This window comes from Amblyomma mixtum, chromosome 3 (genome assembly GCF_055824585.1).
Source record: "Amblyomma mixtum isolate Tamu chromosome 3, ASM5582458v1, whole genome shotgun sequence".
NCBI lineage: Eukaryota > Metazoa > Arthropoda > Arachnida > Ixodida > Ixodidae > Amblyomma > Amblyomma mixtum.
This window is the reverse complement of record NC_143014.1, coordinates 233,263,017-233,407,195: the sequence shown is the minus strand read 5'-3', so window position 1 is coordinate 233,407,195 and position 144,179 is coordinate 233,263,017. Positions and strand designations below refer to the sequence as shown.

The 144,179-nt window shown below is 48.4% G+C and overlaps 1 protein-coding gene, 1 long non-coding RNA gene and 1 pseudogene across 2 annotated transcripts; 1 reads left to right on the top strand and 2 right to left on the bottom strand.

Moving 5' to 3' along the window:
* The first annotated feature begins 30,552 nt into the window (after positions 1 to 30,552).
* Positions 30,553 to 42,317, top strand: LOC149354031 (uncharacterized). Its single transcript, XR_016289625.1, has 2 exons — positions 30,553 to 30,701; positions 41,472 to 42,317. It is a non-coding gene; the product is annotated as an uncharacterized LOC149354031 (long non-coding RNA).
* A 41,882-nt stretch (positions 42,318 to 84,199) lies between these two features.
* Positions 84,200 to 85,193, bottom strand: LOC149354030 (uncharacterized; annotated as a pseudogene).
* Positions 85,194 to 92,774: 7,581 nt separating this feature from the next.
* Positions 92,775 to 133,655, bottom strand: LOC149354029 (uncharacterized). The gene is made up of 4 exons (XM_089575908.1): positions 133,397 to 133,655; positions 97,464 to 99,215; positions 97,143 to 97,271; positions 92,775 to 92,872 (listed from the first exon to the last, which is right to left on the bottom strand). Exons 1-4 carry the CDS (start codon positions 133,653 to 133,655, stop codon positions 92,775 to 92,777), a joined length of 2,238 nt encoding a protein of 745 aa, XP_089432034.1.
* Between the last annotated feature and the right edge of the window lie 10,524 nt (positions 133,656 to 144,179).

The following is a 144,179-nucleotide window of genomic DNA, read 5'->3' as shown; positions in this document are numbered from 1 at the left end:
ACGGTCTGAACGGGCTTGCGCATGTCCGCTACATATGGGAAGTGTCTTGAAGAGCTTGAAGCACTTCATTAAGGGCAAGGAATAGATCCACGATGCTCGTAAAGATGCAGGTGTGCAGTGTGAGCGCGGGGAGGATGTTAAGGTGTAATTCCTTTCATTTATTGCGAAAATTTCAATATAGAAATGAGGTACAAAGTAGGTGTTGCAGCAAGAGGTCCCGCACTACACGACTGAAATATACAGGACCACAAGAATGGCCTATTGCTTGGCGAGTGCGTGATGTACTTGGGGGAAAAGACTTAATGTTCCCGTAAGAAATCGCACATCTACCGGCGCCCCTTCCTATGCTTCTTCCTCGCGACCGAAGGTGCGCATGGTACAGGCTACGCCACTGACAGACCCGGAAAAGCAAGATCTTGGTTGATCGCACACGTTCGTGCGTTGCTGTCACCTGCAGAGTGCGCAGGTACCGTATTCAAGGAGACCAAGGGAGCGGAACAAGGGGCTGCCGCAAGAAATTTGGTGCAAATAGGAAGACTCCTTGAGAGCCCGAAATTATATGCATCGGGCCAGCGGGATTCTATTCCATGTTTCCATGAAAAAAGTGAGATCGCCTGAACGAGTTACAAGTTGAAGTTGTATTTCATACCAAAGGACAAAACCTCAAAGTAAATTACAAACACTCGCAGCATCGGAAATCGTTTTATCTCAAGCCTCTTCCCTCATCAAACGACGTTTTGTACGCCGCTTTATTAGGACTCAACAACTGGGCGATGGCATAATTTATCAAAATAACATGATCCAAATAATGATACCCTCAATTTGCCTTTCGGTAAATGGTAAACTTTGTACCCAAGCCTCCCCAGTTAGAGCACACAAGTAATATTTGCAATCACTACGCTAGAAGCCACTATAGATAAAATCAAATTCACTACAGTTTTTCGGAGCCCCATCACACAGCCTTGAAGTCAGTTCAATCCCAACTTTGATGACCGAGCAGTACGACTAGCAGAGCGAGCAAAGGTCCTCGTCTCCTAGACAAAGAACAGACAAGGAGCACGGTATAGTCCGTGTTGGGTCCCAGTGCAAATGCAGCCAGCCCCGGTGGTCGCCCCTAAGAAAGTCTGGTAGTTTCTGCAGTAAAATGACCGGCCTGTAGTAGTGCCAGCAGACACTCTTCTGGCAGCAGGGTTCTGGTGAACACGGGGCCTGTAAAGCCACTAGCTGGTGGGACCTCGGTGCCATGAACCACGAGCAGGGAGACATAGAATATCGAATACGAATAGCGGTGCCTTTGGTCCGAAACAACCGTCTTTCCTTTACGTGCAGCCCATTCCCTCTAAAACATCTGGAGGCTTCTCCCTCTCAGTGGACGCCCAAGTGCAGTGCCAGCAGATACTCTTTCTACAGGCAGGAGGAGTTTGACAAACACGGAGACCGTAGAGCTGTCAGCTGGTCAAACCGCAGGGCGAAGAAGCGCCAGCAGGGTGACATCTAATTTTGCCCTTGCATGGTAGTGTCTTGGCTACGGCCTGACCGCATTCCAGCCACGATAACAAGGCTTCGGTCAAAAAATCGGTGCGCTTGTCCCCCTGTATGGCCACCCCGAAGCAGTGCCAGCAGATACTCTTTCTTCAGGTAGAAGGGACTTGGCGAAGACGGACCCCGTGTAGCTGCCAGCTGGTCAAACCGCAGTGCCGTCAAACCGGAGCACTGTCTCATCTGGTAAGGCTCTTGCATAATAGTGTCCTTGCTCTCACGGAGCCGCACTGCCACCACGACTAGCTCACGTCGCTGAGAGTGTGTGAAGGCTCCTCCCACTCGATGGCTAACCTGGAGCAGTGCCAGCACAAAGCCCTTTTTGGGGGAGAAACTCTTTCGCGAAGACTGCAACCGTGGAGACGGGAGCTGGTCGGACCGCCGTGATACCGAATTTCGGCCACAGATGGTGTAGTTGTTGTTCAGTCCCACGTGACCACCATCACAGCCAGCAAGTATAGCTGAAGAACTCACGGAGGTGATGTGCGGCAAGTACAAAGATGAGGAATATGGCATCATGAGCCTGCAGTGAAGCGGCCCCTTGAGCGTAGACACGGACGGAGGACGACAGCGAGGTGGCATGCCGGTGTTCTCGCTCAGCCTTAGCCGGAGGTCGCCAAGGCCGGCGGACGTTGCTGAGAGACCCAGGAACAGGAACGATAACCGGGCCGTCTTACTCGTGAACAGGAGTGGCCACGTAGGCGAGGACCAGAACGGCGTCCGGCCCTGAGGTCGCATGGTGGAGACTTTGCTCAGCCGTGACCGCAGGCCACCACGGCTAGCGAACGCTGCTGAAAGAGCCAGAGCCATGGTCCAGGGTCGGGCTGCGGTGAGCCTGAACGTGTCCGGCTGCTTGGTCAAGGACCCGGACGGAGTCCGACCTCGAGGCTGGAATGCGGTGTTCTTTCCCAGCCTTGAGTGGAAGTAGCCACGGCCACCGGACATCGATGAAGGAACCGCTGATAAGGACGGGGTCCAAGCCGTCGTCAGCCTGAACGAGAGTGGCCGCGTGGTCGAGGACCCGGACGGCGCCGGGCTCCGAGAACGCATGGCGTTGTTCTTGCTCAGCCTTAGTCGGAGGCCACCAAGGCCGGTGGACGTCGCTGAAGGACCCGCGGACAAGAATGAGGACCGGGCCGCCCTGAAATTGCAGAGAAGAGGCCGTGAGGCCAAGTACAAAGTTGATAGCTGTCCCCGATATCGCCTGTTGGTGCCCTTGCTCAGCGTTAACCGTAGGAGACTACGGGCCGCTCCTGAATAAGTCGGGGGCAATGGCGGAGACCGGGCAGTCCCGCGCCTGAACGGGAGCGGCCGCATGGTCCAGGACAAGTAAGGCGTCCGGCCCCGAGGCTGCAACGTGGTGCTCTTGCTCAGCATTAAGTGGTGGCGGCCACGACCAGCGGACGCCTTTGAAGGAGCGGACGCCTTTGAAGGAGCCGAGGACAAGGACGGGGTCGAAGCCGTCGCCAGCATGAATGGGAGAGAACGCGTGGTCGTGTACCCGGACGGTGTCATATCCATAGGTCGCATTGCGATGTTCTTGCTCAGCATCAACCGGAGGCAACCACGGGTAGCGGACGCCACTAAGGACGCCGGTGAGCTGGTCAGGGGCTAGGACACCGACGTAGCAGGAGCGTCGGGAGCCTGGTGGGCGTCGGCAGCCTCGATGTTGAGTGGACGATCGTGGCGCTACTCCTGTGGTTGCGTGGTAGTCCAAGGCAGCACTTGAGGCCTCTGCGGCGGGTTCACCAGGGGTGCGTCGGACTGCACCATACAGCCTTGCCGAAAATACAGTGGCGAGAATTCGAAGCAAGCGTTCTTTTTTTTCTGCTAATGGCACGTGCGCGCGCTATGGAGCTGGCGAACACGAATTTGCTGTCTTTCTTCTCTTCGCATCATCGCTCGCCAAAAGAAAATGCCGGTTGTGTAGGATTTTCCGCTCGCATCCCTGGAGCTAGACTTACTTTTCAGCCGGTTTAAGTGCAAAAAAAGCATTCTATGCCTGGCATGCTAAATTTTCACTTTTGCATCCGCACTGCTGAGCACACCTAGATGGCAATCAAGGCCCTGCCTCGCCTAGATAACAATTAAGACCACCGATGTCTTTACGAGAGCGACTACATGGCCAAGTACAGCATTGACTGCGTGCAGGGTAGTGTAAGAATGCGCGGCAAGTTTTCCACATTATCATCGTGAACTTGGACAATTAGGAACATCGAGCAGTAGTAGGAAAGGAAGAAAGTCGTTTAGAATACAAGTGATTATGAAAAAATATATGAAGCTTCAGAATATCCAACTTCTTTTCCGCAAAAAAAATTCAGGGAGAACTTTGATTATCTAAAGTACGTAGAGGCGAAAGCGTGTTCCGCACCACATTGACTGCCCATGTGGCACTGGTGACGTCACCACTGGACGACGCCACACATAATTAATGACTAACTACTCATTAAATACAAATTACTAATCAATTGCTAATTGATCATTAACGACTAAATGCTAATTTACCGCTAATTAATGACCGTTAAACTTCGCCTTTAGGAGTGGAACGCGACAGCATGTTGTAGCGCTGCCAGGACAGGGAGTCCACGGAACGCCACCACCCTTTCGGCGCGATCCCTTGCCCTTTGAACGCAACGCTTTTTGAGGAAAAGAAATGGCGCAGTAATACTCTGCCATCTCGGTGGACACCTGAACCGCACCGTACAGGAACGGAGGAAGTGGGAGTGAAAGAAGAAAGTTGGGCCGTAATGAAGAAAATGAAAATTGTATTTGAGGAAAGGAAATTACGCAGTAACTGTCTCACATATCTCGGTGGACACCCGTGAAAAGCGTGAGAGCTCTGCTGACAAGCTTCTACTGACAACCTTCTGTCGACAACGATGAGACATTAAAGGTTTTCGCTCAAAAGACAGGCCGGGCGACTGAACACTGCACCAAGCACAATACCATTGTCGCCAGCGAAACAACAACCACAAACTCCAACTTGCTCAAGAAGCCAAGAATGCTACTGCAGTTTGTCCAAGACAACGAAGTTCGCTTTCAGCGTGATTACTATTACTGCAACGAATAAACATTTTTGCTATCCTTTAAACTTGTAGGCTGATTGCTTGCAAGCATGTGCGCCACAACACAGTGGCACCACGACACCTTGCTCTGAGGCGATGGAATCTCTCGGCGGCAACCAAGTTTGCCATGCAGCAGCCGCACGAACTCTTTCGAGCTGACACCCGTACAAAAAAGAAAGGGGTGGGGGGACATAATAAAATAAATAAGAAATAAATAACAATTGCAAAGGGCATGCACCGCTTAAGAGCAGATTTTCTAGTGCAAACAGGAGTTCGGAGGGAGGTATAAAGTAAGGGAGGAAGGGAGAACAAGAGGAAAGGCAGGGGGAATAAAGGTTATGATCTTAAAAAGAAGGTTAGGGTAAGGTTTATCGCACCTCCAAGGGAAAGCTGTGGTGTCAAGATTACGAGTGAATGAAGCACAATCAGCTCCCCAGGACTAGAAAGAATCTGCAGGAGAACGGTCTTCGACCCCCTCGGTCGTTACCGCATTTCATTAACAAGCGTGAAGCGCCCGGCCCATAAAAGGGTTGAGGAATGTGCAAGAATGTGCATACAGAGCTCTACGAGAAGGTGCCGTCGGAGTGAAAATAGCGGGAAAGAAAGCCGAATATTACACACGCACAGGGTGTTTCAGCAGATCAGTCAGACTGCAATGACAGAATCACGAGATACGCCCCGGAATATCCGACTCAATTTTTCTTCTGAAACACGCTGCAGGCTTGCATGTGTCTTGAACTTATCATTTTATATTGTTATCTGTTCGCACTTCCTAAATGAGTAAGCCCATTGTTACTCGTTTGCACACAAAAAACGAATCGCAGTATACGGCAAGAACATCTAGAATACAAGTGAGCAGCATTTACTGCGACAAAAACGATAAATACTGAGCACAGAATAGACTCAGAATAAGGAGAAGATCAATTAAGCATATTAATCCGGCCACTTGAATAGCAACGGGGTCCTTTTAGTAGCAGTATATGTCTGCTGAATAATGGTACTCACTAACCCTCCGTTCCTCGAGCCAACAAATCCTGCCTTTGTTATTAAACGCTTTTAGCATACCGGAGACTTATTAGGGTAGACGTATACCGGTTTCCCGGATGCCGATAGCTCACGCGCAGTGTCCCCGCTTGACCCCACCCAGGCCACTGCGCGTGCGCAGGAGAGGCCCGGTGAAGTTGTATACGTCTCCCCACACGCTGAGCCCGAGTTTCAGTCAATGCGTCTGTGTGAAAAGTATGCGCGCACAAACGCAAATGTACGGAAGCTGGGCCACGGATAACGCATTGTCGCAACGCGTGGTACAGAGCACGACGTCTATACCGCTGATCAAGAAAGCCAACAGGAACTTGGACAGGTCAAGGCGTTCCGCGGTTGTGCTCATACTATCACACAACGCACCACAAGTCGCGTAAACCTCAGCCACAATCCTCTTATTAGTGGGAAAATATATGGACTCCCGCGAAGACAACGATAGAATACATAGAAGAAAAAAGCTCGCCAAATGAACAAATAGCTTTAAAAAGAAAACACGAAGGTCTTCTTGTTCTGGACGCAGCGTACTGTGCAAGAGTGCGGCAGAGAGGAGAAAATTAACAGGGCGCAAGCCAGGAAAGCGCACTGGTGATATATCGTTATCAACTTGACTATCTTCAGAAAGTTATAGCAGTATCTGCTGCGCACGCTGCTCCCATCTTCGAATAAGTCATTCGCAGGTCTGGATCGCTAGCATACTCTCTGTGTTTGCTGACATGTGGGTTTCTTTTGGTCTCCTAACTTTTGGTTCGGCTTTGCTGTAGGTTTGATGACGCTTTAGACTCCAGGAATGTCCATGCTCGCAAGCAATTTTATCAGTGAAATCAGGCACGCGATCACGTGCAAACACCCCTCGCCAAGAACACAAAAAAAAACAAGAGATGTTCCCGTTATCTACAGTGCTGAACAGGGTTTCGTTCTTTAGCGCTTCGTAAAACGGCGTGAGAGATGGTTCAGCCCAACGTGGCTCAGCTCCTGCTATACATGATTTTAGTTTCGATACCTGGGCGCCGCCATGTTTGTTTTACTCGAGCGCCGCCTACCGCCGACGCCATCTTGGGCTGATAATTTGCAGTCGGTGGGCTGCAGACAAAGCAGCGTGCGATCTCTGAGAGTGTCATTCGCACGTTTTATTCCTGCCAAGCCTCGAAATTTTGGGTGGGCGTTCGCGTCGTGTGCATCCCCGTGTGTGCTATGCCATTAGCTCCTGCGATAACCAACTGGGAGCAAGCGACCATTCCTCGACGCAGCGAACGATCAGCATCGGTGAGTACCATGCTCGCAGTTCACGCGTGCTTTTTTGTCGCCGGTTGCCTGCAGGGCGAATGCGGCACGGTGTTGCATGTTAGAAAAACGAAAGCAAAATGTGTTGAAACACAAGATCGCGGAGAGCAATGAATATCTAGTTTTTCGTGGAGCGCAGTTTTTCATGAACGCTTTCGGTTCCTGCTTTGACACGGCGAGTGTTACAGTTTAGATGCTGATCTTGCGACAGAGTACCCCGTTTACAAACTGAACATTTTGGAAACAGCGAGTACATGACCGAAACGAATCCGGTTCTGATGATTAGAATGTTTGTTTGCGGAGATACGCGCGATGAAATTGATATTCAGCCCCTCCTGCCGCTTGCTGTTCGTACTACGAGCGATACAAGCCAGTTGACTGAAAGCAATTCGCATTCTCGCCTTCTCCGCTCCCGCCAGTACTCACTGGTGCACAAATACCAGAAAATGTGCAATTACACGATCTAATAGGTTGGTACGCTAATGGAACGCTATTACCACTTACTGACAGGCAGCATCGCCGCACCTGTGTTGAGAATTCCAATCTCAATCGGGTCGGGGCACTGCTCAAGTCTCGCTGCGTTTGTTGTATCTCTGGCACGGTTATGCATAGTGTGGATTTTTTTTTACAGTGCATTCTATGCGATTTCAATCGAATAATTTATTACAATGCGTGGCAGAGTTTACCGTCCTGTGCATGCCGTGTATTTTTTCATCTTACGTTGCCATGGCTGTATTTTTCCTCACTTTGCAGTTGGGTAAAAGTTCATGTCGCCGCTTCTATTCATGTCATGCTGTGCAAATTAAATTAGTATTTTTGCACTAACGACATGTTTATTTTTTTCAAGTGGCGATCCCCACACCCTCCCGATATTTACGATCATGTGGGGCGGCGAAAGGAAGTTGTGGCCAAATTTGTGAAGTCCTCACATAGTGTACTGCTGAATTAAAAGCGTTCTGCCAAGGCCGTCCAAATACTTGATCTCTTAAAATTATGCACAGATTATAGTTTGGTAACCCAGGCGCTGCGCTTCGTTCCGCGCCCGATATTAGGCACAGGCAGTGGGTTTGTTTCTGTCTGCATTTCGTTCACGAAGTGCGCTAACGTTTAAGCTTTTTGTTGGCGCAAGTATATTTTTGTTGCACAACTACGCCCACTGCCAATACAACTCGGGACCGGCGGAAAAGCGGTGAAGAAATGGGCACCGCAGACGTGCTGAGATCTTCACATAACATGGTGCGCGTACATACTGGCGGCGTTTGTTCTTTTCTACTTTCGTCGACTGTTTCCGCAACCGACAATAAAACAATGTCTAGAAGACGTTGGTGCTCCGTACAACATCGCTGCTTTTGTTGTACAGACGCAAACACGCGCTTGACAGGTAGCTAAGCAGCCGCGGACGTTGCTCCGCGCGCCGGATTATCAGCCCAGGGGAGGAAGGCAACAGTGGGGTGTCGCGCAGCGCACGTGTTTGAGAGTATTTCTCTCTCTCCTGCCCGCTCCTCGTAGATAGTAAATCTACACTGTCTGTCCTTGCCCGCCTAGCTTGCAGCACGTTGCGACACGGTACGATAGCGGTGTGGTATACGCAACGCTATAGCGCACTTCCACTGAAAATAGAGTTTTAGCAGAGCGTAAACGTACCGGTTAACAGGAGGCTAACTGGTCTGCCGCAGTAGGAGGCGCCCCACCCAGCCACGCACCTGCTACAACGTGTGCGCAGCCGGCCTCCGGTAATCCACTACACGTATGCGCTACTACCTTTCCGCTACAGCAAACCTATGCTTTCCGAGCATACATGGTCTGTTCTGAAAGTAGTAGGACTCATTTTTTAAAACAAAATTTATTCAAGCGAATGGTACAAACGATTACAATTTTTCAAGGTAGCACCCTTCCGCACCTACACGCTGCTGCCAATTAGTTTTACAGTTTTTCGTACGCCTCCAGGAACGCCTGGACCGGAATGCTGTGTAGCTCCCTCGTCACGGCCTGTTGCGCCACCTCTACCGATCCGTGATGTTTCCCCTCGAGCGTCGATTTTATTGTCGGGAATAGAAAAAAGTCCGGCGGGGCCAAGTCGAGGCTGTAGGGGGGCTGAGGCAGCGTTGCCGCCTTGTGCTGGGCAAAAAAATCGGGGTCCTCATTCACATGATGAAGAAGATCCTACCGGTTGACCTTTTCCTCCTCTGACAACACTCCCGGCACCAACTTCGCGCACGCTTTCCACATGGATAAGTTTTCTGTCACGATCTCAAAAACTTGGGTTTGAGGAATGCTCAAGTCATCAGCAATCATTCTGACACTCATTCTACGATCACTGTTAAGTAAATCTTTCCCTCGCTACACATTTTTGTTGGTCTTGCTGGTCGAAGGGCGTCTGAAGCGGTCGTCTTCCTCCACTCTTTCCTTACCTTCTCGGAAAAGCTTGTGCCACTCAAAAAACACCTGATCTACCCATGGAAGCGTCACCGTAGGCCTCCTTAATCATGTTGTGAGTCTCTTTGCCCGTTTTACCAAGAGTTACTCAAAATTTGAACGCGTATCGCTGATCCAGAAAACGCTCGACGATTCTGCATGACGAGACGTTTCGACAGGGGTTCACAGTACAAGCGACCTCCTCTCTTCAACGGCCGAGAGCCGACTGCCGATTTTCCCCAGCATTCCCAATATCCCCCTTCAACGATCCAGCACGCGCAGGCCACCTCTCGTCCGCCCGTTCGCCCAGGAAAAATCCAGTCCTACTACTTTCAGAACACACAATGTAGTTTTGGAGCTACAGTAGGTGCTTGCATGAATCTATGCTGCTTTCTCTTCGCACTCGAGGTAGTACACTTCATCAGAACGCTCTGAAAAGATCTCAGCTTTTTCTGAAGAGCCAATTTCTTCGAACAAGACCCGTAAATAATAACGCTGATAAAGACCTTGTATCCGGAAGTGCGCCGCCTATTCAGGGGACCTAATGCGCCGCTGTGGAGCCAATATTATCGCAACACGCGGCGCTCCATCCGTGACGCAGTCGGTTAGAACTCGAGGCACCGATCTAATCTTCCAGTTTCACCTGTTAACGCTACGGGTCGTGGATGACACAGCCAAAGTAACTATCACGACGTTGCAACGGCTGTCGCATGCCCGCACAGACTTGTTCTCCAAGGCACACTTCTCGTTCACTCATTGTCTCCCAGTCTGCCAGCTGGGTTTCCTCCTCAGTCTTTTCATTCCATTCGCACACACGCGTACGCAGGAAAAAAACATTCGGCAGTGTAGGAATGCGAAAGCATTACTGTCCCTGGGCGCATTGTTTACGCGAAATATTTGTGCATGCATTAAAGTTCCTTTCTACGGGTTTATGTGTATGTCTTCCCCGAACGGTTGCATCACAATCTTGATACGAAAGTCTGGGATGGCATACAACTGAAGGGGCATATGTCGTCGGTTGCAATCCCTGTCGCAAGCTAGCCTTACGGCGCAACTTATGGCGCAAGAGCTCCACTTCTAAATTTTTTTCTGGCTTTAAAATAAAAAAAATCATCTCGATTAAAAGTTCACAAATCAAAGGCAATAAACTGTTCTACTAAACGCGCGGCCATTTGTATTTTTACTTGGACCACCTCAAGGTGAAATAACCGGGTGTTTATTGTTCAAAACGAACTTTTCTGCAACTCCAGTATTTACTTCCCTTCGACGTATTCAGTTATCAGTTTTAACAATTTTTTAAAGGTAATAGACATGTAGGGAAACAAGATGGTCTTTTCTTTATTTCTGAGAGAAAGATGTTCTTTTTTTAAATGTCAAAAAAGTATAATTTTTGCATTTTATTTAAACAGTAAAGAAATAGTTATAGCGACCAAAAATACATGATCTGAATCATATTAAAAGCCAGAAGTTGTGCAAATGTCATTAAAATTTGTAAAGTGTTTTCTAAAATTTGCACTTTTTATGTTATTGAGCAGCGCCTGGCCTCACGCCTTTTCGAAACGTTCGAACTGAACTCACCTCATGAATTAATTTTATTTTGGTCAGAAATATTTTAGGCTTAGATTATTGACGCTGCGATAAGTTTCCATCAATCTGTCGAAAAATCGGAGACGGTCGAGCGCAACGTCTGGAACACTTGGAATGAACCATCATTGTTCTACGCATGACGTCGTGCGGCTCACCAGAAGCCGTTCTACGCAAGGTTTATTGGTTTATTTTGTTTTAGCGTCCCAAAGCTACTCAGGCTATGAGGGACGCCGTAGTGAACAGCTCCGGAAATTTAAACCACCTGGGGCCCATTAACGTGCACTGCCATCACACAGTACATGGGCCTCTAGAATCTCGCTTCCATCGAAATTCGGCGGCCGTGGCCGGGATCGAACACGCGTCTTTCGGGTCAGCAGCCTAGCGTCGTAACCACTGAGCCACCGCGGCGGGTCTCCTACGCAAGGTGTGGAAGTACAAAATATATTACGCGTCACGGCTAGGTGGCATGAGTTCAGCTTTAGGCCTCAGGATAAGGACAGCCTTATCCGTCCGTCCGTCCGTCCGTCCGTCCGTCCGTCCGTCCGTCCGTCCGTCCGTCCGTCCGTCCATCCATCCCACTCACCCGCCCATCTGCTCCTACACCTGTTCGTCAATCCATCTGTCCATCTACGCATAGGAGATTTGAGTGCAGTACACCTGAGTTGGTCTAAGATTCGTCCTATCACTGTGCGTCACGTCCGCGTCTTCCAAACAGCTAGTAATCATGAATTTAGAAGCATACGGAGCATGTATCGAAGTCCACACGCTCGGTCGTTCTTAACTCAATGGGACATTTTAGCACATGGGAATTCCACTACAACAAACGCTACCGCCGGGGCGAGTGCACCCCTAATAGAGCGGCTCAGGTCTAACCCAGCTCACCGGGCGCTGTGCTCAGGTATCCGGGACCCACTCACTGAATCGGAAGTCGAAGCAGCGGCGAACAATCGAAGCAATTATTAAACCTGGCAGAAGTGAAACGATGCGGCTCTGCGCCAACACCTTTGCCAGTTTCATTCGCCTTGGACCACCCTCGCTGCGCTACGCCCTAGTGTTCATGGTGGCGCCAAATAAATGTGCTTGAAGCCAAGCGAGACCACGTGAAATGTTTTGAAATCGAAATTGAACTTTATTCCGTCGAGGCGGAAAGGGACTCGAACCAACAAAAGTGAATACATATCACTTGACGTGGTTCGAGCCCCCAATTACAAGGCACACAGCACTTTCACCTTGACATATATAGCAGCATAATTAAGACAACGTACACACATAGCAAGTTAATAAAGATTTTCCTGCCTGTAAAGAAAAATTAGTTGGTCGCATTCTACGTCAAAGTCTTATTTTGCACAACAATAAGATATCTTCATCATATCAAGATTAGCATAATACACTTGAAAGAAAAAAGCATCATTATACAATTCATAGCGAGCATACCATCACTCTTGTTGTGTAAAAAACTTCTTCAGAGTTTGGGTGCTAACACTTTCGATATTTATATCGTGTTTATGGAGATAATTTACCGAGGTTGGAGGTGAATATTCGAGCATTTGACGGCTGATGGTTGTGCGCACGAATGGAATTTTCCAAATTTCAGGTGACCGCGATGTAGATCTACCTTCTCTTAAACTTAGATTTGATAAGGTTTTAAAGAGGACGTCATTGTTTTTGACATCCTGTTTATATCTTTTGGCTAAGATATAAGAGTAGAGCCTATGCACTTCCAGAAACATGGAAATGGGCATCTGGGATTGCTGCAGTACAGAGGTGTGGGGTAAATGCCTATACATTAGCGGTCTTCCGCCGGATGAGGCTCACAGCGTGCAGTCGTGGACGGCTCCACATCTCGCCCACGGAACGCGCCCCCACAACTACACATCGACCAAGCCATTAAGCCACCAGGGACTAATCACGGGGACCAGAGTTGAAGGACAGCTAATGCGCAACACAAGTTCAGTGACTCTGTAAAAAAGAAAAGCACGTCAGTAAAACCATTGCGAATTGTGGGGATTGACGTCCCAAACAGATACATTGGCAGAGGGACGCCATGGTGGAGGGCCGCAGATTAATTTATGCCACCTGGGGTTCACCGCACAAGGGAGTTCCTTTATTTTTCCTCGGTCGAAATGCGGGCATCGCGGCTGGTATCGAACCCGCGACACTGGGATCAGCAGCCACACGATAAAGCCACTGAACCCCAGTGGCTGGTCGCGGTAAAAGAACTGTAAACATTAACCGCAACGCCGCTGCTTCAACATTTCGCAGGGGCAGGACGCAATGACAGAAGGTGGGACCAACAACGCCAATATGTCACCGAACTGGAGGCCTACTACATTTCCGTCCCTTCGGCCGTTGAGAGGCGGTTGATGAGGTTTAGAGATATTGATGCCGTACTTGAAGCAGATAGGTGCGCTCACCGAATGTTCGATTACGCTTCCACATCGACGCTTGTCGCCATCCAGGTATGTGTCGCAATGCCGCACAGGTATAGAGCTTTTATTTTAATGAGCCAAATAAAGCTAACTTTAATCAACAAAAACGCTAAAGTTTCTCATGCGCACTAACAGTAGCGCGAACCAGTCATTTAAATTATATTCTTTACATGTTAGTTCGAGCAACTCGAGACCAGAGGGTAATGAAAAATCATGCAAATAATTTAGTCAATATCAGCATGCAAGCTTTGGACGTCAAGCCGTATTTGGCTCAGTTTTGTTCAGAAAACCCTTTTTCTTGTACAGATGGCAAAACACATGCCTAGAACAACCAAACTGTGTGTTCCGTAGCTCCCAAAGTCGCTGCGACCAAGAAGGCAAAAAATGACGATGAAATTCTATGAGGTTAACTGCACATGTTTACATCCAGATCATTTTTAACCAAATCTTATCGCTAGTTATCGCGCGTTCAGCCCGAAACACGCTCAGAACGTGTTCTAGACGTGCATTCCGCCCTCTGTACAGTTGTTTTCAAATGCTGGGGCGCCATGCCGGAAGGCCCGAGTTTGGCGCTCGCCCGAGTTTCATCCGAGTTTGCGATGACGGGAGTCAGTGAACGAAGATAGCGCGGAACGTGCGCAGGCAGCGGACAATAAAATGTAGAGATAAAGCCACGTAAAGGCGATACAAGCGCACCCTGCGCGCCTGTTTCACACTTCAAACACAATATACTGCGCAATACCAGGCCGCAGCGCTACCTGAAGTTATCAGCGCAGCGCCATATCAGCAATCACGAAATCGTGACTTCTCTGCTATCTATCTGCACACTCGCCGCTAGCTGTTTGACACGCCTTTTCGGGCGCGTCAAAAGCGTGTCTTCTCTTTGAGGCTCTATCTATCTCTCCATTTCCGAAGACGAACAGTGCGCACTAGGTGCACTCTTGTATCAACCCTTTCTCTTCTCTCGAATACGTTAAAAGGCAACAGATAATATTATGAACATTTTGTTCATTTCCAAATGTATTTTAAAATCTGAATCCAATGAAGCGTTGTTGAAAAGCATAGCTTTAGGAAATTAACAAAGATTTGACACTTTCTGCCGCTAGTGTCGATATTGGTGTGACGCGCCGTCAGCGTTGTGCTGTGTCTTACGTGGTTGCAACAGGCTATAGTGTTGTGCAATCTTGGTATGCGAGCGAAGAAATCGGCGGCTGTCGCCACGTGTCCTTCGCAGAGGTGCTTAGATTAATCAGCGATGACGTCCGTTTTGCCTGTTATATTTCGATGGTCGACATCATCGATGTCTGTCAGCAATCAGCACAGCCGCGCAGCATACCTGCAGCCGGCAGGGATGTTGGGAGTGGCCCACCCATAGCGCGTACGCCTATAATTTATGTATGGCACGCCGGGGGCGTGACCAATGATTTTGATTGACAGGTGAACTCGAAGCTAAACTCGTGAACGGTGAAGTGCCCCGAAGTTCATCTCGGGACTGTCATGGCAGCAGCAGCAGCAGCCTGGGTCATCGATCGCTTCCTCTGACGGCAAATGTCAGTACGGCCGGCTGGGCCCGTTTACTGCCATGGCCGACGACGAATTCCAGCGACATTTTCGCCTCTCCAAAACATCGGTAGCCCCACCTCGACGGACACTTCCGAGGCGTACACGCGAAGCGCCTACGCGCACGGGCGTACGCTGGAGCCTGTCTGCGCATGCGCAAGGCACGACGCGCGAGCAGGCGCGAGCGGGGCGCAGATATCTGCATGTCAGATGTAGGCGCCTGCGCACGGGCGCTCGCGCGCGCGTCCGAAGGGCGGTCCGGTTTACAACAATGAGAGGACCGCGGGGCTCTCGGGGACTCACGCCTTTTCACGGCCTGAAGCTCTTTCAGCCTCCCCTAAATTTTCTTGGAATCCTTGCAGCTCCCCAACCATCTTTTGTTCACGGCTTGACATTTTTTTCAGTCGGCTCGCGAGGGGGAGCGAGCCAGCACCAGGAGCATGGAGGGTACATGCCACTTTTCGACGCCCGTCGCGGCGCGTGCTGGGCGCGCAGGCGCTTCGCGTGCACGCCTCCGAAGTGCCCATCGAGGTGGGGCTTCCGAGGCGTACACGCGAAGCGCCTACGCCCACGGGCGTACCCTGGAGCCTGTCTGCGCATGTGCAAGGCGCGACGCGCGAGCAGGCGCCAGCGGGGCGCAGATATCTGTGCATGTCAGATATCGGCGCCTGCGCACGGGCGCTCGCGCGCGCGTCGGAAGCAGGGTCCAGTTTACAACAATGGGAGGACCGCGGGGCTCTCGGGGACTCTTTTATTCATGGCTTGAGCCTCTTTCGGGTTCCCAGAACTTTTCTTCGCGGTTTAATTGGTCCTTTCAGCTCCCCCCAACCCTTTGTCTTCACGGTTTGACATTTTTTCAGTCGGCTCGCGAAGGGGAGCGAGCCAGCACCAGGGACATGGAGGGACATGCCACTTTCCGACGTCCGTCGCGGCGCGTGCTGGGCGCGCAGGCGCTCCGCCCGTACACCTCGGAAGTGTCCATCGAGGTGGGGCTTTAGGCGACGACCCACGCCTGCGGAGAGTGCGTACCGGGCCTCATTCGCTTTCGGTCGACGAGAAGCCCTCTGCGCCCTCCGGTTTTTCGCGACCGGGAGCTTCCAGGGGAGCGTCGGCGCAGACCGCTTCATTGGACGCCACCAAAGCACTGTGAGCCGCTGTGTGAGGGACGTCTCCGACGCGCTTATCGACGCGGCTGTACAGAAGCGGTGGCTCGCTTTCCCCAGTACTGCGGCTGAGCGTGCGTATGTTAAGGAGCGTTTCCTTCTGCGCGGCGGCATCACAGACGTCGTGGGATGCGTCGACGGGACCTACATTGGCGTAAAGGCCCCTTCGAAGTACAGCCCTCACATGGTGAAGGCCAACTACTTCACGAGGAAGGCACATGGTTGTAAGAATTCTTACAACACAGTGGTTGTAAGAATGCTCTGTTTTTGCTTTTATGCATGTCATGGTTAATGGAATGTTCTCCCATTTATTAGTGATAGTGATCCGTGTACTGTGCAGTGTCAGTGGGTGTTAAGGAACATCCACTGGTCGTATGTCGAAGTTATTGGCAGCCCTTCACCATGGCATGCCTCATCGCTTGAGTTACTTTGGGGCATTAAACCTCAAAAACCGCTTCCGTTTATCAGTAACTGAGCAGTTTTACACGGAGTGTAGATAATTTTTTTTTACCTTACGTTTGCGCATGTAATATGTGCATGGATCTTTCCAGCTATTTCATGCATGCATTTTAATGGGTTTTTAATTAAACGATAGCATTTGTGTCACTTGGCAGATTGCATTCTTATGCAATATTCATAGTCGCAATAAATGTTTCACTTTGGCTGAAGTGGAAAAGCTCCTGCCAGAAGCACTGGCGTCTGTAAGCCAGGAAAACTGGCAAAACTGTTGTGTTCATGTGGAGCAAGTTGAGGCTGAAGCATGGCAACGCGATATGATTGTTGACGCTGAAATTGAACTGGTTGTCTTCAGCATTTCTGACTCGTGCAACTCCTCCTCTGATGAGTCGAGCACTGATTCCAGTGATGAAGATTTGAGTGGCATCGAGGAACTTGTCTGACTTCGAATTGATGTGTAATACACATGCTACCGAGGACAGAGAGAGGACTCATCGGCTTGCTGTGATCACCTTTGTGCGTGTGTGGGTGGAAATGTGAAATATGCGTGCATGTGGGTGTGTGTGTTGATCAGTTTACCGAGGAAATTGTAACATTTCCATCAAATCATTGCATCATTGCAATTCATTGCATCAAATTGTATCGGGCAGTAACTTGTAGTGTAGGTGGTGAGGTGGTCATGTTAATAGTGTCTGTATAGAAGTACAATTTGTAAGGGAGTGCAAATAGTACTTTTTCCAATTAGAATACGTATACTGGTACACGTCGTCAATGTGTGCAGTTTTTGCAAGATTAATTGCAGAAAAATACAGTGGAGCTTAATCAAGCGTTGTGTCAATTATTCGAAAAGTATCTGAAAAATTGAGAGCAAATTGGATTCATTTAAAATAATTTTGAACATATACTGTTTGATTCATTCGACTAACTGAACAGAAATTTATTCAATTATGCTGTCCAAAAAGTTGGAACATTCACAAACCCCTAGGCATTGTCCTCATTTTGTGTGTGAGGGTTGGGAATGGTATGTATGGGTGTCTGATCTTCATGTCCTGAAAAGGTATTTCTGGTTTGGCGTTGTCTTGCATTACTGTCAATCTCTGGTCGTTTTGACATGTTATGCAGTGCCAGTGTTGAGGTAGCCAGTACTGTATGCTTTGTCCTTAATTTTTCGGAGGTGTGAATGATTTCAAGCTGGCTATTGTTCAGTTGAGTGTGAATTTGTTTCAAGTCATGTCTTTGTTAGTACATTGGTCATGTTTTCGTTTTATCAAATAGTGTTGTTCGATGGCTCCACATTTTTTTTTTCAATTTTGAAGCAGTTGACTGATTGTGTGTTGGTGTACATCCATTGCACGTGTCCTTTAATTTGTATGCACTGTGATCCATGCCACTGGCTGTTTCCAGAATAAACCATTTCTCGCAAACACTGTGGGGTCAGCATTCTTTATTGTCCTGTCTCATTTATTGTTTGCTCTTTCGAAATATTTTTTCCTAGCGTTGCACAACTTTATCTGCATTCTTCCGCGGCCGGCGATCCGCCGGCCGCACCGGCTGAGGCCAAAGTCACTTTGGCCGGCGAATCGCCGGCCGCTCAGAGTATGGTTTGTTTTGGGTTTATTCAATAGATGGCAGCACAGCACAACTTGTGTAGTGATTGGTTCATGTGTTTTCCACTAGACGGACATAGTTGTCCACTGTCTGAGGTCAGTTTTATTGTTTTTATCGACAAAAAGTTCGCGATCCCATCTCTTTCCAAACATGGCGTCGCAGAGAACGCGTGCTTTGACGGCGGAAGAAATTCTCAATTTGTGTTCGAGAGTGATGACGAGAGTGACAACTGCGATGAAGAGGATGTTGTGTCAGATGACGCAAGTGACCGGATTACGGACAGTGACAGCGACAATGAAGACAACTTGTGTTTAGCGCAAGATCCGTGCGACTCTCGGCCGCGATCTCCGAAGGCGCGAAAACTAGAAGACTGGCAATGGGAAGCGGATGACACAGTGGAAAAGGTTGTGAAGAACACCTTTTGTGGACAACCAGGCATCAAACGAGCCATCCAGCTACAAGTAGGTGCAAATCCCAGTGCTCTGGCAATGTTCAACGCTCTCCTCGGAGACCAGATTTGGAGCACCATCGAATTACCCACAAATGCCTTTGCATGCGAGAAATAGCGTTTGCATCCCGATCCCAGTTGGCATGAAACAACACCGGATGAAATTAAAGCTTACTTCGCTTTGTGTGTGCTGATGAGCCAAGTAAAAAAGAGCAGCATTCAGTCTTACTGGTCAACAAGAGCTGTTATAAGCACACCATTTTTTGCTTCTGTGATGTCGAGGCAGCGTTTTTGGGCACTCTCAAAATATCTGCATTTCCGCGACAACTCTCTCCCTCAGAGTGGACATAAGCTGTGGAAGTTGCGCCCTGTGCTCGACCACGTACTGAAATGCATTGATACAGCATATGATCCCGAAGAGTGTCTTGCAGTTGATGAAAGCCTTATGAAGTTCCGTGGTCGGCTGTCCTACGTCCAGTTTAACCCCTCGAAACGGGCAAGATTTGGACTTAAGTTCTACAAACTGTGCGAATCTTCAAGCGGCTACTGCCTCAAATTCTCGATTTACACAGGAAAAAGTTAGAAGACTCCAGTTACCACTGGATTGTTGTGCAGTGAGGCGGTTGTAATCGACCTTCTAGAAAAACGTCTGCCCGATGGCCACTCAGTGTCTATGGACAACTGGTATTCTTCGCCATTGCTATTTCGCCACCTAAAGGAAGCTGGTTCGAATGCGGTCGGCACAGTCCGCCTTCACCGAAAGAACATGCCGAAGGATTTCAAGGCGAAGCTGCAAAAAGGCGAATACAAGTCCCTCTTTGCGCGAGGCCCTCACAATTGGCAGGACAAAAAGCAGGTCACAATGCTGTCAACCTGCCACAGTTCAACTGGTCTCACTGATACCGGAAAAAAGGGTCGCAAGAATGGCTTGCTAGTTCTGAAGCCGCAAGTTGTAATCGATTACAACCGAGGCATGGGCGGAGTGGATCGCGAGGACCAACAACTGGCTTCCTTTCCAATTATGCGAAGATACGACAAAGGCTACAAGAAAATCTTCTTTTATATTATGGACATCGCAGTTTATAACAGCTACGTCTTATATGCCAAAACATCAGGCAAGCGGCTCCACTACACAGACTGGAAAGTGAACCTCGCAGAGGAGATTCTCGAAGCGGCTGTTTTGCCCCAGTACCATGGTCGACGTAAACCGCCAGTCGCGGCTACACCAATGCGGCTGCAGGCTTCCGAGTGGGCTCATTTTCCTCGCCAAATCTCACCAAACAAAATAAAGCAGAATCCATCAAGGCTATGCATAGTCTGCAAGACACACGGGAAAAAGTTGGAGAGCCGGTGGGAATATGAAAAATGTGAAGTTGCACTTCACATGCCTGTGTGTTTCAAAGCTTTCCATACACGCAAGTTATATTAGACAGGATGATGCAGCGAGCCCTTCCGAACAGAATAAAGTAAATTTTGTCTTTCTACGAGGTGTGCAGCGGAATTTATCGCTTTTTTTAAAGAGCGGCTCGCGCGCCCAACGCGCGTCGCTATTGCCGCGCGGAATACCAAGCAGGAAACGCCGCGGAGGGCGCGGAAGCCAATGGGTTAACGCTCCCACAGCTTGGAACTCTTTTTACCTGGCTGCATAAAATCCTGCCTGAGCAGCTTCTGCTCTTCTAGGAGAGCAGGGAAATCGAGACAAGCTGACTCTTGAAGCAGTACTATTTTCTGTCACTGTGTGAATCAACACTATGTTCAAAATTTAACACTTAACGCGGGAAAACAGGCCATATCGAGGTGGTGCCCATTTGACCAATCAGTTTAAATATACTGCTCTTTTGCCGCATATAATAGCCAAGTTATAGAGCTCTCTTCAATGACTAAGGAAAACGCGCTTTGCTTAAGAACGAAAGATACCTTAAGAAAAACAAAAGAATTGCTGATATGCAGAAGAATGTGACACATATACAGTGAGAAAATAGGCGATTAAGAAGTATAGAACATGTTTTCTGCGCTCCTGCATGATAAACCAGCATTCTAAATTAACAGTCATCTTGCTTCTGAACTTTGCGATGAGTAAAATATAATTGTTCTGGCCAAGTCCTTTGGGCTACTCTACAGCACAGTGCCAAGTCGGTCCCAGACTCTTTTGGCAAAGACTGGATTAGCCGCTAGCCGGTTGCACAGAACAATTCATAACATGCCAGGTACCTTAAGAGAGGCCCACAAAAAAGTGGGCTCCTCGGCAACGGCGAAATCGAAAGTTGCAGACGGCCAATTCTTAATCGGGCGACTGCAGAGCACTCACCACTGTGCTAATTTAATTAATTAAACCCGATGAATGAATGTCATCTTTCGCACAAACCTCTCGCTTGCATCTAAAAAGTATAGTCACAATGCTGCAGAATCGGGAAGAAAACCGCCACTGCTGACCAAAAGCCGGTGCGAGCTCACTGACAACGAATTTCGGACAGCTCACATTAACGCGGTATGCATCAAATGAACAGATGCATGCAGTTCATTTCAGAACATGGCATAATGTTCAAGCGATTCTGAGCAAAACGAGTTTTCTCATTCAAGTCACGCAAAATTCAACTTGCGATGAAAAAAAAAATGTGCGAAAAAAAAAGTTTCCGGAGCGACGCGTTAGACCACATGGCCACAGAACAGCGCGGAATGCTACACCTCTCTGTTTGTTTTTTTTTTGCGGACACCTTTCCAAAAAGGGCTCCCTGGGCGCTGCCATGTTGTTCCCTGGACTGCAGTGGGCGCTGAGCTAGCACGGTGGAAGCGGCGAAACGCCTCCTCTCTGGACTGCTGGAAACCGCTTCCGCCGCCCCTTCCACCGTGCTAGCTCAGCGCCCACTGCAGTCCAGGGCAGCGCCCAGGTTGGAAAGGTGTTGCACATGTACCTTGTCGCCATTGGCAGTCAGCTGATGACGGGACCGTAGCGCTGGTGGCGTTCCCTCGCGGTACAAAGCAAAATTTAATAATACATGAATCACTCTAAAGCGCTTTAAATCCAAATCTTGCACACTATAAAATGCTTATAAAGGTGTACTAAGTTCATTATAAAATTCAACAAACCTCGTTTGTCTAATTGCACACGCATTGCACTTGGTGGAGCGACACACAAATGAAAAGTGCACTGGCGGTTGGCTCACGTGACCCGTTCTTTGTAGACCACCCAAGAAGCCCATGAGGTGGCGCCGATGTGATGATAAAGCACGGAATATATCCAATAACCCAATGAAGCTGGAGGCGTGACGAGGGTGGTATTTTGTCTTGCTACCATTAGTTCACTCATCTGAGGGCGTCGCCAGCGCCCGGGAAGATTCCGAGTTTCAGCAAACTGGCCTTCCAGCATAGCGCCCCGTGTATGAAAATAATTCTTAGAAATGATTATGTATAAACACAGCAGAAAAACAATTGTGTGATCAAGGGCACTATTGTACTTCAACGCAAGTAAATGAAAACATCAGGCTGCTGTAGCAATCACTGAAGTGACAACCTTCTTTCCTAGTGTTCACACTTCGGCAGCGGAAAAGTAATCTAACAAGAATGTGTGGGATCTAAAATATATTTTAATTCACTGCAGCATTCCAAATTCGTGAGCAGTACCGATAATGGTAGACGCGTACAGGACGCAAAATGACAGGACAATGGCTATATTAGTCTCCTGTCTTCCTCTGCTGTTTCGCTTGTAATTATGAATCGAGAAAGCCACTGCCAACTAACCCAACTAAACGCTTCAACGTTCACTGTAGCAGAGGCGTATCCTTGATTCATAGGCGACAGGGCCTAAGATTTTGTCGTCGTTGATGAGAAAGCAGCGCTGGGGGAGGAATAAATGTAACCGCGCTCGAAAGATTCCAATCTATGAGGCGCAAGCTGATAGAGGTGGCTCCCGCGAGTAGATTTGGCTCATTTTGATTTGAACAACAGCTGGGTCTGGCTCATTTTTATCTCTTATAGGATTTGAGCTCGGGTCTTCTAAGCGTTAATGGGCGCCCTTCGTTATCAGAGCTTTTGCAAAAATGGTCTGTGGAGGAATTTTCCATTACAGCAAAAGCTCATCTAGTTTTAATTTCTGGATTTGGGTCTTTTCGATAAAAACTCCTGAATTGTTCGAAAACATGGGAGGAGTATGTCTGAGGAAAAGGAAACCGAAATAAAACTGAACCGACACTTTATTCAGAAATGAAGTCAGTATCCTTTAAAGAACTGCTGGAAGGCACAAGCCGGACGAAGTGAACCCGATAAGCAACATATCGCATGCAGATGGAAAACGCATGTCTCGTCTTGACAGCGCTTCGTGCTCGCCTCATTGCAGATGCTGTGTAGTACCTCGGGGCGACGATTTTCCTGGAGAGCGGTCTTCATGGTCAGCATCGTTGTCGTTCGCATAACGCATGATGGGCTCGAAAGATGGAGATGTGGGTCTCTGTTCCGCAAAAAGAAGGCTCGGAAATATCACTGTTGTCAACAGAAGTAAGAATAGAAATATCGAGTTAACATAAACCGCATATACTAGAGGAACAAAGCGCAAAAAAGCCGGATCCGTGAACCTGTTGCAAGCATCGACTAGAAGCCTTCCAAACCGTCTGCAGCCCGACATTAGCCATCCACTATCTTCGGCACTGCCCCCGTCGTAGAACATGAAATCGTCCCGAGCTGGGCTTTCATCACTGCCCGAAGAGCTGCAGGCGCTGTCTGCAAAGGGCACAGATGCGATGACTCTCGCACTCAACTTCTTTCGTTGTCTAAGGAAGGGCGTTGCAGAGCTCTCCCTGCCACCACCTTCGTTTCCAAGTGGATTCATAGGTTCTGCGGCTGCTGCTTGTGCCATAGCTGCAAGCCTACGTGCGGTAATAAAGTGCCGTTTCACACGGAAGCTCATCGGGTTTGTCGGGAACGTGCTAGAACATGGCTCTGCCGGGACGTCCGTTTGAAACGACGGCGTAGTTTGAACGCCCTCGAGCGGAGAGGTGATAATTTCAGCGTCGGCCGTTGCCTGCAGCTGGTCAGTCGGGCTAGTGCGATGGTTCGGAGCTTGCGAATTGTCAGCAACCATCCTGGAGACCCACCCTAGCATTCTACTAAGTACGGCACCACCCTCGTCGCGGAACGACATGCCGTCCCTCTGATCTGCGCTTTCGCCGTGGTCCGAAGAGCCGCGTGTGCTCCGGTGTTCCGCGGGCACAGATGCGGTGCCTATCGCACTCAACTTCCCTGGCTGCCTAAGCAAGGGGGTCGCAGAGTTCTTCCTGCCACTGCCTTCGTTTCCTAGTGGATTCATAGGTTCTGCGGCTGCTGATTGTGCCATAGCTGCAAGCCTACGTGCGGTAATAAAGTGCCGTTTCACACGGAAGCTCATCTGGTTTCTCGGGAACGTGCTAGAAAATGGCTCCGCCGGGACGTCCATTCCAAAAGGCTTCGGGGAGCTGATAATTTCAGCGTTGGCCATGGCCTGCGGCTGGTTGGGCGGGCTAGTGCGATGGTGTGTCGGGTTCGGAGCTTGCGAAATGTCCAGACTGTGGCATATTGGCGAGGACGCCGATTCGGGCTCGTTCCCGTGAGCAGGCTCTGGATCGATTGAAGGAGCCGTCGCTGACCTTGACGTGGTCTCTGGCGCGTCCTCACCTGGCGATGACGATTCTCCTGGGCGTCGACGACGCACGTCTCGGCGCTCATCACCGTGCCGTGACGCCGATACAGGCTCGTTCGTGGCAGCAGGCTCCTGTCTGCTGGAAGGGGCCGGCGCTGTACTCGATGCAATCTCAAGCGTGTCTAGCGCTGGCGGCGGCGATTCTCCGAAGCGTTTTGCGGGCGGCAGCGAAGAGGTTAGGCATCGACGGCGACGCAGGTATCGGCACTCATCGCTGGTCGCCTCCCGCTTCTGGCCAGCGCTGCCGCCGTCTGAGTCGTTCCCTTCTTCGCTTGTGTTGCGCATGTGGCTCCCGGAAACCGCCTTCGCTGTGCGGAGGAACGGCCTGCGGGAGAACAGTGATTAATGAGACATGCACATCCTGGCAGTAGCAGGCGCTTCTGCTCGATTCTAAAATCAGAGCACTGGCCACAAGTGCCTTCACGAGAAAAAGAGGAGCTCCCGCAACCTGGCTAATGATTGCATAGGTGAACAAGTAGCATCAATAACATATCTTTCAAATGCTGTTCGAGTAGAGGGCTAGCACTACTGTGTCAGTGTCTGCCGAAACGATGCAAGAGCACGATGGAAGAATGATGATGATGATGATACAGCAGCCAGCCAGCGCGAGACACTTCAACGTCTTCCTTTTCAAGCGCCACCTGAGAACACCAGGTGGCATTACTCCCCCTGCCAAAAAAATATAAAACCGGGGCTGGAGCATGAGCAATGGAAGGGGAAAAAACAATAGCACAAGCTCAGAAAAATGTAGAAGGGAGGTGGGCGAAGGTGTCCCACGCGACAACTAGCGGAACACTGAGCGTACTGCCCATCACCGCGTGAAGTACGGTTTCATGCGTACTACGTGTACAGCCGCCCTGATTTTTTAATAATATAGCGCGAGCGTCGACCGAACTGCTGGTCAGCGCCTTATAACGGCGATAAGCGTGCAACAAGGCGAGAGTTCGCGCACGCGCACGAAGGCAGAGCGTCGTCTGCTACGCTGTTCCGAGCACGAGGACACACGACCTGCCACAATATCAGTTCGCAAGATCCCGCCAAGCCGTAGAGCGCATGCGTATGATTAATATGTGAGACTGCATGAGGCTTGACTTCTTTCTCTCTCTTTTAGAGCGCAGCTCTTTGGCGTCCGTTCCTGGGTTTCGCGTCGTCGTCGGCGTTGTCGTCGGCCTCGTAACCAGCTCCGCCCCCCTTTTATCCCCCCAGCGCTAGCAGCGACCGACTGATAACGACCGACTGATACCGCTGGATGCCGCTGACGCCGCTAGAGAGTCAAGATAACGTGACTGCATAGAACACCGTCGCCGCCATGCAGAAAGAGGAGGAAAGGGTCCCCCCCCCCTGTTCTTGTGTGGCGGATAGGGTGCTCTTCAGTTGCCGACGCGCCGGTTATTTCACGTAGGCCCCGGCACGTCGACGAATACGTGACCACCTTCCCACGGCTAGACCTGGTTCTTAGCGCTGCGGAAGCGAGGGTATCATATTGTTTGTGTCGGCATCGGCGGCGTTGTCCCTGAAACCAACTCCGCAGCTGGGGTTGACTCACTATCGAAAAGGTGAAACAGCTTATTTGCTGCGCTCAAATTTCGCATTAGGAAGTAACGTAATCGTCGGTAATTTTTTTTTTCCCTATTACGGGAGGCCAGCCTGGCGATGCAAAGTTATGATAAGAAAAAATAAAAGGAAGGAAATATAGCAGCACATTGCAACCATTGCCTGGATCGCCATAAACAAGTTCCAACCAGCTCGTTAATCAGCCTTGAAGTGTCTCGACGGTAATAACTTTCCATCGCCAGGATGGCCTCCCGTAATAGGCAAAAAAAAGAAAAGAAAATCACGTCTCATGCAGTGTCACATATTAATCATGCGCATGCGCTCTACGACTTGGCGGGATCTTGCGAACTGATATTGTGGCAGGGCGTGTGTCCTCGTGCTCGGAACAGCGTAGCAGACGACCCTCTGCCTTCGTGCGCGTGCGCGAACTCTCGCCTTGTTGCACGCTTATCGCCGTTATAAGGCGCTGACCAGCAGTTCGGTCGACGCTCGCGCTATATTATTAAAAATCAGGGTGGCTGTACAACCTCTGAGCGGGGTGGGCGACGCTGAGGCTGCACAGTCCCGACAGGAAGAACTTCGTAGGTCACTTCTGTGACGCGGCGCAAAACTCTGTAAGGTCCAAAGTAACGGCACATCAGTTTTTCAGACAAGCCTTGGCGGCGTACCGGGGTCCACACCCAAACTTGGTCACCAGGATGGTATTCTACGTGCCGATAGCGGAGGTTGTAGCGGCGCGCATCCATGCTCTGCTGCCGCTGAATGTGAATACGGGCAAGTTGACGTGCTTCCTCGGCGTGCTGAGCGAACTGCTCGGAGCCTGGCGTGAGTGGGTGGGTCTCAGTGCAGCATGGAAGCATTGCATCTAGCATCGTCTGAACGTCCCGTCCGTAGACCAGACGAAATGGTGTAAAGCGAGTCGTCTCCTGCACTGTAAGAAATGTGTGTGAAATGACAAGTATTTGTACGGAAATTTTCTGTTGTCATACAGAGAATATCTGTTTTGCGCCCGTAAGAAAAGAAAGTAATTTTCTGTTTTTGGAGCCGCAACACCCCCATTTCACCGAACGTTGGTCGCGTGAGCATAGAGAAGCGTGAGCACCGCCGTTACACAAAAAAAGTGATCCGAAAAACCTGTGCCACCTTTCATCAATCACGTTGCATATTTTAAGCGTCAAAAAGTTTCTACGCGCAATATTAGCGCGCAGAATGAGAAGCAGTCCTATTTGCTGCGGTCCTGCGTTCATCGATTGGCGCGGTGCGCTAGGATAATACCGGCGTGCTGTGTCCGTGATTTTCACCGATCAGACCGTTCGCACACAAGGTGAGTGGTGCACATTTTTACCGGCATGAACGATACGCTTTTTGTCGTCTTTTGGGTGTATTGTTACGGGCTTGTACTGGTGTTGAAACGGGCAGTGAAGATAAATCGCCGGGGGACCTTGGAAAATCTTGAGTGAACGGATAGCTTTAGTTACCACTACAGATCTCAAGACTAGCAGTCTCCCCAACTAGTTTTGAGCGTCCTAATGCGCTTGCAAAGAATCAAGAGCAAGCGTGCGTTTGCGTGGAGAGCGAATGCTATTATTTCGAATAGCGTGCCCACCACAGCCGCTTTACCGCCGATGCGTCACTGCTGCTTTACTGTGTCTCACAAAAGGTGCACAGCGCGTGGAAGAGAGAAAAACACTAGCGAGAAACACGGAAGAGTGCTATAGTTTGCGGGAAAATGCACAAATATTGCTTTGTCTGCAGATGGGCACACCTAAAAGAACCGATCGAGTGAGTGAGCGAGGAAAATTTTAGGCCAGGAAAGTACGCGATTGGTTAGCGGAGGAGTACGTCAAAGAGCGCGGGATTTTCAAATTCGTTTTTCGTCTAAGAAAGGATCATAAGTGTACGTTGTATCTTTTTATTTTTATTGACGTTGATTCATGCAGGTGCAAGTAATGCAGTAATTGTGTTTATTTTGTAAGATTTAACACTGATTTTATTTTTTGCCAAATAGTGTTGCACGAGTCAACGCAGTCTGAAAAGTTTCTACACGGACGTTTCAAATGCTGAACTTGCGCTGCCACAGGGAAGTTTTTCAACGGCACTGATGTCATTCGAGTCGACATTCGAAATTTTTGAGCGCCTTCGACACGCGAGCTCTCTCGCCATCGCTTCGGCCAGCCCGTGGAAGAGGTCAAGGGAGGAGTAACTTTATGAAAAATGGTCAAATTACACAGATTAAAATACAAATTAAAGAAAGGGGGGGGATCCTAGGCTAGGAGGCGCAAGCCACCGCCCGATACGAAGGGTTAAGCCACTACCATCCATCCATCCGCCCGCCCACAACCATACCGCGCGCGTCTGCTTGGGCTCTGTGGCTGTTGAATACGATATCTGCTGCTTCCGTTTTTCTGGTGCTTCTTTTAGCAAATAGTTTGTGTACTCGCTAAATGGGCGCCTCGAGATAACAGTACACCATTCAGCATTCACTACGCGAGCTCGAACTTTCCGCAGCACTGCGCCGATCACGACGACTGCTCACCTTAGTACAGGTGCCCCAAAAGTAATACGGAGCACGCTAGCGGTGGCAGAAATGGAAAAAACTGCATGCCAGCGCGCTCTATCAGCAGATGCGCGGCAAAGAGCGAAGGGGCGTCAGCACATCCGGCTGACCCATCTCGATAACTTGATGCTCGCGTTATCGCCTCAACGAGTGAAGCTGCGCTGCTACCATCCCTGCCCCTCAGGGGCGCTTTCAATACCTCATGGTCTGTTGTTCGTCCGGGCCGTGCAGAAATGTTTGCCATCGGCACCGTGCGCTTTATTCTTCGGCAGGAACTGCATTATCTTTGTGTGCGGAGCAGCTGAAGTTTGTGCTACACATGGCAGCGAGTTTGTGCGCTGACGAGTATAAGCACTCGAGCAACGTTTTGGCAAATGCGGTGACAACTTTGCTTCGCTCTAGGGAACGCATGACAAAAAAAAAAGCAATAGCATGCATGTGCTGTCTTTGATAAAAATAGGTGCTCAACGGCATAGCTAGTGGGCTAATAATTCAAGACCATTTTCTTGAACACAAATTCACTTTCTCACGCTGGACAACCTTCGAGAGCAACCCGGATACGTCGACTCATTATACGAGTCCCTTCCTCGGCGCATGGCCGATGTCATTAACATGAGCGGGAGCTTCACCCGTCATTAAGCTTTGAGTTTGCATGAGAAGTGGCTTTGAAAGTTGTTTTTTTTAATCGCTTCCACCCTGTTACGATTTTCTCCTTGTATGTTTGCAAAATATAGCCGATAGGGGATGACTAAATGAGATACAAGCTCGTTTTTTGTTTGTCTTTATTTCCTCCATTGTAAGAAAGTAAATTTGTGCCAAGGGAAGTGACCCTTAATTAGTTCAGTTGCTATACTGTTTCGCCCCTATCTTTATAATGAAAACAACGAAGGCAACACATGAATGTTATTCTTTTTTTCATGCACTTCCTTGAACCAAGAAAAAGTTCATCACCTTTGCCAAACCGACGGACGAAGCATCTGTATTCTGTAGCTCGCGCACAAACTCGACGAACACATCATGAGTTTGTTCATCACGATAAAGGAGCACAAACTTCATGACGAACGCAGAAAGGGAAGACGGAAGTCTCCTCATCCCTTTCTCCGTCCTTCTTGATGTTTGCTGTTTTCATTGTCACAAACTCGCCTCGAAGCGAAGAGCGAACCACGGCGGTCTCGAAGGCTGAAAATGGTGGCATTCCTGAAAAAGCAAAAAGTGCAGTTTGCCAAATGCCACTTTCTACATGGCGCGGCCAAACAACAAACCCTTGCATGATGTATTGAAAGTGCCCCTGGCGAGCACCGATGCTGATGGTAGCAGTGCAACTTCGCTCGTGGTGGCGATAACGCGAGCATCAAGTTATCGAGATGGGTCAGCCGGATGTGCCGACACCCCTTCGCTCTTTGCCACGCATCTGTTGATAGAGCACGCTGGCATGCAGTTTTTTCCATTCCGGCCACCGCTCGCGTGCTCCGTATTACTTTTGGGGCACCTGTACCTCGTACTATGCTACTGAAAACATAGCCATTTACAAACAGTTTGCTCGCTTGCTTGAGATAAAACGCACGCTGCGCTCTACTTATGTTAAGTAATCCCCTGTGACCTAGTAGTGTGACATTTGAGGAGGCTGGCAGGTGCAAGGTTATTCACTACCGGTCAGCTGGATTAAATGCAGTGCTAGGACAATCTCTCAACACCACTCTATGGAGGGCCTCTTTTGCTCTTGAGAGGCATTTACACTTTGTTCTGGAGCTGTATTTCACTAAAATTATGCAATGTTTATGTGTTGTAGACAATCCAGCACGTGTAAATGCCTCTGCTGATTTTTAGGGCCTTTATATGTGGTTGACACTTATTTGTATGCAATCCAAAGCATTTCACCACATATTGTTGGGAAAAATAAGAGTCTGAGCAAGCGCAGACTTATTTATGCTTATGCTCTGCTGCACGTACGCTTATTTGTAACTGGTTTAAAGTTGCAGCTTTCACATGGTGCTACTCTAGTAGACAATTCTTATACGCATATAACTCCTTCTTATGCCAGGAATCTGCCAGTGATGACGACATCGGGGACATGCCATGTTCTCCTTTCATCTTTGCAATAGGTATAATTCCCTGTGGTACCGCACTCGGGCGAGCATTCCTGATTTAAAACTTGTTTTGTGCAGGAGGCAGTTTCCTTGCTGCAAAGAGATTCACCATATGCATCGACACCCTGCAAGAGATGCACGCAGCCAACCCATGCCAGGCTTCAATCTCATGTTTTTGGTGCACTTTGCTTTCAATGCTGTGTACCCCAAGGAAACAAGCCTCTGTTTGGAGTTCACACAGCGGTAAGTACTGATCTCACTTGTTAACTGAGTTGTGACGACCTTTCTTGTTTTGGTTTTGGCACTTCTCACATATGCAGTGATGATCAAAGTTATAGGTATATACCACTTTATCATAAGACCCTTTTATGAAAATGCTAACAAAGTGCAAAAGCAATTTTTAAAAAAGTAAGAAAATGTTTGCTGAACCCAGGAAACTAATCAGCTATGGAATGAAATTTTGCTGCTGTTGCTGCTGCTTGGTTAATGCAGCTGGTAAAATAGCGCTCTGAAAAAATCTGTAGAAAGGAAAGAAAGATAGAACTATTTTTTGTGGAGTTGATCTTCAACCACTTCTTCACAGATTATGGCTGTACTACCTGCATTGCATGGTGCCCAGTCACTAATATGAAAGGGTTGGAAAGGGTACATGGTACTATATTGCTTCTGAGATTATGTAGCGGTGTATGGCTATTTTGGTGGAAGTCATATACGTTGCTTGCTCATAGGGGTCATAGATAATTGCCCAGAGGAGCACAGCACCTGGGGGAGAGGGTTTACTGAAGATTGCATATGTGCATGCAATCTTCATGCAATGGTTACATGCAATGTGCATGTAACCATCCATTGTTTATGGATAGATTTGAATGCGTTGCCATGCAGATTTGATGGATTTGATGTCGTAGATGGTACTTCGCAGAAATTGTCAGCATTCTTTCGCTATTAGTAAGTATGAGGACTTGTGTTCATGTAACTGTGCGATGAACTTTGTGATGGTTTGATCGCATTTACACTACGGCTGCTGGAGCTTCTTTGATCTGGAGCTCTGGCAGCTGTTGTGGTTCTGGCGTTATTTGGAGGGTATGCTATATTTTGTATTTTGTTTTTTTTTTGTATTTTGTGGTGCTTAATCGGTGTTCGGATAGGATAAATGATGAGGATTTAAATATTTGTCCAATGTCTGGTTCTTTTCATTGCTGTATTATGTGGAACACATGTGTCTTGTAATCTAAGCGTTTTTAATACTCTGCGCTTTAAAATAAAAATTCGAAATATGAACACACTTAGTGGAGGCAATGTATGCTCGGAAGAATAAAGGCTATGTTAACCACCTGTGTTAGAGAAATGGAACAGAAAAAGCAAAGATAGCTTCATAAGTCGCATTGAAGCTGGGCTTTCTTCAAGAAGAAATCAGCTGCCTCAAATAGGAGCACATCTATTTTGATTGCAGCGTTTGAAGTTTCAGTATTTAGTTTTTTGCTGTGAATAGATCATGTATACTGTCCATTACCATTGGCCGCTGTGTTTTCCCGCCTCTTCAGTGGTCAGAGGATTTTGACTTAAATAGTCGAGGAAACCATGGAAAAGTCAGGGAACTGGAAGAAAGTAGCTTGCTTGACACCCTGGTTTAGTGGTGGGTCATGCATGGTGTTTGTTCTTATCGTGTCAGTCAACATGACTGGAATCATGGTGAAAGTGTACAAGCCTTTGCAACCACAGTGCTTCATTTTTTCAGCCAAAGTTTTGAGCACGCTAAGTCAATGAGGTTTCCTTGTTCACGTTAGCAGTCATTTTGTGAGTTCTGTCAAAAAATAATCTTCTTTAGCTCCAACATTTTTTGGAATTGCATTCTTCTGCTAAGTATTTTGTCTGTATAACTCACAATGGGGTTATTAAATAGAGCAGTGAAATTTTTGTACGGTGTGCTCTTGCTACTGACTCTGAGAGAAGCCTATGGCTAAAGGTACGCCTGATAGACCCGGTGCATTTCCTCCCCTTAGTACATCGGATAGACCCGGAGAATTTTTTTTCCAGATACATCGGACAAATCTGACAGTGTTTTTCAAAGTTCGGCCATTTGATTCTTGCCCGGCAGTCAGCTCGATTTACTCTCATAGTGCTCCTTTGAATTCTATCAGGATTAGTCATACCTTGGGCTTAAGAATGTTTACTAACTGCCCGGAATGGGCCAATTGGTGTTTGGCGCACATACTCTGAGAGCTCCATGCAATGAACTGCTTTATCGCATGACAAACAGCATGTTCTCCGGTGGCACCGTTCGCCACATGTTGTTTAGTTAGTGTGTGAACTGCAAAATTATTCCTGCTTTTTCCATGCGGCATGGTGCGCATGTGTGCTTTTCTGTCGTGCACCGAAGTCCGCTATGTGAACTTGAAGGTTTGTTTACTTGCTACGATCTGCTGTCCCTCAGTCGAAGCTGAGTGCGCGTGTGGGGTCTGTGCTCCAAATACACGTGTGGTGTGTGGCATTAGCTGAGAGGGGCCCATTGACTCACGCTAAGCTCGAACCATTCAATATGTGCAAATTTCCGCCTGAAAGACCAAGCAGCGAGCTAGGCACTTTCCTTGTATTCCCCTAAAAAATGTCAATGTTGGCCCGTAAGTGGTCTGTACATGCTTCCTGCTTTGTGGTTGCTCCTCCACAATGTTCTTGTGTATTGTGGTGGAGTATCTCTTTGAGTCACCTAGGTCAACGCTGTAAATTAATTCCCCATACTATTGCTTTTGCATGGCTGTGAGGCATAATATAAATATTTTAAAGATGAATATTATATCTGGTGATAAAAAAGAGCTATCATTATGTTTCTTATGTAATACAGATAGGTGCATCTAGGGATATGCGTGCTGTGCTGAGCATAGGTGCTCGATCTAGCAAGCATTCTGCTGCACTGCAGTGCTGGTGATAACTTGCTTAAATTATGTGCAGAGGTGACAGATTACAAGACCAGTGCAAAAGCACCAGGCTGCTGGTGTGAGTGATGGTAGTGCTATATGCACGTGCAACCGGGTGTGAAGACATATATCAGATTTTTTGGGAGAGCTGGGCTTGTTTTACTTCATCTGAATGACAGCCGGCGATATAAAAATGGGAAAACTTCCCTTTGAAACTCCTTACAAGTCACAATATGTGGCATGCAACTTGCAAATGCTTCGCAGAGAAGAGTGTTGCACGCAGCAGTAGTGCACTGGCTGGCAGCATCCACTATCATGTTGGACGAGACTTAGCCATGGGCCGGCAGCTACATTCGCCGTACGCTCAGTGAGAATGAACAGTCTGTCAGGTGCATCTTTAGACACTTCAGCGAAAGAAAAGCGGAAATTAGAAAAGTGGAGAGTTCAACTAGGCTTGTGTTGGATACATTGTGCTGTAGGAAGGACAAAAGTAGAAAAGGATGGAAAAAAGTCTTTTTACACTATATGATATATGCAGATGCCTCTAGAGATGCAGAAAAGAGGGAAGTGTCCTAGGTATGCGTCCAGTGTCTCATAAACAATGGCCGAGGGCAGATCTCTGAATGACATGCAACTTTTCATTTCCAGCAGTTTGTAGCTTAATTTTCATGCCAGTGTCCTTGCATGGAGTGAAGGACCCCATATTTAACTAAGTAATCAGTGATGACAGTTACCAATGGAGTGAACGACCCCATATTTAACTAAGTAATCAGTGATGACAGTTACCAAACAGAGCTTTGCCAGTAGCTTCCCTGTCTGTGTGGACAGGTGTATACGGTAGCAGAACAGTCCCTCAAAATACACATTGATTCACCAGTACCACCTTAGGATGTGTCCCAGCCTCCGTACTTTCTTAATTTTCTCCTTTCAGTAAGTGTAACCCCTGCAACATTGCCAGGTAATTTTGGCAGTATCACGTTGCCTCAGGGAGGACCTTACCGCACCCTGTGTGAGCCCTTGCTGAGGCCCATACTTGCACAGCCTCTCATTATTTCCTTTTGTTTATACCTTTTTTTACATTGCAAATTTTTTTCGGTATTTTTCAGAGGGAAGCCCAGTTGTAAAACAATATTGTGCTTTACAGTGCATTACCGCAAGCTGTGCCCTAGATGGCTGTAGCCTGAGGGGATACTGCAAACCAATAGCGGCAACCGGAAGCCTCCACCACAATGCCACCGAAGGTCAGGGACCACCAACTTTGCAAGCAGGTAGTACGGTTTAAAATATAGAAAAGCAAAGAAGCTTGCTACTGAAAGATGAGTTTAGTTACATGAACTGAAAATGCTGACACCTTCAGCTCCTCTTCTAAAAGTGCATGCATAAGCAAAGCATAGATCTTATATGTCTGATTAAAATTTCTTTAAGAAATCAACCAGTCCAAGGGACATAAATAGAATGGGCATCAAAGTGACACAAGTAGTATAGTTATTCAAAGAGAAGTGGTAACAACAAGATCCCAGTAATGAAGGGACCGATAAAGTGCTTATTTGGTAAGAAACAGTCGCATAGAGTGAGCTCCCGACTTATCCAAGAGAGTCAGTTGTTGCTGTTGCAGTGCCCCAGAAGCACTTGCACTTGCGTTACGGGGGAAAAAAAATAAACAATACTTATTAGATGGCGCAGCATGATGCACTTTTTACCAAGGTATCTTTGCCACCATAGTACACATTCCTTTTCCAGTACTCATGAAATTGCTAGCCAGAAGGGAGGCATCAGAGGCAAAAAAGCACTCACTTCAGTTATTTCATTTTCTGTGAAATGCATGATCACATTCTTCACCATCACTTGAAATATTTTATTCTAATTTGTTTTTCTGCAATAGTGATCTGCCATATCTGGCACACACGTAAATGCTCTTTTATGACTTTGTCGTATTAACCAAGAAGCTCAGGTATCGCAGAAAGTTTTCATTGTTTACAGTGAAAAGCTAGAGCAACACTTTCTGTTGGGCAAAGAGCTGCACAGAAGGCGGCAACGTGGATGCTGAACTGTCAACTTTTATATCAGAAGAAACGGGGACAGCTATTTGTACACCTTCCTAGCTGTCGGATACACGACGGAAAAAGCTAGGCAAGGCCCATTTGGTATGAAAGCTTGTATCACGGAACACCAAAATAAGACAAAAAAATACGACAAGCAGATTTTTTTTAGGCGGAAAAGACAGGGAGTGGGCCAGCAAGAATTTGCGCAGCTGTATCTATGAAGCAGCAAAAAACCAAAGGTTGCGAAGAATGGCCAGCAAGAAACATGCCAAAAACCACGAAAACAAGTGAAAAAATAAGACATGCTCTTGAAGGTTACAAGTGATAGAAGAGATAAAGAGCTCAGAGGGCAGCAAGTAACAGGCCAAAAAGCTAAAAAGTTAAAAGTGATAAAAGTTGACAATGAGGGAAAAGACGAAGTGTAAAACCAGGAGCAAGTGAAGGCAAAAAATAAAAAAAATACTGCTGAAGGCCCCGGATACACATGATGAGACAAGTGTTATGTAGCTAAAACCAGGCATTGCATGACAGGTAGGCTAGTTCTTTTTCTGATAATGAGTAATGCTGCCATCATGGCATTCACTGTCGGAACTGTAAAATTTTGGAAACAGGACGTTTATCCGAATTTCAATGAATGGAAGTAACAGCGAAGAACAAAAACTCACTGGCTTGTGAAATCATCAAAGCAGGCAAGATACTGGCAATGAAGGACCAGTGCATAAAGAAACCTTCAGTTTCATTATTTGAAAAAGTACCAGCCTATTTTCCATGCAATACCAGATTTTAGATATGCGACACTTGTCTCACCATGTGCACCCTCGGCCTTCAGTCGTATTTTTTATTTTTTTGCCTTCACCACTTGCTCCTGGTTTTACATTCAGTCTTTGACCTCATTGTCACTTTTGCGACTTTAATCTTTTTAGCCTTTTGCCCTGTTATTCATTGGCCTGTGACGTTTTTATCTCTTTTATTGGTTTTAGCTTTCAAGACCATGTCTTGTACACTCGTTTCCACCCTGGTTTCTTTCATGTTCCTTGTTGGCCATTCTTCACTAACTTTGCTTTTCTGCTGCGTCCTAGAAACAGCTGTGCAAATCCTTGCTGGCTTATTCCCTCTGTTTTTTCAGACTAAAAAAAACCACTTGTCACATTGTTTCGGGGTATCTCCTGATATAGTTTCATCTTTGTTTGCCATGTGTGCTGACAGGAAACTGTACAAAAGTTGATCATTCAGTGCTTCAGTCCACGTGGTCCTCCTTCTGTGTAGTCTGATGCCATCTTTTTTGCCCTGGTTCCTCACAGATTGCAAAAAGCCAGTCTGAACAGCCATGAAATACCATATATGCTTTTTATCTTGATCAGGTGCTCTAAGACATTCTTGAAGAGTTTCTTTGCTTGCGCCATGATGAGTTCATGCTCCTTGTCAATGCGTTTGCTATGGTTCATTCTTAGACTTGCCTCTGTGCAAGCTTGATGTGGTGCGAAGTGATTTGTCAAATATTCGAGGCTTCTAAGAATCTGTGCCATGTGCCTGCACTCATTTTATCCAGTTGCCGCTGGTGATTACATGGGATCCCTGTCAAAGAGCTTGCAGCAGAAACAGAATAACTCTGTCTTAATATGTTAAATATCCAGTGTCCACTGAAGACTTGTTTTTGAGGTGTCTTTGAGAAACCTTGTTGAGGATATATGGTAATGCTCACTTAGGAGAAATTAGGAGAAATTGATTAAAAGGAAAGTATTCCCGCTGGAAAATATTAAATAACAGCCATGTTGAACCTCATTTCTTCGATGAAAAATGTCCAAGGAATACATGGTTCTAATGTACCCAACCCCCCTCCTTCAAATCACCCCCCCTTCCAGTTGCACCCATGAATCTGCCCCTGCAATAATATCACTAAAATGTCTTGAATGGTTGTAATATTGGGTCATGGACGGGACCGGCCGGATTTACTTTGGTGTTATAGTAGTGTTCGTGGTCACAGTTAACATGTATTACGTTGGTGTACATATCCGTGAAGCAGCAGAGAAATGGTATCCAGATTTTTAAGTTGTGCATTAGTTTCCTAGAACCATGAGTACACTCCACCTGTCTCACTTGTCATGCAATCTCTCTTCTCTGGGTCGCTGTGTTTGATGATACTGGCTTTCGCAGGGCATTCACACTTCTTTTGAAATCGTTATTTAGCTCATGAAGCTGATGTTTTAGTTTTCCCTGCTCCACTCTTAATAGTGCCTACAAAAAAGCCAGCATAACAAAATTTTGATGGCATTAAATTGGGTGACAGGAGAATTGAAATCTTTTTCCAGTTGGATATGTAGAAAATGGTACAAGCATTATATTTATCATCACGGATTGCTTCTGTTCCTAATAACAGTGCCTTGGCTGCAGACTGGTGTGAAGAAGGTCTGGCGTACCACTTTTCTGCATACACATGGGCAAAAGTTGAGTGGGGCAAAACATTGTCGACCTGAGCTGAACTTACTCAGGTTAAACAGCAGGCCGTGCAAAGTTAGCCAGGCTAGATCAGGTTAGTTTTAACCTTACTACGATAATTCATCTTGTTCTTTTACTTTAAAAAGGGCTTTTTCCATCATCTCTGCTTTTCCTTGAACACTGTCACAATGCACCAGCAATTTTAGCAATTCGGCATTCTTTTTCTTTCATAAATTGTCTTGCTTAAAACTGCACATAAGGCAAGACAGCTTGTTGGGAGAGTTCATTTGCACAGTCCATGGCTACAATGCAAGAGGCAGGACAGGTGATTGGGTAGAAGCAAATGAATTTTAAAATAAAAACAAACCATGCCGACATAATGCCAGACACAGGAAATCAAATCTGTTTCTAAGTTGCCAGAACGCTGCACAAAATTTTTGTCTGCATCTATGCACATAGCAACAATAGTAGCACTACAACCATTCTCTACAAAATCATTCAAATTTTCTGTGCCCATTTTCTCTTGGCATTCAGAATTGAAAACATTTTTTTGTCCAAGACAAGTATTTCTTATGAACGAGTAACTATGGGCTCACAGTCCAAAATCATGTGAGTCTCAAAGATGATGATTAGCAAAAAGCCCAGTCTACATTTAGGTCTGTAATTAACGCCTAAAGTCAAGCAGTGCCGCTCTGCAGTGGCAACCGCTGGGTGCCTAAAAGAAGAACTAGCTACAATGAAATTCTCACTGAGCAGAGCATGCAAAAGGGAGAGAAATGGTGCACACATTATTTCCTACCACCATTAAAGGCAATACAGCTTGACACAGTCAGATGTGTTCCAATTTAGATAATGCACAGGGCATGCTGAAGGCAGTTTTAAGTTCAAAGATGGAAAGAATCTGCACAACTGAGACAGGACAAAGGCTAAGCAGTGAACTGACAAAGCTCTCTAAGCACAACTGTCCTCCCCTGCCCCTTTCCCTTCTGCCACAGCAGAGCTTACAGGTGGAAAGAATGTCATTTAGATGGTCCTGCTCACAACAAACGACGCCTGAAACTATGCCGCATCTGTAAGGTGCATGCACCCTTTGCAACCCTCTACAGCAGCGAGTTATGCACTTATTTTGGCATGCTTCAGGCATACATATTGTCTCTCTCATTTTGAAGAGCTCTGGAAATGTCTCTTTTGAAGGACAAGGGACAGAGGGATGGTGGGTAGAGGATGGGAGGATGTAGCATGACACCCACAGGGCAACTCAGCATCCCCATCTTGGTGACGTCTTGTGCGATTGCACTGGTCACCCTCCCCTAAGGCTGGCATTGCTCCCACTTGTCGGAGACAGGTTCACTGCTAATGGGAAGTTTGTGTTTTTTCTCTTTTGTATTTTGATTTGCATTCATTTCAGCATGAACTGTCAGGCAATGCGTCATATTGTGACTCTAGCTGGATACAACTGAAGAACGCAGCGGCAAATGCCCCTATGGTGTCGAATGATTCTCACGACTTCGTGGTTAATTCCCATGCACTTGCTAATCCATCACACCAGCTGGCAAAGGGAAAGGATAAACCACAAATTAGCCAAAATAACCACAACATCGTAACGGTTGGTTGGTGCCGTCGACTGGAAGACTTCCTTTTTGCGGTATTTGAGCCTACAGTCCTGAGTTGTATACTATGCAAGATAACCCATGCATACAGCATTGCATATTGTGGTGGCACATACCTCGCTATGTGTGTCTCAATAAATTGGCTCCTCAGTCAATTACGTGAGGATTGCTGATGAGAGATACAGCATTGTTATTGCTGCATTTGACATGAAGCTTTCTTGATGGGTGCGCTGTAAGCCGCACATATTTCTTCCAAAGTGCATCTGTAGGGGGGAATTTATATGTGGAAGGAGTGAGGAGCCCAGGATGTTGTGCAGACATGCTCAGCTGTGTTGACTAGCCTCGAGGACAGCTAAGCATGATAGTGAAAGTACCTTTTCCTTGCAGCCCAGTTCAAACTGTGCATAAGCCAGGATACTGAAAAAGGCTGTTAATACTTGCAATATTGAGGCCTGCATGTGAGCCGTACTAGCGGCGTTGGGGAAAATGCTACAGCACTGAAAATGTGCGACTTCCAATGCTCAACCAAAAGTTTTATTCAAAGCTATTGCTTAATTTTGTTTTGATTCTGCCTACAGAGAATATTTTGTGTGCATTCTGCATGAACCTTTTGCTGGGTTATTGCTTGACGTTGTGGTCAGAAAAGTTTTTCACTCGGGGCAGCAGGCACTTTGCACTATTCTGGTACAGTGGAAGCTGTGTGGAGATGTGAGAGGGTAACGTCACATTCACGTAACAGCTTGCTCTACAGCACTAGACATCATTTTAGACGCGTATCACTAGTGGGGCATTAGTAATACAAACAAGCCTCTGCTCAGTTCTGTTAATTCCAGCTTCACTAAAATGTGCATATCCCTCGTCATGCATCTAAATCTTTGTAAAGACAAAGCACATAAATATGTGCTACAAACTTACTTATTACCTTTCAAAAAATATTTTTGCTTACGGCTGTACTTTCGGGTGACACAAAATAGGCATGCTGATGATTCGGCCTGTGTATACATAGACATTGCTACTCTGGTGTCAGAGAGCGCTTTGAAGGAACATTGAATGCAAACTGGAGTTGGCCTTTGTCGAGAGGCTACTGTCTGATTGCAAGGAGACTGAAATGGTGCTTTTATAATCTACATAAAATGAAGAAACAAAGTAGAGGTGTTGTCATCATTGCCCCATTTTCTAAGTACACTGCAGTCTACTGACACGTCAGATTTCTGGGTGCAGATCACAAGGCCCTAAGCAGCCCTGCAACTAACTTCAAAATGTGGTCATGAAGTCCTTTTCGGCATATATGTCAGAATTTGAATTGAGTGACTGACAAATTTTTAAATTTAGTTTTCTCAGCAATAAATGCATTTTTTTGTTGCCACACAGACATCAACAAATTGGTTTGATTCGATTTATTGGGGGTTAACGTCCCAAAGCGACTTACGCTATGAGGGACGCCATAGTGAAGGGCTCCGGAAGTTTTGACCACCTGGGTTCTTTAACGTGCACTGACATTGCACAGCACACGGGCCTCTAGAATTTCGCATTCATCGAAATTCGGCTGCCGCGGCCGGTATCGAACCCACGTCTTTCGGGTCAGCAGCCGAGCGCCATAACCACTGAGCCACCGCGGTGGGCAACAAATTGGGAAAGTGCAGACAGAATGAATTTTTCCCAAGAACAACAGGTTGCATGGAGTTGTTTTTACGTCCGTTTAAAACTTAGTGTTGGAGTTCAGTAAGCAGCTTTCACGCAAGTAACAAAACACTATGGTTGATAAAAACCTTATTAAAGTGAACATTTAGGAAAGGTTTATTTTGGCTTGAAGTCTGGTTTTGTACTGAGTACTAAAGATTACTGGATATATTCAATAGTGCACACAATGAAACTGAAATGTGGGCTACAAAGGAATTAAATTTTGGGGTAGGAGGAGGGGCGCAGTCTTCTTGCAGTGTTTATTATTTCTTTGAAAGACAATATAGATATGGTCACTGTCCGAGGAGTAACAATGCTCTGTCCTTGTTTCAGGACCATTGCAGCTGTGAATCCTGTCCGGGGAACGAAGGCAGAGCACTCGAAGAAGAAGCAACACTGCCCCTCTTCAAAAGTTGCTTCCCTCATCATGCAGGACTGACTTTTAACTGTTCTGAAATTTGACAACTTTTTAAATCAATATTTTATGTGTACGCTGTGATAAACCAAACAGCCTGTGGCATGCCTTATCATGCAGTAGTCTCAAGAGTGGATGTACTATGTATACAGAATCAATGTTATATGGTTACACTGATGAGTCAAACAGCTTGTGACATGCTTTTGTCCTGTTGCTTGTATCTCACTTCATTTCGTACTAGTGTCAGGCAAGACACACTTTGCTTAAGATGCCTTATTTATGCTTATACTTGCTGTTACACTTCAGTGGCTGGTTGTATGAATTGTAGCACTACTTTCTATCTTGTCTGTGTTACTTTTTTCATTTTAAAGTTATTGTAGTGTCAAGATAAGACCTACTAACTGGAGTGAAAAAATGTTTTGCAGTTACACTGTGATAAGGCAAACAGCCCGTGGCATGCCTTATGTCCTGTTGCTTTCATCTTGCTGTTTAATGCAGCACTAGTCGTGAGCAAAGCATATTTTTCCAATACTTTCCTTTTGCGTATGCTTGCCATTAATTTAGTGACTGGTTGTGTTCATTGTTCAGGTATTATTACTTTGTGTCGTATTCATTGTATTGTATTACTATTTTATAGTGAATCATGCCATTCTGTATGACAGAAAGGGACAGGTTTCGTTTGACATTACTTGCCATTATTGCATATTTTGCATGCTTTTACTGTATGCCTGTAGTGCAGGCAGGGCAATGTAAGTTTTTTTTTCTTCGGCCACCCACCTACCGTTAACCTTAATTCAGTGATGCTGAAAGATATTACTGTATAGTAAAATACCAGCCATGATTGCATTATTTAACACTGCATATTTTCCAATATTCTTGAATGCTAACTTGCCTTTGCTTGTGATTGTTTAAAAGCGGTGAAATATTTTATTCTATTGAAATGTGGCAGCAGTCCTAAGTTCTGTATCTGTTTTTATGTCAGTCATTAAAAGATGTGAAAGAAATAAAGTGTGTGAAATGACAGAACATGGAGCTTCACAGAAAATTTCTGGGAGTCATGAAAAAAAAGGTGTTAAATGACAGAAAATATGGTAAGCGAAAATGGAAGATCACAGAATTTTTCTGTTAGCAGCAAACCGAAAAACCTGTGAAATGACAGAAAAAAGTAAAAACAGATAGTTTCTGTCATCCTCACAGACATTTTCTGTTAATTGCAAACAAAAAACCCGGTGAAATGACAAAAAAAGTAAAAAACCGAAAACATAGCATAACAGAAAATTTCTGGCAGGCCAGCTGCTAGAAAGTTTGTTTTTTTCAATAAATATTTTTTTACAGTGTGGGCTGCCGTGTTGTAGGCGTATGTGACGTACGGGAGAATCTCGTCCAAGGTTTTGTGCTACGAGTCTATGTACGTTGCGATCATGTCGGCGATCGTTCTGTTGAGAGTCTCTGTGAGCCAGTTCGACTGTGGATGATAGGCAGTGGTTTTGAGATGGCTCGTGTGACTGAGCTCAAACACGTCGCGCATGAGCTGTGCCGTAAACGCCGTACCTCGATCAGTGATTACGTGGGACGGTGCGCCATGACGCAGCACGATTTGTTGCATAAAAAAGTGGGCAACATCAGATGACGTGCCGCGCTGCACCGCCTTAGTTTCCGCATGCCTTGTTAAATAGTCGGTCGCGACTATGATCCATTTATGACCGGCCGAGGACACAGGGAATGGGCCCAGAAGATCGATGCCGACTGGATCAAACGGCGTCCGAGGCGGTTCAATAGGTTGGAGCAAACCCGCTGGCTTGAGAGGAGGCGCTTTACGACGTTGGCACTCGCGGCAGCCTCTGACGTAACGTTGGACGGCGTGAGAAAGTTTGGGCCAATAATACGCCTGGCGCACGCGTGCAAAGTGTGCGGGCAAAGCCCAAGTGGCCGGAGGTGGGCTCATCGTGACAAGCAAGAAGGATATCGTCGCGGAGGTCTGCCGGAACGACGAGGAGGTGCGCTCGGTAAACAGTGCTGGAGTTTTTCTTAAACAAAATTCCATTCCGGAGGCTAAAGGCCGGCAGGTTCCTAGAAAATTGTCGAGGTACGTCAGAAGCTCGGCCCTCCAGATGATCAATGATAGGTCGCAGGTCTGGGTCAGCTCGCCACAACTGCAAGAAAACCACTTTCGTCCTCTTTGCTATCATCGGCTAACGCGACGGGTGCGCTGGTATGGTGGCGCCAGCAGCGACCACATCACAAGCGCCGTCTCGTGACACTCGCCACGTTAACTGGACGCACAGTGCTTTCGCGTCAGCCCGGCCGCATAGCAGAAGCGCACTGACAGCGATGCAGAATGGCACCGCGGGCAAGTCAGTGCCTGCTTTTCTGCGTATTTCATCGCATTGAAAGCCTTGACGCCACCGCTACGTCACGGCTGTTACATTTTCAATTGCTTTCAGGTTAGGCTGATCATCAATTCCGAGCAGCCATGACTGTGTTACAGTCCCGACGACATAGCAACATTCGGCAGCGCAGTTCAACTTATTGAGATTAATTAAGTGCCCGTATAGTTTAAGAAACAAGTGCCTGATTGACCGATATAATGATATCAGCTATGTACCTTACATCCACTGTGCGAATGGTCAGTTAGAATAGCCAAAAACGCATTCTTGCTACACACAGGTGATGATTCTCTACGTTCTGAGGATTGACACTGCTTTATTTTGTTTGTATTCTCCTCAGAGAAGCATAGCCCTAAGCATACAAAAATACGACGCGTTTCTTGCTGAGTAAGTTTTTTCGTTTCTTGCTGGTTATGTTCCAAAGTTAATTCGCAACGACCTTGCAAGCTATGTGGCGGTAGTGAAAGAGAGGTGTGCGCTGCTTGCGCTGGCGTGGACAACGTTGCGGCAAAAACAAGGCGCTAGACCAATACGTGTTGTACTTGACAACATTACTACAAATACGCGGCACTGGAGCATTGGCTGCCGGCGTGCATTGGGTAAATTGGCACTGACGACGAAAAGGATGAAGACGCGCATAACTGACTCCCTGGGTCAGTAGACATCTCAATCGCCCTTTCAGGTACGTGGCGGTGGTGTCCCCGTGCAGAAAACTGTGTTTAGCAGTTTCGTGCTTAGCAATGCTAAACCGCCATCCAATTTTTTTCTCCCTCAAGTTTTCAAAGAAAAGGTGCTGCATAAGCGCATTTTCACATGTGACGAAAGACTACAAAGCCACTCCAAACGAGGCATCGTATGGCTCAGTGGTTAGAGCGCTTGGCTACTAAGCCGGAGATCCCGGGTTCGAACATGGTCGCGGCGGCCGCGTTTCGATTGAGGAGAAACGCAAAGGCGCCCGTGTGCTGTGCGCTGCCAGTGCACGTTAAAGATCCCCAAGTGGCCGAAACTATTCCGGAGACCTCACCTCCACTACGGCACCTCTTTCTCTCTTTCTTCTTTCACTCCCACCTTCCCCCCTTCCCTTACAGCGCTGTTCAGGTGTCCACTGAGATGTCAAACAATTACTGCGCTATTTCCTTCCCACAAAAAGCAATTTCCAGTTACAAAATATGGCTGACAATTAACAAAAATGTTATGAGTTCAATAAGTGATTTTAGAGGAAATATTGTATTTGCGAAATTCAAGCCTGACAGTCATATGTTGTAACCCAACAACAACGTTACAGAAATCGTCCTAGGCGCTATGGCATGCAGTACTTCGGCTCTGTTGGCAGCCTTGGGCCGAAATGAATGTTAAATAGCGCGTCAATGAGGCTGACCTCCCCACCCGATTAAGAAACATGAGCTGCTTGCCTGCTGCGCGGGCGCGACTGCTTTGACAATTACGATTTCTCCCTTTCCTGAGCCATAATGTCCTTATCTGCTGCTATTGACACACGTGGATATCCGAGCAGCGATGCAGCCACAAGGACCAAGGTTTAGAACGAAATGCACGGTTTTGACGAATGTAAACAAACATGGGAATGTAAATACGATGAGAAGTCTGGCAGTCGGCATTTCCATGCCTGTTCACACCAAGTGTTTATAGAGCTAAGCAATTGCACTTCGTCCGTCTTCTCCGCGCTAGATAAAACGGAGCACAATATCCGTAATTGCTCTGTCAATTTATGTTATAGGTCAATTCTATCTAATTCATCATGATTTCGTACTTCCGCAAACAAGAGGCTTATTAAAGCACCACGTGTAAAAGTGGGTCGCACAAAAAAAAGGACTTCCGCTTTTGCAAGACAATTTGTAAAACATGCCGATTACTCTTAGCATGTATATATTCGTGCTTCAACTTCAAGAAATAGAAAGCCGGAGTTATCGCGTGCGTAACTTCGATAGAATCGCGTCTCCTAAATAAAAGGAAATTGCGAAAGTCGGAACATTCTTTGAAAAAAATCCACAACTAGGAAACACAACGTATTCAGAGCGCATAATTCACGGTGTATGTCGTATACCAAAGGTATACAACTAACAAAACAAATTATCAGGCCACCATCAAAGGTGGTGCGAATTCCTGCATTAGCTGCAGTCGCTTAACCCCGCATCCTGGTGATGTTAGAAATTAATGCGGAGACATTAAGAGCACAGCTACCACTAAAATTTGCGGCACACTTCAGAGCCTGTTCCTCATCGAAGAGGCAAAGGCGAACATGTTGGCGCTTTGACGCCAAAAATCCCTAGTGGTATTTCGCCTGGCTCAAGCGTTCGGAGGTTTCGGCTTCGAGGGCGCGCACATCGTATACCATGGCGTCGGTGTCTCATTTCAGCGTGGTGAGCTTACACCCCAGGATCCTCTCGCCATTGACACTTTAGCTCAGCTGCGAGGGCGTGCAAACTGTGCATCTTCACGCGCACTCATCGCTTGCGCTCGCATTCAGGGCGACATTGGCGAAGTTGTTCTTCCGAGCGCGGCTCAGTGGCGGCGCGCTCACGAGCCACGCGCAACCTCATGCTGGCGTCAGGAAAGCATCCTGCTTCAGACTACGCGGAGCCTGTCACACATCCCGCTAATGGTTAACGCTGTGAAACGCGGTCGAACGTCGCCATAACAAAGCGGTTTATAACGAAATAATGGACATAGCGAAGAAAAAGCCATTACCCTTGGAATCTTCCATAGAAGCCCATGTATCTGATATCTCGCTTTCGCGAAGGAAGATTTTTCAACAACAGAATCAAACTAACCTTCAATGAGATTGTATAAATTGTGAGGTTTAAAGGTTCGCAGCGATACGTGAGTCACGAGGAACGCCGTCATGGAGGGCTCCGGGATAATTTAAGCCACCATGGTGTTCTTTACCGGGCGCTGACATCACATAGCACACATGCGTTTTTGTATTTTGCCTACATGTAAATGCGGCTGCCGCGGCAGGGATAGGACCCGATCGAACCGAGCCATATCTCGTAGGTTTCGAACTATCAGTAAACCCTACAGACCATTTCGTGTTGTAAGCGAAAAGCACTTCAGAACCGATTCGATGTGGCGAACCGCAGTTTCCCGTTCTCGTACTCCCTCGCTGCGCAGGGCCCATTGCGAGCGCACGCTTCTTCTCTGCTTTCATGCGAAGTTTATAGTTTACGTTTTCTAAGCGTAGTCGCATGGTTAAAATCATTTGACAGTGCGCGGCTGCAGTACCGCTGGTTTTACGGGGTCAAGCTGCGGGAAACGGAAGCGTATAACGATTTCCGTTGCAGAAGGCGGCCGTCATCAGAACCTTCGGTCTGGCGTATGCATTCTGCACAAGACGATCCTGTTATGCCTACAAGTTCTACGGACCGCATGCCCATGAGCTGTGCAGTGAAGCCAAACAAAACGGGTAATTGCGAGCAAATCTCCTCCGCAGCCCTCTTACAGCGGCCCGTATCCGCTTTAGTACCTACAGACAGGCAGAAAAAATTCAGGGGGCACTTTGACTGTCTAAAGTGCGTAGAGGCGAAAGCGTTTTCCGCACCACTTTCAGTGCTTCTGTGGCACTGGTGGCGTCACATGTAATTGAGTACTAATTACTAAGTGATGACAAATCACTAATTAATGGTTAATTACTGATTAATGCCTGAATACTAATTAACTCCAAATTAAGCTTAAGCTTAAGCTTCGCCTTTAGGAGTGGAACGCGACAGCGTGTTGTAGCGCTGCTACGGAGTCCATTGAACGCCACCACCCGTTCGGCGCGATGCCTTGCCCTTTGAACGCAACGCTTTTTAAGGAAAGTAAATGGCGCAGTAATTCTCTGTCGTCTCGGTGGACACCTGAGCCGCACTGTACAGGAAGGGAGGAAGTGGAGTGAAAGAAGAAAGAGGAGCCGTAATGAAGAAAATGAAAATTGTATTTGAGGAAAGGAAATTACGCATTAACTGCCTCGCATATATCAGTAGCACTAGTCGAAAATTGTATTTGACGAAAGAAAGTTGCGCAGTAACTGTCTCACATATTTCGATGGACACCCGTCAAAATTCGCGCGTGGTGACGTCACGACAATTTGGACCAATCTGAAACGCGGACAAATACGCCTTGCTCGTCAGTTAATTATTTTTTGAGGAAAGGAAATCTATCTAAAACTTTTTTTACCTAAAGTGTGGTCACTGATGTGTGGTTAAGATGTTAAGCTTCGCCTCTAAGAGTGGAACGCGAGAGCGTCTTGCAACGCTGCCAGGGAGTCCATAGAACGCCATCGCCCATTCGGTTCTCCTCGCTCGTCGGTAAATTGGTTTTTGAGGAAAAGAAATGTATTTCTCTCTCATATCTCGGTGGACACCTAAACCTCGCCGGAAGGGAAGGGAGGAGGATGGCAGTGAGCGAAGACACCGTATTCACTAGACGTGCCTTTATTCATTCCAACCCATCGAGCTGGCATGGCGGAGTGGATAGCATTCTCGTCTCGCACTCCGAAGACCGGGGTTCGATTCCCGAGCTCGACCAATTTCTTACTAGGTTTTATTTATTTATATGGCCTGACTAGAGAAGTTAATTAGGCTAATTGGGTAATTAAGCAATTAACTAAGCTCAGTCCCACTTACTTGGAGCATCACTTATATGGTCCCTTCAATTGGTTGCATGGTTACTAGCCAAAGTACAATTGGCCCCGTTTGAAATTGGCGCACTGTGACGTCACGACCGTTTCGACCAACTGAAAAGCGTGACATTCTCTGTCGACAACTGCTGCTTACAACGATGAGACATTAAAGGCTTTCGCCTTAATATTTTATATAGGTCTAACCCTGTACTCTGCGTCATTTCTCCAAGACCTGTCTTCTAGGATCTGAAGCCCATACGCTCTACGGAAGACACAGGCAAAAAATATTATTGCTTTGTCCACTAGACGGCGCCGCTGAGTTCCTTTATACGCAATTTCCAACACTGTGGTCTTGAGCGTTCAGAAATGCGCCACAGCGATCTCTGTGAAAGGCACACAACCGCTTTACGCCCGATGACGATGTAGAAGTTCGACCCCTGCTAAAACTAAAGATGAGAATGAAAACCTCTCACGACGATTGCGATAGTGGACATCATCATCAATGCGAATTTCTGGTGCGGTTGATTTCCGCAACACTTAAAACAAAACAAAGCGTTAGCGCCGCCAAGATCGTGCCGTTAAAGCCTCGCGGGCAAGGTAGATATACCATGGTAGCGAAGGCTCCATAGACGCCCATTGGTCCAAACAATGGCGGCTCATGGGAGCACCCCAGCGCCACTATTTTGGGGGGCAACCTACGTATGAGTGACGTTGAATGACGTCACTCATACGTATCTTTTGGCGCGAATTATAAAGTGGCCTTTTTATAGAACCCTCATTTTCGAGCCGGTATCACTTCAAGGTTGCCTTTCAGTGCGCACCAACCTTTGCCAGTCAAATGTGCTCGAGTTCCTGCTAGTTATGGCCTTGTTAATGTGCAATTGGGAACCTAATGAAAGTGACTGGCAAAGAAGGCAGCATAGAAAGGCTGCAACACTTTTAGACGCTGGCTAAGCATGCATGATTCGTAGTGGAAACCTTGGTGAAAATACTGGTGCTAGTACTGTTGAGTATATCAAGGTATGATGCACAAAGCACAGGCTCAAGTGCACAGTTTGCAATACAGTGTACGGCAAGTATGGTTTTCATATTCATGGTTTATTACAGCAACCAAAGAAATACAGTGATAAAGCACACCAACAAAAAATGCGCTTCACAGGCAGCTCAAGCAGTAATTTTTTTAAGCTGGCTCTTTATCTCAATGGTCACAGTGCGGATAGGAAAAAGCCCTGAAGTTCCACGAACGTTGCCAGGTAGGAAATTGAAAAGTATAGAAAACAATGCTACGACAGCTTCCATTGAGGCAAACATGACATGACATTAGTAGGCGCATCAACACATTGACCATGCAGCACACAGGAATTACTCTTCACATTTCATTTCTTCAACTGAAAGAATATAGCAGCTACGTATACACCTGCATGGCAATATTAAAAACAAGATTTAGCATAAACAAATCTGCTCAACGCTAGAGCATTACACCATACATAGGGCCTGCGCACAACCTCGAGACCTCCTTCTTGTCCCCAAGCGAAGAAATTTTGAAGCAATTCTAATCAAACTAAAATATACATGAAGTGCAGTTTAAAGAGAAGTGCAAGGACATTCTATACAGCCACTCCTTCCTCGAGTAGGCACAGCATCGAGACGCAGCCATCCTGGCCGCAGATCGAAACAGGTCGAAGTGCTTGGAAGAAACCCTCAGGTCTCGCAGCTGGCACGGCGTCTTCTCCAGGCTGAGGTTGCGGCAGAACTGCACCCACGTTTTGCACCTGGACATGATGCAGCTTCCACGTTATACAACTGCACCCAAATGAATACCATTTACTCCAAACGTCAAGACGCCAAGGTTCCTTTCACTTAAATGCAGTACGTTATAACTATGCCAGAAAATGCTCGCGCCAAGCCTCCAAGCCTCAGAGTGCGGTTACGCTCGCCTGATACTACGCGTCTAGCTGCTTTCCTATGCTCACAGTGACGAGAGCGATGCAGCGAAATGAGTTTAAAACTACATTGACGGTCATGTATACGTAGAACGGCAATAACTACTGCTGGCCGAATTCAGTTAAGGCACAGTCAATGCGGCGCACATACACATGGTTGAGTTTCGATACTGTCAGTTGCGAGGGGATCCTCAAACTGGCTTCACGGTGCTGAAAAACCCATTAATGTCATGCTCAGAGCTGTTAGGCAGCGCAGTTGGTTTTAAATTGACCATGCGGCAAGTAGAGGGCACGTGGTTGCTCATGAGAGCCAGGTATCAATTTCACGATGGTGACAGTTGGCTGCACGAAACTAGCTATAAATAAGACAAATGATTTGTATATTTTGCAAATCTTATGACTGCAAGTGCGTGCCTTGCCATTTACTAAAATATCCCGATAACATGAAGCCAAGTGCGTATGAAACGGTTACAGCTACGATAGGCGCGGAAAGCCCGACAAAAGCATATCTATATCTAAAGCAGACGACAACGGCAAGAGCTCACCTGCGAAAGTCCAGAGGGAAGCGGTGTAGTCTTGGTAAGACACCCACGGTACAACCCACGCTGTCACAATGTGCCACGGAGCAAGGTTTCTTCACATGCCGCATGCTCATCTTGAAATGCAGAGCTAAGCGCTTGAAGCGATGAGCGCGAAACCTCGGGAAAAGGTTTCGCACTGGCCGTACACCGAAGGAAACGCTGCAGCGGTGCAGCGGGGTGCAGATCTTGCCAAACGGCGACAGAGAAGCGACGAGAAAGGACGACAAAAACTTATTGAAGGGGCCATTTTGAGACCGGCGAGCTTAATTTGCACGCTTTCCAAGGCGCGCCATAGCAGGCAGCTGGAGATAAGAAATCGCTTCGTAAGCTGCGGCCGGGTACCGTAACAAGGCCTGCAAAGTCGCGCTGCAAATGCACCGCACACTCATCAACCGAGGGCGCAACAAGAGCGTTGCAAAAAATTACAATATTCAGCGTAATGTTTTGCAGAAATATTTTTACTATTTTATAAACGTGGCGATAAAATATTCATTTCTTTTTGTTGTTTTGTAGCATTTTTATCTGTGCTTCTGATTTTCATTATATAAGTGTTTCGGCCGCCCAAAGTGGCTGTGCTGCAGTCGCGCTAAACCGTTTTTGGGCCCAGCCTTCGCCACCATTCTACATCCACCTTGTCGCGGGCAGAAGTGTAGCGCCGACGCTACACACACTCCTCAGGTCGAATCACGCAGTCTGAAAAGCTGTGCCGGCGCTGATATCGAATAAATATTAAGACAGGGTACAAGACTGATAAATATCAAAACAACTGCACTGTTGTTATGCATTACCGAATACCGTAATTGTCGTTTTTTTTCTCTCAGTGTATCACGGTCCTTTGGTATGTGCCTCTACTCTGGAAGCTCCATAGCTGCCATGACCTGCGCAGCACAATAGCGCAGAACTTTCTGCGCTGTTGTGACTTATGTGACTAACGCGTCCGCCTTTGAGGTTAAAATTACGTAGGTGGAAAAATCGCGTTGATACCATGAATCAACATTGAGACAGAGAGTGTATGGTGTTTACGCAGGTGGTTTTAACGCTAACATGTGCAGCTAACCTGTTTATGGCATCACAAAAACATTAGAAAGACACCAGGAAGACAAAGGGCAGCATAAACCTTTGTAGTTGTTTCAAACGCAACATTACGGGACAGCCTGGTGAATCAGGAAAAAATAGAGGAAGAGTTGAAAACTCCATTTATTCACAGCACATCATCACAGTGATGTTTGACCCCGGGATACGTAACGATATAATTGTTTTAGCAGGCTGACATCCATAACGCCTAGATTTGCTTTTAACATGCTTTGCCCCAGATTTGCAAGGTCAGGACGAAGGCTGTTATTTCGAGAGAAATTAAGAAACTAATCAAGATAATACACAACCACTATAGCGGTCACTAGTGGGAGAAGCCGGATCTCCCACCTCTCCACCAACCACCTCGAAATTCGGCGATTCTGGCCCCTTAATGATGACCAAAAAGTATAACTCTCTGAAAAAGTCACAGTCCTAGCTGAGACAAAAGCACTACAACATCATATCCTGCGAACGCTAGTACAGTTCTTGCTTATCCAAATGAATGAAACTGCGATCACCGGATGCTAATGTATACTTGGCAGCATTTCCTACACTTTTGGCCCCTCTGGTACAGGGCCGTAAGACGATTTCTTACAAGAAGCCAGACATCAATGACAGGGACCTTAGAGCCGGGAGCAGCTCGGATCTCAGGGCTGTGGACGAGGGGTAAGATGACGCCGTAATTCGAACTTGGATCGTGGGGTCCCTGCTTCGACCCATGCCCATTGCCACCATATCCAGTTGCCTTGGGTCAAAAAATCTTGAGTCGTTTCCTGCTCGACAGCTTCCATGGAGAAGTGCCAGCAGATGCTCTATCTTGATGTACAAAACTGCTTGGTGAAGACGACGGCCGGGAACAAAGCGACATTGATCGGGAACAAGGTGACATCAGATTCCCAAAACGAAAGGTGGTGCGCTTGCTTCGCCCGGGCCGAACTGTCACTACGTCCAGCTGTCTTCCCTCAGGATATCTTGAGGCTTCTCCCACTCGGTCGCATCGCTGGAGCAGTGCCAGCAGATACTCTTTCTTCAGGAACAAGTGTCTTGGCGAAGACGGGTACGTACCATGGCGCCACTAGGTGTTGGGATGGCAGCGCCGTTAACCGCGGGCGGGGTGGCACAGGACGCTGACCATGGATTGCGGTGTCCTTGCTCCGACACAAACGCCGTGCCACCTTGTCCAGCTGGCTCTCCTGAGAGTATACGTGGGCTTTTTGCCCTCGATGGCGGCCCTGAAGCACTGCCAGCAGATACACTTTCTTCAGGACGAAGTGTCTCGGGGAAGACGGGGCCCATGGCGCCGATAGGTGTTGAGATGGCAGCGCCATGAAGCGCGGGCAGGGTGGCACTGGACGCCAACCATGGATTGCGGTGTCCTTGCTCCGACACAAACGCCTTGCCACCTTGTCCAGCTGGCTCTTCTGAGAGTATACGTGGGCTTTTTGTCCTCGATGGCGGCCCTGGGGCATTGCCAGCAGATACTGTTTCTTCAGGACGAAGTGTCTTGGCAAAGACGGTGGCCATGGCGCCGCTAGGTGTTGGGATGGCAGTGCCATGAGCCGCGGGCAGGGTGACATTGGACGCCGACCATGGATTGAGGTGTCCTTGCTCCGATCCAAACGGCTTTCCACCCCGTCCAGCTGGCTCCCCTGAGAGTATGCGGGGGCTTTTTGCCCTCGCTGGCGGCCCTGAAGCTGTGCCAGCAGATACTCTTTCTTCAGGACGAAGTGTCTTGGGGAAGACGGCGACCATGGTCCCGCTAGCTGTTGGGATCTCGGGCGCGGTTGATAGTGCCGCCGTTGAAGGTACCGGGACGACGCTAGACTGAAGAGGAGCGACCAGGTCAGCAAAGTTGTAGAGGGCGGGAGACCTTGAGGTTTTGTGGTGGTTTCATTGCCTCTTGGTAGCTTGACAAGATCACGTCCAGCGGGTTCTGCTGAAGGGGGCGGTAAGTTGGTTGGGGATATAAAAAGGGACAGAGGGCGGGGCGCCGTGATCCTGCTGGGCTTGGGCGATGGCGCAGATGCCGATGGGCTCTTGTGGTTGGGTGGTAGACGAAGGCGGCACATGAGGTCCGTATGAGGGTGTGTCATAGTCACGGACTGCGCAACAGAAAGGTCAAGAACCAGCGAAAAGAGGAGGAGGACAGGCAGGTTGCTGCAACGTTCAGCTGAATGGAACCTCAAATGTTCGAAGAATACTGTCTTCGTTTTCCTTTCCTGGCGGCGCGTGTGCTTGCCACGAGAATAGCGCAGGCGAGATTCCCTCTTTTTGTCTACAAATCATTACGAAAAGAAAATACCTGTTGCATGCAAATTTTTCGAAAGGCATCTTTAGAACGAATTAAGCAAACAAGCGAAGGGGATTGAGGGGCTCGTTATAAATATGAAAGAAGCCAACAGCCACAGAAACCAAGAAGCACAGGGGATTTTTTTTATTTATTTATTTATATTGTGGTGTTGATCAATTTTGGATATTACTGAATATGTTATCGCTTAAAGCTAATTGATTAGAACAGCAAAAGAAAAAACAACCACATGCCGCCGGTGGGATCCGAACCCACGACCTCCGAATTACGCGTCCGGTGCTCTACCTCTGAGCTACGGCGACGGCTGTCAAATCTTCTGCTTTCGGGGGTATTTACGTTTACAAGTAACCTAACCTTGCGAGTGTTCATCAGCGCCAGCCACGTTCATAAGCGGCGGACGTAGAACGCCCTGAGTTACCGCAGGTGTGACGTAGAACGTCATGGAACGGAGAGGGTGCAAGCTGCGTGAGAACCCTTTCATGCTTCCTATGGCGTCAAGGCTGCCATAAGCGATGCCCTTGCTAAGCAATTAAGCAAACAATCGAAGGCGAATGAGGGGCTCCCACCGGCGGCATGTGGTTGTTTTTTCTTCTTCTGTTCTAATCAATTAGCTTTAAGCGATAACATATTCAGTAATATCCTAAATTGATCAACACCACAATATAAATAAATAAATAAAAAAAATCCCCTGTGCTCCTTGGTTTCTGTGGCTGTTGGCTTTTTATATCTTTAGAACCAGTCTTTCGAAGGGCAGGCGGAGTTTAACGTCCAAAATCTGAATGTAGGCTATGGCGTACGCCGCAGTGGAGGGCTCCTGAAGAAGTTTGACCACCTAAGATCCTGTAACGTGCACTGGCTCCAAATAGCCAATTTATCGTCTACCGAAATGCCGCCACCATGACCGGGATTCGATCCCACGGCCTTTGTGTACTGGAGCTGAACACCACTAAGCTATATCGCGAAGGTTAGCGTTTCTTCACTAGCAGAGACAGAAGAACATCTCTTCGCTTACGGAGACAGTGGAAACTTTATTAAAATTAATTTCCGTTATCGAGTGCTAACGTCTTACTTCAAAAGCTCGGCGCTGGCTGCGACCTCGCGCGCACAGTGGACCAGCAGAAGCTGCTGTCTGAGCAGCCGTGGGAACAGCTAGTGGTCCCACGAAGTTCTTGTGGGCGGTTATGGGTGCTCGTACATTCCAACTCTATGTGGTAGAGAACTCGGAGAGGGGCATGGGGTGATCTGTACAAAAGCTATATGTTAAGACCGATTCACACGACTTACCATTTGCCCGCGGACCAGGCGTCACTTGACGCCCCTTTTCCTGTTCGTCTCGTTCACCTCTGGCCAACGATGTCGGAAACTCGGAAACTATACAGTATATATAGATGGTTTACAGAGCGGAAGCTTGGGTGCCCTATTTGGTCACGTTACCATTCCGCTACCGCTGGTCTTCGGGCCTTCTCGTTTCGACGGCTGCCGGTGCTCTGGTGCCCTGTTGCAAGGCGCTTCTCCGGTTCTCGCAGTGGATAATGAGCTGTGGACAGCGCGAAAGCTCCGTGTGAGTGCGCATAGACGCGTTGGCACTGGAAAGTGTTTGGTTCAACCAGCTTATTTACTCCTTTTCTTCAGACTGCCCATGCATCGGCTCAAATATGACAACAAACCATGGGCAGCTACCTGTGCGTTCATATTTATTCAGTCAATTAATCGTCTGACGCTTTTTGTGGACCGCATAACTTGTTGTCCAACTGCAGATTAAAAGCGGGACAATGCCTGAAAGCTTGCTTGTCAGAGCTCGACGTTTTTGCCGAATGGAGGAATATGTGTTCACAGCTATTAAGAACTTTCATTTCTCAGCACGAGCGAGCTCTATCCTCCACAGTGCTGCAAACAACTTGTGATACGAAGTATAGCATGGCGTATGAGCGCGGGCACGCCTAATGCACTTAACGCCACGTGCAGAGGTGAAGACCAGAGGAGCGGCGATAAGCGCATTAGACATGGGCGCCGCCCGTATCCCTATGCGGACCAGGCGTGAGCCTCACGGAGCTGAGTGGAAAGTCACATGACGCCTGGTCCGCAGGCGAACGGTGCGTCGTGTGAATCTGCCTTTAGCGGTGTGTCGGTAGAGTGGCTAGTGTGTCGGTTTGGGGGTCAGGTGAAAGCTGCCGATATCGTACAGCTTCCTCTCTCTAGAGTGAGCAGAGGTGTTTAGCACTCGAGGAGAAGTGCATGCTCAAAGCCTGCCCTACATTCTGTGCCTGACCCCTAACTGTCCCCGAGTCCTTGGAGCTTCGGGAGGACGACGTGCTTGTCATGCAATATAGGTGGCTTGCAGAGATACCACGTGCTCCCGAAGGAACTGCAGAAGATTTATTAAAGGGACTATGCAACGAATTAAAAGTCGGTTGTAAATGTTCTCGGTGCTTAGAAATGATGCTAAGAAGCATTCACACCAAGTATGATTTTCGGAGCTGAGCCGGCAATTTATTATGAATTTTAAAAAACACTGCGGGCTGATTGCTGTGTTCGTAGTGACCGATTTTGAAACTAAAATTGTGGATATAGACGTCGCTAGTCCCGTGACGTCGGCAGGCCAACACACGCTGTCATTCGCATGAGCCACGGCAGCCACGACGTCACGGGCACACTTCCGGTAGCCAAGAAAATCGTCTTCTCGTGCCGCCGCGCGACCCCTTTGGGCAAGCGCTAGCCAGGGCATTGCTAGAGGTGTGAAGACCGCGGCGCTTTTCCTCGGGCGCGCGTGACCCCTCTGCGCACCGATACCGCCAGGGGAAATGTGGCGCTGCTACTAGCGGCGCGGTAGGGTGGCTAGACTAGGCGCGGTAAGCTTCGCCTGGTCAGCCTGGCTCAACCTCTCAGCTGCGTCGGTGTTGCGCACATCGTAGCAGTTGTCAGTGCAGCGTTTTCTCATGCGAGATGCCTCCACCAGCAAGAAAGAAGATCGAGCGTTGGTGCTTTGTGCCTGGGTGTGACACGGGATACAGGAAAACGTCCGAGAAAGTCTCTTTGTTCCGTGCCCCTGCCTGCCAAGAAATGTTGGCCAAGTGGTCTCGAGCGATCCTACGGGCCGACAAGGCGTTGTTGGATCACCATGGTCTGTTCTTTCTGTTGCCTCTAGGTTTATCGTTCGTGACTTCAAGCACATTATTAATGGAGCTGAGGTCTTGATACCGCGCTCCATTCCTGCCCTCTCAGAAGACGCAGTACCTACTGTATTTCCTACCCTACCGAAATACATACAGTTCCCCCCCTCATTTGTAAATAAATGTTTTCATGACCAGATATGTGTTGCTTCATTGTCTACAATCGTCGGAGATTGCTTACGTGAGCGTCAAGCTGGCATACATGCTACAGGTTCATAATCGGGGACAACTGGTTTGCGCGTTGGGGCGCCTTCAGCCAACGCGACTGCAGTTTCGAGGTCCTACGACACGCATTACAACCTGCTCTTCTCGCCGTAGTGGCTGCGTTTCGATGGCGGCGCAACGCAGAGAGTCAGTGCACGTTAAAGAAACCCAAGTGGTTGAAATTATTCTGAAACCTTCCACTACGGCGTCCCTCGCATCCTGGGCAGCGTCTCGAAATGTGCACGCACAAAACGCGCTTCAGTACAGCTATGCAATGCAGACTGGGCTTGTGAAGCAGCATATTCCACGGGAATAATGATGCGAGTTGACGAAACATTATTTTATGGTAAAGATTCATTCTTTGACACTCACAAAAAAACGCGCGGTAAGCGAAACAAGCCCATTTTCGCATCGGTGCTAGAAATTTAGCCTGCGCTAGGGTGGCTACCTACGCGATGCGCACATTTCGGCTGCTCACCTTACCGCGCCTCTGCCGTCAGCGCCGCCACACGGCATCGGTGCGCGGCGGGGCCAAGCTTCTCCGGCCGGTTTTCACACCTTCCCAGTCTAGCCACCCTAGCATTGCCTTCGCGCTTATGCTTCCAATTTACCTCTGCCGCCTCTTTCTGTCTGGAGTTCGGGAGCCACTCGAAGTGCCTTTTTCGCAGTGACAAGCGAAGAAATCCGACGCGCGCCGCAATCCAGGAAGGCGAAGAGAGACTAGAGAGACGCTGCCGACGCTGCTGCTGGGGTGCTGGGTGCGACAACCGGAAGTCGCAAACCGAACGCCAGCGAATGACGTAATCATTGAGTGGGGCCCGGTCCCAGAGCTTTCATTATTTTTTTCTGGTGCCCTGCGTGTACGAGTTCAGGTGGGAGAGGGGGAACGTAATTTTTAATCATCTATAACTTCGTTGTTATTGACGCTAGTTTAAAAATTCTTGCATGGAGTGACGAGTGATGGAATGCCTGTCTCCCGTCTGCTTTACGTAATCTCAATTAATTTATTGAATAGTTCCTTTAACGCCATCCGCATGTCCCTCGCAAACTTTGCCGAATCCACAAATGATAGAAATTTTTTATCCACCTTGCACAAGGTTTCTGGAGTTTTTGGGAAAGGTTAAACAGGCTTGTAAATTATTCGCGACATTATTTTAACATCTTGGAATTATTGTCCGCTATCGCATCTTTGGTGAGGGCCAGCAAAGAGCAGGGTCTTGAATAAAATGACTGTGAGCGTCGGCCTCCTGAGTAGCACACCTTTAATGGGGGGCCGTTAAGGAATAAAGACTGAACTGAACATGACAAAACTACAATTGGAAACGGTGCAGCAGTGTTTACCGAACTTCTAACGAACGCAGTCTGGGGCTTGCAACTTCCCCGACCGTAAAGAACACCCTCTGAATGAAATTGTACGCAAAATGATATCACAGTAAAAATAACAGGGAACCAATCGCCGCCCCCGCTCAATACCGAGAGACCTCCTAGGCTGGCTTTTGCAATTCGACGATTATGATCTCCGATGAATAAGGTGTTGAAAACGAACGATAACTGCCCGTTTACCCCTGTAGTAATGCGAACTTCAGTGGCAGCTGCGTCACGCACGGTCAAACACGATCGATTATCCAGCCATCCACATAAGGGGAGCATCCGGCGAGACAGACTCAGTGACGAAGAGAAGGGAGAGGAGTGGAGGGGGAAATTTGTGGCGTCACCAGTGACGTCACTGGGTTCGGTTCAATCTGTGTTTGGCATTCTGGCCAATTAGGGTGACGCGTCGTCATGACGTCATGTGTTACAACGCCAGCAGCAATAGACGTTTTTAGAATACCGGTGGCGTGTTAGCGGAGACGTATAGAGGTTTGCTGGACGCCTCCTGCGCACGCGCAGTGACATTGGTGGGGCCAGGCGTATATGTATATGTCTCCACTAATACGTTTGCGGTATGCGAAAAGCGTCTAATGACGCTGCATAAACGGGAAACGCTACCGTAATACCGGTCGCTCTTCTCTTAACAGGCGAAGACAGCGGAAAGCTTTATCAAGCATGCAGTTCAAGAAGGAATCGTTTACCTTCACTACATTGGTACTTCTGGGTGCGGACATTGCAGCTTCGTTTGCATGAACTGAAATGAAACAGAAATGAAATGCGAAAAGTTGACTGGAATCACGTCTACAAAATAACTGACCCTAGCAAAGCATATGACACATTTATAAACACACTTAAATTTTTGTACAATAAATGCTTCCCTTATAAAACAACTAAGAGGCCTAGTAAAGCACGGAAGCCCTGGATAAATCGTCGTTGCCTAAATATGATTCAAAAGAAAAATAATCTTTTTAAACGATTTCTTCGAACTAGGTCTTCCGAAGACTTAGCCAAATTTAAGTCATATCGCAACAAAGTAACTACATTTCTTCGAGAAACCAAGAAGGAATACATGGAAAAATTATTTACTGGTAATGTACAAAACCGAAGCGACCTCATGTGGAAAGGAATAAATAAAGTTCTAAACCGTACAGAACAGGAACCCGTCGAGCTAGAAATCTTAGTCCAAAATCAGAAACTTTCGGGAAAAGAACTAGCAGATACTTTTAATAATTACTTCGTGTCTTTAGTTAACAGTGTACATAATCCTGATTCCCTAAGCTATCTCAAATCTAGAAATCACAGTAGTGCATTTTTATCACCAACGGATCGCAGTGAAATTGAAAGCTGTTTTCTTGCTCTCAGAACGAGTAGTACAAGGGACGTAAAAGGTCTAAAAATTCAACCTATTAAACATACCATGGATCTAATTAGCCCTGTTTTAGAGCATATATTTAATCTATGCTTTCTGCAGGGAGTTTTCCCACAAGCCATGCAAGTTGCTAGGGTGACAGTAGTTTTTAAAGGTGGCGAGAAAAATAACTTGTCGAACTATCGTCCCATATCAATCCTCTCCATTTTTTCAAAATGCCTAGAGAAACTGCTGTACAAAAGGATCATTAGCTTTTGTATCAAACATAACTTATTGACACCTCATCAACATGGGTTTAGAAGTGGCCATTCCACAGATACAGCGCTTTTAACTCAAAAGGAACTAATCCTGAAATCTTTCGAACAGCACCAATTAACCCTTGGTGTATTTGTAGATTACTCAAAGGCATTTGATTCCATTAATCATCAGACAATGCTTGCTAAACTTGAGTTCTATGGTTTCCGTGGCGTTTTTCATGACATATTGAACTCTTATTTATCAGCGCGAGTACAACAAGTAGTAATTAGCAATAAATTATCCGACCCGAAATCAGTTTTAGCAGGCGTCCCGCAGGGAAGCATATTGGGGCCTCTACTTTTTATCATCTACATTAATGACATCGTTCTCATTGACCCACGCCCAACATTTATAATATATGCTGATGATACGAGTTTATTTTTCACCTCTAGCAATATACATAATCTCACTGAACAAGCAAACACGTGTTTGCATCTTTTAAATCATTGGTCGATCGTAAACTCACTATCTATAAACATAAATAAAACAAAAGTCGTGCTTTTTAGGCCAAGAAACAAAACAGTATGCGATAGCGACATTTCACTTCGGATTGGGTCTGTGCCTTTAGAAGTTGTCCCTGTCGTAAAAAGCCTTGGAGTATATTTTGAGAAGCATTTATCGTGGTCAACACATGTCGATAAAACAGCGGACAAGCTGTCAAAAATAACTGGTGTGTTAAGTAAACTGCGCTATTTTCTGCCACAAAAAGTGAAACTAATTCTTTATAATTCCATGTTTGCTTCCGTTTTAAACTACTGTTTCACGGTATGGGGAACTACCACACTATCAAACTTAAACAGGTTACATGTAATCCAAAAACGAGCCATAAGAAGCATTGCAAGCATCCCCCGCGACGTTACGACAAAACCCCTTTTTAATGCCTTCCACATAACTCCAATACACGATCTATATAATGTCAACTTAATAAAACGATATAGGAGAAGTAATACCTACCGTAATTTTCTTGAAACCTTGTCTCAACTAACACCTAGAGAACACACTCATGCCATAAGAAACCGCGATAAATGGTTCATTCCCCAAATACGTACTAACTATGGACGTCAAATGCTCAGCTACCACTTACCATTATTGCTAAATGCTTTGTGTTAGTCTTACAAACCAGTGTTTTTGCATCTTATTTCTTTTGCTGTTTTTGTCTGTTTTTATCTCTTGTTTATCTATTTTTTCCGAGTCAGTTGTGTCTCGCTTATTTTTCCTCAAACGCAATTGTTTTGTTAGTTGCTGCCAATATATGCATCAAACAAACCTTGAAACCTTGTACGGGGGCGCAGGCGCGCAATCAAGCTCCAGTGAGAGCTTTTTGTCTGCGCCCCTAACATCTGGATGATGTAAATAAAGATTTGATTGATTGATTGATTGATTGATTGATTGATTGATTGATTGATTGATTGATTGATTGATTGACTGATTGATTGATTGATTGATTGATTGATTGATTGATTGATTGATTGATTGATTGATTGATTGATTGATTGATTGATTGATTGATTGATTGATTGATTGATTGATTGATTGATTGATTGATTGATAAGAGAGGGTCGAGTCAGGCGCCGGCTGAGCAAAGTCCTCCCTGACTTGACGACTGCTTGTTTACATGAACTCGATCTTACCGAGTTCATATAAACATGACTATGCCTTCGTTCTGTTTTTTTTTGTTCCTAAAAAGTTTATCGCGTTTCTCCACGATTATAACAAACTAGACCCAATTCTTGCACTTCTTGCCGCTTCCAGCGGCACAGTGCTAGCGTGCAGTGGCAGCCTCCGAGATCACGGCGTGCTACCGTTTCCTCGGAGGTTTCACGGCGCAAGCGGAAAACAGGTTCCCATTTATCATCTACCCCCGATACCCGGCTCTTTTACTCGACAGCGAGAAACGCGAACAGCGGAGAGGGTATAGGCGCCGTGCTGTTCCGTAACTTCCAAAACCGAACGTCGGGACCGTTTCACCTAATTATTCGAACGTGTGAGGAGTCGAACCTTGTGCGCTGTTGCTCCGGAGCGTAATGAGATCGACAACTCTGCGACTGCCGACACCGCACTGGGAACCGGCGACTGTCAAACGCGCCGCGCCCGGCCACGGCGATGGCATGTCAGCCTGAAAGCCTCTCATACCACTGCCTCTACCACACCTCCGGGCACGGAGATTTTTGTTTTTCGTTGGTTTTTCGGACTACCCAAACCACGCGCAGCAGTTCGCTGCGTACTAGATCACTATTCTTAACGTCGCTGGAATCACCGTACCAGTAGCGACATTCGGGGTAATTTCAGTGCGTGGCTTCAACTGCGTGAAAACACGGAAACGAAGGAAGTAACGCGCACCACTCGAACATGCGCAGTTTATTCGTCTTTTACGTGGAGTTGAAACGAGACACTAAAATTAAGCAACTGGTCCTGGAAGCCTTCTTGGAGCTACCCTATGGTGAACTTTCGCCGCTTGAGGATGTGCCCATTTTCGAAATGTTTTTTTTAATGAGAAACGTTACTTTGTCGGTATATCACAAGTGTACTAAAGACAAGGAGCGCGAATATCCGTATCAAGAGTGATTGCCATGTTACGGAAATAAGGTGTCGACGCATTCAGAAAGTCGATTGGGCTCCGTCAAGTATCCGTATGCAGCAGAACCTAGAGGCATAACATTCAAGACAGAAATAAAAATTCACATATAATTTTTCGTGTACCAAGTGCTACAAAATCCTCAAGTTGTGAATTGAACTTTTCAGGGTTTGTAGTCTCGGCGATCTCTTTCGGAATGTCACTACTGGCTGTCAGAGATGAAATGAACCTTAATCCGTTATTGCCGATATCGGCTCACGAGTCGTTTTTCACCGCGAGTTGCAGTTTCGCTGTCAGATCGCAGTAATGCATCTCCCGTCGCTCGAAACCGATGGCGGATCACCATCGTCACTTTCAAAAGGTGCGCCGTGTTTTTTCACGCTTTGACATATCTGAACGTTACTTAGACTATTGGTTAGACTTCATAGATACTACGTAGCCGGTACATTTTGAGCGGCCCCTTGCTTGACGCTGAGTATGAGCGAGTAAAAACTCACGTAGAGGACGCTTTGACGAACGCGACGTGCCTTACCGTTCTCATTGATGGGTGGACCAACATTCGCGGAGACCCAGTAGTGAACTTCGTCATCGCTACTCGCAGCCTCTGTTTTACAAATTGTTTGAAACAGGCATGATTCATCACATCGCGGCCTTCATCAGCAGCGAGGTCTGTAATGTCATTGACTCTCTGCAACCCCACAAAGTAGTTGCCTGAGTAACTGACCATGCGTGTAATATGCAGGCAGCCTGCAAGAAAGTTGCTGAGAAATTTCCGCACATTGGAACCATTAGGGGCGCAGCACACAACCTCATGCGCCTAAAAGTATTGAAAGTGGTTCATGAAACGTCCAGAAAAAATTGGAGGGGACACTTAAGCTCTGCCATAAGACAAGATGCGGCAATTTCAGCCTCTCACTACATAGCCTCATCTGCCTTCCCAGCACTTTTGAGTTAGAAGCCTTGTGTAGGCAGCAGAATCAACATGGACATACCGACAACAAACATTCACCTGGGAACGAGAAGATAATTTTCATTAATAGCTTAAACGTTAACCTGTGCATCTGGCAACATTACGCGACGGCAGTCATTAAGTTCATGTAGCCTGAATAGGCGACAAAGCATCGCTGAAGGGTTGGAAATTTCGTTTATTTACAGCACATTATTCGAGTAATTGTTATAAATAGGCTGAAATCGCTAATGAAAAAACACTTTGCCTTTCGTTATGTTTTGCAACATAGGCTACATATATATACTTTTACGGGGAGGATAGTACTTACAAGTTCGTGTAGAAATACAGCAGCTCTCGTATATACTAATTACTAAAGACCATAACCTGTGGAGGTCTGCAGTGGCATCCCATTTCACCCCTACTTCTCTGAACGCCACTCCAGCAATCATCCCATATAAAAGCCGTTCAGTTTGAGGCACTTCCGTTCGAGCCAACCACAAGGCCACTGCGTCCAGCTGTATCTGGAAGATTCTCCCAGTTCCAGCACAGCAGAGACAGCATATACTCTTTCTTCAAAGAAAAGTGGCCGCGCGAAACCAAGGATCGTGACACCGCGAGCTAGTCGGACCGTAGCTCCATGAGCAGGGAGTAGATCGACATGGGATGGGACACGACATGGGACACGAGAAGCGATGCCCATGCTCCGAGCCAGTCGTCTTGCCACCACAGTGAGGTGACTCCGCCCAGAACATCTTGAGGCTTGTCCCCGTTGATGGTCGCCCTGGAGCAGTGCCAGCAGATACTCTTTCTTATGGGAGAAGTGGCTGTGCGAAGACGAGTACCGTGGCGCCGCGATCTGGTCGGGCTGCAGTGCCATAAGCCGCGAGTGGATAGACATGGGATACCGTACATGAGAAGCAATGCCCATGCTCCGAGCCAGTTGTCTTGCCACCACGGTGAGGTGACTTCGCCCAGAACATGTGGAGGCTACCCGTTGACGGTCGCCCTGGAGTAGTGCCAGCAGACACTTTTTCTTATGGGAGAAGTGGCTGTGCGAAAATCAGTACCGTGGCGCCGCGATCGTGGTCGGGCTGTAGTGCCATAAACCTAGAACATGGTGACATGGGATTCTTCGGCCGACTGACGGTCAGTCGATTGATGGTGGCTTTGCGGCGACCCAGCCACATGGCCAGCAAGTCCAGCTGACTTCTCTCAAAACATATGAAGGCTTCTACCACTCGATGTTGTTCTTGGTGAAGTGCCAGCAGGTGCTGTTTCTTCTGGGAGAAGGGGCTGCGCTATGACGTGGGGAACGTAACGCCGCGAGCTGGTCGACCTGCAGCGGCGTAAACGAGGAGCTGGATGACGGCGAATTGCGTGCTCAGTATCTAATGTCCTTACTCAGCCTCAGTCGAATTCCCACAGCGGCCAACGGTCGCCGGTTATGGTACCTGGGTTTCGTCAGGCTGAACAGGAGTGGTGACACGAGCGAGGACCCGATGGCCTGATTCCGTGAGATCTCGTGGCGGTCTCTTTGCTCGGTTCTAAGCGGCTTCGTGAGCTTGCTGGGAATAGGCCGCTTCGGCGACAGTACAGGCTAAAGTGGTTGCGTGGTAGACCAGGGCGGCACTCGAGGCTCGTGAGGCGTGTGCCAGCCTAGTGGAAAGCACATCTGAAGGGTCAGAAAATGGTAACCTAAAGTGAAGGATCGACAGCCCACGGCAACGCTCAGCTAAATATGTTGTCGTTAGCCTTTGAAAAGATGTCACAAACCCCCAATGGGGGATCGGCAAAGAATCGGAAAGTGGAGGTTGCTATTCACCTTGAACACGAAGCACTCCAAGAATGATTTCTTTTTTTTTCGCCCTTGTGGCACATGGGCGCCGCGAGGTTGGCGAAAGCGAGCTTCTTGCATTTCTTTTCATTTTCGATTCAGGAATAAAAAAAAAATTATTGTTATATGCAAGTTTATCCACCGCTACATGCTGACAACCAGCGTCTCATCTTTAAGGTTCAGACTCCATGCCATCATATCAGCTACCTTTGCAGAGCTCAAGCCTGTAAACTATGAGTTGACAACATTGATGATTGTGAATAGTTTCTGTAGGGCGTTAAACGTATTACCAGTTCGGCTTGTTAGAGGACATCTTTGGGAAAGGATAAATGTTAATTTACAAATTACTACAGAAAGAAAAAAGCTAGGAGAAAACAATTTGCAAATAGCATGACTGACTCGTCGAAGCCCGAGAAAACCAGCCCATGGTCCCGCCAAAACTGCTTCTTTTAACAGAGGCAGAAAGATCAGTGGGGTCAAGCTTAGGTGCCCCTTATTCGCGCTTCATATGGCAGCATTGCGGTGTGCACTCGTGCGATCTTTAAAATAAGGGTTGGCCCCATCGGCACTGCGTTAGCCGCTCGCAGCGTCATTTCGGCTACAAACTGCAACACTAAATTCTAAATCTCTCAAATTTATTTCAGTTCACACTTTTATTTATATTAGCATGAACAAAAAGCAGTAACACAACGTACTAAATGAAATTTCATAGTCTGTAACTTCTTTTAAGAGAGAACAACACAAACGTGTTCGAATATCCCGCGCTTTCTGACGTCTCCAAACAGCCTGATGTAACGTTCTACGTCACATCAGCGGTAACTCAGGACGTGCTACGTCCGCCGCTTAAGAACGTGGGTGGCGCTGGTGAACACCCCCAAGGTTATTTGTAAACATAAATACCCCCGAAAGCAGAAGGTTTGACAGCCGTCGCCGTAGCTCAGTGGTAGAGCACCGGATGCGTAATTCGGAGGTCGTGGGTTCGGATCCCACCGGCGGCATGTGGTTGTTTTTTCTTCTGCTTTTCTAATCAATTCTTTAAGCGATAACATATTAAGTAATATTATAAATTGATCAACACCACAAAATAAATAAATTAATTAAAAATCCCCTGTGCCGCTTGGTTTCTGTGGCTGTTGGCTTCTCTCATATTTATAACTAGCCCCTCATTCCCCTTTCCTTGTCCACGTAAAGAACGTGTACTTCGTAAGCCTAGCAGCTGTCCAAATCCAGAAGCAATCGTAATATCGGTGGCGTTTTACCGCTAGAATTTTCAGGTACGGGCATTCTGAGGAAAATAAAAATCTTTGCGAGCCATTTATTTGTCGCGAACGCAGACACATTGAAATGGCAACGGAGCGGTGGCGCCTGCTTCGGAGCCGAACCTAACCGAACATTGGTGAACCTTTCCTTCGTCGATGCACCCGCACGAAGACAATGGTCCCGCACGATGCTCTGACTGCAGCAGGATGGCCCATCTGTGCCGGCGTGGGGGAAATCGCGTTGTCCGCGAACGGTCATGACGAGATAGTCTCTGAATTCTTGTCTATTAGCCTCGCCCGCTAGTCACAGACCCAAGGCTCGTTTGCGTTCTGCGCATGCGCACTGCGCACCACCTTTAGCCCTACCCCCTATAACTGATAGGGTCAGGGTCGCCCTATTCTAAATCTCTCTAATCCCTATGTCTCCGCACTCAGTGCGGACAACTACCATTAGGTAAGTTCACTCTTCTCTGACGATTAAACAGTGGGAAAATTAAGACATGTCCTCCCAACCAGTAATGTACGCGTATTTCCACTCTCCACCTTTGAAATCTCAGTAAGTTCCGTTTGTGGAACACAAGTGAACGCAATGTTTCGTCGAAGACCCTTTTCCCAAGCATTTCACCCCAGAAGAGCCGAGCCCCAGGCAAGGTGAAATCTTGGTGAAATGTTTAGGGGAATCCCCCGAGGTGGAGTAGATTTGTAGTAAAGGAGTAATTACTCATTGACGTCTACCCAAGCGCAGCCATACGGCTACAAAGGAAACAATACAGCTTTCTCAGAAACTTCGCAGGTTAATAAAAATTCGTCCTGGTCCGGGGTTCGAACCCGGGACCAGCGCTTCACCGGAGCAGTCGCTCTACCAATTGAGCTAACCGGGACGGCAACTGTTCCCACTTCGAGTTATTGATCAATTCGCTCTCGTCCTACCTATGCTTGCCGTCCCGGTTAGCTCAATTAGTAGAGCGACTGCGCCGGTGAAGCGGTGGCCCCGGGTTCGAACCCCGGACAAGGACGAATTTTTCTTGAACTGCGAAGTTTCTGAGAAAGCTGTATAGCTTTCCTTTGTAGCCGTATGGCTGCGCTTGGGTTGACGTCAATGAGTAAGTACTCCCTTATTACAAGGTGAAATTTTTTACCAAGTAGAAAACCTGTGGGTAACCGACGTCACTGTAGATCGAACACAGCACCTCACGAACTCGAGGCGAGTGCTTTACCACAAGGTCTCGGCTTAGGTCTCGGTAAACACCCACACTTTCCCACGTTTGCGGCGTGTTTACAGATGCCAAGCGCAACCTTTGATGGTTTTATGGGGTTTTAACTTCCCAAAGCGACTCAGGTTATGAGGGACTAGATGACTCCGGAAATTTGGGCCACCTGGGATTCTTTAACATGCGCTGACATCGCACAGTGCACGGGCCTCTAAACATTTTGCCTCCATCAAAATGCGACCGCCGCGGCCGGAATCGAATTGCGCATCTTCGGGTCAGCAGCTGAACGTCATACCACTGAGCCACCGCGGCGGCCGCAACCGAAGTATATACACACTTGCAGACAGGCCGTCTTCGAGACAGACCTATTACTGACACATGTCATCCCTAACAAATCATCCAAGACTGTCTCGTACGCAGAGGAGCCGCATGCAAACGCACTCTCGAACAAATCGCACCTCTCGCCTCTATACTCGCTATTAATTCTAGATCGCGTTAACTCCTTCTAATGAGCGGTCAATCGTCGGCCCCAAACGATGAAGCGAGGGCAGCCGATGTACCAGTGAGACAGTCGGGAACATCTGCAGCTGTTCACTCGCATGCTGAGCGTATATAATGGCGGCAAAAGTTTAAATAACGTTACGAGACACGGTTTTCAGTGCGGAGTTGAGGCAGAAAGGCAGCTGTTGCAGCTCTATCAAAGCTTCATTACAACGTACCACTCCACATCAAACATGAAACTTTAGCTACATGCCAGTGCACAAACGCGAACGCACGCAAACGCAATTACAAACGTGACCGCAGCAGTAATTGCTAACTGTTCTGCAGTATAAGCTAAGCACTGTGCGTTTCCACGCTATGCATGAAGTGCGGCAGTCTGTATATGAGTAGCGAGACTCAGATTCTTCTGCAGTGTTGTTTTTCCTTTCAGCTTATAACAATCTTATTGTGAATAATGTGTATAACAGGAACGACAAGAAATTTCCTTTGCTGCTGCGAATCGGGACCTAACTGTCGAGAAAGAAAAAAATGGCGGACGATTTGGAGTGGCTAGCCCAAACGCGATTTAGGTGCGCTAGCACACTACGGTTTCGGTTCGAGGCTCGGTTCTCAGGGTCAAGCGGGCTACAGGTAAAGGTCGGCCAAATCGGTCTTAAAGGGACTTTGAAAGGGGCTCTCAAATGCTGCGGCATGTCTAGCATGCTAAAGAACGAACGCCCCTTCACAAATATCCTCCAGCAAGGATTTTTCGATGCTTTTTGTGAAAGCTGTGTTATCTGTAGTTAAAATTTGAATTTCCGCGTTTTCGAGCCCTTTTCCTCTCCTCTCGTCACTTTTGCACACTAAAATGTCAGCGCTCCCCCGTCGGCCCCACCCACTCGGCCCTTCTGCTGGCTGCCGACGCGCGCGGGAGTTCGTCGTGGGGCAGAGCTTTCAGCCGCGGCCATGGTAGCTGCGTGACGTCAAAAAGAGAGGTCACGACGAATCAATGATAGTCCTCCGCTGCTGACGTAACGAGCGCTGCATAACGTGCTGCGCGGGGATTAGGGCGAAAGCCCGGCACCGCGCTGGTCCCCCCCAAGGAGTACACTCAAAACAGAGAGCAGTAAAAAGGGAGTGAAGCTGTCCTCTAACGCACATCCTTTAAAAGGGAGTTCGCTAGAGCACAGCTTACTCCCTTTTTTACTCCCATATATGTGTATTCATGTTTAAAGTGTAGAAGCGCGAATTTTTTAAATATATTGATCGGCTCGGTTTTGGGGTCTTGTAGGCGGCATGAACGCTCGGTGGCTCATACTCTACATATGCAAGAGTATTATAGCCAACCTCAAATGCCCTTTTCAGGGACCCTTTAAGCTCCGCCTTAAGGGCATGCAGCGATAGCGTTAATGGGTTAATGCCCATATATGCGGAATTGATCATTGACTACTGTACAGTCATAGATCGCTGGGAGTCCTCATACCAATCCTGGCGCTGTGGTGCAGCGGTTAAGCGATGCGCCTCAGTACTGCGATGGCACGCGCTGCCGCCGCTGGGGCTTGGGAGCCGAGCAACCTCAATGTCACGGAGAGAGGCTTCGGACTGGCAAGCATCAGCGAAATCCGAGATGGAGGGGTTTCAGCGCTCGCGCACTAAAACGCAGTAATAAACAACATTTATAATTATACGCGTTTAACTCAGCACACATGGACTTACGAACGTCTGCTCATATATTTAGCGTTGCCTGACTTCGAAAATAGCACTAACCTCCATTCCTCTCTTCTTAAACGCATACCTGTCCTCTCTGCTTTATGTTATCTCGAGAAGACAAACAGAATGAGGTCAGGCTTTAGGCGCTGCCTTTCGAGCGCCATGTCGAGAATTGCCATTGCAGCTGCCCTAATCGCATCATCCACTTAGTCTGAAAAACGTCGCCAGAGAAATATGTCCAGGTTAACCGTGATCGCTAAGCAGCCCACTTCTACGGACTTCGGAGCTTCTCGCCTCTCAAAGGCATATACGAAGGTAGGCCTTAAGCAATAATACTATTAAGACGGTCTGGACGGGCTTGCGGATGTCCACTATGGGAAGTGTCTTGAAGAGCTAGAAGCGTCTCAATAGGGGCAAGGAATAGACCTACGATGCTCGTAAAGATGCAGATGTGGAGTGTGACCGTGGGGAGGAAGTTCAGGTGTAATTCTTTTCATTTCTTACAAAAAATGCGATCCAAAAGCGAGGTACAAAGTAAGTGTTGCAGCAAGAGGTCCCGTACTACACGAATGAAATATATAGGACCACAAGAATGGCCTATTCATTGGCGAGTGCGTGATGTAGATGGGGGAAAGACAATGTTCGCATAAGAAATCAGGCATCTACCGGCGTCCCTTCCTATGTCGATTCCTCGCGACCGAAGGGGCCCATGGTACTGGCCACGTCATTGACAAACCCGGACAAGCAAGATCTTGGTTTATTGCACACGCCCGTGCGTCGCCGTCACCTGCAGCGTATCCAGGTACCGTATTCAAGGAGACCGTGAGAGCGGAACAGGAGACTTCAATAGAAGCAAGGAATTTGGTGCAAATAGGAAGACGACGGTGGCTCCGTATGGAGATAACAGCACCTTGAGAGCCCGAGATGATGTCTATCGGTCAGCGGGGTTATTATAAGATTCCATGAAAGAATTGTGTAGATTGCCTGCACGGGTTACACGTTGAAGTGGTATTTCACACATAAGGACAAAACCTCAAAGTAAATTACAAACGCTCGCAGCTTCGGAAATTATTTTATCTCGAGCCTCTTCTCTCATCAAACGACGTTTTGTATGCCGCTCTGTTCGGCCTCCACAACTGGGCAACGGTATAATTTATCAAAATAACATGATCCAAATACTAGTATCCTCAATTTGCCTTTTGGTAAATTTTGTGCCCAAGCCTCCCCAGCTAGAGCACAGCAATAATATTTGCAATCACTACGCTAGACGCCACTAGATAAAATCAAACTCACTACAGTTTTTCAGAGCCCCAACACACACCCTTGAAGACAGTTCAATCCCCACTTTAATTACCGAGCAGTACGAAACAAAGGTCCTCGTCTCCTAGACAACGAACAGACAAGGAGCACCGTATAGTCCTTGTTGGGTCCCAATGCAAATGGAGCCAGGCCCCGTGGTCGCCGCTGAGAAAGTATGGCAGTTTCTTCAGTAGAATGACCAGCCTGGAGTGCCAGCAGATACTCTTCTGGCAGGAGGGTTCTGGCGAATGCGGGGCCTGTAAAGCCTCTAGCTGGCGGGACCGCTATGCTACGATACACGAGTAGGCAGACATAGAATATTGAATACGAATAGCAGTGCCTTTGGTCCGAAACAACCGCCTTGCCTTTACATGCAGCCCATTTCCTATAAAAAATCGGGAGACTTCTCCCTCTCAGTGAACGCCCTGGTGCAGTGCCAGCAGATACCCTTTCTACAGGCAGGAGGAGTTTGACAAACACGGGGACCGTAGAGCTGTCAGCTGGTCAAACCGTAGGGCGAAGAAGCGCCAGCAGGGTGACATCGAATTGCGCCCTTGCATGGTAGTGTCTTGGCTGGCTACGACCTGACCGCATTCCAGCCACGATAAGCAGACTTCGTTCAAAAAATCGGTGGCTTGTCTCCTTGGATGGCCACCCTGAAGCAGTGCCAGCAGATACTCTTTCTTCAGGTAGAAGGGACTTGGCGAACACTGACCCCGTGTAGCTGCCAGCTGGTCAAACCGCACTGCCGTCAACCTGGAGCACTGTGTCATCTGGCACGACTCTTGCATAATAGTGCCCTTCCTCTGACGGAGCCGTACTCCCACCACGGCTAGCTGACATCGCTGAGAGAGTGTGAAGGCTCCTCCCACTCGATGGCTAACCTGGAGCAGTACCAGCCCACAGCCTTTTTGGGGTGAGAAACTGCTTCGCGAAGCCTGCAACCGTGGAGCCACGAGCTGGTCGGACCGCCGTGACGCCAGATTCCCGGCGTAGATGGTGGAGTCGTTGTTCAGTCCCACATGACCGCCATCATAGCCAGCAAGCTTGGTTGAAGAAGTCTCGGAGGTGATGAGCGGCAAGTAAAAAGATGAGAAATATGGCATCGTGAGCCTGCACTGAAGCGGCCTCTTGAGCGTAGACAGGGACGGCGGACGACAGCGAGGCGGCATGCTGGTGTTCTCGCTCAGCCTTAGCCGGAGGTCTCCAAGGCTGGCGGACGTTGCTGAAGGACCCAGGAACAGGAACAATAACCTGGTCACCTTACTCGTGAACAGTAGTGGCCGCGTAGGCGAGGACCGGAACGGCGTCCGGCCCTGAGGTCGCATGGTGGAGACTTTGCTCAGCCGTGATCGCAGGCTACCACGGCTAGCGAATGCTGCTGAAAGAGCAAGAGCCATGGTCCAGGGTCGGGCTGCGGTGAGCCTGAACGTGACCGGCTGCTTGGTCAAGGACCCGGACGGAGTCCGACCTCGAGGATGGAATGCGGTGTTCTTTCCCAGCCTTGAGTGGAAGTGGCCACGGCCACCGGACATCGATGAAGGAACCGTTGATAAGGACGGGGTCCAAGCCGTCGTCAGCCTGAACGAGTATGGCCGCGTGGTCGAGTACCCGGACGGCGCCGGGCTCCGAGAACGCATGGCGTTGTTCTTGCTCAGCCTTAACCGAAGGTCACCAAGGCCGGTGGACGTCGCTGAAGGACCCGCGGACAAGGTTGAGAACCGGGCCGCCCTGGAACTGCAGAGAAGAGGCCGAGAGGCCAAGTACACAGATGATAGCTGTCCCTGACATCGCCTGTTGGTGCCCTTGTTCAGCCTTAACCGCAGGAGACTACGGGCAGCGGCCGCTTCTGAAGAAGTCGGGGTCAATGGCGGAGACCAGGCAGTCTCGTGCCTGAACGGGAGCGGCCGCGTGGCCCAGGACAAGTACGGTGTCTGGCCCCGACGCTGCAACGCGGTGCTCTTGCTCAGCATTAAGTGGTGCGGCCACGACCAGCGGACGCCTTTGAAGGAGCCGAGGACAAGGACGGGGTCGAAGCCGTCGTCAGCATGAATGGGAGGGAACGCGTGGTCGTGTACCCGGACGGTGTCATACCCATAGGTCGCATTGCGATGTTCTTGCTCAGCGTCAACCGGAGGCAACCGCGGGTAGCGGACACCACTAAGGAAGCCGAGGAGCTGCTAAGGAGCTAGGACACCGACGTAGCAGGAGCGTCGGGAGCCTGATGGGCCTCGGCAGCCTCGATGTTGAGTGGACGATCGTGAGGCTACCCCTGTGGTGGCGTGGTAGTCCAAGGTAGCACTTGAGGCCTCTGCGGCGGGTTCACCAGGGGTACGTCGGACTGGCACTGTACCATACAGCCTGGCCGAAAATACAGTGGCGAGAATCGAAGCAAGCGTTCTTTTTTTTTCTGCGAATGGCACGTGCGCGCGCTATGCAGCTAGCGAACAGAAATTTGTTGTCTTTCTTCTCTTCGCATCATCGCTCGCCAAAAGAAAATGCCAGTTGTATAGATTTTCCGCTCGCATCCCTGTGGCTAGACTTACCTTTCTGCCGGTTTAAATGCAAAAATGCATTCTATGACTGGCATGCTAAATTTTCACTTTTGCATCCGCACTGCTGAGCGCACCTAGATGGCAATCAAGGCCCTGCCTCGCCTAGATAACAATTAAGACCACCGATGTCTTTACGAGAGCGACTACATGGCCACGTACAGCGTTGACTGCGTGCAAGGCCGTGTAAGAATGCGCGGCAGGTTTTTCACGTTATCATGGTGAGCTTGGACAATTAGGAACATCGAGCAGTAGTAGAAAAGGAAGAAAGTCGCGTAGAATACAGGTGATTATGAAAAAATATATGAAGCTTCAGAATATTCAACTTATTTTCCAGAAAAAAAAATCAGGGGTACTTTCACTGTCAGAAGTGCATAGAGGCGAAAGCGTGTTCCTCAGCACTTTGACTGCCTGTGTGGCACTGGTGACGTCACCACTGGACGACGTCACACATAATTAATGACTAACTACTAATAAATGACATTTCTAATTACTAGCTAATTACTGATTAATGACTAAGTATTAATTGACTGTTAATTAATGACGCTTAAGTTTTGCCTTTAGGAGTGGAACGCGACAGCGTGTTGTAGCGCTGCCAGGGAGTCCACGGAACGCCACCACCCGTTCGGCGCGATGCGTTGCCCTTTGAACGCAACGCTTTTTGAGGAAAGGAAATGGCACAGTAATTCCCTGTCATCTCGGTGGACACCTCGGTGGACGCGGTAACTGTCTCACATATCTCGGGGGACACCCGTCTAAAGCGTGACACCTCTGCTGACAAGCTTGTGCTGACAATGTTTTGTCAACAACGATGAGGCATTAAAGGCTTTCGCCTTTACTACATGGCTACGTACAGCGTAGACTGCGTGCAAGGCCGCGTAAGAATGCGCAGCAAATTTTCCATGTTATCAACGTGAGCTTGGACGATTATGAACATAGAGCAGTAGTTGAAAATGAAGAAAGCCGTTTAGAATACAGGTGATCAAAAAATATAAGCAGCTTCAAAATATTCAGCTCATTTTGCAGAAAAAAATGACAGGCTGGGTGACGAAACAATTCAGCAAGCACAATACCATTGCCACCAGCGAAAGAACAACCACAAACTCCAGCTTGCTCAAGAGGCCAAGAATGCTACTGCAGTTTGTCCAAGACAACGAAGTTCGCTTTCAGCGTGATTACTATTACTGCAACGAATAAACATTTTTGCTATCCTTTGAACTTGTAGGCTGATTGCTTGCAAGCATGTGCGCCACAACACGGTGGCACAAAAACACCTTGCTCTAAGATGACGGAATCTCTCGGCGTCAACCAAGTTTGCCATGCAGCAGCCGCACAAACTCCTTCGAGCTGACACCCGTTCAAAAAAAAAAGGGAGGGGGGGACATGATAAAAATAAATAAGGAATAAAGAACAGTTGAAAAGGGTATACACCGCTTCGGAGCTAGTCTTTCTAGTGCAAACAGGAGTTCGAGGGAGGTAGAAGGTAAGGGAGGAAGGGAGACGAAGAGGAAAGGCAGGGGCAATAAAGGTTATGATCTTAAAAAGAAGGTTAGGGTAAGGTTTATCGCACCTCCAAGGGAAAGCTGTGGTGTCAAGATTACGAGTGAATGAAGCACAATCAGCTCCCCAGGACTAGAAAGAATCTGCAGGAGAACGGTCTTCGACCCCCTCGGTCGTTACCGCATTTCATTAACAAGCGTGAAGCGCCCGGCCCATAAAAGGGTTGAGGAATGTGCAAGAATGTACATACAGAGCTCTACGAGAAGGTGCCGTCGGAGTGAAAATAGCGGGAAAGAAAGCCGAATATTACACACGCACAGGGTGTTTCAGCAGATCAGTCAGACTGCAATGACAGAATCACGAGATACGCCCCGGAATATCCGACTCAATTTTTCTTCTGAAACACGCTGCAGGCTTGCATGTGTCTTGCACTTATCATTTTATATTGTTATCTGTTCGCACTTCCTAAATGAGTAAGCCCATTGTTACTCGTTTGCACACAAAAAACGAATCGCAGTATACGGCAAGAACATCTAGAATACAAGTGAGCAGCATTTACTGCGACAAAAACGATAAATACTGAGCACAGAATAGACTCAGAATAAGGAGAAGATCAATTAAGCATATTAATCCGGCCACTTGAATAGCAACGGGGTCCTTTTAGTAGCAGTATATGTCTGCTGAATAATGGTACTCACTAACCCTCCGTTCCTCGAGCCAACAAATCCTGCCTTTGTTATTAAACGCTTTTAGCATACCGGAGACTTATTAGGGTAGACGTATACCGGTTTCCCGGATGCCGATAGCTCACGCGCAGTGTCCCCGCTTGACCCCACCCAGGCCACTGCGCGTGCGCAGGAGAGGCCCGGTGAAGTTGTATACGTCTCCCCACACGCTGAGCCCGAGTTTCAGTCAATGCGTCTGTGTGAAAAGTATGCGCGCACAAACGCAAATGCACGGAAGCTGGGCCACGGATAACACATTGTCGCAACGCGTGGTACAGAGCACGACGTCTATATCGCTGATCAAGAAAGCCAACAGGAACTTGGACAGTTCAAGGCGTTCCGCGGTTGTGCTCATACTGTCACACAACGCACCACAAGTCGCGTAAACCTCAGCCACAATCCTCTCATTAGGGGGAATATACAACGACGCCTGCCAAGCCACCGACAGAATACGTAGAAGAAAAAAGCTCGCCAAATGAACAAATAGTTTTAAAAAAAACACACGACGGTCTTCTTGTTCTGGACGCAGCGTACTGTGCAAGAGTGTGGCAGAGGGGAGAAAATTAACAGCGCAAAAGTGAGGAAAGCGCACTGGTGATATATCGTTATCAACTTGACCATCTTCAGAAAGTTATAGCAGTATCTGCTGCGCACGCTGCTCCCATCTTCGAATAAGCCATTCGCAGGTCTGGATCGCTAGCATACTTGCTGTGTTTGCTGACGTGTGGGTTTCTTTTGGTCTCCTAACTTTTGGTTCGGCTTTGCTGTAGGTTTTATGACGCTTTAGACTCCAGGAATGTCCATGCTCGCAAGCAATTTGATTAGTGAAATCAGACACGCGATCACGTGCAAACACCCCTCGCCAAGAACACAAAAAAAAACAAGAGATGTTCCCGTTATCTACAGTGCTGAACAGGGTTTCGTTCTTTAGCGCTTCGTAAGACGGCGTGAGAGATGGTTCAGCCCAACGTGGCTCAGCTGGTGCTATATTTAGATGGTAAATCTGCACTGGCTGTCTTTGCCTGCCTGGCCTTGCAGCACGTTGCAAGACGGTGCAACAGCGGTGTGGTATACGCAACGCTATAGCGCATTTCCACTGAAAGCAGAGAGTTTTAGCAGAGCGTAAACGTACAGGTTAACCGGAGGCTAACTGGTCTGCCGCAGCAGGAGGCGCGCCACCCGGCCACGCACCTGCTGCAACGTGTGCGCACCTGGCCTCCGGTAGTACACTATACGTCTACGCTACTATCTCTCCGCTATGGTAAAACTATGCTTCGTTTGTGCTTGGAGTTCCGAGCCACGGTACTTGCTTGCATGAATCTATGGGCATATTCGATATTCCAGTCCTGGACTACTTGCTTGCAGGTCGCAGCTTCCGCTCTGACAGGAAACACCGTTATGGTGACATAAGGGGCTGCTTGCGGACTCGCAGCCAAAGTCGGGCTCCCCCTCTGTTACTGTACCAGGCTGCTGTCAACTGCTAGCAGACGACGCAAGCCATGGCCACCATGGCGCCGAAGCAACGCCGTGCGCTCGATCATGATACTGGGTCGATTTGAAGACCATGCTGTCAGCTTAGCATAGGTGCATTACAGAACTCAGTTTCGGGGGTACGCTCGCCGCCACTGCTTGTGGCGAAGTTCGCACAAAGTAGCCCAACTCATTGCGGATAGGCAGATAGACGAAAGACTTGGCAAACATGTTGACAACAAGCGCTATAGCTGCTCCAGTGTACGAGTGGTTCACCTGCGATGCTTTCAGGTAAGCGCGCAGACAGCATTTCGCAAAACAAGCGAAAGGAAACCTCTTGACGACACGAGCAAACAATACGCACTCGCAGCTCCGAACGCGCGTCCGTGTGTGGTGGATTTCAAGAAGATAGAACGAAGATGCAAGAAAAAAAAGTCTTACAATGGCTGAGAGAGCAGCTACTGAGCTCATGGGAAGGTTTAACGCATGATATCCTCCTCCAAGAACCAGAAAAGTACACAAAATGCACGCAGAGTCTAACTCAATGTGGCGGCCAGTGCGGCGCTTCACTTTCCGTGCAGCTGTCGTCTGCTGCCTTACTCGCAGCCCCAAGTAGCCCGAGGTCTGGCAGAGGCGAAAAACGAACACGTTGCTATGGCTCTGCGGGCAGCTTTCTGACTCGTGGGCGGAGCTTTTGGGCGGCCCGAGAAAGTCGTATGCCGGACTCGGATCCCCAAGTAGCCCCGGCCACTCCGGGTCTGAAACACAAATGCGCCCTATGCTCCTTTCTCCTCGCACTCGAGGTAGTACACTTCATCAGAAAGCCCTGAAAAGATCTCAGCTTTTTATTAAGAGCCAATTTCTTCGAACAAGAGCCGTAAATAACAACACTGATACCAACCTTGTATCCACAAGTGCAGATCCCATTCAGGGGACCGAATGCGCCGCTGTGGAGCAAATATGATCGCAACGCGCGGCGCTCCATCCGTGGCGCACAAGGCACCGATCTAATCTTCCAGTTACACCTGTTAATTCTACGGGTCGAGTATGACTCGGCCGAAGTAATTGCCACAACTGCAATGGCTGTCGCATGCCCGCACAGATTTGTTCGCCAACGCACACTTCTCGTTCACTCATTGTCGTCCAATCTGCCAGCTGGGTTTCCTCCTCGGTCTTTTCATTCCATTCGCACACACGCGTACGCACGAAAAAACATTCAGCAGGGCCATTTAATACACCTACGTGTGGAAATGCGAAAGCATTACTTTCCCTGGGCGCATTGTTAACGCGTAATATTCGTAGATGCATTAAAGTTCCTTTCTACGAGTTTATGTGTATGTCTTCCCCAAACGGTTGCATCACAATTTTTATACGAAAGTCTGGGATAGCATACAACTGAAGGGGCATATGTCGTCGGTTGCAATCCCTGTCGCAAGCTAGCCTTACGGCGCAACCTACGGCGCAAGAGCTCCACTTCAAATTTTTTTTCTGGCTTTAAAAAAAAATCACCTTGATTAAAAGTTCGGAAATCAAAGGCAATAAACTGTTCTACTAAACCCGCAGTCATTTGTATTTTTTCTTGGACCCCCTCAAGGTGAAATACTCGGGTGTTTATTGTTCAAAACGTACTTTTCTACAACTCCAGTATTTTCCACCTCAGGGTGAAATACCGGGGTGTTTATTGTTCAAAACGCACTTTTCTGCAACCCTAGTATTTACTTCACTTCTACATATTCAGTTTTGTAAGCTTTAACAATTTTTTATAGGTGATAGACATCTAGGGAAGTAAGATGGTCTTTTCTTCATTTCTGAGAGGAAGATGTGCTTTTTTTTAAATGTCAAGAAGCCGCCGCGGTGGCTCAGCGGTTATGGTGCTCGGCTGCTGACCCAAAAGACGCGAGTTCGATCCCGGCCGCGGCGGCTAGAATTTCTTTGGAGGAGAAATTCTAGAGGCCCGTGTACTGTGCGATGTCAGTGCACGTTAAAGAGCCCCATGTGGTCGAAATTTCCGGAGCCCTCCACTACGGCGTCTCTCATAGCCTCAGTCGCTTTGGGACGTTAAAACCCCATAAACCAAACCAAACCAAATGTCAAGAAAGTATAATTTTTAAGTTTTTATTTAAACTGTAAAAAATATTTTTACCGTCCAAAAATACGTGATCTGAATCATATCAAAACCCAGAAGTTGTGCAAATGCATTAAAATTTGTGAAGTGTTTTCTATAATTTGCAATTTTTATGTTATTGAGCAGCGCCTGGCCTCACACCTTTTCGAAACGTTCGAACTGAACTCATCTCATGAATTAATTTTTTTTGCTCACAAATATTTTAGGCTTAGATTACTAACGTTGGGATAAATTTCCATGAATTTTTCGAAAAATCGGAGACAGTCGAGCGCAACGTCTGGGACATTTGGTGCGGAATGACCCAACAATGTTCTACGCACGACGTCGCGCGGCTCACCTGAAGCCGTTCTACGCATAGTTAGTTGGTTTATTGGTGTTTACTTTCCAAAGGTACTCAGGCTATGAGGGACGCCATAGTGAAGAGCTCCGGAAATTTCGATCACCTGGGGTTCTTTAACGTGCACTGCCATCGCACAATACACGGGCGTCTAAATTTCGCCTCCATGAAAATTCGGCCGCCGTGGCCGGGACCGACCACGCGTCTTTCGGGTCAGCAGCCTGACGCCGTAACCACTGAGCCACCGCGGCGGGTCATCTACGCAAGGTGGGAAAGTACAAAATATATTGTCACCGACAAACGCAGCAGGAAGCGTGAAGCACAGCCGTTTTCTAGGACGAGGCTCGCCGAACCGCCAAGCTCATTCAAGACAAAGAAGACGCTCGGCCACGCGCTGGGAGACAAGGTTCGGCTACCAGGTGGCGCCGGCAGAGTGTCAGCAGTGTGGCATTATTACGCGTCACGGCTAGGTGGCGTGAGTTCTGCCTTAGGCCTCAGGATAAGGACAGCCTTATCAATCCATCCATCCCACTCACCCGCCCATCTGCTCACCCACCTGTTCGTCAATCCATCCGTCCTTCTACGCGTAGGAGATTTGAGTGCAGAACACCTGATTTGGTCTAACGTTCGTCCTACCACTGTGCGTCACGTCCGCGTCTTCTAAACCGCTAGTAACCATAAATTTAGAAGCATACGGAGCATGCATCGAAGTCCACACGCTCGGTCGTTCTTAACTCAATGGGACATTTTAGCACATGGGAATTCCACTACAACAAACGCTACCGCCGGGGCGAGTGCACCCCTAATAGAGCGGCTCAGGTCTAACCCAGCTCACCGGGCGCTGTGCTCAGGTATCCGGGACCCACTCACTGAATCGGAAGTCGAAGCAGCGGCGAACAATTAAAGCAAGTATTAAACCTGGCAGAAGTGAAACGATGCGGCTCTGCGCCAACACCTTTGCCAGTTTCAGTCGCCTTGGACCACCTTTGGTGCACTACGCCCTAGTGTTCGTGGTGGCGCCAAATAAATGTGCTTGAAGCCAAGCGATACCACGAGAAATGTATCCCTTCCAGAAACACGGAAATAGGCATCGAGGAACGCCGCAATACAGAGGGGTGTGATAAATATCTCTACATTAGCGGTCTTCCACCGGATCAGGCTCACTGCATGCAGTCGTGGGCGGCTTCACATCTCGCCATCGGAACGCGGCCTCACAGCTACACATCGACCAAGCCATTAAGCCAAGTGGGGTGAATCACGGGGACCAGAGTTCACAAAGGGACAGCTAATGCGCAATACAAGTTCAGTGCTTTTCTTAAAAAGAAAAGCAGGACTCGTCAGTAAAATCATTGCGAATTGTGGATTGACGTACCAAACAGACACATAAGCAGAGGGACGCTATGGTGGAGTGCTGATGACTAATTTATGCTGGTTCACCGCACAAGGGTGTTTCTTTATTTCTCCTCCGTCGAAATGCGGCTGGGATTGAACCCCCGATACTGGGATCAGCAGCCAAATGATAAAGCCACTGAACCACAGCGGCCGGTCACAGTAAAAGAATTAAAAACAGTAACCGCAACGCCGCTGCTTCAACATTTCGCAGGTGCGGGACGCGATGACTGAAGGTGGGACCAACAACGCCAATAGGTCACGGAACTGGAGGCCTACTGCCTTTCCGTCCCTTCGGCAGTCCAGAGGCGGCCGATGACGTTTACAGATATTGATACCGTACTTGAAGCGCATAGGTGCGCTCACCGAATATCTGATTGCGCTTCCACATCGATGCTTGTCGCCATCAAGGTGCGTGTTGCGATGCCGCCAAATGAGCCAAATCAAGCTAAACGCTAATCGTCAAAAACGCGAAAGACTTTTCATGCGCACTAACCAGTCATTTAAATCACATTCTTTAGATGTTAGTTCTAGCAACTCTAGACCACAAGGTAATGAAAAATCACGCAAACAATTTAGTCAGTATCAGCGTGTAAGCTTTGGACGTCAAGCAAGATTTGGCTCAGTTTTGTTAAGAACGCTTTTTTTTCTACAGTTGTATTCAAGTACTGTTTATGAAAATAATTCTTAGAAATGACTTTTGTGCAATCAAGCCCACTATTGTACTTCAACACAAGTAAATGAAAATATTAGGCTGCTGTAGCAATCACTGAAGTAACAACTATCTTTCCTACTGTTCACACTTCAGCAGCGGAAAAATAATCTTGCTGTAATGTGTGAGATCTACAATATATTTTAATTCACTGCAGCAGTCCAAATTATTAGTAACGAAATCGTAGACGCGTACAGGACGCTAAACGACAGGACTATAGTACTATAGTTTCCTGTCTTCCTCTGCTTTTTCGCTGGTAATAATGAATCGATAAAGCCACTGCCAACTAGCCCAACTAAACGCTTCAAAGTTCATTGTAGCAGAGGGGTATCCTTGCTTCATCGGCGACAGGGTCTATGATTTCAACGTCGTCTCCTGAGTTCAGATCTTCCACCAGTCGCTTCATATCCTTTGTTGACGATGAAGCAGCGCTGGGGGAAGAATAAATGTAACCGCGCTCGAAAGATTCCAATTTATGAGGCTCAAGCTGACAGAGGTGGATCTCCCGAGTGGATTTGGCTCATTTTTATTTGAACAACAGCAAAGCCTGGCTCATTTTTATCTCTTACAGGATTTGAGCTCTTTTCTATGCATTAATGGGCACCCTTCGATCTCAGAGCTTTTGCAAAAATGGTCGCTGGATGAATTTTCCACTAGTACAGGAAAGGTTCATCTAGTTTTGACTTCTGGATTTGGGTCATTTCGAAAAAAAACGACTTCAGTGTTCCAAAACATGACTGGAGTATGGCTGACGAAAAGGAGGCAAATAAAACTGAACAGACACCAGACACTTTATTCAAAAACAAACTCAGTATCCTTTATAGTAGTGGTGGAAGGCACAAGCAGCCTCGATGAGAGCCCGATAAGCAACATATCGCATGCAGATGACAAATACACCTGTGTCGTCCTGACAGTGCTTCGGGCTCGCCTCATTGCGGATGCTGTGTTGTACCTTGGAGGGACGATTCTCCTGGAGAGCGGTCTTCGTGGTCAGCATCGTCGTCGTCCGCATAACGTACGATGGGCTCGAAAGATGGAGATGTGGGTCTCTGGTCCCCAAAAAGTATCACAAATATCGAGTGAGCATAAACAGCATATACTACAGGCACAAAGCGCCAGAACAATGAATTCGTTATGGCGCTGCAAAACTGGAGAGTAAATCTTGACATTAACCGTCTGGACACCAACAGTAGCCATCTATATATGTTTTGCACCGCCCTCGTCGCAGGACGACATGCCGTCGCTCTGATCTCCGCTTTCGCCGTGGTCCGAAGAGCCGCGTGTGCTCCGGTGTTCCGCGGGCAAAGATGCGATGTCTGTCGCACTCACCTCCCCTGGCTGCCTAAGCAAGGGCGTCGACGAGTTCTCCCTACCACCGCCTTCCTTTCCTAGTGGATTCATAGGTTCTGCGGCTGCTGCTTGTGCCATAGCTGCAAGCCTGCGTGCGGTAATGAAGTGGCGTTGCACACGGAAGCCCATCTGGTTTCTCGGGAACGTGCTGCTAAATGGCTGCGCCGTGGCGTCCATTGGAAAAGGCTTCGGGGAGGGGATAATTTCAGCGTCGCCCGTACTCTGCGGCTGGTCGGGCAGGCTAGTGCGATGGTGTGCCCGGTTCGGAGCTTGCGAATTGTCCAGACTGTGGCATTATCGGCGAGGACGCCGATTCGGCCTCGTTACCGTCAGCAGGCTCCGGATAGCTTGAACGAGCCGTTGCTGACCACGAAGTGGTCTCTGGCGCGTCCTCACCTGGCGATGACGATTCTCCTATGCGTCGACGATGCACGTCTCGGCGCCAATCGCCGTGCCATGACGCCGATACAGGATCGTTCATGGCAGCAGGCTCCTGGCTGTTGTAAGGGTCCGGCGCTGTGCTCGATGCAGTCTCACGCGTGCCTATCGCTGGCGGCGACGATTCTCCGAGGCATTTTGTGTGCCGCAGAGAAGAGGTTAGGCGACGACGCAGATCTGGGCTCTCATCGCAGCTCGCCCCCAGCTTCTGGCCATCGTTGCAGCGGTCGGAGTCGCTGTATTCGTCGCTTAGGTTGCGCATATCACTCCGAGAATTCAGTGACGCCAATCCAGTTAAGCGCCGATGACGACGCAGGTCTGGGCACACATCGCTGCTCGCCTCCCGCTGCTGGCCAGCGCTGCCGCCGTCTAAGTCGCTCTCTTCTTCGCTTGGTTTGCGCATGTCGCTCCGGGAAACCGCCTTCGCTTTGCGGAGGAACGGCCTGCGAGACAACAGTGATTAATGAGACATGCTCATTCTAGCAGTAGCAGGTGGTTCTGCTTGATTCCAAAACCAGAGCACCAGCCACAAGTGCATTCACGAGAAAAGAGGAGCTCCCGCAACCTGGCTAATGATTGCATAGGTGAACAAGTAGCATCAATAACATACCTTCCAAATGCTGTTCGTGTAGACGGCTAAGACGACTGCGTCGGTGTCTGCCGAAACGATGCAAGAACATACAGCACGATGGAAGAATATTATAGGTGTCGGAACGGCGGCGGTTGATGGCGTGGCGATACAGGGGGCGGGGCTTGCTTATCGCTGCCTGCGCCGGCCACCGCACACGTGGGCGCGTATCTTTCTATACGTGGACGATTATTTGGTGATTTTTAAGAAGCAATCCGTTTTGACGCACACGGTCACCGTGCAAAAGACCTTATCTGTCTCTGAAAACGGGAGGGGTCTAACCTTCACCCACGAATTACCTGAACAAGATAGATTACAGTTTTTAGATATTAACATCACTTTAACACCAGATCGCATATGTTGGATGTACTCACCACGAACCCGGAAAGACCTGTTGCCGTTTGAGTCTGCTCATTCTAAGACGGTAAAACGCGCCATTGTTATGCTGTGCCTGAAAGAAGCCTTGCAGAAATCATGTGTTCACCTGGTAAATGACAGCCTCAACAATCAGGTTGGCAGGTTACAGAAAGCTGGTTTTCCTGTTTCAGTCGTGGCTGCTGTGGCAGAGAAGCTTCTGCAAAGCTTGAAAGCTAGAACACCTCAAGAAGGTGGCGGTCAACAGGAAACAATGTAGCCAATCGCTACGGTGTGCCCGTGCTATTTTCTGCCCCGCGCAAGATGGCCTCTCTGTGCCCCCGGATTGTCTCCGGCGAGGAATGCGTGCAAGACTGCACGAAGCGTCACGCCACCCAGTTTGTCAGGTGTTCTGTCGGGGCTGTGTGTGAGATTCCCCTGACACGTGGAAAAGTTTACATCGGCCAGATGGGCCGTTGTATAAATGAAAAACTAAGGGAACATCAGCTTTCTATGAAAAACGTAAAAGGGTCAAATTTGCCCTTACATTGCTACGCATGCCCTTTGGCTACGCCTGATAAAGCATGCCAGCCTTTGCTGGCTATAACCAAAATCTTAAGGCGCAGTCGTAACCAGGTAGCACATGAACTCGCAGAGGCTTTTTTCATTGATAAGTCAGGTGATGAATGCGTAAGCGATTCTAGTATCAAATTGTATAATAAAGAGAACTTTCCTGGCATGTGCGCTTAGGCAATGATTGGATAAGTTTGGTTTGGTTTGTGGGGTATAACGTCCCAAAGCGACTAAGGCTATGAGAGACGCCGTAGTGGAGGGCTCCGGAAATTTCGACCACCTGGGGTTCTTTAACGTGCACTGACATCGCACAGGACACGGGCCTCTAGAATTTCTCCTCCAAAGAAATTCAACCGCCACGGCCGGGTTCGAACCCGCGTCTTTCGGGTCAGCAGCCGAGCACCATAAACACTGAGCCACCGCGGCGGCGTGATTGGATAAGTATCTAGGTATATATATATATATATATATATATATATATATATATATATATATATATATATATATATATATATATATATATATATATATATATATATATATATATATATATATATATATATATATATATATATATATATATATATATATATATATATATATATATATATATATATATATATATATATATATATATATATATATATATATATATATATATATTTGTGTTCTTTCTGAATAAAATCAGTCGCGAGTTTGCGCCCGTCCATGTCCTTTCTCGTCCGTGTCTTTTTAGCGCAATTCCTTTATTTAAGTATCTTTCTCCAGTTTTGCGCACGTTGCTTCCTCGACAAGCATGCGATTGTGAGCACAATGGGCAGGAAGTGTTCCTATCAGGTACCTATCAAGGTACCTGTTGAAATAATGCGGTTTTCAAATACGTCTTAAGCGGAAAATTTAACCAAGAAGTGCTCGAACGCTTCTTCGGTGTTATCCGGCAAGCTAGGGGTGAAAATGACCATCCGTTTTTGCCCACATTTCTGTAACGATACAATATGCTATCAGTCTATAGTGGAATTAAGCCCCCAAAATTCGGGAATTGTCAAGTTAACAAAGTGGAATCAGAACACGTTGTACCTGTGCTAACGTTGAATGACTTGGATCTTGCTTTTTATGACATGCAAAGTCTGAAGGACACGTTTAGCTGCTGAAAAAGAAGCAAGATAACCTGGTTGCTGCTGATCCTGAGGTTGACCATGTGTCTGACAAGTTGCATGAAGTACCGGCAACTGTCGACTGTATAATTTATTATTTAGTTGTCCTTATATGCCGCAAATACTTCAAAAGTACAACGTGTACGAAGTTCTGTGAAGGATTATTGGAAGAAAGTGCCCTTCATCAACAGCCAGAAAACAGCTTCGTTCTCTGTAAAACTAGAGGAGGCCTCATGCACCCAAAGCAAAGTCTGTTTCACTTGCTCCATGCGATTCAGGTGGAATTTCAGGAGCATGCGGCTCTGAGAAATGCCTATTAATTGACGAGGACAGCGCGATGAATGGACAACTTTTTGCCGCCTGCGCAGCCTTCGTCCGGCCATCTGGCTTGTTCTTCCACCTAGGGGTACAGTCCTCCTCTGCTCTAGATGCGAGTTCAAATACTGCAACACAATTGTTCGCGCTTACGAACATAGAAGTTTTTCAGCGTTTTCATCGCTCGGATAACTGGTAGTGCGGCGATACGCGTAGAATCAGATAGGAGACTACTATTTTTTTTCTTGTTATTATTGCTATGCCATTTTGGTACAGATTCCACGGGTTGTGTGAACGACAAGGGCCCGCCGAGTTTAAATTATGCGTTCTCATGGTACGTATTGCACACGAGCATGATTCGACACGCTGTAGTACCCTTAGCGAAAAAGAGGATGTGCTAAAAATGCATTTCAAACGTATTGTATTAATTTCATATTTATTTCGCATTTTTTTCTCCCTATTCTTAAACTGCAATACGAATGCTTTCTAAGTACACTAGGAATAATATTTTAAACGTTCTTAAAAATACGTGAAAAGTACATTTTTGCCCGCTTAGCATATTTATAATGCATTAAACATATAATAAAAATATACATTAGAAATATACTAAAAATATACAAGCCGCCGCGGTGGCTCAGCGGTTATGGTGCTCGGCTGCTGACCCGAAAGACGCGGGTTCGATCCCGGCCGCGGCGGCTGGAATTTCTTTGGAGGAGAAATTCTAGAGGCCCGTGTATTGTGCGATGTCAGTGCACGTTAAAGAACCCCAGGTGGTCGAAATTTCCGGAGCCCTCCATTACGGCGTCTCTCATAGCCTTAGTCGCTTTGGGACGTTAAACCCCATAAACCAACCAACCAACCAAAATATACATTTAATACATTAAAAATGTGTTTACTTGGGCTTAAAAAAAGTCTACTGGGCGGCTCCATGGAATGACACGGGTTAATTCTTCAACTGGAGAACAAATCGTACACGGGTATTTATCATTAATCAACAGGAGTCTGATATTATAAGGTCACGTGATTGAATGGGAACGGCAGATACCTACACACAGCATACCAAGACGACAGTAGAGAGTTTTAGCTGAGCGGGTTTACTGTCCGCTCCGCTCGCAGTTCCCAGCAGAGCCACAGCGGAGCGTCGCGCAAGAGTAGAGTTTTAGCGCAGCGTCTTCCCCGTCCGCTCATGCGACGCGACTCGTTGCGCCTCCTAGTGGTGGTAACTGGACTTGCCAGAAAATGGTTATAAGTAAGCCTCCCTGATATATGCGTGAATAAATAAATGATAGCTGTTTACGTTTGCTGTATGCTTTCTGGTAACAACAGTGATTTGGTTTTAGCAGTGAACCTTTCGTATTACAAAAAAAATTACATGTCTGCCACTGCGAGAGTCAGGCCAAGACCACGCACGTCACCCCTCGCAACGTGCGCGTGTACGCATTTGTAGCGTTGTCTAGCGTGTGCATTCATCCTCTACGCGTGCGAGCGTCGATCGTGATCGAGTTACGTTCGCAAGTTATCCGACACCGCCTGCAATCTGTTCGCCATGCCAAAAAGTATCCGGCAAGACCCGCGCTGGCGGCCGCCATGTTGAATGTTTACGTTTGGTTCGGCTAGCGCGAGCCAAGAAGGCTTTGCGCGAGGCCCGCTCGTCGGCCCGCTCCGGACTCCGCTTGGTTCGCGCGGGAGCGGGGCGGAGGAGCCGTTCCGCTCGCGCGCTCCCGCCTGAGCGCTTCGCGCATGCGCAGTAGCGCTCCCGCTAGCTCGCTGAGCGGAGCGAGCGCACAAACCCGCTCAGCTAAAACTCTCTAGTACACAGCAAACAAAAAATCCTACGACAAGCCCTATATTTGGCTTGCCTTATATATACCCAGCGAAAGCGACGCACTATTTTGCACGGTGATGCCTTTTTTTGCGCAAATACTGTGAGATGCCAAATTATCGCAGAAGTACCCTACTGGTCGCGTTCGAATCTGGGATTGAGAAAGGAATTGCTTGTTGAAACTTGCGTCAGGCACAGGTCAGGAGTCGAACTGTCAACCAACAGATACATGGGCGTGTAAGGGAGCCGGTCTGCCCTGCCACACGGGGTCCTTTCCGCTGGCTTATTCGGACCCAGAAGTACCCAAGACGCTTTTGCTGCTATAATGCTATCACGTTCTCACACGGAAATGTTCGACTGACATTGATTGGAATGACATTCGAGTATAGGAATGACATTCGGACTCGACGGACTGCCGCGGTGCTGCACGACACTTTCGAAACGCATTCGAAAGCCTCAGCTCGTTTTCAGTGTACAGCGACGACGACGACGGTCACACTAGTCCGACAACGACAGTATATATCACGCTGAACAACAGCATGTAATTATAGTGAAATATCTAGTTTACTATAATATGATTCTAGAGGGACACGTTTTTCAGGCCAACGACACCGACGAATCCGGTCGGCGGACGGTCAGCCTTGTCGGCGGCTGAGCGAGAGCACGTTGATGAGTCGGCGGTATGTATATGCTCGCGCTTCTAAATGAGCGAAACGAACGGCTATATTTCACGTGTGCATACTTGAACACTCACCAGCGATAAGCGCTTGCCAAATCAGTTTCAATCGACGACAGCACTGTTACCTTCCGCGACGACTAGACCCAGCGAGTTCGCAGGGTTGGATCTGTGATTTCGGTGGTTGTGAAGAGCGAATCACAAGCTTTAGCGAATGCAAATGGTCACCAGGTGTAGTTTTGGCAACAGTGACCTGAAATCAACTATTGCTTACATCGCAGGGCACGCGTACGATGAAAGGGAATCGCCGGTGTGACCCAGACTGCCGAGCCGTGCTTTACGGCCAGCAGCAGTCGTCGCCGTCGCTAGCTTGTGGATAACAAGTTAGGCCGTTTCAGTTAAAGCGAACAGTCGCCAGACATACTTCTGGTAAAAGTAGTTTAAAAAAAAGTACTGGTCACGTCGGAGAAAGCCGGGACAAGAAGCGAGAAGCGCCAGTCCTGCGCGATGCCAACAACCCGGCTTTCTCAGGTGTGCGATCGCATCATTGCTTCCCACACATTGTCGCACTGCGTAAGCAAGCACGAGTACAACCAGTAAAAAAGAAAACAGATTGTTTAATAGAACGAAAGCGCAGATTGCGTTTTATGTTATGTAAACAAGCCATGTAAACAACAGTATGAGTGCAGTCGTCCTCATCGGCGCACTCCCAGGGAAATTTCATGCTGACGCGGTTAATATTCATTGGCGTAATATTATCTTCAAGCATTCCCTAAGACAAAACACGTGTAGCATCTTTAGATGACATTCGGCTGGAAGGCATTCGAAGCGCCCGTGTAGCAGGGCTATAAGTGGTGATCACCTTCCTGCTAGAAGTTATAAACGAAAGGATGACAAGAAAGGGAAAGTTTTCACTCTTCGCTGAAACGTCATTTCGAGCCCTAGATTGTTCCACGGTAGCTTGAAGTGTAATGCAAATGTGTTTACGCGGACAACCAATTTGTTAAAATTTAAATATACTTCAGACGTATTAATTGCGTATTTACGAAAGCACACTTTAAATAGATGGCCAGCACCAAAATGCGATGTCCCGAAACTCGATTTTGAGCATTAGATTGTTCAACGACAGCTTGTAGTGCGCTGCAAACATGCTAATGCGGACTGCCAATTTGCTAGAATTTCAGTGTTCTTTGGACGAATTAATTGCGTATTTACGGAAGTACACTTCGAATACATTGACGACACGCAAATGCCATTTCCCGAAACGCGATTTCGAGCACTCGACTGTTGAACGGCAGCTAGAAGTGTGCAAAGACGTTTAAAAGGACTGCCTGTTTGTTAGGATTTAAATATATTTCGGATGAATTAATTTCATATTTACGAAAGTTAACTTTTAATACATTGACAAGATGCTAAAACTGCATACATATACGTTTACAAGGGCTGCCCGTTTTCTAGAATTGAAGTATACTTTCGATGAATTAATTCCATATTTCCGAAAATACACTTTTAATACACTGACAAGGTGCTAAAACTGCATGCATATTTTTTCATGTATTTGAAAAGTGCTCGAAGTATGCTTTAAGTGAGGTATTTTTGGCACATTTTAAAAATATGTTTCGAATACCAAGCATGAAATTTCAGAAACGTATTTCCTACATATTTTTAGTGCATTCATGAATACAAAATATGTTTAAAATACATTTTAAATAGCCCTCCGTATATTCCAAACGTATTAGTTTTTGCTAAGGGATACTCGTGCTTTAAACATTAAGATGCGCAGGCCTCTCTCATAGCTGTCCAATTAATCCTGTCCTCTTCCAGCTGAGGCCAGTGGAGGGGAATACGGTAGGCAAGTTCTGCGGAACGGTCTTTTCCAAAACCTAAAAGCGGGACTCCCAGTAAAACAGTTGAATGCTCCGCTTGCGGAAAAAGTAACCAGTTCTTGGCTTGTTTCGTGCAACTGGATTTTTTAATATTTAGGGCGTCGAAGGTGCAGGAAGCGACGGTAAAAGGTGCGATGAAGAGCGCCAATGCGTCACGAAACTGGAGACCGGCGAGTTTATATCTCTTCGGCAATCGTGAGGCGGTCGGTTAGGTGTACAGATATCAATTGCCACGCACGACTTGCAGCGGATAGACACTATCCTGAACATTTTGCTTACGCTTCCGCATTGAAACCCGTGGCGATACCGAGTACCTGAGAGAGCACTATATAGATCATATACGAAGTAAGAAATTGACCGAGGCAAGTAAAATTGAACTGGCAGTTTACTGAAAACCTGAGTCAGATGCCATTGCAGGGTACGAATCTGGGGTGCGAACGAGTCGTGAGCCGTTTAGAATTAATAACATTAATAACACATCAATACCATTAATAACACAATAACATTAACAACACATAATTAATAACACATTAATAGCATATCCCTGGCAGACAATCAGCGCAACGCTGCTCGTGTTCAGTCCCAGTCAGGCTCTGCGGCGAAGGGCTTCCCTGCAGAAGGGTCTTCACGGTCAGCGTCGTCGTCCGGAGAACGGTTGGTCGGCTCGGAGGAAGCTGCACCGAGCATCTCGCGGGTATGTTGAAAGGCCTTTCCCACCATTTCTCTCAACAGCAAGAATATGATGCAAGGAACGATACAGAGCGACGTTAGCAAGAAACACCAGTAGCCCAGGCAGAAAAGTTGGTCGGTGGAAACAGGCCGCCGTACCCGTCTGGGCTCAATCCTGGAGTCGAACGTCTTTCCTGGGAGTGAGCACCAAGATATAAAAGAAATTATTTCGCAACATTTTCATCTAAACACTCGGCAATGCGCGTTTGTCATTGCGCTAGAAATACTTCACTAACAACTGGGGCTAAATAAGACCTGATACGTTTGCCAATTTTTTCGATAAAAAATTCTTAAAATGCACAAACGTTGCTGCCAGGTAAAAAGCGACCAGATCTAAAAAACTGTTCACATAAATTTAACTAGCGAAAAGAAACTCTGCAGGGCTACTGTTCTCGATTACATCACAGGCACCATCAGTTAGTTGCGGAATGTTCTATAAAACAAATTCTCGACCTCCATGGAAAAGGAGAAGTTGACACCGGGTGACCCGTGCAGCTCTTAGCCGCCTCCTTTGCATTACTGACCCTGAAGGGGTCAGAAATTCAAGGTTGCTTTTGCAAAAACCTTGAGAGAACCCCCTGATAAGATCTCCGTTCGGAAACTATTGCACCTAAAGAGTCTGGGGATTTTAACTAAATATAAACATTATCAAACTGTTCTTTTTAGCAGCCTCCAAGCTATCTTTAGCTTCTCACATAACGCAAAATAATTCCAAATCATTTTTTTATTGGTAAAAGGAGCCGGGCCAGTTGGTACAAGATTATAGTAGAAACAGCGCTCGAAAAATGGTATGTCCAAACTGCAAAACCTCCTTCTTTATCGGCCGCTAGCAATGCCAGGTCATTTCTATTTAGGTGTTCCATTGTGCTTCAAACCATAGGTCCAGAACCCCTATCTGACCTACTTCTACCGACTAGACAATCAGCGTTCAGAAAATGACAATTCTATCTCTGCATGATTTCTGACAAATAGGGCGCATAAATTATCGGCTAAAAAAGCATCCAGTGGCTGTATAATATTGTAGAATAGATCCATCTCATCCATCCATCCATCCATGCATACATACATAACATACGTCCGTCCATCCATCCATTATGCACACACGCGCGCACGCGCGCACACGCGCACACGCGCACACGCGCACACGCGCGCACGCGCGCGCGCGCACGCACGCACGCACGCACGCACGCACACACGCACACACATGCACACGCACACGCACACGCACACGCACACGCACACGCACACGCACACGCACACGCACACACGCACACGCACACACACACACACACACACACACACACACACACACACACACACACGTGCGTACGTCCTGGACACTGCGCGGGCGGGTGCCAAGCAAGAAGGGGCGCCGAGCAAGGGCAGAACTGTTATCTTTGGTGATCACGTACGAGTGCTTGGTGGGTTGTATATCGGCCAAAGAGGTTTGAGTGCAGTACACCTGATTCGAAGTCTAGCATTTGTCATGTCACTGTGTATCCCGTCCACGTCTTTATGAATTTAGAGCATACGGAGCAAGTATCGAAATTCACGAGCTCGGTAGTTCGCACCTCGATGCGACATGTTAACCCATGAGAATTCAGCTACATCAGAGGGTACCGCAGGCGCCAGTGAATTCCTAGTAGAGCGGCCCAGGTTCTACTGAGCACAGCGGGCGATATGTTCCGGAAGTATCCGGGACCCACTCAAATCGGAAGTCGAAGCAGCGGCGAACAAGCGAGGCAGGTATTGAACCTGGCAGACGTGAAACGGTGCGGCTCTGCGCCAACACCTTTTTCAGTTCCAATCCCACCGGGCCTCATTTGATACTCTATGCCCTAGTGTGCATGGTAGCAAAAAATGAATGTGCTTGAAGCCAAGCGAGACCACGAGAAATGTATCCCTTCCAGAAACACGGACATGCATGGGCATCGAGGAACGCCGCAATACAGAGGGGTGGGATAAATGCCTCTACATAAGCGGTCTTCTACTGGATCAGATTCACGCAGACGGGGACGGCTTCTCGTTTTCGCCCTCGGGATGCGGCCCCACAGCTGCATCGACTAAGACAATCAGCCACCATGCATGACGGTATCACGGGCTCCAGAGTTACAGGGGAGAGCGAATACGCAATCCAATTTCAGCGCAGTGCGTGGTCACTGAGAATTTTTGTAGCTTGATGTCCCTATGCGACACGTGGGCTGAGGGACACCGTGGTAGAGGGCTCCGGATTAATTTAGACCACGTGGGGTTCACAGCAGACGAGCGTTTTTGTATCTCTCCTCCGCCAAATGCGGCCGCCGCGGTTGGGATCAAACCCGCGACCTTGCGATCAGCAGCTGAACGCTAAAGCCACTGAACCACAGCGGCCGGTCTCAGTAAAAGAGCGGAAAACCTTAAACGCCGCTGCTTCAACGTTTCGAAGGTGTCGGGCGCGATGGCCGAAGGAAGGACGAATAGCCCCAAGAGGTCACGGAACTGGAGACCTACTCCCTTTCTGTCCCTTCGGCAGTCGATAGGCGGCTGATGACGTTTACCGATATTGATATTGATGCCCGACTTGAACCGAATAGGTTCGCTCATCATATGTGCGATTACGCTTCCTCACCGACCCGTGCCTCCAATCAGGTGCGGGCTGTTTCACTCTTAGAGGGAAACTCAGAGTGCGTAGCGGCGAGAGGCAGTGAGCATTCGCGCCCGCATGCGCAGAAAGAGCTGCCGGCCGTGCTTATTTTGCGCGTGCGCCTCTGTTGCCCACTCTCCACCGTTGTCGGTGGCAGAGCTACGCGAAGCGCTGCGCGGTCACACGCTCCCAGATTCCCTCTAAGTGGGAAGCAGCCTGTACATGTTGCGATTCCGCCCAGGTGAGTAGTTCTTTTTTCGTTTGAAAAAGAGCCAAATCGAGCAAAATGCAAAGCGAGAAAAAGCGAAAGTTTCTTGTGTGCACATACTGCAGCGCTACCCAAATTCTTAAATGATATCCTTTACTTGTTAGTTGTAGACTCTACACCTCAACGTATTGAGAAATTATGCAAACAATTTAGTCAATGTCAGCATGAAAACTTTGGATTCCCCTCTTTTCGATGTTAAACTGGATTTTACTTAGTTTTGTTCAGAAAAACTTTTTTCTACAGTTGTTTAAAGCTCTGTTTAAGAAAATAATGCTTAGAAATGATGATGTGTGAATACGGTAGAAAAACAATCGTGTGTAATCAAGGGCACTGTTGTACTTCAACACAAGTAAATTAAAATATTAGGCTGCTGTAGCAATCACAGAAGTGACAACCTTCTTTGCTATGTGTTCACACTTCGGCAGCGGAAAAGTAATTTGGCTGGAATGTATGAGATCTAGAATATATTTTAATTCTCTGCAGTATTCCAAATTCCTGAGTAGTAGCGAAATGGTAGACGCGTACAGGACGCAAAACGACAGGACAATGGCTATATTACAGTTTCTTGTCTTCCTTTGCTATTTCGCTTGTAATAATGAATTGTGAAAGCCACTACCAACTAGCCCAACTAAGCGCTTCAACGTTCACTGTATAGGAGAGCTGTATTCTTGCTTCATCGGCGACAGGGCTTATGATTTGATCGTTATCGTGGCCTCCTGGGTTAGATCTTCCGCCAGTCTCCTTATGTCCTATGTAGCCGATGAGAAAGTAGAGCTGGGGGAGGAATAAATGTAACCACACTCGAAACATTCCAATCTATGAGGCTCAAGCTGACAAAGAAGTCACTCACGGCTGGATTTCGCTAATTTTGATTCGAACAACAGCAGGGTATGGCTCATTTTTAGCTCTTACAAGACTTGAGATCGGAATTTCTAGGCATTACTTGGCACCTTTCGTTCTAAGAGCTTTTGGAAAAACGGCCTGTAAATGAATTTTTCATTAGAGCAAAATTTCACCTAATTTTGATTTCTGGATTTGGCTCATTTCGAAAAAAACTCCTGAAGTGCTCGAAAATATCGGAGTATTATGACTGATGAAAAGGAGACATACTGAGATATAAAACTGAACCGACACTTTATTCAAGAACTAAGTCTCCTTTCCTCTCCACCTTTCCCTCATTAAAATTCCTTTCTCTCTAAGTCTCCATTATAAGCTGTGAAGTGGTGGAAGGCACCAACCGTCTCGAAGTGAGCCCGATAAGCAACATATCGCATGCAGATGACAAATGCACCAGCCTCGCCTCATTGCGAATGCTGTGTAGTACCTTGGTGCAGCGATTCTCCTGGAGAGCGGCCTTCGTGGTCAGCATCGTCGTCGTCCGCATAACGTATGATGGGCTGGAAAGATGGAGATGTGGGTGTCTGGTCCACAAAAAGCAGGCTCGGAAATAGTACTGTCGTTGCCACAAGTATGATCACAAATATCGAGTGAGCATAAACAGCATATACTACAGGCACAAAGCGCCAGACCACTGGATTCGTTATGGCGCTGCAAAACTGGAGAGTAAACCTTGACATTAATCGTCTGGACACCAACAGTAGCCATCTACTAAATTCGGCACCGCCCTCGTCGCAGGACGACATGCCTTCCTTTCCTAGTGGATTCATTGGTTCTGCGGCTGCTGCTTGTCTCATAGCTGCAAGCCTGCGTGCGGTGATGAAGTGGCGTTGCACACGGAAGCTCATCTGGTTTCTCGGGAACGTGCTAGAAAATGGCTCCGCCGGGACGTCCATTGCAAGAGGCTTCGGGGAGGGGATAATTTCAGCGTCGCCCGTACTCTGCGGCTGGTCGGGCGGGCAAGTGCGATGGTGTGTCCGGTTCGGAGCTTGCGAATTGTCCAGACTGTGGCATATTGTTGAGGATGCCGATCCGGTCTCGTTCCCGTCAGCAGGCTCCGGACAGCTTGAAGGAGCCGTCGCTGACGACGACGTAGTCTCTGGCGCGTCCATACCTGGCAATGACGATTCTCCTATGCGTCGACAACACACGTCTCGGCGCCCATCGCCGTGCCATGACGCCGATACAGGCTCGTTCATGGCAGCAGGCTCCTGGCTGTTGTAAGGGGCCGGCGCTATGCTCGATGCAGTCTCAGGCGTGTCTATCGCTGGCGGCGACGATTCTCCAAAGTATTTTGTGTGCCGCAGAGGAGAGGTTAGGCGACGACGCAGGTATCGGCACTCATCGCTGCTCGCCCCCAGCTTCTGGCCAGAGTTGCACCAGTCGGAGTCAGTCTCTTCGTCGCTTAAGTTGCGCATGTGTATCCGAGAATTCAATGACACCAATCCAGCTAGGCGTCGACGACGGCGCAGGTATCGGCACTCGTCGCTGCTCGCCCCCAGCTTCTGGCCAGAGTTGCGCCGGTCGGAGTCGCTCTCCTCGTCGCTTAGGTTGCTCACGTGGCTCCGAGAATTCCCCAGCTTCTGATCAGAGTTGCACCGGTCGGAGTCGCTCTCCTCGTCGCTTAGGTTGCTCACGTGGCTCCGAGAATTCCCCAGCTTCTGACCAGAGTTGCACCGGTCGGAGTCGCTCTTCTCGTCGCTTAGGTTGCTCACGTGGCTCCGAGAATTCCCCAGCTTCTGACCAGAGTTGCACCGGTCGGACTCGCTCTCCTTGTCGCTTAGGTTGCTCACGTGGCTCCGAGAATTCCCCAGCTTCTGACCAGAGTTGCACCGGTCGGACTCGCTCTCCTTGTCGCTTAGGTTGCTCACGTGGCTCCGAGAATTCCCCAGCTTCTGACCAGAGTTGCACCGGTCGGACTCGCTCTCCTTGTCGCTTAGGTTGCTCACGTGGCTCCGAGAATTCCCCAGCTTCTGACCAGAGTTGCACCGGTCGGACTCGCTCTCCTTGTCGCTTAGGTTGCTCACGTGGCTCCGAGAATTCCACAGCTTCTGACCAGAGTTGCACCGGTCGGACTCGCTCTCCTTGTCGCTTAGGTTGCTCACGTGGCTCCGAGAATTCCCCAGCTTCTGACCAGAGTTGCACCGGTCGGACTCGCTCTCCTTGTCGCTTAGGTTGCTCACGTGGCTCCGAGAATTCCCCAGCTTCTGACCAGAGTTGCACCGGTCGGACTCGCTCTCCTTGTCGCTTAGGTTGCTCACGTGGCTCCGAGAATTCCCCAGCTTCTGACCAGAGTTGCACCGGTCGGACTCGCTCTCCTTGTCGCTTAGGTTGCTCACGTGGCTCCGAGAATTCCATGACGCCAATCCAGCTAGGCGTCGACGACGGCGCATGTCTCGGCACTCATCGCTGCTCGCCCCCAGCTTCTGGCCTGAGTTGCAGCGGTCGGAGTCGCTCTCTTCGCTTGACTTGCGCATGTGGCTCCAGGAAACCTTTTTCTCTGTATTTAGGAGTGATCAAGCGAAAACAGTGAGCAATGGCGCTTCTCTTCTGTCCCAAAAGTAAAACAGCAGCCGCATGCTTATGAGTGTGAGAATTTTCGCAGCCTCAGTGTAGCATCAGTTACATACCAAGTACTGTTCCATTGGAGGGCTAATTAGGCTGCTGCATTTGCTGCCGAAACGATACGAGTGGACAAGTATACAGTATTGCATTGCTGAAAATGGGCATTCCAATTTTAGAACATTGGCCTTTGCAGTTACTATATACACATATATGAGAAATTCTTGGCGATTTTATCTTTTATCGTTCAGGGTTCTTTAAGGTCATCAGTTATTCGTTCTGCATGATTGATGTCCCGCCAAGTTGTGAAAAGGAAGTGGATAAGAAAAGCGAAAAGCTTAAGCTTCGCCTTTAAGAGTGAACCTCGACAGCATGCTGCAGCGCTGCCAGGGAGTTCACGGAACGCCGTGGCCCGTTGGGCGGGTCGCCTTGCCCGTTGGACAAATCGCTCGGAGTCTGTTGGAGGCCTCTCAAAATTGGTGTTTGAGAAAAGGGAATGGCACAGTAAATGTTTCACATATCTCGGTGGACACCCCAAACCACGCCGTAAGGGAAGGGATAAAGGAGGAAGTGAAAGAAGATACTCCGGTGCAGTATATCTGCAATTGCAACAGAGACGCTGCTCTTCACTAGCACTCGTAGACGGCTGCGGTTCCATCGCACCTGTTCAGAAACGAACGACACTACTCCGACGCAGAAAGGTCGCCCACGCGACCGTCATCTACCGGGCCAGCGCCGTGAATTGCGAAGGGCGGTTTCAGTAGGTGCCACATGATGGCGCTACGACTGCACGCCAAGCACGGAGAAAATTTACCGGAAAGGCATGGCACTCGCTGAATTCCGACATCCTTAATTTACATGCTCATAATTACTCATGTACACCTCAGTACAGATCTCGAAGATATGTTTGTAAGAAACGCGTGCATTCACTAGGTGCGCCTTCATTCATGTTCAAACGTCGAGCCGTCGTGGCTGAATGGATGCGCCCCTATGTCGAATGCCAAAGGCCCTGGTCTGATTCCCGGCCTATACACCGGTTTTTAATTCATTGAGTGCGCGTGCCCTGTGATTTTTACGCAGCTCCCAAATATTTCTTACTTACTACTACGACGCCATGTTTGTCGAGCCGCATTGCAGGTGTTTTGGTAACTCTCTGGGCAACAGTTCTGGCATCGTTTTCGACTGAACGAGCTGTATACGCTATCGCGTACTACGATGCTGTAGACGACTGTTTCGATTTTCGTGAGCGGCAAACAGTGAACAAAAAGTGTGTGGGGGGGGGGGGGGGGTGCCTCGATGCGTGCGCACTCTGCAGTACAGTCGCTTCTCCACGTTATGTTGCACTAAAACCGTGCATTGTATAGAACAGTTACTCGCAGTTAGAACAAAAGTGTTCGGTGGACACATGGAGGAAGGAAAAAAAGAGGAGAGGCCCTTTCCACACAGCACCCTGGGAGAAAAGTGTGGAGGAAATCACGTGGTTTTTTCTCGATTGGGAGGCCATCTTACTCCGGCAGCATAGCAACGGCGTTGTAGTTGCTGTTTACAAACCAGGCGATAGCAGACGGCCGCGGCGTAGCATTTGAGGTGCGGCGTAGGCGTGCTTTCCTCAACTGCTCGAGTTTGTTTTTGATCGTGCTCACAGGCTGACGTTGGCGCCGTTCACTCATATCTCAGGTGGAATTCGCTGCAAAACTCTCGTTGTTGCGTGCATTGATTTCAACGTGCTCGGCGACCACGATCGCACGGGCATTTCGTCTACTGCGTCACTGCTCGGAGCCGTCGGGAGACCGCCGCTGCATTCGCGCTGTTCGTTCACCAGTGATTCAATACGGCGTGCGCTAGAGCGGTCGTCGGCGCACGTTCCGCGTCCTGTACGTGCAGTGTGTTTGTGCCATTCGCTCTCCCGTTTACATCGGCAGTGAAACCTCGTTGCTACCTATGCGTGTTCTTGCAACGCTCCAGCGATTGTCACTGACGTCGGTATAACTGTCATTTTCGTTTTTCGACGATTGCGCTTGTTTGAGCGGCGGGGGCCATGACATGGGCGGAGAGCGATATTGTAAAGGAAGCGGCTGCGCTCGCTTTGCTCTTAGTATACAGAAACTTTGTTACATGCCCGTTTGAAGCGTCTAGCGAGCTATTTGCCTCTGGGACGTGCCGGGCTCAAGTGTATTCGTTCATATTGTAGCGTGCAACGCGAAATCGAACACCGGAGTACGAAAAACTGCGGCGGTCCCTCACTGGTTGTTGTTGTTGTTGTAGCCTACGACAGAACGGCACATACCGGCCAAGAATCGGGTGGTAAAGGTTGGTATTCACCTGTACGTAGTAAAGGCAAAAAGAAAGCACACGGGAGAGGAACACCGAAGCTTATAATCTCCACCGTCAGAAAAAAAAAACGTAGCCAAAAGTGGCGACAGGTACTGCATGTCAAGATGCGTCACCGCAGTAATTGAAAGCGGAGGTCACTTCCCGCACTTGCAGGAGTTGAGATAAGCATTTTTCCCGGCTGCAACTAATTGTGACCAGGGCCGAGCAGTTGGATACGGCACGAATACGACGCAGTACGAAGCAGTAACTGGAAGTAGCCGCCTGTCTGGCACGGGTATTTCCGCTTTATTAACTTTTCCGCTGACGAACACCAGCATAGGGCACCCTAAACCGGCAAGCAGCCAAGCGCCACTCGCGCGGGGGCGTGCGCCCATGCGGTAGCACGCTCCTTCGTTGGCTTTGAAACGCGCGCGCAATCGGCGCGGCGGCGAAATGTAAACAGAAGCCCGCCGGAGTAAGATGACGCCGAGCTTGTTTCCGGCTTCACAAAATGTCACGTGACGGCCTCTCCTCTTTTTTTCCTTCCTCCATGGGTGGACAGCTTCTGCTCATGTTGCCAACATCTCGAGACATTCGTTTCGATTGCCACGGAGAATTTCTTTCCTTTAATTCTGATAAAATTTATCGAGAAATAAATCCACGAAGAAGTCGAGCTCGCGCAAATAAAGTCCCCTGCTTGAGTGCATTGTACCCGGACAGGCTCCTATCACGCGTGCAGGGAACTTTGCGGAGTTTTTCGTTGAAGAAATCGTTCCCGCTGCAGTGAATGACTAGCATACCGCTTAAAAACGTTCCAGTTTCCCTCAAAAACTTCTGTAATTCTCAAGCGTCATGCGTAATAGACGCGTGAACTATCGGGTATTAGGGAATTACATGCCCAACAGTTATGGACGAAAGCATTTTTGAATGGGAGAAAGTTTATGAGCGCAATTTTTTCGTATATCGTAAGAGTTCACTATCACGATCAATATTCGTCCGCTATCATGTGTGTTGTATAATGTCAGATATTTTATGCCCTTTTCCGTTTGTAAACGTGTTACACATCTAGGGTATAGTGTGCTTAGATATGGCATCACTGTTTATGGTCACTGTGCTGTCGGCCGGCAACGCAGGCTGAATAGACGATATGCTTTAGATATGCGAAATGCGCAGCGCCATCTCTCGGCGCTCCGAGAACTAAGTCCTCCATGTTGGTGCGGTACATAAAACGAAACCGCTGCCCAGCGTTAAAACGGTTGCGCTTCGTTTGAAAAGTAAAATGCCGATGCAGTGTTGCGCTACCCTCTACACTGCGAAAAGACACTACGATGCGTGCCAGAACTAGATTCGTTCCAGCTTTTCGCTTTTCTATTTTTTCTTTACTCTGTCCCAACGTTTTAGTAACACAAAACGCCATGCGAGGTATCATGTGTCAGCACGCGGATCAGTGCGCAGCTTTCGCTTTCTGCGCTGATTTTTTACAAAGCTTTCGAGGTGATTTGCGTTTAAATTAAGATAGGGACCACAGCCTTTGTTGTCTCTGATCAAAATTAGAAGCCGATTTCGTGCATTTATCAACTCTCCGGTCGGGCGTGAATATATAGATATAGACGCATACTTGAACAACGTAATAGAGAAGGTAATTTTTTTAAGCGGGCCAATCGCTCGTGCCGTGGCGAAATAAGTTCACTCGAAGAACCATATGCCGATTACTGCTTAGTTTGCTACGTGTTCAGTTAAGTTTTTCCCGTGTTCAATTAGTTCTAGAAGGGCAAGCAAACTCTCTGGACCATACGCATATATTATGCGCATTAAGGAGTCTTTGTGAAGCAATACACCCTACGTATAAAAACTGAGGTGCGAATGCTTTATTTCTTGAGGATTCCTATACCTTCGATATCTGCGGTGACGAAAATCTAAAAAAAGAAGCGAATAATATAGCTACTTTATTATGAAGGAGGGACGCATTTCTAAGCTAGAAAGTACGTGCACCAGTGTTCTGAAAACGCTTCAGGCCATCAGATTTTATTATCGTTGTGGCAAGCTCCAACAGCTTTCTTCGCAACAAAGCCATTTGTCCAAGTTTGGGAGTAAGTAGTTAAGTTTCGGAAGCAACCGAACACGCTAATTTTTCCCCTGCACACACAGCTTGACCAGCGTATCGAGTCCGTGCATGCACCTACAGCTGTAGCATCTTTCTCTAATCAAGCCACCGCGGTGGCTCAGTGCTTATTTGAAAAAAAAAGCTGCGTCCTTGCTTACAATATTTTGAATTATATGTGCATGCCTACTTTCCTCTTGTTAATGTCGACTGACTGCGTTAAGCAGGACGCGGTTTCAACGAATTGTGGCGAAAATCAACCGACGCCGGGCTCTGAAACGGTGACGTTGAAAACCGCGGATGCGCATTGCAATAAAGGAATCGAATTACGCAGTTGGTCGAGGGTCTTTTCTGATTATACTGCAATGCACGAAGCTCCTGGCGTCGGCGCGAACGAAAGTTCGCACTGTCACAGAAGTTTGCCAACACACGTGCGCACTCAGCGCAAAATAACCGCTCGCTACCCTACCAGATGAATTCGCGTCCACCTGGGAATAAAATAGCCATGATAATGTGTGATGCTTGAACTGGTGCTTTAATGCTAGCATTAAAACGACAACAGCACACGGTCACGGTTCGACTTTCCAACCCACTTTCGAGTGCCGATTATTGCGATCATCAGCGCCAGACTTCAAGCGAAGCTGAGGACGCAGTAGGAGTAAGCTGGCGCTTATTGAAAGCACCTACATTTGGTCAAAGATCAGCTGTGAAAAAAACGCAGCAGCTGAAGCTTTCCTGTTGAAATTCCACTCGCAAGAAGAAAGTACGCGTAGCAAACGATGCACCAGCTCGACGAGCTCGACCGAACCAAGATGGAAACCGGAAGTTGTGGGCGCGGTGTTGCCAGACCGCCAAGCAATTTTGTATGCTTTGTCCCCCGTGAGTGCTATCGATATTTTTAGAAGATTAAATGCTCCCTAACTTTAACGCTCTATTAACAGAGACTGTTTGGAATAGTCTGTTACCATCCCATACGTTCCTACACGGGATTTAAGGCCAAAATACCTGTCTTGCATTCCCCGCCACTCAGCATCGTATGGCACGCATGCACGTATGTATTATGCACCTGCTTGTTTGACTAGCGTACCGCCTAGTGTATTCCGCCCTAAAACGAATGTCTGTATGTCTCCGCAGATATTACTCCCGTCGGCAGGCTTGAATTTTTGCTATTATAGTTTGTTCTATCGTCGAAAACGCTCCCTACGTGTTTGCCATGGCAGTCTTAACTTCTCGATAGCACAATAAAAGAAAGAATTTTCTACATATCGGAAGAACAGACCATTACCTTCAATAGGCCGCCGCGGTGGCTCAGTGGTTCTGGTGCTCGGCTGCTGACCCGAAAGACGCGGGTTCTATGCCGGCCGCGACGGTTGAATTTCTATGGAAGCGAAGTTCTAGAGGCCCGTGTACTGTGCGATGTCAGTGCACTTTAAAGAACCCCAGGTGGTCGAAATTTCCGGAGCCCTTCACTATACGGCGTCTCACATACCCTGAGTCGCTTTGGGACGTTAAGCACCATAAACAAAACCAAACCATTACCTTCAATATTTCTGTACCGGTATCCTACAGTTTGCCAATATCCAAAGTATTGTCGAACAATGTTGGACATAGGAGGCAACCATGCCATCTATTTAAATACGATAGCGCTAAAGAACCCGTGTCGCAGAAAATCCGATGTCGGCGTTGGCATTATGACACGACAATCTTTAAATAAAATTCTCATGGAAGCCTACGGGGAATCGAACCCAGGTCTTTCAGATTGCGAGGATAGCATTCGCAGAACTCGCGACGAAGGCTCGTTGGTTTGAGCTGAATAAAAAGTGGACCTAGTGAATGCATTGTGGTCTTTGACTTTCTGAAGTGTCTTTGTATACTGACGCGTACATGAGTAATTATGAGTATGCAAATTTTGAAACGGGACCCGATAACAATCGCGTTCTACTTTATAAACCATTTCAATTGACTGCCATGAGCTGTGGCATCGCACCGCTATCTATGTTGTAGAGATGAAAGTAAATTCCAATAGCTTGCGCTGAGGTACGGCAAGTGGTGTTATGACCATGTTCGGTTTGAGTTTGGATTTATGGAGTTCTACGTTCCAAAGCGACTCAGGCTATGAGGGACGCCGTAGTGGAGCGTTTCGGTAATTTGGGTTCGACCTTGGGCTCTTTAACGTGCACTGAGATCGCACAGGGATTGCGGATTTGAATATGGGGGACCGGCAGACGAAACATTTGAAGACGTCAACTGGTCCGAACGCGGAGCCCGGTGATAACACGACGGCTTCGCCCCTGCGGGCGGCAGCGCGGGTGCAACCCTCCGCGACCTCTTCGGGCTTCAGACAGGCAGGCAGCGGTGGCCCGACCTGTGTGCGTCATGTTTTATGTGGGTGTCAACCATTGCGATGTCATGGACCCCGTACAGCACGAGCGCCTGTGATGTACGCGTCTGTGTGCTGCTGTCGTCAACAAATGCGACGCCAACGGAGAAACGGACCTCCATTACGGCCTCTCTTTCTGTCTTCTCTCTATCACTACAAACTTCCTCCCTTCCCTCATGGCGTGGTTGAGGTGTCCATCGAGGTGTGAGACAGTTACTGAGCCTTTGCTTTCCTCTGAAATCACAATCACAACAAAGACACACAACAGCCAATTCAGGGAGCAGCGTCACTGCAGCCCGTTCGTGATCTCCTCAGGCGGCGGATGGGCTGTTTTGAGAGGCCTCCTATAGGGACTCCGAGCGATGTGTCTAACAGGCAAGGCGTCGCGCTGATCGGGCTATGGCGTTCCGTGGACTCCCTGGCAGCGCTGCAACACGCTGTCGCGTTTCACTCTTAAAGGCGAAGCTTAAGCGTCCTCCAATTTACATATGCCAAGTGGTTTTGCATGTGTTTGGTTTTCACCGCGTTCACGGGAATGATAATTTTGTTGCGCCACACTTGCCTAATGACACTTTAGTAACGACTTTTTGTCGCGTTTGCGGCGGTATACAAAACACTGCCTGTCTCTGACACCCAGTACTCGCAGTTTGTGCGTTTCATTTACTTATAATGTGCACAGTTGTAACGTACCCTCGCTTATTACGGACACGGTTAAGCTACCGTCAAAATATGCACGGGATATGACACTGCACCTCAGATAAAAGGAGCCCGTGTGGCCGCACCACTCAGTTATAACGAACCAACAGGCGCCGTGAACTCACCCCGCAGGGCGAAAACGCGCGCTTTCCGTCAGCGCGGAGATCGAAGAGCGTTCTGCTATGTCCTGTGATTCCGACCCCCCAAAAAAAACGTGTCGACCCCCCCCCCCCCCCACACACACACACGCACACACACCAAAAAAAATTAATAGTAATACAAGTGTCCTTTAAACTGCAGTTAACCGTTAGCTGAGCGTGCCCCGACAAACATCAGGGTCAATCGGTGCGTGGGTGCTGGCTGGACAAAGCGTCTACAGGGGAAGCAGTTGCGTGGTAAGCGTGAGACAAGGGCAGCGTTGAAAGCGAAACTGCTGCGCATGGCCAGTGATTCACCAATGACAGCGATAAGAGAAGGAATAACATTCACGAGGTATGCCTTGCTATAGTCGGATACAGCTCAGGAACGCAGCGGCTTTTCACCGTCAAAGGACCCCCCTTCCAGCCAATGGCATCGGCCGATTCTCATGACCCTGCTAGTGCGACAGAGCAAGGAGTGGTAGATGACAGGGGATAATCCCTTGCCTCTATGGTCGCGGATAGACGAATCTCTGCATCGTGGCACCGCTCCCTGCGTTGTCACGTTACAGGGTCATGAGAATCGGCCGACGTCACTGGCTGGAAGGGGATCCTTTGACGCGGAAACGACGCTGCGTTCTTGAGTTGTATACGACTGTAACCATGCCAGTGACGTGGCTCTGCTGCAGCGTGCAGGCAGCGCGCAGGCAGCAGATATACAGGGTCGTCCACTCTTAGTGCGAACACACGAGGGCATGGCCGTGCTCTCTGGATGGCCACTGCGCCGGGCACAACCGCCCATCAAAGTGAAGTGGTAGATGACGCGAAGCATCGCGTCCACGTCCATCTTATGCGCCACTTTGCTGACATGAGCGACGGTGTCGCATGCAGTGCGCCTCTAAAGAGCTCATGATGGAAAAAACTGCGCACAAAAAACAGAAGACTAGAAGAAAGAAAAACCCAGGACGAGCACTGACCCATAACTAAGGCTTCATTCATAAAACCTGGGTATATAAAGGATGAAGGAAAGGCATGATAAGTGAATTAAAGGTAAACCATGAAAACAAAACAGATGTACGCGCGCCGTTCAAAAATGGCCAAGAAACAAGAGCTCCTTTTTAGATAAATTTACAGCAGGTTTACTAGCGCAGCCTCGTTGCTCCGTTGCGATAAAATATGTTTCTACCGCTTCCCCGCTTCCCGTGTGGTCTGGCTGTTGTGGGAGTAAAACACCTGAGCCTGACTTAACAGAGCAGAGCATTTTTTTCTTTTAAGAGCGTTAGCTCTTACTACTTACGTTTGTCAAGGACGCGTCTGTCTGCAATGAAGGTCAAATTCACCAAAACAGGCACTACGTGACCACACTATCTCACATAACAACACTTGGCGCGCAGCGCCTCAATTGATACCAATCCTCCGTTATATATGTGCCAGTATAACGGCCATCAAAGTGAGACCCCCCCCCCGGAACCACCACTTGCAAAAACTTTGGGGGCCACTCGTTTGACGCAGAATGTTCCAAGTGGTGTCAAATGACTTGGCATGTTCTCCAGGATAAAATTACTGATTGAGATGAAGTCTAAATTATGTGCGGAATTCGCAACGACGACCTTTCCGCCCCCAAACCGTACATTCCGAGGACCTTCAGACGGTCATTACGACTGAACCGCTTGCCGCAGAGGGTTCCGGATGGTGTCAGACGTTTCGTCGTGTTGTGAGCCACATGTTTATAGAATTTATTAACTGATATAATGAGGAAATATACCGCATATAGCGAAGGTAGTTGTAAATCACAATAGCAGTGCAACAACCATGAGGTAGATGGAGCTGCTTGTGTCCTATAGAAGTAGGTAACCTACGTGTGTACCGCGTACATGTAGGCTCCCTACTTAGAAGGGATGTTTCCGGAAACACCCGCTGATGTTTGGATTAGGTCTTCTCCATGTTTGCTGAGCACACCAATGTATAAACACTTGAAGCTCCCGTAGCTAACGCACTTTAAGTCGAACACTAACGTAGAGTTCGCGGAGGATTTTTTTTCTTTTTTATCACTTCATACCCCTGACAGTGTGTGACAAAATGAGACTGGTCATTCCTGTTTGCAAGACTATTTTGGTGCTCTTGCAAACGCTTGTTCAAGCAGCGACCAGTCTGCCATGTCTGTTCACGTGTCATGCCTCTCCCTCATCCTTTATAGACCCCAGGTTGTATGAATAAAGCCTTAGTCACGAGTCAACGCTCGTCCTGTGTTTTTCTTTCTTCTGGTCTTCTGCCTTTTGTGCGCTGTTGTTTCCAATATGAACTTTTACCAACTCTCCCAACTTAACGTTTTACTAGGCTTCTAAAGAGTGCGGCAATCTCTATCAGAGTTATCTGCCAACAGCCCATGAGTGCGCTGGAGAGCTTGGTAAGCGCCGTGATAGGGTCTGGTTGGAAGAAACATGTGAACAGCGGATGTTCTGGAAGAATTTTCGATTTTGAATGCTTCTGTCTATAACACGTGAAGTTCACTTACTGCGAACTTCGGATACTGCGAACTTCGGATACAGCGAACGTATACAGTCCTCGCGACCGTCAGATTCGTTGTAAGTGGGCTCAACTATATTGCTTTAAAGTACAGGCTGCGAATAAGTTGGTGCCATGAAATCGCGAGTGACGGCGGATTAATGCGCTTGATTTGCGCAAGGGGCTCTGGGGCTAAAACGGTTTTGTTACCACTGCTATTACTAAGCAGTGACTACACTTTTGTGCAAATATGATTTTGGTGATGTGAGCAGAAAATCTACCTGAAATAAAACATTCCGTATTCTTTCGCTGCCCGAATACAAATAGTTGTCGTTGCATTCTTTCCACTCATAAAATTACAGGAAGGAGGACATTTAAGTCTACTTATGCACTTTGAATGCGGAAGCATTTGTTCTTCTCCTTTTTATTTTATTTTTTATTTCAAATGAAAGAACAATATTTACAATGGCATGCCTACTCATTGGCATACAGTCGTAAGGCAACTCATATTCTTAGTTCATCATCTTTCGCCAAGAAGGAACGCAGTTTTGCGGCGGTTCAGATGCCGCTACGCAGTCTACGGACGGGCGGGTGGAATTGTGAACAGGATTATGTCCAGTAATCGTGGCGGCCTCCGAAGAGTTAGTATTCACAACATTAAATGTGCATGGCCTTAGATCTTTCAAGAAGCAGATACAACTCCGCCGACTTTTGCCCAGCAAGCCTCTATAGATGTTGTGGCTGTCAAGTAGACAAAAACTGAGAGTGTGGAGGAGAACGAGAGGGCACTACAGCCCTTTCTGGAAGATTTTTGCATACGTCCTTATGACGCATGTTGTTAGCTTGTCGGCGGTTTGTTCCCTGCTTCTGCGAAACATACCCTACCTTGTTCTCGCCTTACTTATAATACCGATGCCTACGGCCGGCGCAAATGTTGCGATTATCTACTTGATGGGAAGTTAGGGCAACTGATCAATGTTTATGCTTTGAGTAACGTAGCCCGGCGCAACAGTCTGTTTGAAGATATATGGTTAGTTTAGACTGTGACTGGCATGCCGTGCTAATGGGGGATTTTAATTGCGTTTGTGACCGATTGCTTGCGTCGGTCATGATGCCCGCAGGGACAGTTGTCGCGGGTTACAAAAGGTGCAGGGCTTATTGATGTAGGAGCTTCCTGCCGTGCTCTCGATTATTCAAGCGCATTCAGGTGCACTCCCACGCTCGCCTAGATCGGCTTTATGCATCTTGTGCATTAGTTTCTCGCGGACGTGCATTTTAAACTATACTGTTTCGTTTTCTGATCATTGTATGGAGTTTGCTCGGCTCGGAGGCAAGGATCGCCCAGAATTTAGGGCACAGCGGGCGCTTTGGTAGTTAAACTCATCACTTGAGAATGCCCAAGAATTTATTATTCGTGTGCGCTCGCAGCTGCAGTGCTGTTTTTCTGGCAGCCTACCCTTCTTTGCCGTACGGGAAATGTGCATACCGGAAGTACATGCGAAACAGCTATTGAAACTGGCTCCCCTCTGCTGTTTGCCTTCTGTCTAACAATTGAGTATTCTGTATAATAGTAATATCCATGGCTTCTCTGTTTTGGGTAATGAAGTGAAAAGTGCTTGCATGTGCTGACAATGTTGTTTTTTTTTTCTGCATTGACAAGCACAGCATTGACAAAGCTGTTTCCATAATAGATCATTTTGGCATTGTTACTGATGTTGAGATTAAGTGTTCCAAAATTTCGGGCCAGTACTGTTCATGCGGCTCAGCATCGCTGAATGAATGGTCGTATGGGCTCCCTAAATATATTGGCGTTCCACTTCCCGCATTTAACAAGTGCACGTTACTGGAAAGAGCGGGTTTCGGCCATTGAGCCCCACCTCACGGTGGTGGTGGTGGTGGTAGTGGTTTATTTAAAAATAAAAAAGTGCCCCCGAGCTGCAGCCGGCGGAAATGAAAGGGAAAGGGAGAGGATAGTGAGGAGAAGCCCTACCTCGACGGTGCCAGATATCGGCGCCTGCGCACGGGCGCTAGCGCGCGCGTCTGAAGCGGGGTCTGGTTGACAACAATCGGAGGACCGCGGGGCTCTCGGGGACTCTTTTCTTCATGGCTAGAAGCTCTTTTAGGCCCTCCCAAATTTTCTTGGAATCCTTGCAGCTCCCCAACCGTCTTCTGTTCACTGCTTGACATTCTTTCAGTCGGCTCGTCGCGGCGCGTGCTGGGCTGGGCGCGCAAAAGATGGTTGGGGAGCTGCAAATATTCCAAGAAAACTTAAGGGAATCTGAAAGAGCTTCAAGCCATGAAGAAAAAGAGTCCCGGAGAGCCCCGAAGTCCTCCCACTGTTGTAAACCGGACTCCGCATTTGACACGCACGCCCATGCGCAAGCGCTGATATCTGGCACCGTCGGATGCGAGGGTCGTGGAGACGCTCGGCGGCGGCCGACGCGTCACGCATGCGCAGACTTCCTCTGGCCGGCGCGTGGGCCCCCAAGCGCGCAGGACGCGCGCCGAAAAGCGCCGATGGAGTTGGGCCTTTATGTTCAAAGCTTTGTCCCACATCGGCTTTTGATTTTTGGCCGTGCTCAGGCCTGCAATGCCTTTCTGACAACAAAAATTTTGTTATGTGCTCCAGGTCTTCCACTGCGCTAGACATTACATTTGCGACTTTTATTTGGGCATCCAATTTCAAGCCAATACGACGTGATAATCTTTCTAGGCTTGTTTGCACAACAGGATTGAGACAGTTCGTTGCCCGTTTCTTCTTTTTCGTGATTGTTCTCATGCGATTATTAGAGCGTTCTTGCAGGCTAATTTCATGACCCTGTTTCCAAACTTCATGGTTTCTGCAAATTTTACTAAGCGCCCTTTTTTACTACGCTTTATGCAGGAAGTTTGCGCATCTGTGGGGGTTTTGACTGTTCGGTTTTCTAACGAGTATTTATATTCTGTTTCGCGTAATAGTCTGCACAGGGATTTGATAGCAATGCTCTTTCCGCCGCCACTGTATCGTTCTGTGCACTTTGACCTCAAGAGTCATGATGTGTTAACGCAAGTGTGCAAAATGCCGGCTTCTCCTTGCACAAAAGTGTTTTTATTTCAGTTATATCAATGACACACCAATGTTCTACCTACTAACACGTGGCACAGGAGAAACATTTTCGTACCTTCCGTTAACTGTCGTCTGTCCACTGTACCTGTAACCATTGAACACTGTTTTACTTACTGCAAGCATGCGATTTTTTTTTGGGGTGTCGCGCAAAGGACGCTAAAGAAAGATTTTAAATTTGTACAGTGTACGTTACCTTGTGGCTACTCAACCTGATTAGGAAACCTATGACATTTTTTTCCTCATTGGTCTTCATAGCCTGTGGAAAACGCGCATGTTGTACCGCAAACGTTGGTCCTCTTGTTTCACCGAGAAGCCATTTTAGTCGAATGGTGCTCCAACTCAGGGACATTTATGATTAAACAGGACCGTTACCGTTACAGGACCGTGACTATCGTTACCGCTCTTTTAGGCGTATTGTCTTCTGTATATTCTGTATATAGCCCCTTTCTCTACACACATACACGCACACACATGCACGCACGCACGCACACACACACACATCAAAAATGGTTTTGTGGCCCATGGTTCGCATTCTCGCCTCGCAGTCTGAAAGTCCTGGGATCAATTCCCCGCACCTTCCGAACAAATTTTATTTTCCCTTGCCTGGTCATGTGGCTTTTGGGACGCCACTTTTCCTGAACATCGAGTTCCGTTATCGATTACCCATATTATGCTTTCGCATTAAAATCTCTGACTTCTCGTCAAGTTGCCACCGCTACGCAAGGAGCGAAGCGTGGTGGTTAGACGCGTAGCGTTGGATATTCAGCGCTGTGGTGACCCGCGTTCATAGACTGATGTGTCACGCAGGTTGTTCATAGATTTAGTCATTGCAAGACGGTTTGTTGACATTTTTCGGATGGTTTCAGACCGTTCCGAATGTGGCAATTCGGCGGGAATGAAGCAAGAGGCCATGAAGCAGGAGATGAATAAATGTATTCACAGAAGTGTACAGGAACGAACTACCAGTGATATTTTTTAACGTTTACGGGTTCTTATTTCAAAAACTGCTAGAAATACGTCGGTGTGGTCTGTGCAAGTGGACTGCACAGCAAGACGGGTATTATGTACGTGATTAATTAAGCTCAAAAATTGTACGGTGAATGACTAAAATTGCCTTAAACTGTTTTGTTACTTTAGGAGGCAAGGTTATATTGCGAAATTGAAGACCGTCAACACGTAAGCTGACTTCAAATTTTCTTAATCGGCAATGTATTTCAAAATATCGAATGTCAAAAAAGCTCGTTAAATGCGCTTTCCCAGGTTGCATATTTACAAAATGGCGTCGCTACGCGTCGTAGCCAAAATCGTTGACTTCTTCTACATCACCAAATTCACACACAGTGTTCCTATTTTATGTATAAGAAATGCGAGCGACTCCATTTTATAAATATGCAATGCGGGAATGTCAACTGAATGCGCTTTCAAAATGCGCATTTTCGACTTTCGATATCTCCTGCCTTATTGCCGATTACGAAATTGTAAAAACAAGGCTAACCTTCAATGTTGACCGTCTTCAATTTAGGCATATAACCTTGGCCCCAAAAATCTAAAATGAATAAGTTGTTTAGTTAATTTAATTAATTATTCACCTAATTATTGAGTTCTGTCACCTACATAATCTTAGTCTTGCTGTAAGTTCATGGCTCACGATGTGCAATCCCTCCTTAAGCACAATAAAAAACAATTGGAAAACATTATCACCTTCCGAAACTTCAGATTTTACGTTGATTGATGAGGCTGGAGATCCCTATGCTCTAAGACGAACGCCCTCAGGCGTTCAATAACTTTTTCGCCAATATGTTCACGAAGGAAGACTATTCCAATATTCCATCGGCACCAGAATATGACTATGACTACATGAGGCCAAAAGACGTTAATGTTGATTTCGTTGCGACATAGATTAACAATCTAAAATCAAATATTTCATGTGGTGTCGATGGGATTAATTCAAAAATTTTGAAATATACCGCGGCTCATTCCAGCGTTATACTCACTCATATATTTCGGCACTTTCATCAGGAAAGATATCATATGCGAGTGGAAAATTGGAAAAGCTATCCCAATTTTCAAATCGGGTGACCGAAATGACGTTGCTAACTATCGCCTAATATCGCTGACGTGTATATCTTGCAAACTTCTCGAACACATCATTGGATCTAATCGTTGCCTACATTCAGAAGGCAACGGTTTCTTCTTTTCAAAACAACACGGGTTCAGAAAAGGGCTGTCATGTGATGCACAACTATACTCCGTTTCGCAACGCTGCGGAGATTGCTGAAATAGTTCGTCCGCGAAACCATATTACTCCGCCACGTATCATTCGTTCTTCTCGAAACTCCGGTCATTGTTTGGAAGAATACAAAGAGCGGTATAAAGCAATGTGGTAGCATTGAAAGTCACGGTCGAACCTGTGAGGCGCTCAGTGTTTGGGCTCTCGAAGTCTCGACGAGTGGCAGGACGAAAATATGGCAAAAGGTAAAACGAAGTCCAGGAGGGGCCAGTCACGGCACTTCATATTTATCGCAATGAAATATGCTTGTGTTAGCTTTGGTTGTATGGCGAACTACTTTTTGCGTGCACGCGGACTAAGCCAGCGCGAACAGGCACGCTTGCTTTGGCAGCGTTACCTGCAATGTATTAAACGGAGTGTACTCGAGTTTACTAATGAGCTGCTTCATGGTATGAACGAAAATCTTCAAATCGGCTGTATATTCCTCGACTATGCTAAAGCCTTCGATCGCGTTCCACACTGTCGTTTAAGAGCGATGCTCTCATCCTTGCGACTCGATTCATTAACAATTTCTTGGAATAAGGGAGTAATTACTCGTTGACATCCACCCAACAATTTCTTGGATAAGCAACTTTTTATCATTTCGTAAACAATTCACTTCTATCGATAACCATTCATCCCCATTAATTGATGTAACATCAGGCGTACCGCAAGGTAGTGTAATAGGCCCATTACTGTTTCTGATTTGCATCAATGACTTACCGTTAGGCATTACCTCAACACTCAGAATGTTTGCAGACGATTGTGTTATTTATCGCAAAATCCGCTCTGTTAATGACCACATCGCTCTTCAAGAAGATCTACACCGCATTAATAACCGGTGCGCATCATGGCAAATGTCCCTTAACGCTGATAAATGCAAATTAATGACATTTAGCCGTAAACGGTCTAATTACCTTTTCATTTACTCGCGTAACCACAGTCCAGTCACTCTTGCGTCGTTATACAAGTACCTTGGCGTCCACTTTTTACCTAATCTCTCATGGAAAACCCACATAGAAAAAATTACTGTCAAAGCTAAGGTTATTTAAAACGTAACCTCAGAGGTGCACCTTCTTCCACGCGGCAGCTTGAATACGCATCTTCCATTTGGTCACGCCACCAACACTACTTAATTCATTCCCTAGAGCGCGTACAAAATCGTACCGCTCGCTTCATTGCTCGCAATTATTGCCGACATTCCAGCATAACTAACTTCAATACGCATCTTCCATTTGGTCACGCCACCAACACTACTTAATTCATTCCCTAGAGCGCGTACAAAATCGTGCCGCTCGCTTTATTGCTCGCAATTATTGCCGACATTCCAGCATAACTAACTTCAGTATGCATCTTCCATTTGGTCACCCCACCAACACCACTTAATTCATTCCCTAGAGCGCGTACAAAATCGTGCCGCTCGCTTCATTGCTCGCAACTATTGCCGACATTCCAACATAACTAACATTAAGGCGTCGTTATCCCTTCCATCCTTAGAATCTCGCAGAAAAATAGCACTTATCTTCCTATTTTTACAGTCATCGTTCCTTCACACTACCGCTTACAAAAACCGGCCCGCACATCTCACCGATTGCATAATCACCTCAGTTTTAAACGACTTTCGGGAAGGACCACTGCGTTCAACTCATCAGCCCTGCCCCGTGCAATCATTTATTGGAATAGTCTTCCTGACAACATTGTTCACATCTCAGATTGTTGTTGTTGTGTTGTTGTGTTGGGTTTATTGGCGCATAAGCAGCTAAGGCTTTCTCAGATTGTTATTTTCAAAGAAAAAATAAGCAGTGTTTTGTTCTGAAGTGTGTTCTGTAGTATGTTTCCCAATTTAGTTCTATTTTCTGGTTGGTTTGCTTGCTATTGTATAACGATGTTAGAATAACAGTCTTCTACTTGACCGCAGTTATGTAACCCCCCTCACATAATACTCCGGTCGGAGCCCGTGAGATCTTTTTTCGCCCACACTATTTACACACCGCATCGATATATTAAAATGCAAAAAACAAAAGTGAGAAAAGTCTGTTTGTTGACAAAAATGGTTCTTGTACTAAAAAACAGATGGCGCTACTAAACCCTCTTTATTTTTATTTTTTAATCAGCGTCGTATAACACCCTCTGAAAAGTATTTCTGGCTACGCCACTGGTCCTGCCTTACTGTCAAACCCACTATCTCACAATCATAAAAAGAAGATCGATTCCAACGACGCCTTAGCAGCGGAGCTAGCCCAGAAGCAGACTATGTGAGACGCGCCGGTGCTATGCGGCAGGGCTGGGAACAATACTTCAAAAAAGTATCTTCGATACCGATACCGATACCGGATACCTGAAAAATTCTATTTTCGATACCGGCACCAGAAACATTTAGGGCACTGATTTTCGATACAGATACTCGATACATTATTAAAATTGATAACAGGGTTTCTAGAAACTATAGTGCGTACAACATAGCAAACTAATATTTAAAGGGCTTAAATTAGCCTGGCCGCACGAATTTAATTAGACTGCAATTCCTTCAAGGTGCACCGTCGGCGCCGCTGATTTCGTTAAAACTTAACCATTGGACTGATAAATAAAATAAAAAAGCTAATGCGTACTTGTGACTTCTCTGAAGGTGATCTGTCGAGTTTGTAGGCTCTCCAGATGTGACCGCAGAGGAGCTGGAGGCTGTCAATGGGAATGCGTTTGCCAAAAAAAAAACAGTGACGGCTGATTTCTGTAAATAGGCCAGATGAGAATTAGGTCTGCTAGCACTTCGATTTTCACTTCTGTTCATGAGTTCGGATTCATTGTTCACGGATGTAATTTTTTCGGATAGCGATAATGGATTAATGTCCATACATGCGGGATTAAGTCATTCTCTACTTTACATTCATAGAAACCTGGGAGTCCTCGTACCAACCCTGGCGCTGTGGTGCAGCGGTTAGGCGATGCGCCACTGCCCTGCGATGGCAGGCGCTGCCGTTGGTGGGGCTCTTCCCGGGGAACCTCTCGCGACCAATAATTTATTGGGCCGCAATATATACTGCCCCGCGAGAAAGCATAAAGAAAAAACAACCACATGCCGCCGGTGGGATCTGAATCCATGACTTCCGAGTTTCGCGTCCGGTGCTCTGCCTGGTTGCTCTGCCTGGTGAACTGAGCTACGGCGACGGCTGTCGAATCTTCAGTTTTCAGGGGTATCTATGTCCCTCGTACATAGCGGATGCGTCCTCTATTACCACGAGTATCACGTGAAGCGTGATCGAACGGGGAGGGCGGAAACTGCGAGAACCTTCTTACGCTACCTATGGCATCGAGACTGCCACAACCGACGCCTTGGAGCGGAAAAGGGAAGGGAAATGAGGTGCTTGTTGTGGCATACATACGAAGAAAGCCAACAGTCGTCGAAACCAAGGAGCACAAGGGAATATTTCTTTTTTTAAAATTGTGGTGTCCATCCACACACACACACACACACACACACACACACACACAAGCGCGCACACGCGCACGCACACGCGCACGCACGCACGCACGCACACACAACACACACAACCACATGCCGCCAGTGGGATCCGAACCAACGACCTCCGGGGGTGGCGCTGGTGAAGTCTGTCTAGGTTACGCTCAGTGGCGGTCCTAAGGGGGGAGGGCGGAGGGGGCGGTCGCCCCCCCCCCCCCCCCTGCCCTCTCTAAAGCCTTTGCACATCTTCCCGAACATCCGTTTTCGGCGCCGTGTTTGTCTCCCCCTCTTCCTGGTCCTATGTTTAGCGCTGTTTGTATGTACTTGTCACCATGGGACACCAACTCGCTCAATCTGCCATTCTGCTTCCGTTTTCGGGCTCTCATAGGGCGAGATGTGATTTTTGACCTAGAACTGCAAAGCTTTTTCGTTCGTGATGCGTCATTTAGTCCCCTACTTTGTACGTTCACCGTGTTAGCGGCTGTCTTATTTCACACACTTCTACTTTCTACAGGTTGGTAGTTATACGTCCAGGTTTTGTGGTCCTGCCCTGCCCCCACCATTGTCATGCCTTCGGGCCGGCGCGGCGACGACGGCGGCGGCGGTGCCATTCACCTGCGGCTGCGGTGGCCAGCAACCTCGTCGGAGCGGCAAAGAGTCACCCATTCATGTCTTTGTCCCACCCCCCCCCCCCATGGGACACAGCGACGCCGGCGAGGGGATCATCCCTTTTGTTGCCTTGACAAGGAGCGCCGACCAGCCGCCTTGTCGGAGGGGGCCGGGTGGGGGGGGGGGGGGTGACAAAGCTTCTTCCCCGAACTGAGTAATGAAGGCCACTAACCCCGCTCGTGAAATGCCCGGGAAGGTGCTTTGACCTTCCTGGACACGCCGTGGCGGGGTATCTCAGCCGATGACCTGTTTTCCCCTGGTATCGAAATGAATACTGCTCACTTAACCGTTAGCATTCAAAGCAAGAGTTACAGTATAACATCTATATCATTCGCCATTTATTTTTCAACAGCAAAGCACACAAAAATTGTTGTACAAAAAATGTAATGTAACGGGGGGTTTAGTACGAGGTACTGGGGCGACGGGAATGGCAACGGCAGCAGTCCGGGATCAGGTCGGCGAAAAGCACACAAGCGTAGCGCTGGCCAAAGACTCTCGAGAGCACTGTCACCTCGTCTTCGTCTTCGCAAAACCATCAGACGCATCTTCTTTAGCCTTACAATCGCCCCGGGGACAAGAGGAGCCATCCTGGCGACTTAGGATGATGGCAAGACGGCGGGGTCGTAGTAGGGCTTGAGGCGCTGGACATGAACGGTCTCCCGTCCTCGGCGGCGGAGATCAGGAGACGGCGTGAGGGGTTCCACGACATAATTAACCGGAGAGGTGCGCTCCAGTACACGGTAGGGACCATGGTACTTTGCCAGAAATTTTGAGGAGAGACCGGGAGTGCCTGAAGGGATCCAGAGCCACACAAGTGCTCCAGAAGAATAGTTCGGTGAGGTTTGGTGTTGGTCGATGCGGGAGCGCTGGCGATACTGGGTGTCAGTCGTGAGTGAGCGGGCGATTTGACGGCAGGCTTCGGCGTGTTGCGCGGCTTGGGAAATAGGCCGATATTCAGATTCATCAGGGTGGTAAGGGAGAATTGTGCCGATAGTAGCAGAGGGTTGGCGGCCGTAAAGTAGGAAGAAAGGAGAGAAGCCAGTGGTGGACTGCGTAGCGGTATTGTACGCATAAGTAACGTACGGAAGGACTAGATCCCAATTCGTGTGATCAGAAGCGACGTACTTGGAGAGCATGTCTCCGAGGGTTCGGTTAAATCGTTCAGTGAGGCCATTGGTCTGCGGATGATAGGCGGTGGTAGTTCGGTGAATCGTGTTGCACTCTTTGAGAAGCGCCTTCACCACCTCAGATAAGAACACGCGGCCTCGGTCACTGAGCAGTTCACGAGGTGCACCGTGACGAAGGATGAATCGGTGCAAAATGAAGGAGGCAACGTCCGTCGCTGTGGCAGCCGGAAGGGCAGCAGTTTCGGCATATCGTGTAAGGTGATCCACCGCTACAATAGCCCAACGGTTGCCGGCTGCAGTGTAGGGAAGCGGACCGTATAAATCAATGCCAACGCGGTCGAATGGGCGTGGAGGGCATGGTAACGGCTGCAGCTCAGCAGCAAAACGATGGGGAGGTGTCTTGCGACGTTGGCAGGGAATGCATGAGCGTACGTACTTCATGATGAAGGTGTACATTCCGCGCCAGTAGTAGCGCAGCCGTATGCGGGTATAGGTCTTGAAAACGCCCGCGTGACCACTGTGGGGGGCAGCATGGAAATATGCGCATATCTCCGAGCGTAAGTGGCGTGGAATAACGAGCAGCCACTTGCGACCTTCGGAGCTGTAGTTACGGCGATAAAGTAGGTTGTCACGAATCGCAAAATGGGCAGCTTGGCGGCGGAGCGCACGTGACGGGGAAGCAGCCGTCGGGTTGGTGAGAAAGTCGAGTATGGCGAGAAAGTCGAGTAGGGAAGCGATCCACGGATCCATGCGTTGCGCTGAAGGCATGTCGCTGAGACGAAGCAAGGGCAGAGAAGAGTACCCGGAACGCAAATCGAGGGAGGAAAAGAGTTCGGCCCCTTGCAAACAGTCCAGAGCGTCGTCTATGCGCGGGAGGGGATAGACATCTTTGCGCGTAATCTTATTAAGGCGGCGGTAATCTACACAGAAGCGTATGGAGCCATCCTTCTTTTTGACGAGCACCACAGGCGACGCCCATGGGCTGCTTGAGGGCTGAATGACGCCGCTCTGGAGCATCTTGTCGACTTGGTCTTCAATAACTTGGCGCTCGGCGACAGACACACGATAGGGACGTTGTCGCAGCGGTGCGTGGTCACCTGTGTCGATGGCATGGGTGACAGTGGAAGTTTGGCCCAAGGAACTTTTATGTGAGTCAAATGAAGAGCGAAACTGATCAAGTAAAGTGAGAAGCTGTGCCCTTTGCGGCGCTGGAAGGTTGTCGTCGATGGAGCGAAGGAAGGCTTCGGTTGAGGAGGGATCGGGCGCAGCAGTAGGTGGGCTGAGTGCGGATATATGGAGAGGTGCGGCGCGTCGTCCGCCTCTTCGCGGATGAGCAGAGACGCGAATGGCTGTACAGTGCCGAGACATTCACCTAGGCGCAAGGCGTTGGGGAACGAGAATGGGTTAGACACGAACAGTACGGAGAGGCCAGCGGATATAGTCAGTACGGCGTATGGCAGAGGCAGGCACTTGCGGTGCAGAAAGATAGAGGACGGAGTGAAGAGGACAGTGTCGTCGCGAAGAGGGCCGCAAGAAAGGGGTACGAGGACAGAAGAGCAGGGAGGCAGGTCAATGTCTTCGGCAACGAGGGCCTTAACACAGGCACCAGAAGGGGGGGCAGTGTCCAAGACAGCTTCGGGCAGGTGAGAGAACTCGATTTCAGATCGAGCACAATCGATGATAGCAGCATGGCGCGATAGGAAATCCCAGCCCAGGATAACAGCATGAGAACAGCAGGGCAATACGACGAATTCGACGGCGTAGATGGTCCCCTGGATGACAAGGCGAGCGGTACACGCTGCTGACGGCTGGATGTTCTGAGCGCTGGCAGTGCGCAGTGAGAGTCCAGCAATTGGCGTCCTTACTTTTCTTAAAGAACTACACAGCTTTGCGTCCATGACGGAAACCGCAGCACCAGTGTCGACAAGCGCCATGACAGAAACGCCGTCGACGGAAATTTCAATGAGGTTAGCGGCTGACGGATGAGGCCTTTCGAAGTTCGTTGTGGACGCAGTTCTCGCCTCAGGAACTGCGGCTGCTAGTTTTCCTCCTGGTTAGCGGTGGGGCGACGTCGCATAGGCGAGATAGACCGGCGTCGTGGAGAAGAGGGCCGGCGGCTGGAGAGGGTAGAACGGTCCGGCGAGAAAGTACGACTTTGCGGCGGCGCAGCTGGCACAGAGTACTGACTCGGTGGAGGCCAGTACCCAGGAGCTTGGGGAGGAATTTCCGCGTCCGGGAGACGACGGCGGCAATGCCGAGATACATGACCTGGGAGACCACAAAAGAAGCAAATCGGCCGATTGTCCGTTGTGCGCCAATAATCGCTGACCCTTGGAGTAGGTCGACGGTAAGCCACTGGCCCTCGCAAATGCGCCGGAGGCGCATTATAGATTTGCGGCTGCGGTCTTGCGACGACATCGGCATACGTCACTGGAGCCGCGACAGGAGGCGGTCTCGCGACGGCTTCGGCATATGTGAGCGGAGCCGCCACAGGTTGTGGTCTGGCGACAACGTCAGCGTATGTCAGCGGAACCGTGACAGGTGGTGACGGATGGGCCGGTGGAAGAGCCTCAGCAATTTGTTCTTGAATTGTATGTCGGAGGGCTGGAGCCAGATATGATGGTCGGTCGTGAGCGCTCGGCAGAAAGGAAAGTTGACGTGCCACTTCTTCCCGCACGAAGTCTTTAATCTGCTGTAGCAGCGATGAGTCAGGAGCAGGCGTGAGGCCAGCAAGCGACTCAACCTGCTGTGGCCGCTGGCGTGTCAGAATCCTCTGCTTGCGCAACTGCTCAAAGCTTTGACACAGCGTGACAACTTCAGCAACGGTACGCAAGTCGCGCGCTAGAAGCATCTGAAAAGCGTCGTCATCGATGCCTTTCAAGATGTGTTGGATCTTGTCGGCTTCCGACATACGAGCGTTGACCCGCTTGCACAAGTCGACGACATCCTCAATGTAGTAAGCTTTCACTAGCCGGCTGAGATCGTTCGCGCAATCGCTGTTCGGCTCGGAGTTGCCTGACAGCCGGCCGACCAAATACTTCGGAAAATTTAGTCTTAAAGGTGGACCAGGTTTGAATATCTGCCTCATGGTTGCGATACCAGAGGTTAGCCACACCGGCGAGGTAAAAGATGACGTTGTTTAGCTTCGTCACATCGTCCCATTTGTTGTATACGCTCACCCGCTCGTACGATGTGAGCCAATCTTCAACATCATTCTCGTCGGTGCCGCTGAAAATGGTCGGGTCCCGTTGACGAAGGGAGCCGGCACAGATGACAGCCTGGCCCACTTGTACGGCCTGGTGTTGGACGTCCTCAGGCATCTTGCGCGTCGGGAGAGCACGACTACGGAGCTCCAGGGCCGATGTTTTTACCCCGCACCTCCACCAAATGTAACGGGGGGTTTAGTACGAGGTACTGGGGCGACGGGAATGGCAACGGCAGCAGTCCGGGATCAGGTCGGCGAAAAGCACACAAGCGTAGCGCTGGCCAAAGACTCTCGAGAGCACTGTCACCTCGTCTTCGTCTTCGCAAAACCATCAGACGCATCTTCTTTAGCCTTACAGTAAATAAAGAATCGTTCTTTCTAGTTTTTTTTCTATTTTCGTATATGAAAGTCCGTTCGCACCCCCCCCCCCCCCCCGGAATCAATCTCTGGGACCGCCACTGGCTAGTCTACATGTAAACATAAATACCCCCGAAAGCAGAATATTGGGGAGCCGTCGCTGCAGATCAGTTGGTAGTGCACAGGAAGCGAATCAGTTATCGTCAGCAATAGTATGAATGCGTTATTAATTTATCAACACCACAATTTAAATTAAGAAGTTGAAAGATTCCCTTGTGCTCATCGGTTGCGGTGGCTGCTGACTTTCTTCGTATGTTTGTCATAACGAGCCCCTCATTTCCCTTCCCTTGTCTGCTCAAAACTCGGTGGGCAGCCTGCTTCAAAGCAAGCTCCAGACAACCAAGCAGTCAAACACAAAACGTGTGGGGAACGCGAGTTGTCCGACTTCCGCCCCATCTGCAACAGTGTCGCATATGCACTAAAGGCTGGTTCACATGCAAGCGACTGGGCGATCGAGCGGCGCGCCGCTCGAGAGGGGGTCTACGCTCCGCGGTGGCGGGACTTCATGAGCTCGATCGCAGAGAGCTGGAAGCCGCCGCTGTGAAGGCGCACTAAAAAAAAAAAAACTTGCTCCAGATGAGCCGACACTCGCCCCATCAGCAACACGTGTCGTATGGGCCCAGAGGCACTGGGGCAGGTGTTCGCCAGCTGAGTTCACAAGCTCTGACACTTTTTTCCTACGCGCATAGTCAATACGAGCGACTCTGCTGAAAATGAGGGAGACATTTGAATGCGCAGACACCTAAAGAACAACAGGCATGACTGGGCAAGCAGTTCAGCGCATGCTGCTCTGGGTTTGAGCCTATTGGAAATGATGGCGCGTAGATTAAAAAAAAAAACAATAGTTACGCGCGCGAACGCAAATTGTTTAAGGTGAAACGTGAGTGTGAAGTGCGGGAATATATGTCTCAAGTCTCGGGCAAAAATTTTGAAAATTAGAAAATTGTAAGATACTCTTACGAAAATATTGCAAGTAATGATCCGTTCTTCTGATATCTAGCAAAATCTTTCTTTTAAAGCGTTTCCTTCGATCGCATCGAACGTTTAAGAATGCCATAAAAAAACCAATAGGGAACGGTTTTCACGATAGCAGAAACGTTAATAGAAAAAAAAATGCAATACTACCGTCCGGTGATCTGCGGGTACATTGATTGTTACAGAGAAATCTTACATTATGCGAAAAAGTTTCGTTCATAAACGGTTTCCCGTTCAAAAATGTTTATGTCCATAATTGTTGGGTATGCCAGTGGAGCGGGGCTTTCGGACATTTTCGGGAAGTGTGCAGCAGATATGAAAAGCCTTACGTATGACGTCATGTTGGAGCCAAGTCTTTCTTTTGCGGATCGCTTCTTTATCGCATGCATAATTTAGTTTCATTTCATTTAGCTGTGCACAAACCCGCTAATTATTACGGACGCGCAACGCCAAACTACAACGCCGAATGCCGACGCTGGTGTGAACCCGCGGCTGCACTAGCAGTGTTTGTGAACCACCACAAGCATGAATCGTGCACGGATCTGCCTTTGCATGGAGGAGGCCGTCATTACATTCAACGCTGAGCACGAAACATTCCCCGAAACCAGTGTTTAAAACTAAGTTCAGTGGAGGCCAAGACTTAATTTGACAAGATAGTGAAACAGCACAATTAAATATAATGATTCTGCAATTTTTTTCTCCAAGTCGGCTCCTAACTGTCCTCACAGCGGCAAAATTTGACTAGTGACCGCTTTTCGACGGCATCCCTGCAACTGTTTTGACAACCATACACGCAACAAAAAATAGTGTCTCATGGTAGTGTGCCATGATGTGTAAAAGGCAGCGTTCTTCCGGCGCAAAGGCACTTTCCAGCAAAAGAAGCTAGGCTGAACTTTTTTCCTTTCCAAAAGACGATGCCTTCTTGAAGCAGGCCAAACAAATAGCAAAAAAAAATAAAGGACAGTGCCCCCGGGCGCCCTACCCTACAAGGGGTGAGGATAGACCCCTGCTGCGCAGCTGGGGGAAAAAAAAAAGTCGCCGGGGTCCTGGGGATTCGAAGAGGAAATCGGCGTTTTCAGCCTTTCGTTTTTTTTTTAACTCGTAGTAAAAGTTGTTTAGATTCCTGCAGTAGAGATGTTCTCTTTCGGCTCTCGGTATTTTTAGTATCGAGAATCGTTAAAGTACAGGATACCCAATAAATCTAATTTGATACCGATACTTTCATTTCTACGAAGCGATACCCGATACAGATTACAATTACTTAAAATGTATTGAAAGGTAGTATCGAAGCTACCTGTATCTTCGGTACTACCAATGCATGCTATGCGGTTGTGAACAGAAGGTTGCTTGCATCTCAATTAACGCTCCAACCAGCAACTCAAAGAGGATTTATATTTTTACATTTCTTTATCGCAGTGCTTATTATTCAAACAAGGCTGACGTCTGGGCGAAGAACAAATTTTGGCACGCTTTTCTGACGGTGGCGCGCAGGATCCGTCGCAGAGGCGTTGGCTTGGAGCTGACGCAGTGCGGGCGGCGCGGCGGCGGACCCAGTGCTGCCGCCGGACGGCTTTTGACCGCAGTGCATCAGCGCCATTCGGACGGCACTCAAGATACTGCGCTGCAATTAAGCTATCTGCAAATGCAGCTGCGCTCTGCCACTTCGTTTGCTGCTCACAAGGAGCCATTGGTTGCCGTAACAGAGTACGGTGGACAGCTGTGTGACAACGGCGAATCGCGAAATGTTTTAGGTCAAGCCTGAGTTCTGCAAAGGTACGTGCAAAGCATCGACCACTTACCTAAACTGAAGGGGTCTGGTCGGGACTGCTGCATCCCGCTTTTCCTTGCGTTTCTGAAGTCTTCGCAAATAAAGCAGCGGGGGGGGGGGGGGGGGGGGGATCTTTTCCTGCCTCCCGCGCAGGCTTCTAGTGGCCAACTAAAAACTCCTACTACGTGGCCGCAATGCTTGTGGGTTTGTGGGTCGGGCACAACCTCGGACACAGAGCCCTGCTGATAAATATTCGAAACCCCTCTTCAGGCAAGGGGTTTCCCACTTACCAGCTACCCTCGCCTTTGACATGCGGTCGTTGACCCCTACCACCCTCAGGTGCTGGTTACTGGCTGATGGAAGCTGCTTTGAGCCGATGGGTCGAGGCGCGTCCGGTCGTCCGGTAGAGGACGCGTTGCAAGAAAAAAAATGCCACAAAAATTACGGACGGCACTTGAAACTGCTCATGTGCTTCGAAGACAAAATCGTTCATTCGTAATTTATATTTTACGCGACAGCGTAAGGAGCTCATTCTGCTTAGCCCGTCGTCGTGAGTCAGTCGGATAAAATCCTACAAGTTTCAAATGAAGCTAACGAATTGGGAAAGGGGGGTCCAAAATGAAGCCAAAATTGGCGAGGAGGTTCCTCTAATTGGGGTATTTCAGTATAAAGAAGTAATTCATTTAAAGAAATTAGCCGGAATTCGGGGCCGACCGACTCAAAACAGCTTCCCTCATCACGCCTTGGCAACCAAAGCTAAGGTAGCAAACCAAGGCCTTGAAGGGTTTTTTTTTTTTCAAACGTGGTATTCGTCGGTTCAAGCATGTTAGAGAGGCACACAGTGAACGCGTTGTCGTGTGCATAACTTGGTAACGTGTACTTGAGAAGTGTGTATGAGTGTAGTGGCGCAATATTTTGTGAAGTATTACCTAGATAGTGATCCGTAATGGTAATCGGTAACTGACTGGTAAGCAGTAATTGCGATTGCAGTCGATAGCCGTAATCAGTAAAGTGATTGTGGTCTGGTAATCGGTAATGGTGATGGTAATCGGTGATTAGCGGTGGCTGATTGATAATCGATGATTGTAATCGATAATTGGAGTTGGTACTTGGCAATTAAACGTGCTTTATGATTAGTAATTGCTTGTGATTTCGGAAAGACTGCAATTGGTGATCTTTATCCAGTAATTGTGAATTCGAAAAGTGTCGACTTCTCGCGGCGGCCGCCGGGGGGAACAGGCCTTTCTTGCTGTCGCTCCCGTCTATACTTCTCCTCACTATCCTCTCCCTTTCCCTTTCATTTCCGCCGGCTGCAGCTCGGGTGCTTAAGATATGAGATAGCAATTGCCGCGGCCGGCAACACTCTTTTGCTTCACTGTTTTTTTTTAATAAACCACTACCACCACATGCGCGGAAAGTTTGCATCGCGCGTGAGTACCGCTAGTGTGCGCCGTCAGTGCGAGCAGGACGTCGATGTCAACAAATTGAGGAAGAAAAAGGTTGTCGCCTTGTCGGTCAAACGCCTTTATGGTTAAGTAAAGGCTTTTAAATCAAAGTACTTTAGGATAAAGCTCTTACTGGCGATCTACGGACTGCCAAAGATTCATAAGCCTGATGTCCCTCTGCGGCCTTTTGAGGGCTTCACGCGTTCGCCACTTCAGAATTTGTAAAAGTTTCAGCACCGAGCAATTTATCCAATTTATCCACTCATCGGCAGGAGCCCTACAAACACACAAAACACCAGGACTTCATCTAAAAGGTTCGGCACCTAGAAATCGACGCCGGAGAAATCATCGTTTCATTCGACGTGAAATCCCTCTTCACAAGCGTCCCAATAGACCTTTCCGTAGAAGTCTGTACCGCAGCCCTTGAGGCCGACCCGACACTGCCAGAGAGAACTGCGATCGGTGTGGACGGCCTGACCCCTCTTCGCTTCTGTTTGTTGAACACGTTTTTCACTTTCGAGGATGTCCCATACATGCAGATTCACCGAGCAGCTATGGGTGCACCCATTCCCGTAACGGTCGATAACTTAACAATGGAAGAAATCGAAGTCCATGCACTTGTATCGTTCATGCCTGCCCCTAAAGTGTTCCTGAGATACATGGACGACTTTGTATCCTGAAAAAAGAAGCATTGCACGATTTTGCTGCCCACCTGGACAGCTTGGAACCTGCCGTATAGTTCGCCGTTGAAGAGGAAATCAATGGCCAGCTTCCCTTTTTGGATGTGCTTGTTTCCCGACGGTCCTCACCATGGGCGTCCGGAGGGGGGGGGGGGCAAGGGGGGGCGGTTGCACCCCCCTGGAAAATCACTCACTCGAACCGTGAGTGATGGCCGCACAATAGGGGCGGTGGTGCGCTCAGTCAAAAGGGTAAAAGCAGCCCCGCATGGTCACATCTGCGAAATGCCGCGTCCGGGCGTGCGTCGTTCCGCCGTTTTCAAACCACGCCATCGTTAGCTCTACTGAAGGGCGACCTGTTCCAGACATACAGCGGCACCGGCGAGCATGTGTTTCGAGCCGCCTTGAGATGGGTGTCTGTTTCTTTGATCTCTAGAGAGATAGCGACACGGAGGCAGACAGTGCACGGGGCATCTTGTTTTCGCCTATGTCGTTACGCCGGTCACCGATGAATTCTTAAGGAGGGAAGGACAAATCAGCCGTGTCCACCCCCGCTTTGTCGGGCTGCTCAGGGGCAAGCGGGCGATGAGTTGGCGCCGCCGCCGCTCGCTGTCTCCTCCGATCCACGTGTAGCGCAGTTCGGTAGAAGCGCCGCTTTCAGAATCTCCGGCAAAGGGGATTAGCTGCTTTTGTTCACGGCGACGCAGTCTCCCGAGGCGCCCCCACACCAGCGTTCTTTGCGTCTTCTGTGAAAACCAGCGCCTTTGGTCAACGCAGCCCGATGGCGCCTGCCTGGCTCGCCTGTCACCTCTGGCTGGGCCTCAAATCACAACAGCGCCCATGTACTGTGCGTGTCAGTGCATAGTAAAGAGACCCAGGTGGTCGACATTACCCGGAACTCTGTACTACTCCATCCCTCATAGCCTGAGTCGTTTTGGGGCTCTGAACCCCATAAAAACACAAAAACAAATTTTCCGACCGGAGTGGCGAGTGTCCCTTCCCCTCGGAAGTTGCGCGGCGTTCCTTTCACCCCCAAAGTGCGCATTCGGGGATACTGCGGCAAGTAAGCCCTCGCACGTGTGCGCGCCTCTGTGTTTGTGCTTGGGTGTTTTTAGTGGCCGGTTGTCAGCGAAGCTGAGAACAACCAAGACAGCGGACGAGAAAACGACGAGCGGCAAGCAGTGTGTGTGGGGTTGCTCGACTGTGCGGATGCGCAAGCAAGATGGAGCGAGGTGTATGAAGCTGCGAGCATGCATTTATCTTGTAAATAAGTTTTCGTTGTATATATAGTCATCTTTTGTTTTCAACGTACGCGTTCAACAGTTTTTCCAATCAATGTGTATGATGAGTGTGCACCGAGAGCGTGTAATGAAGCACAGAAGTGAATTTATCACACGTGTAATTACGCAATTCGCCCAGAAAAATCCGAGGCGCCTACAGTTGCTGTTCAAGGAAGACTGACTGAGTGACTGTAGTTGCGTGTTTGCGAACATATTGTGCTGTGTGCTGGTCATCAATCCGGGTGAGTCGAGAACCCGTATGCAGGAAGACTGAGCACTCTTCTCCACGAAGTGATATAGCATCTTTTTGCATTTTTTATTAATTTTAGTTGTTTCTTCGTTGATAAACTCCAATGTACCTCTCCTAGCCGCGCTTTAGTTTGCTGTTTGTAATTTTTATTTCATGTGTGCATTTTGTTTAATTTTTATTTATATATAAATAAATAAATTTACTCCGCAAATAGCGCCTTTTTGCTACGAACATACCCCCCCCCCCCCCCCGGGGCACCAACGGGGCCCCCCCCTGCAAAAAATTCTGCGGACGCCCTTGGTCCTCACGCCTAAATTGTAACGTCTACCGGAAGCCCGCGCACACCGGCCGTTACCTTCATTTCAAGTCTGTACACCCTGATTCCCCAAAAACGTTCTGTTACTTTTTCTCTCCTCCATCGAAAAAACGTCTGTTTCAGACGGAAAGACCAGGTCGCTGAAACAGAGCACGTACGCCGTGATGTGTCCTCTTATGGCTATCCTGGAGATGTCATTGATTCGGTACAACGCCGACTTGAACGCCCGGTGCTGAAACCAGCCTAAGGTACTCAGAAGCGAGCTGCAATTCCATATGTTCCTGGCGTCAGTGAAACGCTGGCGCGTATCTTACGTTATTATGACGTACAGACCTCACATGTGCCAGCTAAAAAAACTGAGGAGTCAGCTGGTGCAAGTGAAGGATAAACTAAAGAAAGAAAAATTTCCCGGCGTGGTGTACGCAATTCCATGAGCCGACTGCAGTAGCTGCGAACTAAGATTGCGTAATCACCAGAGTGACGTGAGATCAAAATGCACTTGCCGAGCACTCGATATCGGCCACATGCAACATAATCTGGGCAGACGCACGTGTGATCGCAAAAGAAAGGGGCAAGAAGTCGCGGCCCTACCTTGAGTCAGTGATCATCCAGACGACAGCACATACGCTTAATCGGAATGACGGAAATTTGCCCGCACTCTATGCAAGACGCCTGGGTTCACTCATGCACCGTGTTTAAAAAGCAACGTTCCTACGTTTTGCCTCATTGTGAACAAGGCTCCCATGCGGGAGCCGGAACGTCTTTCCATCTCCATTCTTTTGGTCGGTGTCTCCCACTTTCGTCCTTATGGTAAATGTCTTTAGCTCAAAGGCCTTCATGGTAAAGGCCTTTAGGCCACATGCCTTTATGGCAAAGGTCTTTAGGTGAAAGGATGCTTTCGCCTTCACAGCACATGAGGACCTTGATTCAATTCCCCCCACTTCGGAAGATGTTTTATTTTCCTTTGCGAAAGACATCATTGGGGGTTTTGCGGACCACTTTTCTTGGACGCCGGGTTTCGTTGCTGATGAGCCATATAACGTTTTCGCCTTGAAAGAATGGGGGGGGGGGGGGGGGGATCCTGCATGCCAACCTTCCCAGCGATTTAACTCGCCGCGAGGAGGTAGCGCAGAGGAGAATCCGGGTGGCGCTTACGCCTGCCATCAGGGCCTGCTGCACGTCGCAGACCCCGCTTCTGAACTGCCCCTTCTGCCCCTCTTCTGCTACAGAGGTGACATTAGACCACTTTGTGCTAACTTGGCCCGGACTTCGGGAGGCACGCAAGCGACACTTTGGCATTCAGGGTTTCCACCCCATCCGACCACCAGACACTCGAATCTAGACCCATGGGCAATACCGGGCCTTGCTGGAATTTGTAGCCGCCACCGGTTTGTACACTCTCTTATGCCGCAGGGCACTTTGCGCAATTAAAAAAAAAGTGTGGAGATGGCACCTGTGGTAGCCCTCTAATCCTACCAACAAAGAAACATCGGGGAGCTTCCTTTGTTGATTTAGTCGCTCCTGCCTGCGGCGCGTACGCACAGGGACGAAGCCGTCAAAAACTCCCGGCTGTGGGCTGCCCTGGCAGTTCCACTCCGCGTGCGTAAAGTGCGGTTCTGATTGGCAGCGCCCAATCTCGGCACTGGGCAAGTGCAATGGGAGAATGAAATGCGTCTTCGTGTGATCTTCCTAAGTAGAATGAATTTCCTATGCATTTTCAAATTTCGATAATTCTTTTTGCACTTGTTCAGGGGCGCACGAGGAATTCATATGACTAGAATAGCTGGCAATAAAAAAAAATATCGCAGCGTTCTTCTAAGATGATTTCATGTTCCTCTTCTTTCAAACCTATCCTTCGACTAAGTTTTGTGTTATTTGGCTTTAGATTTATAAACGGCAATTTTCAAAAAATATTTGCATTTCGTCTGTTTTTGTGTACGCAAAACTCCATCAATGCATTTTTATTACCGCCTGTTGCGGCTCGAACTTATTCATTTCGCGGTCTATTGAGGTAGAGAATTTGAGAACGACATGCATACACGTATAAATACTCTTAATTTTCCGTATAGAGTCTTTCCTCGACCGTAGCCTCCGCGATCAGCTCCGGCGTCGCCTCCGCGATCGGTACCGGCGTGCTGCCCGAGCTGATCGCGGAGGCCACCCCTCGACTAGCACTTCTCTCCAGTCCGTCGCTCCAGGCGCCCGACGCCACCGCTGCTCAGCTTCTCTCCTTGAACAGCTCCTTGCACAGTAACCACCGGCCGTGTTCTGCATTCCTGTGCTCTCGCCATACCCTCCTCCCCCTACTTCCAACTGAAGAGCACAATACGTCGCGAAACTAGAGGCCTGCTGCATTTCTATCTTTTAGGCAGTCCTAACGCATACGATAAGGCCTGCAGCTATCGATTTATACACGACTCGAAATGGACAGATGCGATCTTGAAAATTTTGCGGCGATCAGGAACCTGCAGTGACTGCAAGCGTGCAATAAAAGAACTGCGGAAAACAAGTGCTCAAAAAGGGACGAAATGATAGATAAAATTGAGCTCGTAGTTTATTGGAAACCTGACTCAGCGTACATTGCAGGATATGAAGCGGGGGAGGGCACGAATAGTTTTCCGTCCCGAAGTGATCACGGTTAAGAGCATATCGCACGCATGCAGAAAATGGAAGCAGGGCTTCTCCGGTTCCCGGTCATTTGGGCTGAGTCTGTCCTCTAGGCGAAGGTTTTCCTGGAGGATAGTCTTCGTGGCCAGCGCGGTCATCCGGAGAACGGGTGGTCGGTTCGGAAGAAGGTCCATCGATACTCCCAAGTAAAAAATTAAAAGTCTCTGGCATCAGTTCTCTCAGCACTACCATCAAGAGCCAAATGAAGCCAACGTGTAGTAGGAGCAGAAAGCCCCAGACATCCAGTTGATCAGAGCTAGTGCGGCATTCCCGGTCGCATGATGGAGCACAACGTAAGCAGAGGCAGCGGTTCCCCTGGTACAGCAGCGACAGCCTATTGTTCCCATCTCGGCTTTTGCCTTTGTCCGGTGGGCTCTGCGCGCTTCCGTCCCCTACAGCCTCGTACGGGGTGCCATTCGAGAGCGGCGCTGTATTCGATGAGATCTCAGGCGTGTCCACTGCTAGCGGCGGCGATTCTTCGGAGTGTTTCGGGGGCCGCAGCGAAGACGTTACGCGTCGATGACGACGCAGGTGTCTGCACTTGTCGCTTCTCGCCTCCCGCTTCTGGCCAGCGTAGCAGCCGTCGGAGTCGCTGTCTTCCTCACTTGGGTTGCGCATGTGCACCAGAAAACCGCCTTCGCTGTGCGGAGGAACAGCCAGCGGGGAACAGTGATTAACGAGACATGCGACTTCTGGCAGTCGCAGGCGCTGCTACGCGGTTTCAAGAGCATGATACCAACGGCAAGTGCATTCACGAGAAAAGAGCTTCCGCAGCCTGGCTAATGGTTGCGTAGATGAACAAGCAGCATCAATAACATACCTTTCAAATGCTGTTCGAGTAGAGGGCTAACACGTCTATGTCGGTGCCTGCCGAAACGATGCAAGAGGATGCAGTCTTCCTCTGCTCTAGATGCGAGGTCAAATACTGCATCACAATCCTGTGCGGTTGCGGATGTAATGGAAGTTTGTGGCGCTTTTATCTCTTTGATAACTTAACGGGGCTGCACTCCTTAATTCTTGGCGCGTGCAACGATACGCGTTGCGACAGGCAGGGGAATACTGTTTTTTATTTTTTTATTGTTAAGCTCTTTCCATACAGAATTCACGGGTTGATGATAAACTGCGATTAAGTGCGTGGACATTAAGTTCCATTCAGGCTAAAATTGTGCGTTCTCAAGGTATTCGTTGCACGTGCGCATGATTCGGCACGTAGCACCACGTGTGGTTTAAAACTGTAATACCGCTCTTCGATAACATTTCCTGCCTCCATTCATGCACAAAATCAGCACAAAACGCAGGGCAATGTGCTTCGCGGAAGCAGCGTGCTTTGGCAGACGCCTGATGGACCGGCAACTTCAAATCCTCCTTTTAAGGCGAAAGCCTGCCTCATCGTTGCCGACAGAAGGTTGTCAGCAGAAGCTTTTCAGCAGAGGTGTAACGCTTTTGACGGGTGTCCATCGAGATATGTGAGACAGTTACTGGGTAATTTCCTGTCCTCAAATACAATTTTTATTTTCTTCATTACGGCCCCTCTTTCTTCTTTCACTCCCACTTCCTCCCTTCCTGTACGGTGCGTTTCAGGTGTCCACAGAGATGACAGCGAATTACTGTGGCTTTTTTTCCCCTCAAAAAGCGTTGCGTTGCGTTCAAAGGGCAAGGCATCACGCCGAACGGGTGGTGGCGTTCCGTGGACTCCCTGGCAGCGACAACATGCTGTCGCGTTCCACTCCTAAAGGCGAAGCTTAAGCGTCATTAAATAGCAGTTAATTAGTATTAAGTCATTAATTAGTAATTTGTCATTACTTAGCATTTAGTCATTAATTATGTGTGACGTCATCTAGTGGTGACGTCACCAGTGCAACAGAGGCAGTCAAAGTGGTGCGGAAAACGCTTTCGCCTCTACGCACTTTAGACAGTCAAATTGCCCCTTTAATTTTTTTTTTAATTTTTCGCCGGCCCGCAAAAATTTGCTAGGCATTCCTGTGCAGGCACTATGATACTGCCCACAGATTCGCTGCACCGGCAACGCATTCGCGTATCTCTCTGACAAAGCATTATCAGGAACGCGATAATGCGTCGCACAGTGCGAATCATACTGCTTCAAAGCGTCGGCCTCAGTTACAGCGTTGACAAAGTTCTTGTTGTACTCGGAAGCTAATAGTTTTTTTTTTATGCGCAAAGCGACGAGTCCTAATCATCGAAGGTTCGTTTCGAGCGGTTGTCCGCATATCCTGCTCCATTTCCCCACTCGGTGTTATTTCAAGGCCACCAGTATTTCCTTAGAACAGAGCTGTAACAGCGCTAAGACGGGACAAAGGAACGACACATACACTTACCGAGTATAGTATAGCTCGTCAAGACGTTTGTTGCGGGCCGAACATGCTCCTTGAGAAACTGTGCTGACATAGGACGAGTTGCAAGGACACAACATATAGACGCTGCGCCTGTGCTGTGTTCTTGCTTCGTCCTGTGTCAGCGCTGTTTCTACCATTGTCTAACACCAAGAAGTCCAACTCTCCACTCTTCTGAGAGCATGCTCCCGTCAAGATTTGAAAAAGAAGTGCAGAACTCAGAAAAAAAAGTAAAGATGACGCTGGTACAAAACACTCACTGAAGACTTTATTATGTCAATTTTCCCGAACGAGAAACAATGTGCAAAAAATATTTCTCGTGAAAATTTTGAGTTGTCTACAGAGCGAAATCTGCATATCCAGTCGCTATTCTTTATCGACGCATTTGGTGGGTTTGGCATTGCGACGGCGTGGTCTGTCATTAAAGTGTCAATAATGGAAAAGGGGAGAATTTATATTTTTAGAATGTGTTTATTGACGCTTTCACGCAATGCTTGCCAATGATCGGTCCGTCCCTTGCGCGAAACGTGAGTAGCCCAGGCTGCGAGCACAGCTTTCTTCACAATGGCCCATAAGTCCTCCTTGGCACCTTCTGCGTTCTTTTAGGGTACCTCGCTGCGCAGACATGTAGCCATACCATGCAGTGGATATAGAAATCATATGCAGGAGTGCAGCAACGGCTGTCTAGCAGGCACGTACCCAGTGGTGGGAGAGGGTGAAGGGCGATGCTCTCCTACCTCTCGATACAGGAATTTGCCTTGGGCCCCTCCCGAGAAAAAATCTTGGCTACACGTGCTTGCTGCTGGCGTCGGCGAGAGATAATAAGGCATTGGTGGGCAGCTTGTGCGCACGTTTCCATCATCTCGAGATATTTGCTCCGACTGCCTGGCAAAGTCAGTGTCTGCATACTATCGAGAATTGTATTCTACGAAAAATCGAGCTCGAGTAAATAAGTTCGCGTGAGAGATAGACCTAAAGGCGGCGTCACCGTCGTTCTGATATAATGTGAGCTGGCAGCTCGATGCGCTCATTGAAATGAGCGCGGGGAATTTTGGGAGGGAATTACTGCTGAAGAAATTGCGCTAGCTGCAGTAAATGATTAACGCATCACTTCACGACGTGCCAGTTTTGAGCGGAAGCTCGAAGAATTCTCAAGTGCTGCGTAAAAGAAAGGCAATCGGCCAGGAAACACTGGACTGTCACGCAGCCACACAAACCCCTGTTTTGCCTTCTATTTAGCTGTTTTGCATGCGTTTGGTTTGCACTAGTGCTCGCGAGACTGATATTTTTGTTTCGCCACACCTACCGCACGACATTTTCGTTTGTTGTTCGCATTTGCCCCGTTCTGCAAGGCACTGCCTGTGTAAGCCTAAGTGATATATGCGTATATATGCCCGTGGTTTGCAGTTTGGGCATTTATTCTTACCGTGCGGTGAGGCATAAGACAGCAAAGGACGGCGCTACCGAACGGATGAGTTCTTTTAGCGCGGCTGCGTCGTTTCCGACACATGGGAGCACGCCAGAAATCGATGCATGCACGAGTGTGCTGATCGAATATACCGACTGTTGCGTCGATGAGAGAAAATCGAAAAAAAAAAATCTCTCGGCCTGACCGCAAGCTTCTCCAGGCTAAAATTTCGCACAGAGGTGGAATTTGGAGGTCATTTTTGCTTTTGCTTTATTGTGCTTCTGTGGAGTACTTGCCAGATTCGGTCAAAATTAATAGCAAATCTCCATCGTCTGCGGTGGCCACGAACCGAAACAGCAAACTTTATCAGCAGTGATGCTGGCAGCGCCATCACGTGCTCTCCTGCCGAATGAGGACACTACCGTGCAGGGAGGCTGCGGAGAAACGCGTGGAAGGAACGCAAGGTGCTGGGAGGGGGGCAGTCGCGCGCAAACAGTTTTAGAGCGAAAGCTGTACTTCATGACCAAAGCTGCGGAAGCCGATTCACCGCTGAAGCCTTCACCTTGACCTTGAATAATTAAAACAAATATCGCCGTGACTGGGTTTCGAACCCGCACGGGCGTGAACAGATAAGCTTCGCTGGTCACTGCTCCAGAGCACTATGCAATCGTTGCATTTTTTAAGTGATATTTATTACATTAAATTATGTTCTATTTACATCAACTATTTACGAAGCTCTCCGAAAACGCCCCGAAAGACATCTCAAAAAGGCAGAGCAGTAAAGCACTACACGGGAGGTAAGGCTGTGCCCATATCCAAGACAGAGTGCCACTCCGGTTTAAAGTCAGGCAGTTATAATTCTCCATACGTTCTTTCTATCTGTCGGCAGGTGGAAGAAGCTTCCCAGACAAGCATCGGGTTACACGTTGAAATTTATTCGTGGACACCATCATCCGAATCAAAAGCCCCTCGCCATCCTTACATGCTAAGTGGTTAAATATCCCCCCCCCCCCCACACACACAAACAATGCCCACCAATAGGGTCCGAGGTTCAGCCCCGGGGCGGCGACACCCGCCCTCCGGCAATATGTTCCTTCTTTCCATCGGAGATGGCCGCAAATAAACATTGAACACACATCCTCGCCACTCAGGTGACACCATCGCAAAGCTGGTCCAAATGGCAAACATCTCGAATAAAAAAAAGGAGATGGGAAGTATCCGAGGTAAAATAGCTGCAGCGACAGAAATGGCCACATCCAACAATGTGGTCAGGAGTACTGCGAAACAAAAAATAACCGTCACCGGACTTCATACCGGAATAGAAAGGAGGGAGATTCCGGCCTGGGCGCTGGGAATCATCCCGGACAGTCTCGAGGCGCTCCTGTGGCCGCGCGGCAGCGCGCACCCGTGACAGAACAATGGTGAGCCTCTGTGCGGTCATCGAGCAGGCGGGCTTGGCTTTCCGCCTGCTCTTCGCCAGGTAGTGCACGCGTGGCATGAACGCTCATTGGGTGCGCGCAAGATTAGTCCGAGACAGGACGCTACGCGTGGGCGGCTATGTACGTACATGGTTTACCTTTCCTTCTGTAAGTGATTGTGCTCAGTGGCCGCTCGCGCGCATTTATTTTCGGACAAAGCTTGGACATTAGCGCGCGAGCGGCGCGAACTTGATCACTTTTGTATTTTGTAAATAGTGTACAAAGCTCTCCCCTGTCTTGCTATCCCTCCCCTCTCTACTACTCCTATCCTCTCCCTTTCCCTTCCGCCGGCTACAGCTCGGGTGTTTAAGATATTGGGTAGCAATTGCCGCGGCCGGCAACATTCTTTTCCTTCAGTTTTTTTTTAATATTATTATTAAATAAACCACTACCACCACCACCACCAGATTCCGGCTTGAAACCGCAAGTGGAAAGTGTGCAGAACTTGTGGCTCAAAACGAAGCTCAGAAATGCGAGACGCGCGGCACCTGACTGCTGCGATGAGTGCGCGTAGCGAGAAAATGAAAATTACTGACATATCTCGCTGTGCTAGGTCGAGTGAAAGGCGTGTGCGCAGCTTGAAGCGCGTAAGGCATGTCGGGAACAAATCGAGTCCATGCCGTTGCGGGAAACTGAATGGGAAGAAAAGACGCTCAGTGGGGAGCCCGCGTTGTCGAAGGCGACCAAGAGGGAGGCACAGGATAGCCGGCGCCGATTGGGCTGGCAATTCGTTCTGCGCAGAACTCACGAGAGCTTCTCTGTTTTGCCTGGCCTTTGTAAGCAGGGCACAGAGACACGCAAAAGCCAGCGACAGAGATGGGCGGATTAGCTCCGTCGATTGTCGTGACGACCGGACGGTAGACGCGGCCGCGCCGGGCGCGGCTGAAAGAGTAATCACTGCTCAGTTGAAGCGTTCAGATGGGCTGTGGGTCGAAGGCAGCGTGAAAAATAAAAGGCTTTGACTTGACGTGCGTCGCCGGGGATCATCCGGTGCCCCAGGCTGCAGGGGCTCGGGCTTGGCTTGTGGAGCTGTTCTTGTGTGTTCTGCTGCATGACAGGAAAGCCATGTAGCACATTCGGTGGGGAGTACGCTCGATGCCTGCCGCCAGGTCGCCTGAGGACCGGAAATGAGCGTCTCCCTCGAACCAGCCTTGGTACAATAGAAGAACTTTCCCCCTCTGGTATGGCCGGTCAGCAGAGGACGAGGCGGCGAGACGCGCTCGTGCTGACACAGCTATCTGCACGTGGTGGCGGCAAGTTCACAGAGGCGAGCCGTCGCCGGAGTCTAAAGGGATTAGCCTTGGTGTCGCGCAGTTCGATAACCCCTGTATGTAGGGAGGGGGCGCGGAACAAGCCGCCTGCGTGAAGGCCGCTGGCTTGGCGGTTGGTGGTGGTGGTAGTGGTTTATTTAAAAATAAAAATAAAAAGGTGAGGCAAAAGAGTGTTGCCTGCAACCGGCGGAAATGAAAGGGGAGAGCTTTGTACACTATGTACAAAATGCAAAAGTTGTTCATTGCCGTGTTCATTGCCGTGTTCATTGCAACTTAATGGCGCCAAAAACCACACACACACAAACACGCACGCACGCACGCGCGCACACACTCACACACACACACACAAGACAAGAGCCGTGCGGCGGAATTTGTTGAAGACTCCAGCTACGTCCTTGCGCGGGTGCGATGCGCGAAGGTTGGCGCCCGACACGAGGTTCACTTCGTGTTCGTCCACGTGTGTGCTATGCTATTAGCGCCTGCAACGACTAACCGGGAGCAGACGACCATTTTTCGGCGGAGCGAACGGTCAGCATCGGTGAGTGCCATGCTCGCAGCTGACGCGTGTATTTTCTGTCGCCTGTTGCCTTTAGAACGAACATGGTATGATGTTGCACGTTGGAGAAACGCAAGCAACGTGTGTTCAATATCGACATCGCGGGAGAGCAATCGAATATCTAGTTTTCCGTGAAGTACAGTTTCTCATGAACGCTCTCGCTGCCTGCTTGGCAATGGCGGGTGTGACAATTTAGATGCAGAGCTTGCGACAGAGTACCCCGTTCACAAACTGAACACTTTGAAAACAACAGCGAGTACATGACCGAAACGAATCCATGTCTGACCATTGCAGTGTTCGTTTGCGGAGATACGCGCGATGAAATTGAAATTCGGCCCTTCCTTCCGCTTGCGTAAGGCTGTTCGTACTACGAGCTATACAAGTTAGTGAGTGTTCGTTTGCGGAGATACGCGCGATGAAATTGAAATTCGGCCCTTCCTTCCGCTTGCGTAAGGCTGTTCGTACTACGAGCTATACAAGTTAGTTCACTGAAAGCAATTCGCATTCTCGCCTACTCCGCTCCTGCCCGTACTCACTGGTTTACAAATAGCAGAATACATGTGATTACACGGTCTGATAGGTTGGCACAGGACGAATCGCCGCACCTGTGTTGAGAATTCCAATCTCAATCGGGTAGGGGCACTGCTCAAGTCGTTGCGTTCGTTGTATCTCTGACACGGTTATGTATAGTGGACTTTTTTACAGTGCATTCGATGTGATTTCAGTCGAATTATTTATTGCAATGCATGGCAGAGTTTACCGTCCCGTGCATACCATGCGTTTGTTACGTTGCCGTGGCTGCATTTTTGCTCACTTTGCAGTTGGGTAGAAGTCCCTGTCGCCGCGTCCATTCATGTCATGCTTTGAAAATGAAATTAGTGTCATGTTTTTTGTTTTTCTGTTGGCGATGCCCACACGCTCCCGATGTTGGCGAACATGTGGGGTGGCGAAAAGTTGCGGCAAAATTTGTGAAGTCCGCGCATATAAAACAGCTTTGCAAAGGCCGCCCAAAAGCTTGATCTCTTAAAATTGTGCACAGAGTATAGTTTGGCAAGCCAGGCGCTGCGCTTCGTTCCGCGCTCGATATTAAGCACAGGCAGTGGGTTTGTTTCTGTATGCATTTCGTTCACAAAGTGCGCTGATGTGTAAACTGGTTGTTGGCGCAAGCATTTTTGTTCAACAACTACGTCCACTGCCAACGTAACTTAGGGCCGGCGGGAAAGTGTAGAAGAAATAGACATCGCAGACGCGCTAAGATTTTCGCGTACATACTGGCGACGTTTTTTTTTTCTGCTTTCGTTGACAAATGTCGCAACCGGCAATAAAAGCATTGATGCCTAGAGGACGTTGCCGTTCCGTACATTGATGCCTTTCTTGTACAGACGCAAACACGCGCTTGACCGGTGGCTAAGCGGCCGGACGTTGCTACGCGCGCCGGGTTATCAGCCCAGCGGAGGACGGCAACAGGCCTCTTCGATTAACCGCGCTCGGGCAGCCCGCTGGCGGCCCGCAAGTTCGCCTATGACAGGAAAACGCATCATGATCACGTGGGCTGGCGGCCACCGGAACCAGCCCACCGGCAATCACGGCGGCAAGCAAGTCGCGGATCACGGATGCTCTCCCTAGCTTCGCGTTCTGCGTCTCACGCGCGAAAGGTAGGAATCGGCTGCTTGGTATCGAAAACAACGACTCGCAGTTATTGAGGGCTGCGTGCCGCAGACTGCAGAACATGCACCTGATCAAGCTCGCACTCGTATACATCGGCGACGACAACGCGAGCGTGTGCCTTCGGTGCACTGTGTAAGCTTCAAGCATAGGACGGAAAAACTGCCCGTGCGTTGTTTATCAAACGACAAGCCGTACTCTCGGATTATTGCGTGTTTGCTTATTACGCAGTAAGTATATATGACTGGTATGACCGCCGACGATCGACCCTGGTGGACTCTGCTGTGGTCGTTCTACGCTGGTAACCTGCTTCCTGTAAGCTGTAAGCAGAAAAGAATCGGGATACGTTCGTTCAACTGTAGTCTGTCGGCCGCCGGCTTTTGCTGCGGGCAAGGAACGCATAATCTCGGCAAAAGCGCATATCAGCTTGTTGAACGTCCACCCAGAACAAGCGGGTGCACTGTATAAATTTAGCTGTGTCGTTTCTGTAATAATACAGCTTTATAGCAGAGAACTGGCACTGGAATGAAAGGCGCTACAATAAAGCCCTGCGTGTCGGCGCCTCACGTTCCGCGTGTGTTTGCATGACGATCAGCGCTAGAGCTCATTTTTATCTCTTTTTTAAATGAGCCAAACGCGAGGAGGTGCATGCCTAGGGTAATTCTCAGATATTTTGAGCATATGTGGCAGAAGGCCCGAACATGAAGCTGTACAACAGTTGGCGACGACAGAATCAGCACTTGGTCGGCGCGACAATTATTGCCCGCAGAGATGTCTCGAGCAATGTGCTCGTGAGGGCTTTTAATAAAGGACATGTTTCAGTCAAGCGTTTTTCAAAGCATATCCACTTTAGCACTGTGCCAAACGCAACGAAGACCATACGCTCCTGTATCGCGCTCAACCAACACTTCGTAAAACACGTTCAGCACATGCATATATGCGCGCGTATGAACGCGTACTCGGAACTGGAATCCGGTTGCTCTCGTGAAAGGCCTCGAACACCATCGCAATATCCGCCGGGCGCACGAAATTAACAGCCGAAATATTTTGTGAATCAGCTGGTATGCGATCGTAATATGAAGCGAGCAATTGTGCTTGCGAGGTGGTGAGACGATCGAAATATGACCGCGCATACGCACGCAAAACATATCAATAAACACCGAGAACTACCGCAAAAGGTGCCATTGCAGGCGACACAGTCGACATGCACCGTGGCCTAGTCGAAACAAGCGCCTGCATCGCGCAAAACATCGCATGAAGAACCGCGGTCCTTCTAGTCCTTATAAAAATGGCCGCGCGAGCTTCCCGCTACCTTACATCTCTCTGTCGTCTGCTAGCTGCCCGAGCGCTGCCAGCACAAAATCGTCCTGGCGAGTCTGGCTGCCGGCTGGCAGCCCGAAACCGCCCAGCCAGAGAAAAACGAACGCGTTCCGGGCAGCCACCGGAAGTGGGCGGAGCAACCCGAGAAAATCGAGCGCGCTCGGGCAGCCCGCAAGCAACCCGCGGGCTGCCAGAGGTTGATAATCGAAGAAGCCCACTGCGCGCTCGCCTCCTCGCCACCGTTTGACATTTCGTTGCAGCCGCGTGTTTATCACAGTTACTACGCATGAGCAAGGAGGGCTATATAACGCGCTTGCCTACACCGTTATCGTGGTGCTCCCAGTGCATTGTGCGCGAACTGCGACAGCCATCACGTCAAACAAAGCATGACTGCAGCTTTTCGCTTGTATATACAGGCTTAACCAGAGCTAAGCCACTGCCAGTTTTTTTTTGTGTGTATGGTTGTTCTATGTGGTGTCCGAAGAGTCCCATCATCTGAATATGGCACTTGTAAAACTTGATTTTGTTGTACGTCCCCGCTGCAATAACGACCTCGGGCCCTGCAGGAATCCTTGAATAAAGAATAAATTTTATAGCGCGAGGGTAACAAAGGACATTATGCGCCAGACGCAGATAGCGCATAGAGGCAACTGCAAAGCTCGCTCCCGATAACAGTGTGCACGGACAATCCAAAGGCAGCCACTGGGCGCATTTGTTCTTCCAGTCCCGGACTACTTGCTGACAGGTCTAAGCTTCCGCTCTGACAGGAAACAGCGTCATGGTCACATGACCTACTTGCCAGAGGCTGGTTGCGGACTCGCCGCCAGAGCCGGGCTCCCCCTCGGTTACCGTACCAGGACGCTGTCATCTGCTAGCAGACGACGCAAGCCATGGCCACCACGACGCCGAAGCAACGCCGTGCGCTCAATCATGATACTGAGTCGATTTGAAGACCATACTGTCAGCGTAGCGTAGGTGCATTACAGAACTCAGCTTCGGAGGTATGCTCGCCGCTACTGCTCGCGGTGAAGTTCGCACAAAGTAGCTCAACTCGTAGCGGGTAGGGAGATAGACGAAAGCCTTCGCAAAAATG

What these genes read in the sequence shown, in the direction of transcription:
- LOC149354029 (XM_089575908.1), bottom strand. Translation starts at nt 133,655, where the DNA reads ATGCGCAACCCAAGTGAGGAAGACAGCGACTCCGACGGCTGCTACGCT. An exon ending in GAATCCACTAGGAAAGGAAG is followed by an intron (nt 97,272 to 97,463) that starts GCATGTCGTCCT and finishes TGGCAACGACAG; the next exon opens with TACTATTTCCGAGCCTGCTT. An exon ending in AGGAGAATCGCTGCACCAAG is followed by an intron (nt 92,873 to 97,142) that starts GTACTACACAGC and finishes TGCTCGGTGCAG; the next exon opens with CTTCCTCCGAGCCGACCAAC.